The 121,896-nt window shown below is 37.3% G+C and overlaps 3 protein-coding genes and 1 pseudogene across 11 annotated transcripts; 1 reads left to right on the plus strand and 3 right to left on the minus strand.

The window, feature by feature from the left end:
- Positions 1-17,592: 17,592 nt before the first annotated feature.
- Positions 17,593-36,558, minus strand: TMEM19 (transmembrane protein 19). 3 transcript variants are annotated; one of them, XM_036251828.1, is made up of 7 exons: positions 36,423-36,558; positions 35,916-36,004; positions 33,722-33,835; positions 21,821-21,958; positions 21,198-21,452; positions 19,900-20,109; positions 17,593-18,563 (listed from the first exon to the last, which is right to left on the minus strand). In XM_036251828.1, exons 2-7 carry the CDS (start codon positions 36,001-36,003, stop codon positions 18,400-18,402), a joined length of 969 nt encoding a protein of 322 aa, XP_036107721.1. In that variant the 5' UTR covers position 36,004; positions 36,423-36,558; the 3' UTR covers positions 17,593-18,399. The 3 variants fall into 3 exon arrangements, with proteins under 3 accessions (XP_036107721.1, XP_036107720.1, XP_036107722.1); XM_036251827.1 differs by having other exon boundaries at positions 35,916-36,558; XM_036251829.1 differs by lacking the exon at positions 21,821-21,958 and having other exon boundaries at positions 35,916-36,558.
- Positions 36,559-42,459: 5,901 nt separating this feature from the next.
- Positions 42,460-56,034, minus strand: THAP2 (THAP domain containing 2). The gene is made up of 3 exons (XM_036251830.1): positions 55,602-56,034; positions 46,583-46,778; positions 42,460-44,293 (listed from the first exon to the last, which is right to left on the minus strand). Exons 1-3 carry the CDS (start codon positions 55,670-55,672, stop codon positions 43,979-43,981), a joined length of 582 nt encoding a protein of 193 aa, XP_036107723.1. The 5' UTR covers positions 55,673-56,034; the 3' UTR covers positions 42,460-43,978.
- A 275-nt stretch (positions 56,035-56,309) lies between these two features.
- On the plus strand, positions 56,310-118,097 carry ZFC3H1 (zinc finger C3H1-type containing). 7 transcript variants are annotated; one of them, XM_036250733.1, is made up of 36 exons: positions 56,311-57,175; positions 63,320-63,733; positions 74,373-74,437; positions 77,712-77,910; positions 78,416-78,639; positions 80,156-80,279; positions 82,649-82,746; positions 83,770-83,979; positions 84,234-84,398; positions 85,709-85,846; positions 86,559-86,680; positions 87,077-87,226; positions 91,064-91,238; positions 91,927-92,058; positions 92,413-92,952; positions 93,038-93,147; positions 94,905-95,036; positions 95,145-95,266; positions 96,484-96,585; positions 96,802-96,921; positions 97,993-98,176; positions 99,431-99,617; positions 101,454-101,642; positions 102,285-102,522; positions 105,664-105,769; positions 105,853-106,051; positions 106,576-106,670; positions 111,421-111,531; positions 111,805-111,909; positions 112,041-112,206; positions 113,873-113,973; positions 116,035-116,136; positions 116,765-116,804; positions 117,067-117,129; positions 117,259-117,286; positions 117,616-118,097. In XM_036250733.1, the coding sequence occupies exons 1-36, from the start codon at positions 56,578-56,580 to the stop codon at positions 117,633-117,635; spliced, it is 5,874 nt and encodes a 1,957-aa protein (XP_036106626.1). In that variant the 5' UTR covers positions 56,311-56,577; the 3' UTR covers positions 117,636-118,097. The 7 variants fall into 7 exon arrangements, 5 of the variants coding, with proteins under 5 accessions (XP_036106626.1, XP_036106625.1, XP_036106627.1 ...); XM_036250734.1 differs by lacking the exons at positions 56,311-57,175; positions 63,320-63,733 and adding exons at positions 58,189-58,318; positions 58,913-59,048; positions 59,177-59,239 and having other exon boundaries at positions 117,259-118,096; XM_036250735.1 differs by lacking the exons at positions 56,311-57,175; positions 63,320-63,733 and adding exons at positions 58,189-58,318; positions 58,913-59,048; positions 59,181-59,239 and having other exon boundaries at positions 117,259-118,096.
- Positions 75,410-77,315, minus strand: LOC118623229 (annotated as a pseudogene).
- Positions 118,098-121,896: the final 3,799 nt, after the last annotated feature.

The following is a 121,896-nucleotide window of genomic DNA, read 5'->3' on the forward strand; positions in this document are numbered from 1 at the left end:
AAGTGAAAGCAGGAGTGAATAAGTAAAGACTTAGTTTAACCTTTGTGAAAGGTTGCTAATCCTTAGTTTATTTTAGATTACTATGTGGAACTTGCCCAGGTCCTCAGAAAAGTGGACCCATCAACCAATAAGAAAGCTATCACTCATCATATGTATGTATCACTCATCATGGTATAGTAATACCATGGCAAGTGATTTGCAAACATAGAACCAAAATATTTTTGTGACTTTTAAAATTATGTATTTTCTATCACAGATGAGAAAATGAGGTTCATTATCACACACTTTGTAAATGGTTTTAATCATCAGAATTAAAAACCATATTGGTGACTTTCAGTTTCTCATCTGAAATGCAAAGAGCTTAGAAGTTGTCACTTCCATTTTCACAAGAAAAAAAGCTGAAAATCAGCAACACTTCTTAGATCTGTCAGAGAACTGAGGTCGCAGGTGAAACTGCTGCCCTGAAAACTAGACAGAATCACAGCTTACAGGGAGCAGAAAGGAGCCCAGGAGTGGGAATACTTTATAATTAACCAGTTGCTGGGAGCTCAATGCAGATTAGCTTGAGAGTTAAAAATTCCTAGGGAGCTGATTCCCGGTCAAGGGGATGTACTGGTTTGCAGGTTCTATCGAGGCCCTGGTCAGTGGGTATGCGGGAGGCAACCAATCAATGTGTCACTCTCATGTTGTTGTGTCTTTCTGTCTGTCTCTCTCATTCCCTCCCTCCCTCCCTTTTTTTCTCTCTAAAAATCAAGAGGAAAAAATATTCTTGGGTGAGGATTAACCGAAAATAAAAAAATCCTAGGGTGCCCAGGATTAGGGAGCCCTCATACTTTCCTGAATTTTACCCTCAAAAGCCATACCAAGTTCTCACTGAAAAGACCACAGAAAAATTCCTCTAGGGGGAGGGGAGTAACTATTTTAAAATATGCCCAGAGCTCTCAGTTTTCTTTAACAAGGTGTCCCTCAAGAGAAACAATTTCACCAGAGCCTAACTGACTAGGGTTTCACCAAAGCCTAATACACAGTGGGGCAGGGAACTACCCAATTGCAGCCTCCTGTGGCCTTTGACACAGAAGAAAGGAAATACCCTACTCAGGCTCACTGAAGACTGAGGCCTAACTAAAGGATTATAGAACACTTCTCCCACAACTTACTACCACACCAATAGGGCTCCTGCATAATAAGAAGGGAGTATATAGCTAAAAGAACTGCAAACCCCAGGCTCTATTCTTAAATTCCTATTCCAGGAAAACCCAAAGACAATAAGGTAGTCAAAAACAAAGACACTAGAGAAAATTCTAGCCTCTGACATCATAGCAAAGAAAACACAGCCTAACTTCAAGCCAGATACAGGTAAATCCTCACACTAAAGACAATCTCAGTTCCTGTTACCCAACACATCATGTTCTGCTTTCAACAGAAATTACAAGGCATGCTAACAGGCAAAAAAAACCCACAGTCTGAGAGACAAAACAAGCATCAGAACCAGACTCAGATATGGCAGAAATTTTGTAATTATGAGACCAGGAATTTAAAATAACTGATTAATATACTAAGGGTTCTAATGGGAAAAGCGGACAACGTGGAAATGCAGTCTGTGGGTAGTGTAAGCAGAGAGATGAAAACCCTATGAAAAAATCAAAAGGAAACACTGCAAATCAAAATCGGGTAACAGAAATAAAGAATGCCTTTGATGAACTCATCAGTAGACCGGACATTGCTGAGGAAAGAGTAAGTGAGCTTGCAGTGAGGATAGAGTAGAACTGAAGAGCACTATCACTTACGTGAATTTAATTGACTTCAACAACAGCAGAATAAACATTCTTCTCAAGACCACATACTGAGATAAAACACATCATAACAGATTTTAAAAAATAAACATCATCTAAAGTTTGTTAGGCCACAATGAAATTAAACTAGAAATCAATAACATAAAGATAGCTGGGCCCTGGCCTGTTTGACTCAGTGGTTAGAGCATTGGCCTGCGGACCAGAAGTCCTGGGTTCTGTTCCCGCTAAGGGCACTTACCTCAGTTGCAGTTTGTCCCCGGCTCCGATTGGGGTCGTGTGGGTGGCAACCACTTGATGTGTCTCTCTCACATCGATGTTTCTCTCTCTCTTCCTCCCTCTCTCCCTCCCAATCTATCTGAGAATGAATGCAAAAATATCCTCAGGTAAGGATTAAAAAAACAAAAGATAGCTGGAAAATCCCAACATATTTGGAGATTAAGCAACACATTTCTAAATAACACATAGGTCAAATAAATCTCAAAAGGAAATAAAAAAAAAAAACACATTTTTTATTGATTTTCATAGAGAGAGAGGAAGGGAGAGAGATAGAAACATTGATGAGAGAGAACAGTGATTGGCCGCATCCTGCACGCCCCCACTGGGGATCGGCCCACAACCCGGGCATGTGCCCTGACCAGAAATTGAAATAGGACCTCTCAGTGCATGGGACAACACTCAATCCACTGAGCCACACTGGCCGGGCTTAAAAGGAATATTAAAATATTTTAAACTAAATGAAAATTCAAATATAACCTATACAATTTGTAGAGTACAGTGAAAATGTTAAAGACAAATTTATGGCATTGAATATACACATTAGAAAAAAGATTAATAATCTAAGCTTCCAATTTAGAAAAACTAAGTAAAGAAGAAGAAATTTAATCCAAAATAAATTACAGCAGCAAAGAAATATAAAAATCTGAACAAAAATGAATGAAATTTAAATCAGGAAAATAAGAGAGAAAATCAACAAAACCAAAAGTTAGTTTCTCAAAAGATCAATTAAAAATTTTAAATCCCCCAGCAGGTTAACCGAGAAAAAAAGAAAGATAAGAAAAAGAGAAAAAAGAGAGAGAAGACACATATTACTAATATCAGAAAAGAAAGAGGTGTCATTACTACCAATCTCATGAACACTAAAAGATTAATAAAGAAATATTATAGCCCTGGCTGGTATTGCTCAGTTGGTTGAGCATCTTCCCGTACACCAAGAGGTTGCTGGTTTGATTCCCAGTCAGGGTACATGCCCAGGTTGTAGGCTCAGTTCCCAGTAAGGGATGTGCGGGAGGCAACCGATGGATGTTTCTCTCCCTCTCCCTTTCCCCTTCTCTCTAAAATCAGTGAAAAAGAAACAAAAAACAGATATATATATACACAACTCTGTTGCCACAAATTTGATAACTTAGATGAAAGGGACTAGGTCCTTGAAAGACACAGTCTACTAAAATTCACACAAGGAGAAATAGTCTGAATAGGCCTATCTACTAAAGAAATTGAATCAATAATTAAAAACCTTCCAAAACGGAAAGCACCAAGCTCAGATGGTATCAAGCATTTTACCAAGCATTTAAGGAACAAAAGATACCAGTTCTCTACAGCTACCAAAAATAGAATTGGAGGAAACACTTTCTAACTCGCTCTATGAGGCTAACATTATCCTAATACCAAACTAGACAAAGACATTACAAGAAAGGAAAATGACAAAGTGACATCTCTCATGATAATAGTTTCTGTGGGTTAGGAATATAGAAGCATCTTAGCTGAATGGTTCCGGCCTGGAGTTCCTCATGAAGTTGTACTCAAGATTTTTATCAGGCTGAAGACTTGACAGATACGAGAGGACTTACTTCATGTGGTGCTGGTTGTTTTTAGGAGGTCTCATTTTCTTTTCATGTGGGCCTTTGCACTGGTTGCTTAGATGTTTTCATGACAAGCAGGCTGGCTTTCCCCAGAATGAGTGATCCAAAAGAAAGTAAGGTAGAAGCTGTAATGTCTTTTATGATCTAGCCTCAGAAGTCATTACTGTCATTTCCTTAATATCCCATTGGTAGCATAGGCCAGCTGTTCATTATGGACAGGGACTAAAGCAGGAGCCATCCTGCAGGTTATTTATATTATACAATGGAATACTTTAACAATGAGAAGAAACTACTTATCTATGTAATGCATATTAATGACGTTCAGATGTCAGAACGAAAAGAAAAAAAAAAAAAAGCCAGATGCAAAAAAGTACATATCCCATTTATATGATTTTCTAAAAGAGGTGAAACAAATCTATGATTATTACTACAGGGAAGGGGAGGGATTGACAGGAAATGATACAAGGGAATTTCTGGGGTGATGGAAATGTTCTATATCTTGATAGGGTTGTGCATCACATGGGTGCATCATTTGTCAAAGTAGTAAAATTAAAAATATTTGTCTTTCACAACTCTCAGTGAGAAAAGATATTTGCCAATGATATGTCTGATAAGGGGTTCATATCTAAAATTTATAAGAAACTCATACAACTCAACATCAAAAAAAACCCCAAACAATCCAATTAAAAAATGGGCCGAGGACCTGAACAGACATTGCTCCAAAGAGGACATCCAGAAGGCCTGTACACATATGAAATGATGCTCAATGTCACCAACTGTCAGAGAAATACAAATGAATCACAATGAGATATCACCTCACACCTGTTGGAATAGCTATCATCAATAAATCCACAAATGAAAAGTGTTGGTGAGGAAGAAAAGGGAACTCTTGAACATCCTGGTGGAAATGCAGATTTGTATAGCCATCTATGGAAAACAGTATGGAGTTTCCTCAAAATATTAAAAATGGATCTGTTCTATGACACAGTGATTTGACTTCTGGGTATATATCTGAAGAAATCCAAACAGTTTCAAAAGAATATATTCATCCCTAATTAATTACAGTGTTATTTACAATAGCCGAGATATGGAAGCAACCCAGTGTGGGCACATGTCCAGGTTGTGGGCTCAATCCCCAGTAGGGGGCAGGCAGGAGGCAGCCGGTGTTTCTCTCTCTCTATCCTTCCTCTCCCTTCCTCTCGCTAAAATCAATAAAAGCATATTAAAAAAAAAATAGAACCACACATACAAAAAAGAAAGAAAAGAAAAGAAAAAAGTGAGATGAATTGTTGAAGCTGGATGATGTATACATCAGGGCTCATTATATTATTGTGTTTGAAAGTTTCAAATTAAGATGTTAGAAAACTAAAACCAAACTGTTTTGTGTAGTAGGCTTCAGTAAGATTAATCAACAGAAATCTCATTTAAATGGAGTTGAGAGGGCCTGTAGAGGGACCTCTCAGGCCCTACCACTCATTGTCAATCACCTCAAACAGGAATAAACTACATTCCATCTCAGACAGGGAAAATGTTTTTTAACTGTACTACTCCAGCAGGAAGAAGGGGGAAAATCTTCTCTCCCAGCAACCACTCAGCCAATGAAAGATTGTTACAACTTGGCCAATAAAAAGAATAGTATACTATGAACTCCCAGTTTCCTCCAATGGACTCTTTGTTTAACAAAGCCTCCCCCCCCCCCCCTTTCCTCTATAAAAGGATGTTTTTCTCCTTTGTTCTCTGGATTTGCAATAGGTTCCCCATTACACTGCAAGTCCGGAATTGCAATTGTTTCCAAATAAGTTCATTTTGCTGGAGAACTATCTGGCTATTTAAGGTCAATAGTTCCAACTTCTTTGTGTAAAAGTTTGTGTTTTGTTTTATAATGCTAATTATAAGAGCATTTGTATCTTGTGAAGACTGCATTATGAATTGCATACTAACAAGTTCAGGTCACCTCAGCAACTCTGATTATAACTGGAAACACATCTGGTTGTGAGAGGTGAGTAGTGAGAAAATCTTCCAGGAGTACATTTTACTTTTTTAAATGTGCTTTTATTGGCCAGCCCACAGGTGTGGCTCAGTGGATTGAGTTTAGTCCCATGGACTAAGAGGTCCTGGTTCAATTCCCCGTCAAGTACATGTCCGGCTTGCAGATTTTATCCCCAGTGGGCAGCTGGCAGGAGGCAGCCGATCAATGAGTCTGTCTCTCTCTTCCTTCCCTCTCACTGTTTAAAAAAAAAAAAATCAATAAAAATAAATGTGCTTTTATTGATTTTAGAGAGAGGAAGGGAGAGAGACAGAGATAGAAACATCAACGAAAGAGAAACATCAACATCAATTGGTCGCCTTCTGCATGTCCCCCAGTGAGGACTGAGGCTGCAACCTGGGCACGTGCCCTGAGCAAGAATCGAACAGGCAACCTCTTGGTGCATGAGTCAACTCTCAACCAGTGAGCCACACTGGCAAAGCCCAGGAGTACATTTTAACCTGTCTTATTAATTATGTAAAATTTTGTGAAACCCATATAACTCTTAGGGAAATTGGGACAGCAAGCATGACGTAAAGATGGCTGAAAGGCCATGTTTCTTCTCAAGCCGGTTGGTTTTTCCCTTCTACCACCAGAGGAAAGCTGAGCAGGGGCCAGGTGATCTGGACACTTAGGGAGTACTTCATACTTTTTTACTATTCTCTGCTTCTCCCTCAAAGGCTCTAAGGGTATTTGGGAGTGAGGATGGGATGTGGGAATTAAGTGAAAGAGTAAAGAATTTGGAAGGTGGGCACAGAGGTTATTTTACCATATACTCCTATCACTTGAGGATCTGTTTTTAAATGTGGAAGTACATGTGTCTTCTCACAGATGCTAGTGAACTCCCTGCCAGAACAGAAGCAAAACCCTCTGGTAAGAACATGTGAAATAATGTGGAGACATTGGAAAGTATAGGATATATTTTGGGACGAGTAATAGTACAGATGGCCTGGATACAGAAAGCATGTGCAGGGAAAGGAACTATTGATAAGCCTAAAGAGCACAGGGAGTCTTGTGCCTACCAGTAGGCACCCATTATCTTATTAGGAGAGAAATGATCTCAAAAGCTTAAGAATGAAGTTTTGATTAATCTAGCTTTGTGGAAGGAAAGAAAAGATTCTTACAAAACAAAAAAAATCCACTTACAAAATGAATGACACCAACACAGTTCATTCTTATAATATTGGGAGTTGTCTTTTTCACAGAACAATAATAGTAATATAAAGCAGAAGACCTTGCAGCGGCATGTCACTTTAGACATCAAACAGTAATAATACTTACTGACTGCTTATTGTGCTTCGTTTATTGTGCTTCACAGAAGTTGTGTTTTTTACAAATTGAAGGTAAGACCCTGCACCAGCAAAAGGACTTGCTTTATTGCAGTGGTCTGGACTAGAACCCACAATAACCCTGAGATATGCTTGTAAACACGAGGACTGCTAGGTATGTTAGAAGATTTACCTCATTTGATCCTCACAGCAACTTCATGATCTGGATACTATTAACAGCCCTGTTTCATGGATGAGGAACCTGAAACACAGCAGGTTAAGTAAACAAGGTCACATATATCGTGAGTGGGCAGAGCTAGGATTTGAATCCAGGCAATCTAACTCTAGAGTCTGTGCTGCTAATTATGCTGCCTCGCAACATTGATATGGTCTATTAGTTTGCTGTGGCTGCTGAAACAAATTATTACAAATTTGGTGGCTTAAAACAACACATTTATTACCTTATAGTTCTATAGGTCAAAAGTTTTAAAATCAAGGTGTCAGCAGGGCTGTGCTCCTTTCTGGAGGCTCTAGGGAAGAATTCTTTTCCTGCTTCTAGACACCATCCACATTCCTGAGCTCATGGGCCCCCTTAGTCCTCAAAACCAGCATCTCTCTGAGTCTTCTCTTATTACATACCTCTTTGACCACTACTGGGAACGTTTTCCCCCTTTTAAAGACTGTGATTAGATTGGACCCACCTGGGTAACCCAGGATCCTCTCATCTTGAGATTCTTGTTGCTGTTATTTTGTGTGTGTTAATTAAATCTCACCTGAGGATATTTTTCCACTAATTTTTTTTTTTTTTTAGATAGAGTGGAAAGGAGGGAGGGAGAGAGAAAGAGAGAGAAAAACATTGATGTGAGGAAGACACCTCAATTGGTTGCCTCCAGCATGACCTCCACCAAGGCCGAGGATCAAACCAGCAACCCACGTACGTGCCGTTGGCTGGGAATCGAACCCAAGACACTTCAGTCCTCAGGCCAATGCTCTAACTGCTGAGCCAAACCGGCCAGGGCTAAATGCCTAGTTTTGATGGAGATGCTAATATAAACATCTGGAGACTAAAGTCAGAATAACACACACTCTTCCACAGAGAACTTCCAACATCATGTTGCATAACTCCTGGACTCCTCAGCCAGACCAGAGTTACAAAATGGGGCCAGAGAGAAGAAAAAATTTGCGAGAAGACTAAAGAGTTTTTTAGAAGAGGTGTTTCGCAGGCTGTAAATCTCCAATTTGGGGAGGGGACTTGAAGTGTTTATCTCACGGGGGCGGGGGGTGGGGGGAGAGAGAGAGAGAAACTAGAGAAGCATGCCTAAGAACATTGTAGCTGACTTCTACCCTGGGGGCTGTCTCCTGCCCAGAGTTTCAGGAGGGCAAGAAGATGCCTCTTTTTTTGATGGTAAAGCCAGAGAGGTGCTGCTGCACTAAAATCAGCTAGCACTTCCAGGGGCTGTCAAAACAAGAGATTTTTCCCATGGAGCATATGTAGATCATCTGGTGAAACTATTAAGAGGTTGTCTTGCCCTGGCCGGTTTGGCTCAGCGGTTAGAGTGTCGGCCTGCGGTCCGGAGAGACCCGGGTTCGGTTCCCGCTAAGAGCATGTACTTCAGTTGCAGTTTGTCCCCGGCTCTGGTTGGTCGTGCGGGTGGCAGCCACTTGATGTGTCCCTTTCACATCGATGTTTCTCTCTCTCTCTCTCTTCCTCTCTCTCCCTCCCACTCTATCTGTACAAAAAATGGAAAAATGTCCTCGGGTGAGGATAAAAAAAAAAAAAGAAAAGAAAAAAAAAAAGAGGTTGTCTTGACAATAGGGCTGCCTGAGAGTTAAGAATATCTCAGCAGAAAGAGGCTAGAGGTCCAGAAGCTGAGGAAATAAGAGTGGTAGATTATTAGAATAATGGCCCCCAATGCATCACACCTGTCACATGTCTCCTTTACAATGTAACTGCTATTCCTTTCATGAAGAGGTGGAGTACACTGCCCACCCTTTGGAATCTGAGTGGCCTTTTCACTTTTTGACCAATAATTGCAGCAAGAATGATATCATGAGACTTCTGAGGCTAGGCCTTAAGAGAACTTGCAGCTCCTCCTTTTGATTTCTTGGAACACTTGTGTCATCAGGCCATCAGGTTAAAAAGCCTACTGGAGGATGACAGGCAGGCCATGCAAAAAAGCCTAGCCAAGAATCAGCATCAGCCCTGGCTGGTTTGGCTTAGTGGTTAGAGCATCGGCCAGTGGACCAGAGAGTCCTGGGTTTGGTTCCCACTAAGGGGACAGTTCGTTTGCAGTTTGTCCCTGGCCCTGGTTGGGGTTGTGCCGGTGACAACCAGTCAATGTGTCTCTCTCACATCAATGTTTCTCTCTCTCTCTCTTCCTCCCTTTCTCCCTCCTTCCTGCTCTATCTGAAGATAAATGCAAAAATGTCCTCGGGTGAGGATAAAAAAAAAAAGAATCAGCATCAAGTGCCAGACACACAAACGAGGCCATCACGACTAGCCCCACAGCTGACTTATCAACTGCGAACATGAATGAGTGAGCCCAGATGACAGCATGTAGAATAGAATTGCCCAGCTGAGCCCAACCCAAATGGTCAGCCACCAATTGAGGGCAAATAAATGGTTTTTGCTTTAAGCCACTAAGTTTTGGGTTGTTTGCTTTAATGGACAACTAATACAAGCAACTACTTGAACTAGAGATAAATATGCTGGTGTAAGAACTGCAAAGAGGGGCTCAGCAGGAAACCTCCAAAAAGCCCACAAAAGCATCCCACAAGCTGACACTGGTTTTAACCTTCTACCTACCAGATTCTCCCAATAACACCACCGTTAGCCATCCATGCCTAGACAACCAAACCTATGTTTACTTACATACCTCTCTTCTTCCTGCCTCTATCTCCCTTCCCACTTCTACACCAGTGTTTCAGTCTATTCAGGTTGCTATAACAAAAATTCCATAGATTGGGTGACTTACCACAGAAATTTATTTCTCACAGTTCTGGAGGCTGGAAGCCCAAGATCAGTGTACAACAAGATTGGGTTTTATGAACGTCGTTTACTGGGTCGCAGATGGCCATTTTCTCCTTTCCTCAGATGGTGGAGAGGGTAAGAGCTCTTTGGAGTCTCTTTTATAATGGTTCTAACCCCATTCATGAGGGTTCTACTCTCATGGCCTGATGACCTCCCAAAGGCCCCATCTCCTAACACCATCACCTTGAGGTTCAGGATCTCAACATACAAATTTTGGGGGCATACAAACATTCAGTCCGTAACAACTAGCATCAGCAAAACTTTATCAACAGAGTTTCAATTCAGCATTTAGATTGGCCAAACCTGGGTTAAAAAGCTGTCAAAGCAAGAAACGTACAAACCTGTAAGAATTTTTATGAGTTTATTTGAACCAAATTGATGACAATTGCCAGGAAGCAAAATCTCCACAGACTGAGAAAACACTCCAGAAAATGGCAGTTTTACCACATTTTTTATACATCAGAATCTCAGGGCAAAGGGTTACATGAAATTCACTGGATATATACTAGGGAGGCAGGAGAAAGCAAAGTGGGTAGATCTCTGGAACTGGATAAAAAGTAAAATGAATAGACACATACTTCTTTTACATTTGTGGGTATAAGATAGTTAACAATCAACAATTAACATGATAATAATAATAATAATAATAATAATAATGAGGGGATTTGTGGTCTTTGTTCTGGTGTTATGCTTTGAGAGGTCTGTTAAAAAGGAAATTACCGTTGTTACTGGAGGGGAGTTGGCCTGGTCTCCCCAGATTGCTGCTGGGGGTGGGGTTCTTACTACATCCTGAGAAAATGAATTTTTGAGACTTGCAAGGGAGGATGATGCCATATGGTAGAAAGCTTTATTTCTGTGGAATTGCACCCCTGGGTTTCCAAAGTCCCACTTCCCTTAGTCTAGTCATAGAAATGTAGCTGAGGGTTTCAGGAGAGCTAAAATCAGAGACAGTGTCCAGAGCTTCCTTTCCACGTTGTTGCTAGGTCCAGTCCAGTACCAGGCTAACTGCAGTCCATTAGTCCACTGCACGTGGGGTCTGCATGAGCCATACGGGCGAATGCAAGAAAGCCAAGAGAGCACACCCCAAGCAACAAGAGTCCCAAGAGTCCCGAAAGCACAAGGGAGTGAGTTCCTTTGTTTTTTATTTATTTATTTGTTAATACTCACCTGAGGATATTTTTCCATTGATTTTTAGTTAGAGTGCAAGGGAGGGAAGGAGAGAGAGAGACATCAATGTGAGAGACACATTGATTGAATGCCTCCTGCAGGACCCTGACCAGGGCTGGGGATCAAACCTGCAACCGAGGTACATGCCCTTGATGGGAATCAAACCTGAGACTGGTCTGTGGGCTGATGCTCCAACCACTGAGCAAAACTGGTCAGGGCTATGAATATTTTTAAACCAAAATGAAAGCATACTGTCAATTTTGATTTTTAAACTGTTTTATTTTTTTAATCTTCCCTTTGATTAAACAAATATGCATCTAACATATTTCTAATAAACAGTATTCCTTTTTACACTGTACTCTCCAAGATATAATTAATTTGATATTGTCGGGCTTTCTCCCTGCCTTTCTCATTCTTAAAAGGAGAAAAACTTCAGATTCACAAATCTTAATTGTGAAAGTGTTTAAACCTGTTGCCAATAGCTTTAGGAAAAAAAATCCTAAAAACTTCAGTCAGAGAGCAATAGTGAAACTGTTGAATGGCAATAGCTCAACTCTCCTGTTGCTTCAGTTACCACAATTACCTGTTGGGTTTTTTCTTCTCTAGGGAAATATTCGTCCCAAATCTATCATTACATCTTTTTTAAAAAAATTTTTTTAAGTGATTTTTAGAGAGAGAGGAAGGGAGAGGGAGAGATAGAAACATCGATGAGAGAGAACATTGACTGGCTGCCTCCTCATTACATCTTTTAGCTTAGCTTCCTTACTGGTGCAAAATGAATAATGTCCCTACCTAACAGGTTGTTGTGAGAATTAAATGAGCCAATGCCTGCAAAGGTTTAAAATAGTACCTGGTTGCCCTGGCTGGTTTTGCTCAGTGGTAGAGCGTTGGCCCTGGGACCAATGAGTCATAGGTTCGATTCCAACCAAGGGCACGTACCTCAGATGCGGTTCATCCCCGGCCCAACTGCAACCAGTCGATGTGTTCCTCTCATGTTGATGTTTCTCTCTCTCTCCCTTTCTCTCCCTCTCACTCTGTTTGAAGGTAAATAGAAAAATATCCTCAAGTAAGGATTAAAAAAGAATAGTACCTGGCACAGAGCAAAAACTACTGCTATTATTATTCCAAAATGCTTTTCCTCTGGAAGACTACATAGACTATATAGTTTTCTCTGTCCTCCTTTAAGATTGATTCTTCTAAATTAAAATAATGAGACACCATTAAAAATTCCAAATGGCAAAGATTAAGGAACCAATGATTTTCAGTGCTGCTGGGGTTGTAGTGACACTAGTACTCTCATGCATTGGTGGTGGTTCTACAAACGGTTAAAAATCTTTCCAAAGAGCAATTAGGCAATGCTCATCAATGGCATTTGCTCACTAACTTCACAAAGTGAAAAGTAGTCAAAGACTTTTCCACAAAGCAATCATCTCTGTGCTATTTATTTATTTATATTTGAAATTAATTTTAAAAAATTGATTTGAGAGAGAGGTAGACATTGGTTTGTTGCTCCACCTCTTCATTAACTCAATGGTTTCTTGCTTCTTGTGTGTGCCCTGACCAGAGATGGAGCCCGAAACCTTGGCATATCAGGACGATGCTCTGACCAAGTTATCCAGCCTGGGCCACTGTGCTATTTATAACAACACATTTGGGGGAAAAACCCTCAAAATCCCCAAATAAGAAACTAGTTAAAGTAGGGTGATTTCTAAGCTAGAACAGTACTCAGACATTAGAAATGTATTTGAGTAATTTTAAATATCAAGAGAAAATGCTTGGGTTAACTGATGAAACCAGGGTGTAAAATTGTAACTACAGTGTGATCCCGTGACAGTGTAGGGACCTGGGCCTGGGACCCCAAGGACTCCAGATGGTCAGAAGGAATACTAGGTAAGTTGACCTCCAAGAATGCCACTACCACGCTTGCTTCAGCAGCACATATACTAAACTTGGTATGATATAGATTAGTGTGGCCCTGTGCAATCGTGAAGTGTTCCATATTTAAAAAAAGTCACTACTTCTCCGTTCCCTACTCAGAAACACAGCAGTACTGATTTTCTCTCTGTTCTAACTGCCTGCTTCCTTGCAGATGTTTCAACTACTGATCCACATGAGCACTTGACTAGGATTTTGCTACTTATATGACCTTCTTGAGGTAGTGATGACAATGAGCAACACTGCCATCTTGCCCCCACAGTGCAGGCTCTGAGAGAGTTGCCAAACAACCCAACAGGAGGTAGAAATAACCCCACCTTGACATGGAAAATGCCAATACTTGAACATTTCACAAGCCTTTCTTGTCCCCAGCTCATAAAAGCAGCCGAGCAGGGCCAGCTGCTGAGCCAGTTCAGAAGGATCTTCCTTTCCCCTTTGTGCTCTAGCATAAGCTTAACAAAATCTTTCTAAAAATTTCTCTGGGGTTTCCTCTTTTTAGTTAAAAAACTTTCTGGAATTGATTTTAGAGTGGAAGGGAGAGGGAGAAATATTGATGTGAGAGAGAGACATCAATTGGTTGCCTCCCGCATGCACCCTGACTGGGATAAAATCTGAAACCTGGGCATGTGCCCTGACCAGGAATTGAACTGGTGACCTTTTGGTGTCCAGGACGAAGCTCAACCAACTCAACCAGGATGAGCCACATGTCAGAACCTCTGGGGTTTCCTCTCGATTTTTTTTTTTGTCCCTCACCCGAGGACATTTTTCCATTTTTTGTTCAGATAGAGTGGGAGGGAAAGAGAGAACCATCGACGTGAAAGGGACACATCGAGTGGTTGCCATCTGCACAACCCAGGGGCGGGGACAAACTGCAACTGAGATATGTGCCCTTAGCGGGAACCGAACCCGGGTCTCTCTGGACCACAGGCCGATGCTCTAACCACTGAGCCAAACCGGCCAGAGCTTCAAAACGGCCAGGGCTTTCCTCTCGATTTTTGGGGAACCCAAGAAACCCAATGCTAGAACAATCCCAATTATGTAAAACACACACACACACTCAGATAAAAGATGGCAAAACACATATACTCTTAACTGCTTGTCTCTTAGTAAGATTATGAATTTTTTCCCTTCTACACCTTTTTCTTATTTTCTAAATTTTATGTAATATGTTACTTTAAAAATCAAGGAAAAAAGGTTATTTTGGGGTGTTTAACAGAAATTTCTTGCTAATCATTGAGGAAGCACACTTGTGAATGGTCAGTGTTTGGACACCATTGAATGCATTACTTCATGGGGGAAAAATTGAGAAATTAGCCTGGCTGGTGTGGCTCAATGGATTGAGTGTTATCCCATAGACTGGTTCAATTTCTAGTCAGGGCATGTGCCCAGGTTGCACGCTTGATCCCAAGTGGGGGGCGTGTGGGAGGCAGCCAATTGATGTTTCTCTCTCTCCCATCCTCTCTAAAAATATCAATAAAAAAATATATACATATATATATTTAAATTGAGAAATTAATCTTGTTCAATAACATCTTATTAGTCTGTTGTAAAGACCAACTTTAGGATCAAATTTTATCAGAACTGAGTTATTACAGGTAACATTACATAGATGATCACAACAGAAATATGGGGATCTGTATCCACAACATCGGTTTCTAATGAGTTTATTCTCTACTAATCCTACATGATATCACTATTTAAAAACTTGTAGCTTGACAAGATCAAGAAGAAATCAGAGAATCTCTGTTATTATTCTGGTGCCATGAATGGATTTGAAAACCATACTCAATTCCAAAGAAATGTTCAGAGCCCTTCCTACATCTTCCAGTTCTTTAGCAACATGGAGATTAGCAGTTTGAAGAAAAAAGTAATAATGTCCTGAGGTTAATTATTCAATAAATGTTCATCATGTGGTAACTATTGTAAAGGGTAGAATGTGTATGGGGATAGCTAATTTAGCCCGAGAAGCTTCTCAGAGGAAGTGCCACTGAGCTGGCTTTTGAAGGATCAATAAGGGAGGAGAAAGGGGAAGGAATTCCAGGAAGACAGAACAGTGTATGCAAAGATAGGGAGATACTGCCCTGGCCGGTTTGGCTCTGTGGTTAGAGTGTCGGCCTGCGGACCAGAGAGTCCCAGGTTCGGTTCCCACTAAGGGCATGTACCTGGGTTGCAGTTTGTCCCCAGCCCCAGTTGGGGTTGTGTGGGTGGCAACCACTTGATGTATCTCTCTTACATCAAAGTTTCTCTCTCTTTGTCCCTCTCTCCTTTCCACTCTATCTGAAGATAAATGCAAAAATGTCCTCGGGTGACGATTAAAAAAAAAAAAAGTAGGGAGATATTAAAGAGTGTTAGAAAAGATTTTGACATTGTCTGGCTTTCTCATACTCACTCATATGAGAGGGTATATGTATTTAGCTTCAAGTCTGGGCAATGTGTTGAGAGATATGTGATAACTTAAACTAAGTTTTGTAATAGCTCAAAAATAAAGATATCAAAAGATTACTTTGGGTATTCACTGATAGTTTCCATTATACTAAAATTTCATTATACTCTTATTTCATTGCTAATAAGGTAGTTTATAAACAGAAGGAATACTGCTTAAAATAATGACGGGAAGAGATAAATGGGGAAGAAAGATTATTTCCAGAGATTATTTTGTTTACTTTGAGCATTTTTTGATTTGTAAAAGAAATACATTTGATTGTAGGCTTTTTAGAAAAGTACTTAAATTACTTTTGTATATGTATCTTTGTAATAGCTTTATTGAGATATAATTCAGACACCATAACAAAGTTATTTCAACAAAAATAAAAATCACATGTAATCTTATCAGATAACATTAAATATTTCTTTGTAAATCTTTTTAATCTTTTAAAAAATATATTTTTCTTGAATGTCAGCATCCAACTTGAAGTGGCAAAATGATAGTACTAATTATAACAAAATTTCATTGATTAAAAAGAATGAGTCAAAAGACACCCAAAACAATTACTATGTAGAAAAGATTCAAAGTTCTTTGGGAAGGTTGGAAGGGGACTAGGTTTGTTGAGGGGGTAGTGGAGGCCAAAAATAGTTTAACTATATCTTTAATGTTCTAATTTTTTAGAGAGAACAGTAAATTCAGTGTATTACTTATGTATTTAAACATTAATTTAAAAAATCCAAACATAAGAAAAGAAGTGTCACATGTATAAAATAATTTTGAAAGGGGTAGTTATGATAAGTGAAAAAGAATTAATATGCCTCGTCTTGGCAGGGAGAATAATTTCAGGAGCCTTGCCCCGCCAATATGACCTTACCCTCACTTGTTCTACAATCATTTTCTTACTCATTTGTTCCCAAATCATTAATATTGCATCACATGTATTAAGAAATGTTAGAATCATTACAATCCTCATAAATTCAGCCAACTTTTTATTTTCTTCCAGAAATATGTTCCTGATTATCAACTTTCGGTGACTCTTAAACCTGCTTAGAGTCAAACAATTTAATTTAACATATAGTGAAGATTATATACATTTGGATTTTTAGAAAGAGGAAGGGAGAGAGAAACATTAATGTGAAAGCAGAATATTGATCAGCTGCCTCTTGTACAACCCCTACTGGGGAATGAGCCCATATCCAGGCATGTGCCCTAACTGGCAATTAACCCTGCAACCTTTTGTTGCACAGGATAACACCCAACCAACTGAACCACACCAGCCAGGACAAAGTACTGCAACCGAAGTACGGGCCCTTGACTGGAATCAAATCCTAGACTCTTTGGTCTGCAGGCTGACACTCCAGCCCAGTGGTTCTCAACCTTCCTAATGCCGTGACCCTTTAATACAGTTCCTCATGTTGTGGTGACCTACAACTAAAAAATTATTTTCGTTGCTACTTCGTAAGTGTAATTTTGCTATTGTTATGAATTGCCATCGGAAATATGTGTTTTCTGATGGTCTTAGGTGACCCCTGTGAAAGAGTCGTTCGACCTCCAAAGGGGTCACGACCCACAGGTTAAGAACCGCTACTCTAACTTCTGAGCCAAACTGGCCAGGGCAAAGACCTGTATATGTTAAAACAGTTCAGGACCATTTGGAGTTATAGCAACAGATACTCCATTAGGAGATTAAAAACTTAAGCTGCAAAATTGTGCTTACATCTTTAAAGCACATACAATTCTCCTGAGATTTGGTGGCTAAGTAGGTTTTTCCTCATTGTGAATGCCTATTTAGAAGTCTTTTCTCCTCAGGGAAAGAAAAGTATGGAAATCACATGAGAAATATTTTAAAATACTTTTAGCAAAATAATCCACATCATATCAAAATCCTTTTAGAACGTAGTTAATCACTAAATAACAAAACTAAAAAATAGATTTCACTTTAATTGAGGCTATAAAATAAAAGCGAGCACAATTTAAGGGTATATCACAGGAAAAGCATCTTCAAGTAAATTCCAGATTAGCAAATAATTTTCCAGTGACTCTCTGTTTGGTATGCCAATGTAAAGCAGATTGCTATGCACATTTGAAAGATGGGTAGAAGATACATTAAAAAATATTAAATTTGAGATAATTTCCGCTCAGAGATCAACTAAAATATATAGGAAGGGTGTACGTTTTTTAGATACAGGGTAGATCTCTCTTCCTTTTATTTAAAAATATTTTTTTCATGCATTCTAATGGTCATATGAAAAAGATATTTACTTTTTTTTCATTACTAACACTGAGGATGGAAGAACAAATGTGGAGTAGGCCTCACAGCTCACTAGAAATCAAACTCCATACTTTTCAAAATTATAAGTGGCAAGTAGTGGAAGAACTCCAGGATACTACACTTACTCAGGGTTCCACACATATCCGTTTAAACCACTTAAAATAGATATAACATTTGGGTAACTGGCACAGTGGCATTTCTCTGGCATAGCTGAGAACCATTTTTAAATTTTATGACTTTTAATCCTCACACTGGTTTAAGCAAGCAAAACAAAATTTTTATCTATCATGTAGGAACTTTCAGTTCAACATATTAGCTTTCAGTTCAATATACACCAATATTATTGTGGGGCATTGTAGAGGCATTGTAGCTTCATTGCTCAAGAGGCTCCATTCAGCAGCAGAGAAAAATGGGTAAGTTCTACATACTCTTGTCTTTCACTGGAATATGTTAGCTGTTACAAATGAGTAGAGGAGAGAAAAAAATGTAGAATTCCATCACAATGAAATATGAGAGGTGCTGGCACTTCCTCTTTGCCACAGTTATTCTTCTTAGGATGAAATTTGGAACTGCACATTTAGCTGAATTTACCGCAGTTTCAATCTTTGTAAATGAGATGAAGTTCATTCCCTGGGCCAGAAACCCCAAGCAGCTGTTGGGAGCAAGAGCGCAATGAGGACTGAAGAAAACAGGTTCACCGCATTGTTGTCAAGAATGGGTTTCCCTGCTATGTGCTTCACCTCATTTGTTGGGCTGTTGACCACCATGCCAGTGCTTTCATCCAAACCTAGAGTGGAAAAGAAGTAAGGTCCAAAATCCAAATGACTTGATTAAAAAAAAAAAAGTAGCTTTTTCCTCTAAAGGACATCTTCTTTGAAAGAGTCTTAGGCACTTATAAAATGACTTTAATGGATAACTATACAGTGAGAGATATGGAAACCTTAATTACAAAAGGCCTTTTGAATAAATGGGTTTCAGTACCCCTCAATACTGTTCTCTCAACACTGCTGGAGTTCATTCTGAAGCAGAAGACAGAATATGAAAAACAGAGATGACATGAAACTGGCAGACTACGCCTGCCTTCCCCTCCAAGACTAACCTGAGGCCCGAGACTAGAGCAGCCTCTGCAATGGATACCCAGGACCTAGCATGGTGCCAGCACAAAGGCATACCAAAATTTACTGAATGAATTAACCTGTCAACAGGCCACAACTGTTTTTCAACCCACTCAATATGATCAGAAACTTTCCCAATTACAGCCCAGTTTAGAATAAAACTTAAGCTCTTTAAAAAACATATGTTTGTGTGTGTGTGCATAATTACTGAGCCCTTAGTGTGAATGAAAATCAGACTGATTCTTCTTTAGCATCGAGATGAGACTAACAAAACTGAGAGAACAAACATTTCGAATGGTGGAACGGTGAGTGGAAGGGCAAGTAGATTATCTTGGGGCATAAGGAGAACAGGGAGATTGTACTCAGGGAAATTTTCTCTAGACTCCCAGCTCTTCATTATATGAATCAAAGAAGAAAATATAGTTGATTAGCATGTGGGGCAAATATACACCTAACAAGATATGTGGGTACACTGACATTACAGGAGAGCCTCAGAGCGAAGCACAGAAAACTTGGGAAGTCAATTTTCCCATATATCTTAAGTGGGGCTAAAACCTCAGTAGGAAGGAAAGCAAGCACGATGTCTCAGTAGAAAAGGAGGTCATATGTGTGTAGTCAGATTAGTACAATAATTCTCTCAAATGGATTTGGAAAACAAGTGGAAGAATGGGGCATTAAAATGATTTATCCCAAAGGTTCTGCTTTGATGGGATTAGGTGAAGGCCCATTAGCAAAACCATCTGTTTCCTTCACTGTCATATCCTCCCCCACACAACTTCTACTCATTGCTCTGCAGGACTAATTCTCTTTCAACTAGCATAACAACAAAACAAATAATAATAAGAAGAAAATCAAAGTTGTAGAAGAGACTTTGCCTTATCATTCCTGGTCTCTCAACTCCTGGTGTCCTTGGGATTATTTTCATTGTCGTATCTTTTTATATTTTCCCTATTTCTTTCCCATTTCTTTAATACACCAATGGTTGCAATAATAAGGTAATGTCCTTACCTGTAAATTGCATTGTAGCTCCTAAATATGAGTCCACAATTGATCCCAATAATCCAGCTAGACCCCCAAATGCAATAATTGGCCATTGGGGAGCAGAAATGTCCAAATCATTAACAAAAATCAACTGTGTGAGGAAGTAGGCAATGCCCACAAAGGTGCCACCAAGAAGACTGGAAGCAAGGCCCACCACTGTAACCCCTCCATTGGTCCCTGAAATAGAAATATGGATAAAATATTCTGGTAAACAATCAGCAAACAGATAAAGGCAAGAGAAGCAAAAAAATTCGGTACCTATCTAATCAAGACTAATTTAAAGAAAGAGTTCTCTTTGATTTAATCCAAAGATCATAAAACCATAGCCCACTTATAAAATAGTCTTTTCTCCTCAGTAACTGCTGACATTCTAAGCAATGAAGTATAATGGTTCAGTGGAGCCAGACTACCTGGTTTCCATCTTAGTTCTGCCACTTCTAAGCTATGTGACTGTAGTGAAGTCACCTAACTTCTCTATGCCTTAGTTTCCTTGTTTGTAAGATAAAAATAATAAAAGAACCAATTCATATGATTATTAAGAGTACTTAATGGTAATCCATGTAGAACAGTGCCTTGCACACATTAGGTACTCAAGTATGTTAACTGTTCATGATGATGATAATGAGGAAGAAAAAAAGGACAGAAGAAACAGGAAAAAGATAGAATAGGAAGAAGACAAGAGAAGGGGAGGAGGAGGCAATAACAAAGATACAAAGAAGATGCAGTAGTTGATAACAGTAATAAGGAACGAAGGTACATGTTAACGCACTAACCACATAATATACCCTCGAGAAATACTCTATTGTTGCCTCCCTTTCCTTTCCCACTGATACATCTGTGAATCAATCTCTGTTTCTGCATTATTTATGTAGGGCTTGCTAACATTTCCTGCAAATATTATTTATTATCAGCAATTTAATAGCCTTCAGCAATTTTCCAATTAAGGAGACGAACAATTCCTCAAAGGTCCTTAACTAAGAAACACAATAAATCAAGTTTTTCTTTTGTTCACTTTTTTTAAAGAAATGTAAATAAAGACTCACCAGACTGGCTGGTGTGGCTCAGTGGTTGAGCTTCAACCCATGCACCAAGAGGTGGCCGATTCAATTCCCAGTCAGGGCACATGCCCAGGTTGTGGGCCAAATCCCCAGTAGGGGGCATGCAGGAGGCAGCCAATTGATGTTCTCTCTCATCAATGTTTCTTTCTCACTCTCTCCTCCCCCCTTCCTCTCTCTCTAAAATCAATAAAGAAAAAAAAGACTCACCAGTTGGAACTTTCTCCCATGTTGTTATTAGCCTTGGTGGGCTTTTACTCAGAACTGGACCAATTTCTGAAGCCCATGTGTCACCAGCACAGCTGGCCAGTGCAGCCAAGAGAGACAAACACATCCAGGAAGCAGTGTGCTGCTTGGAAAAATCTATTGGGATTTCCCCGGGGCCATTTTCTATCATGTACAGTAGGGCCAGCTCTGTGGGTATGGCTCCATTACAGAACACCTGAAGCCAATTCCTCTGCCCACCTAGAAGCAAACAAGTAGAAAAAAAGGAAATGTTTTCTTCTCAGAAGGAAAATTATGTTGATATAGGAACTTAACATTTGAGAAAAGAAAAATGCTAAAATTTAAAAAATGACTAAAAGTGGAATGGTACCCTTGCCCACATTCTATATTGTTTTAGAATAATTAATAAAAGACTTTACTGCTTCTAAAATTTTGCTGTCACATGCTATTGTAGTGAAGTAACGGTAAAGTAAATCAGGCTACTACTTAAAGTAATTATCATATAAAATTTATCTATTTCAACAGTCTAAACATGTTTTGATTAAAAGCTTATGTTAGGATGAAACAAAGTTAGTCATTTAAATAATGTCAAACATAATTCATTTTACCTTCTTTATATTCTGAATCTAGATGCTTCTTTATTTCTCCCTTCCATTTAGTGAGTTTTGAAGAAGAAAGGAAAAACATCAGCAAAGAGGTAAAAAAGCTGAAATTTGCAATGCTTAGGATAAATCCAACTATTAGCGCTGAAAGAAACACATATACACACAGAATTATACTTAGTCCACACATTAAAATTGTGAAAAAAAGAATAAATGTTTTTTCGGTTATTTTCACATTATAACCTGAAATGTACATTTCCATTTTTACCAATTAAGATATTACCAAATAGTAAACTGAATATCAGTTTGGTTAAATTGAGATGCATTTTCTTACCATATTTTGACCTCCTTTCAAACAAACTGTGCTATATAAATGTAAGATATTACACCAATACCTCTATTTCCAATCCATATCCACAGGCTCTCTCTTGCTTTTCCCCATTCCAGATTTGTATGCCTCTTTCTCCTTTGTAAGAACCCTGGCTTCAATGACAATTTCACACATTTGCTCAATCCTTTATTACATCTAAAACTATTTCAGAATTGCTTCATCCCCACTACAACAAAAACAAAATAATTTAGGATTGGTTTGCAATTCTCTCCTTCCCCTAACAAAGACTGAACAATATAGTTAACTACTGTGTTTGTAAGTTACTCTTTTTTTCTCCCTCTCCAGGGTGCTTATAGTATTAATTTAAAGTATAATTGGGTTCATCTGTTTTAGTTTGCTTTCAGTTTTAGAACTCCCAACCCCCATCTTTACTGATTTAATTTCATAAATATGTAGAACACTGGCACGCTTTCCAAAGACAAACTTAGACAAAAAAGTATACTCAAGAGAAATGCCACTTCCTCCCAAATCCCTTCTCTTCCTCCCTCTATATCAGAGGTGAGGAACATCCAGCCCTTGAAATCATTTGGTCTGGTCCTGCCAAGGCAATCACAGGCGGGACTCAAAATTCAATAAATCTGGAGCTTTTGTCATAGCAACATAAATTTCTATTAAGTGAATTATAATAATGTAATTTTGAGGGATAAGCAAGGGATGTCCATTACAGGATAGACAGGATACATAAGACAGGACAGACACACGTTTCTCATCGGCTGCCGGAGGCCCGTCTGCCTGGATTTCGGTGACTCAGAGGACAGTCAGTACCAGGCAGGCTGGGAGAGTACATGTTGTAAAAGTGTTAACACACTGTGGCGAAACTACAACAATCCGGTGATGATGACATGAGATGAAATGATTCCTTGTGACGTTGATGACCTTTACCTCCAATGACTGACAACGGTGTTGTCGACTTCTTTGTCGACACAGACAGTAACTCCAATTCAACCTTTATCCACACGTCCACAATCAACAATCCTCACAAAAACAATCTCAGATGAAGATTAAGGAAATTACAGTACACAGAAAAGACCTCAAGAGTTGATATGAATGTTGCATATGTTCCAAATCCAAGATGTGGGATTAGAACAGCGATCAAAGCAAAATAATCGCGTTGCTGGCAACACACACTGGAGTTATTAAAACTTAAGTGGTGTGACATTCTACAAATGGTGACTACAAAGAAAAGTTGATGCAGAGTGTAGATTTTTCCAAGAGAAATGAACAAATGATTATTTTCTTGTTGCGGTCAAAGGCAAACCTGTGTGTCTAGTTTGTGATGATGCATTAGCAGTAATGAAAAAAGCCAATATGGAGCATCAAAACACGCTAAACTCAATAAACCGGGAGGCCAAATGCGTTTGGATAAAATCAATGCTCTTCAGTGGAGTTTGGAATCACAACAAGCCACTTTCACTAAGCCTTGTTGTGACAGAGACATTATTCAGATGAATTAAGTAGTGAGCGAGCTAATAATCACATAGAAACTGAGGCCTCCTGTAAAGGGAGAGTTTGGGAAAGAGTGCATGGTGGCTGCTGCAGAGTTGTTAGCACCAGACAAAGTCAAATTGTTTCAGTGTTAGTTTGATTCAGAGAACCATCTCAGGTCGGATTACTGATTTAGCACAAGATATTGAAAAAACACTGAAGCACTGGCCAGTTTGGCTCAGTGGTTAGAGCGTCGCCCTGCGGTCTGGAGACCCGGTTTCGGTTCCCACTAGGGGCATGTACCTCAGTTGCAGTTTGTCCCTGGCCCTGTTTGGGTTGTGTGGGTGGCGACCACTCGATGTGTCCCTTTCACGTTGATATTTCTCTTTCTCTCTCTCTCTCCCACTCTATCTGATCAAAATATCGAAAAATGTCCTCGGGTAAGGATAAAAAAAAATAAAAAATGAAAACACACTGAAGAATTCTGCAGGAGATTTCCAGTTTTTCTCTCTGGCTTGTGGCAAGACAATGGGCATAACAAATACTGCCCAACTGGCCATTTTCCTTCATGGGATAATTGCAGTTTGACACTCAAGAGGAACTGCTGTCACTGGAAGCCAAGCATGGTACTTCAAGAGGTGAGGACTTGTCTGGGAGACTTGTTTTATCAATGGAAAAACTTGAGGTACCATTTGAAAAGTTAAGTGGCCTTACTACAGATGGAGCCACGGTTGGCTTGCAAAAAGGGTCAATTGTTTTTGTCAAGAAAGAACTGAATCGTCTCAGTCTTGAGCCAAGGGATTTAATTATATGCCACTGCATCATACACCAAGACAGTCTCTGTGCACAGTCGTTGCAGCTCAACGATATGATGTCAACATCAGTGTCATGCATAAATTTTGTTAAAAGCAGAGGGTTTAACAGCCAACAGTTTAAGGAGTTACTGAATGATCTTGACTCTGAGTACCGTGATCTCGTTTATCATTGTGAAGTGCGGTAGCTAAGTCATGGGAAGATGCCCATGAGGTTTTACCAACTGCAGGATGAAGTCAAGCAGTTCATGGAGATGAAGGGAAAACCTGTCAAGGAACTCAGTGATAGTAAGTATGATTTAGTGTTCACAATAGACATTACCAACTACCTCTCAGAGCCGAATGTCAAGCTGCAGGGCCCCAATCAGCTTCTCAGCTCCCTGCTTTCAAATGTGAAATCATCTGAAGCTAAATTAAGGCCATGGAAAGTACTACTGAAAAGGAATAACCCAGTGCCCTGGCCGGTTTGACTTAGTGGCTGGAGCATTGGCCTGCGGTCCCGAGAGACCCGGGTTCGGTTCCCGCTAAGGTCATGTACCTCGGTTGCAGTTTGTCCCTGGCCCTGGTTGGGTTGTGCGGGTGGCAGCCACTCGATGTGTCCCTTTCATGTCGATATTTTTTTTCTCTCGCTCTCTCTCTTCCTCTCTCTCCCTCCCACTCTATCTGAACAAAAAACGAAAGAATGTCCTTGGGTGAGGATTAAAAAAAGGAGTAACCCAGTGTGCTTCCCCACTTTGGAAGGACAAAAGCCTATGACACTTGAATATGCTGGTGAACGTGCAAAACTAATTGAGGCATTTAATGAAAGACTCAAAGACGTGAAAAGTAAACAAATGGAAATGAACGTCTTTGCTACACCATTCAATGTGGAACCACCTGATGTGCCTGATAACCTACAACATGAAATCCTTCAGTTGCAAAGTGATGATGAGCTGAAAGCTGGGTTCAACAACCTCCCACTGCTGGAGTTCTGTAAACACTACATAAGCAGTGATGAATTTCACACTTTGAGAAGACATGCACTGAAATATGCATCTGTGTTCAGAACAACTTACTGCTGTGAGAAGTTCTTTTCAAAACTCACCATCGCAAAGAGTCGACTGAGCTCCAGACTGACTGACACAAAACTGGACAAGTAGCTTTCTGTAGCAATATCAATACCAGCTAATATCACACGCTTCACCAAAGAGAAGCAGTTCCAGTCATCACATTAGGGGTGAGTTAATTAAATGTTTGACCAAATATAGCAGGCTAATTTTTAAGTTGATAATTTTGTATGGCCCACAAATTATGTTATAAACATCCATACGGCCCCTGGCAGAAAAAAGGTTCCCCAACCCTGTTTTATATTTTGCTCTCCCTCCATTCTCTGTAGGTAACCAACTCCACTTTTCTCCAGTTTATTCTTATATTTCTTTTTAAGAAGATAAGCAGCCCTGGCCGGTTTGGCTCAGCGGTTAGAGCGTCGGCCTGCGGTCCGGAGAGACTCGGGTTTGGTTCCTGCTAAGGGCGCGTACTTCGGTTGCAGTTTGTCCCCGGCCCTGGTTGGTTGTGCGGGTGGCAGCCACTCGATGTGTCCCTTCACGTCGATGTTTCTCTCTCTCTCTCTCCCTTCCTCTCTCTCATCCCACTCTATCTGTACAAAAAATGGAAAAATGTCCTCGGGTGAGGATAAAAAAAAAAAAAAAGATAAGCAGATATATGCATGTTTTGTTATTTTCTCTTATTCCTTACACAAAAGGTAGCATTCTCTACATGTTCTTTCTTTAGAGAGAGTGATACATTGATGGGAGAGGGGAACATTGATCAGCTGCCTCCTGCATTCCCCTTACTGGGGATGGAGCCTGAAACCTGGGCATGTGCCATGACAGGGAATTGAACCAGCAACCTTTCGGTGCACAGGCTGTCATTCCACCAAGTGAGTCACACCAGCCAGGACTCTCTATATGTTCTTTTGAACTTTCAAGCACACTTTTATACTAATTTCATAGACCTTCTTTTAGGGAGAGAATGTGCTACTCTATCATTGGGCATTTAGATCTGTGGCACCCAAGAAATTTACATTCTGAGTTATAAATTGGTCTCTCGTGAGTTTGGCTGCTTCGAGTCTAAACTTCCAGTTTAGACCCAGTTTGTGGGTCTGACAAAAATCCAAGTTGTAGCCCTGCAGGGACTGGTACCAGTTTCCAAAAGATAACCACACTAAGGCACTATTACATTGTGTAGTACTGTCCAGGCTGCCTGCTTGTATTTTTTTCCTTTTTATTAAACTTATTGGGGTGGCAGAACTTATTTGTATTTTAACTACAAACTCTTCCATCTCTGACTAATTCTATGGTTGACAGTTCTGTTCTCTGTAACTCTTAAGATAAATATATTCGCTCTGGCTGGTTTTGGCTCAGCGGTAGAGTATCAGCCCGCGGACCAAGGAGTCGTGGGTTAGATTCTGGCCAAGGGCATATACCTTGGTTGTGGTTCGTCCCCAGCCATGGTCGGGGTTGTGCGGCAACCAGTCGATGCGTCTCTCGCATTGATGTTTCTCTCTCTCTCCTATTGATGTTTCTTTCTCTCTCCCTCCCATTCTATATAAAGATAAATAGAAAAATATCCTTGGGTGAGGATTAAAAAAAAAAGATAAATATATTCAGTTTTTCTATATAAAATTTTATTTTTATTTTTTAGTCCTCACCCGAGGACATTTTTCCATTTTTTATTCAGGTAGAGCGGGAGGGAGAGAGAGGAAGAGAGAGAAACATCGATGTGAAAGGGACACATCGAGTGACCACCACCCGCACGACCCAACCAGGGCCGGGGACAAACTGCAGCCAATATAAAAATTTTTATTAAATAACACATTAAACAAAATTCTATTAAGTAATGGAATAAAAGATATTAAATAAGTTAACATTTATTTAATAAATACATATTACGTTATATTTTATTAATAATAGAAGAAGGGACCAGGGTCCTATTTTTTTTTTTTTTAGGATACTTTTCCATTTATTTTCAGACAGAGTGGTGGGGGGGAGAAAGAGAGAGAGAGAAACAGATTGGTTGCCTCCAGTATGACCATGACCAGGGCTGGGGACCGAACTGCAACTGAGGTATGTAGCCTTAACCGGAATCGAACCTGCAACTCTTTGGTCCGAGGGCCAATATTCTAACTGCTGAACCAAACCGGCCAGGGCAAAGGTCCTATTTTTGTGGTAACTTTGTTGGTTAGGTCAAAGTTCAAGTACTGCAAGTACTGAGACATTTACTAATTGATCCATCCAGAGATGCTCACTTATTGTCATTTTACTTAAATTTAATACATTTTATTTTATTTAAAAAATTTTTTTCTTTATTGATTTTTTAGAGAGTGAGGAAGGGAGAGGGAGAGAGAGATAGAAACATCAATGAGAGAGAACATCGATTGGTTGCCTCCTGCATGCCCCCCCTGGGGATTTGGCCCACAACCTGGGCATGTGCCCTGGCTGGGAATCGAACCGGCAACCTCTTGGTGCATGAGTAGATGCTCAACCACTGAGTCACACCAGCTGGGCAAATTAAATACATTTTAATTGCGAGTGCAAGAAATAATGTAATACTGTATGAAGAACATACTAATAAAGTGCTTCAATTCTTCAGTTGAATAGTTTGGAGTACAAACTTCAGTTCTTCCACTTACCTCTACATGACTAAGAGAAGTTACCTAAACTTGGATTGCTCATTAGTAAATAAGAGTAATAATAATTCCTACCTCATGGTTTGCTGCAAAAAGTTAAACGAGATCATTTTTATAATGTGCTTATTATATTATCCAACACATAGAAGGCCCTTAATAAATATTAACTAATATCATGGGTAGTAATAACAGTTGTGATGGCAAAATCTCAATATTATTTTTTGAAATTATGTATTATTCTTATAACAATATTAATTTTGAATATTATTGTTATCCAACCTTTAAGTTTTTGTTTTTTTTAATATTTTTTCTTTATTGATTTGAGAAGAGAGAGGAAGGGAGAGGGAGAGAGAGATAGAAACATCGATGAGAGAGAATATCGATTGGCTGCCTCCTGCATGCCCCCACAACCTGGGCATGTGCCCTGACTGAGAATCGAACTGGTGATCTCTTGGTGCATGGATCGACACACAATCATTGAGCCACACCAGCCGGGCAAACCTTTAAGTTTTTTCAATTGATTTTAAAGTATTACAAAAGTAGTACATTACTACTGGAGGGGAAAGTGAAAACATATGTAAGTACACAAAGTCAAAGTCAAAGTGTCTCTCCCTAGCTCCCACCACCTCCATCTATATCTTCTCCATGGACAGTCACTATTAACAATTTGTTCCACTGTCTTTCAACAAACCCAAAGAACATGGCCCCAAGACAATCTACAATGATATGCAAAGTCACCTACTTTTTTTTTTTTTTACTTCAACCACCTTAAAATGATATGAAGTGAATAATGTTCATGTTGATTACAGGTTTAGAATTAGGAAATGAACTGAAGGCTTGAAGGAATAGTTTCTTTCATGTAGTTTAAAAATATCTTGGGCCTGGCCCTGGCCGGTTTGGCTCAGCGGTTAGAGCATCGGCCTGCGTGTACCTCGGTTGCAGTTTGTCCCCGGCCCTGGTTGGTCATGTGGGTGGCAGCCACTAGATGTGTCCCTTTCACCTCGATGTTCTCTCTCTCTCTCTCTCTCCCTCCCTCCCTCCCTCCCTCCCTCCCACTCTATCAACAAAAAATGGAAAAATGTCCTCGGGTGAGGATAAAAAAATATATATATCTTGGGCCTGGCTGGTAAAGTTCAGTGAACTGGATTGTCCCATGGACTGAGAGGTCCCGGTTCGATTCCCGATCAAGGCACATGCCCATGTTGTGGGCTTGATCCCTAGTGGGTGGCATGCAGGAGGCAGCCGATCGATGTTTCTCACATCGATATATGAATTTTTTTAATCCTCACCCGAGGATACGTTTCTGTTTATCTTCAGATAGAGTGGGAGAGAGAGAGAGAGAGACAGATAGAGAGGGGGGAGGTGAGAAACACCAACGTGAGAGGGACACATTGACTGGTTGCCTCCTGCACGACCCCGACCAAGGCCAGGGATGAACTGCAACTGAGGTATGTGTGCTTGACAGGAATTGAACCCATGACTCTTTGGTCCACAGGCCGACGTCTAACCACTGAGCAAAATCGGCCAGGGCACATTGATATTTCTATCTCTCTCTCCCTTCCTTTCTCTCTAAAATATCAATCAAAAAATAAATTTAAAAAATATTAAAAAAAAATATCGTAGAATTTTTGGCAACTCCCAGTTTTGTCTGAACTTTTAGATTAGTAACTGCTATCTCTAGTTTGTGTCTATTCCTCCTCCCCAACCTCTCTCTCCAATTTCTAATTCTCACTAAATTAATATGCATAACAACAAGGTGCTCCCAAAGCACTAGAATACTCAAGAATTATTGCTGACTTCTAAGTTTAAAACAGGTTAATTCTGTACCTAAGAGATGCCATCTGGGCAAGTAAAAGAACTGTCTACAGATGTCTCTGAGGATGGGAGTGGAGTTACACCCAAAATTCTGACCAAGGTGACTTAAGTATACTCTATGGCAGGATCAAAATATTATAATTTAATAAACTCAAATCTAATTGTATCACATGTAATTTGCCTAGAGAAAGACTATGGGAATCAAAAGAATGCTGGTTAGCCCAAAATAAGAACATTAACAAGAGAAAAATTCTGAGATGTTCTAAATTAAAGTACAGTATGCCAGAGATTAGGAGAAAGAGACAAGGGTAATTATCCAGTTAATAGCTGTGGTCCAACTAACAAAAGAGTGAACATTCCTGCCCTGGCCGGTTTGGCTCAGTGGTTAGAGTGTCGCCCTGCGGTCCAGAGAGACCGGGGTTTGGTTCCCACTAAGGGTATATACTTCAGTTGTAGTCTGTCCCCGGCCCTGGTTGGGTCGTGCGGGTGGCAGCCACTCAATATGTACCTTTCACATCGATGTTTTTCTCTCTCTCCCTTCCTCCCGTTCTATTTGAAGAAAAAATGAAAAAATGTCCTTGGGTGAGGATTAAAAAAAAAAGAGTAAACATTCTGAATGGATGATGGAGCTTTGAATGAACTTCCAGGAAGCTAACTAAAAAAAATGGCCAACCTCCAGAGGCCACTGCATCCTGCTTATATGCATGAACTTTCCAGACTGTTGCCTACAACCAAGCAAAGGAGTAAATATTGCCTTGGCTGGTGTTGCTCAGTGGTTAGTGTTGGCCTGCACCCTGAAGGGTCTCGGGTTTAATTCCTGATCAAGGGCATATACCTGGGTTGCAGGTTCAATCCCTGGCCCTGGATGGGGCAGTGTGGGAGGCAACCAATTGATGTGTCTCTCATATCAATGTTTCTCTCTCACTCTCTCTCTGCCCCCTACCCCAGATCCCCCTGCCCACTTTCCTTCCTCCTTCCCTCCCTCCCACTCTCTAAAAACCAATGGAAAAAAAAATACTCTGGTGAGGATAAAAAAAAAGTAGTAAATATTTCTTCCTTAAGGACTGTTCACCTATCCTAGAATTGCCCCTGCTTCATCCTCTCCTTCTATAGTCAGAACAACATACATGTTTAAAAAGCCCCATGAGCTCTCCTCACCAATAAGCCCATAATGCCCTGTTTTGGTTTAGACTGTATGTCCCAGGACCTGATCTTTTTACTGGCTAACATATGGCTCAATGACCCCTTTCTTTCACAAAAACTTTCAGCCACGAATGAAGCCTAAAGAACCAGTGGTTGTCAGATTTGTCAAACACCATATAAGCAACAAGACCATTTGATCTATGGACTTGCATTAGTATTTCTCAGACTTTGTATTTACCAAAGCAACCTTCTAATTATAATCTGATTTCTCAAGTAACCTGACTACAAGAATAGGGCATGCCTGAACAAGGATGTTTATATTCCAGTTAGTCCGGTAGTTCCATATTTTATCAGGTTAATAAAGTTGCATTTTGGCTCATGTGTCAGTCCCTTGTGACAATGAGCAATATAAACCAGATTCCCTGGCTCCGATCAATTCTGGGCACCTGACAGAATGAGGTTTCCATTTCGGAAAGACTGAACACCAGACCTGAACCATGGTGACTAAAAAATGGTTAAGGCCACCTTTGTGAGACCACTGGGAGCACAACCACCGGCCTTTCCTGACACCACCTCATTTGCTGTGCACTTCCTTTACACTTATGGTGTCTTTGTCTAGGAATTAAATGCCTCAAACCCATGGTATTTATGTTTCCCCTGACTACAAATGTAAGCTCTCTGACAGTGGAATTTGTATCCATTTCGTTTACTACTAAATCCTAAGTGCCCAGAACAGTGCCTGGCATACAGGAAACCCTCACTAAACATTTGTTGAATGATTAAAAAAAAAAAAGTAAACCATTAAGGCTAATAGTCTTGGCAAGCAAAATTAAATTTAAATTTGTCAAGTCAAAAGCCTGATGACAAATTGTCCAAACTGACATGTTCAAAGGAACACGATGAATAACTGGAACAGACAATATTTCTTTGGAACAAATCACCTGTACCGTGCTTCATCCCACATATCCTGTCATGTGATTTACTTCATATTCTAGAAATACTCTCTCAAGGAGACCACAGCCCTCCACTTCAGTGTCCACCTTAAGCACTGCCTCAACCCCTCCATTCCCTCTATCAACACTGAGCTATGTGTTCCTATGTCAATAAGGACTCTAAGTACCCAGATCCTGCAGAAGTTCTGAAACTCCTCTCAATCCTATGCATTGTAAAGGCATAATATGACAAACCTTAGTAAAATTCCTTTGACTATGAGTAGTAGTAGTGGAACAAAAACAATAACAACTTACATTTGTAAAATACTTATTATGCATGCCAGGTACTATGCTAAATATTTACAACGGATAACTCCTCATGATAAGTCAATGCTAAAGGTACAATTATGCCCTCCTTCTTTCCAGGTGAGAAAATTACAACACTGAAAGTTTAAGTACTACATAATGGTATTTCCAAGTACTATGATATACTTTAAATCAACATTATATTTTTTTGTTCTTAAGGGAGAAAAAAAACAACAAGCAAAAAAGATACCAACATTTCAAAGAATAAAATGATGAGGAAAAGAGAAGAGGTTTTAAAATCAATCCACATGTTTCCTAAGCACCTATATTGTGTGTAACACTATTAAAAAAAACATGGGACATAGAAGCTTAAGATACATTGTCTTCAGGGACTTTACAAAATGGTTGGAAGCAGATAATAAATCGGTAACAGTGAATGTTTGTATAATGCTGTGCAGTTTTACAAGACATGTTGTTCCACACATTATCTTGTTCTAGTCTTACCAATAAGCCCATAGGACCTATTGCACAAAAGATAAAGAAAAATGAGGCTTCGAGGAGTTAGGCAATGTGGCTAAGTTCAGAGAGATAGCAGGTGGCAGTGCTAGGATTCACATATTTATTTTCTAATTCTAAATCAGGCTAGGTAGAGAGGAATAAAGGTCATAGGGCTAGAAGGCAGAAAAGAAAACGGTAGCAGAAAAAATAAAACAGAGATCAGAAAAATTAGAGAAGCAGATTAATATACAACATGGAAACCAAAGGAAGACAGAATTTCAGGGACTTGACCCTTCTTGCTATAGATCAAGAATAATAAAAACCAAGGCAAGGCAACCTGAGAAAGGATATTTTTAGAAAAGCATAACTCTGTTATTATATTTAAGCAGAAATTGTTCAAATTATTCTGTATAAAGGGTTAATATTTCCAAAATGCTAACAATAATGCCTGATACACGGTATATACAATATCATATTTACAAAATAAATAAAATGTAGCCATTTCTAATACTTATTGATTATATGGTAAGACAAAACTCAGATAAAAATATAAATATGTCTATTAGCTATTTTTTCCAAAGGCTCCTTTATTTTACACCTAGGAAGAGTGCTCCAATGTTTCTGCTAGCAGATAATTTAATCCAACTAAAGGAGCAGAGTAATCAAGGTCCTCAAAAGTCTATTCTGTTAATTTACTTGATATAAATTACAAAGTTAAATTTGTACATTATTCTAAAAGGTTATATTGCTATCTGAAAATTTGACAGAATAGGAATGCTGAGCAATGTATAACTTTATTATTGTCTAATATATATAACATTGTGATTTATAATCTCATATATTCAGAATTTATAAAACATGAGTTTAAATTTTATAAGCAAGCATTTATGTGGTTAAACATTGAATGGCAAAACATACCTCCTAAAGCTCCACTGTGATCTAGACTTTTCTTTTTAAAGCCATTAGATACAATCAAAACAGGAACAACAACAGAAAACAGCCAACGCCAAGGAGAAATAGGATGTAAATTACCTGAAAAATTATAAAGGTAGAGCGTCAGTTGTGTGAGGCCTGCATAGGTTAGTCTTGGCTGTAAATATTGATAACTGCATTCTGGATTAAAATACTGTCATAAATAGGGAAACAGATAAAATATTTATGATGAGACTTACATATTTTCAGAGAGACAATCCTACTGGCAATAACCAAGTAAGACCTGTCCAAGTTTTGGAAACCATTTATAACTGTTTATAATAATGGGTATTCCACACATATTTAGAGATTTGAAATTAGTTTTTTTTGGAGAGGAGGCATGTATTGAATATCAAGAATAGCACAGAACAAACTCCTTTCTTAACAGGATCCAATTATTCCTTTCTCTGCCTTTCAGAGATTTTTTTTTTTAAGTAACATTCTCACATGATACATACCTCAGTATTCAATGATTAGCAACTGATTTCTCCAAAGATTGCATCCAGCTCATAGATGTTGTGTTTGGCTAGTATAACGTTTTTAAGCAATTTGAGTTATGATAAAAACAAACAAATTAAAAAAACTCAAAGAATAAATAATGAGTTACTATTTAAAGATTCGATTTCAAATCAACATTTCAAATCTTGGCTTCTTTTTCAGAAACTAGAAACTTGGGACACGTGGCAGAACTGACTACAAGTGAAGAGAAGCTGCCTCTTTTACACGGATCACTGTTTTCCAGTTTGAAGTGCCCGCCTTTCCTGACAGACTGCTCAACACCCAGGCTGAGTGACTACAGTAAAGGAAAATGTGAATACTATTTCTTTTTTTTTCATCCTCACCCGGGGACATTTTTCCATTTTTTGTTCAGGTAGAGTGGGAGGGAGAGAGAGAGAGAGAAACATCAATGTGAAGGGAACACATCCAGTGGCTGCCACCCACACAACCAACCAGGGCCGGGGACAAACTGAGGTACATGCCCTTAGCAGAAACCGAACCTGGGTCTCTCTGGACCACAGGTGGACGCTCTAACTGCTGAGCCAAACTGGCCAGGGCTGAATCCTATTTCTAAAAGGGAAAACTATTCCCTTGTGTTTACTATACAAAGATCTGGGACAGCTTCACTCATTTAAGTCAGGTGCCTGGCCCCAGAGAGCCCTTCAATTTACAAATCCTGGTTTATTGTGAATTCGTCAAAGTTAATACTGGCATTAGGGAGAATCTTCTATACCTCTCCTCCCCAAACCTTCATCCCCTACTGTGGCTCATGACGAACAGCCCTGAAAGCTTCTGTACCCTGGAAATCATCCATTAGATTATTCACCTGTCTTTGAAAAAGACAATATAATCATTTATGAGTTTCTCTCACTCTATTTCTCACTTTTCTCCTTGAACAGTATTTTATTTTTATAGGGGTACCAAGGAAGATTGTGTAAAGGCACATTATGCTCTAAAGCAGATTGAAAACCGTAGACTTGAGTCCGGAGTACCTCCTATTTATGCCAAGTGGATTCAGACTTTAAAAGGGAGTCTGTTCTTTTTGAAATGACAAATCCTCTAAATATAAACACTATGTTGCCTTTTATTTTTACAGTACAAATTAAACTGATAAACTATGTTATGATTATTATTTAAACGATTTTTTTCTTTATTGATTTTTAGAGAGAGAGGAATGGAGAGGGAGAGAGAGACAGAAACATCGATAAGAGAGAACATTGGCCACCTTCTGCATGCCCCACACTGGGTATCAGTCTTACAATCTGGGCATGTGCCTTGACCCATCGAACTGGTGACCTCTTGGTACACCAGCCGGGGATGAATATTCTTATTAAAAGTATCACTGCAAGTGCTTTACAAAACTATGCTTTAGTTATTTCTCACCAAGATAGATGTAATAATTACATAAAACATATTCTGAAATATGTGTAACTAATATTATCACAAACAACATGTATTAAAGGGCTTAGAACGTTAAAGGCACTGTTTATATTTTCTGGTACATTAAATCCAGGCTGTAGAAGTTAAGTAAACACAATTCATAACCATTCAGAGGATATAAGTTTTGGATTTCACAACAGTACACTTTTAAATTCCACCAATTAAGTTTATTTAAAAAAGAACTCAGAACATTCATACTTACCATAATAGGTGCTTGCAGTCATAGATATAATCCAGAAAGCTAAAGAAATGCAAATGACCAGGCTCAATATAACTATATTAGTTATCATCCTTATATATTTTTTGCATAGATTGTCATCAAGATATGTCATGAAAAATAAGGATATGAGCAACTGGGTGAGAAAATATACAGCATTTCCGAGAAAAATAGTCACTTAAGTCGCCAGTAAAATACTTGCGTGGAATGCCAACATTTTCTACCTATCAAAAAAATAATATAAACCCAAACTATTTCTGGAAACTGTCGCTGATCGAGAGCTCTTCCGGCTAGATTAACGCTGCATTACTAAAACAAAGTGTCTCCCCTCGGAGAGCCCGCTGCAGTCACGTGCACCAGAAAGCCCCAGCCAGGAAGGGGAAGGAAAACAGACGCAGCCAATCGGCGGTCTCGGGGATGGCGAGCTCCGTCCCCCACCGCCCGCCCACGTGCCCGCGCCCGCAGGTCAGTGAGTGAAAAATGGCAGGATACGGCTATGGTGTCGGAACCCCGACGAGTTCCGGCAGCTACTCCGGCGTGACCGAGAGCGGCCACGGTCTGACGGCCACCCGTGCCGCCTGAGTCCAGGTCCAGCCGGCCACAGTCCAGAGGCCTGGAGCTTAGCAGCTCCCCGTCTGCGCGCAGGCGCCGTGGCCGCCCGAGGGCGTCGCCTCGGTCACGTGGGCGGCTAGAGGGTGGCTCCAAGGGCGTGCGCTTCGGTGGGACCTGCCGGGGAACCGGTGCCGCCGGGATGTGAGAGTTTGTAGTGCCCCTCGCTCGAGCTTGCTGTCGGGAATCTTGCGTCCTTATGTTTGAGGACGCCGGGAGACGCCGAAAAGTGGAACCACCACCTGGGTAGTAACAATAAAAGAATGGAGGTGAAATTAGACCCAGTAAATCCATTGCAAGCATAGTATTAAAATACTGTTTTCATCTATGAGTTGATGAAATATGGATTTTTGGTGGGGGGAGCATATATTGTGTTGTAAACACGGAATTTTATGACGGAGAAAATAATTTAAAACAAGTGTCCAATTATTGCTGCTGTTTTCCATGGACAAGTGATTTTAGCTTAAGGCTGAAACAATTTGGGCAAGTTAATGTAGGTAAGATATACTATTCTTTAAAAAAAAAAGTTTTGTGGTGATGGCCAGAGGGAGGGGCACGGGGCTGGGTGGAGGGGAGTAAGGGCGGGGGCATCGGGGACACCTGTAATAGTGTCAAAAATACATTAAAAAAAAATTTTTTTTTATACACTTTAACAATCTTAAAAATTTTTAACAAAACCTTTTTCAATTTACTTTAAAGGCCATTTTCTATTCCTGGCCGGTTTGGCTCAGCGGTTTGAGCATTGCCCACGGACCAATGAGTCCCCCCTTGGGTTCTGTCAAGGGCGGTACCTGGGCTGCCGTTCCTCCGCCCTGGCTGGGTCCTGCCAGAGGACGCACTCCGTGTGTCCCTTTCACATCATGTTTCTCTCTCTGTCTCTTCCTGTCTCTCCCTCCCACTCTAACTGAACAAAAATGGGGAAAAAATGTCCTTGGGTGAGGATAAAAAATATAAATAAATAAATAAAGGCATTTTCTAGCAACAGAGAATTTCTGGTTAAGCATTTCTTAAACTATATATTCCTCAATAGTATGCCACCCTCGACCCCTATTCCCCACCCATCTGATAAAATTTAAAAATTTTGTATACTCACAGAACTGTGAGAATGTGTTGTTAAAGGCTCTGAGAAGAATCTGAACATCTTTGTTTAAATCTTCCCGACAGTTAATTATTTTACCAGATTCATTCCTTTCCCTCAGAAAACATGAGTTTGAGAACTTCTATAGTAATCAGAGGGAAAGTTCATTGTTGCATTAATAACCTTTACATGTCACAATATAAATACCTATTTGTTTATTCTTTGACATAAACAAGTTTGTGTTTTTCTGGGATAGACATTTGGTACTTAACACCAAGGATAAAAATCAGCCCAATGGCAAAAAAGCACCATTGCCAGGAATTGTCAGTGGATTCTGTGTACAATCCCTTTGAATCTAAGCCAAAGGAGTGGTTTAGATTTTCTGAAATTTAATATTTGAATGCCTAATATATACATATCAGAACCAAAAAGAAAAACAAAACAAAACACCTATATACATTGATTGAAGAAACATAGAAGATGAAAATTATAGTAATAGGACTTTATCCAAGTTATGTATAAAACAGAACTCAAGGAGGAAAGCACTTATGTCACTTTGGTATGGTAAGGCACCAATTTTCAACCCATGCACTGCAAGAATTATTTAAAACACGCAGTAGCTGACTGTTTATTTAGGGGCACTAACCTTTTTTACCTCAAATTGTAAAAAACATGACAACAGCTGACACAACAGCTTTCTGGGTGTGAATTAATCAAAATTATACCTATTTTTTTGTCAGATCAGCAAAAAAATATACTTTTTGATGTGCTGCAGAACTTTAGTAATTAATGTGTGCCATGAGATGAAAAGGTTAAAAATCGCTGTTTTGAAGGTATCAGAGAGGGAGTGTCAGAGCTAAGACTTGAAGTATGATAAGGAGTTTGTTGTTACTAAGATAAGTGAAAGGCAATCTGTAAAGATTTGGTGGTTAAGAAGAGCATGAAAATAGGAAGTTCACAAGAATAGAAATGAGTTAAATTTTGAAATCTAAATAATTAAACTGAAAATTAATTTGATAGGCTCATATCTGCTTTCTTGACATGAAATACAAGTTTTTTAAAAAGTCTGTGAGCACAAATTTTAAAAGCCTAGGCATAATATTGAGGACCTATGTTGAATTAGAGTCAACTCATTCTAAAAGGGCATTAGGAAGAGGGTATGGAACAGTGAGGGTAGGAATAAACAAATGGAGTATTTTTTCCCCAGTAGCCTTGAGGACAGTGACCATGTCTGTCTAGCTCATTCTAGTTTGTTCAGTGTCTCTTCAAAAAAAAATTTTTTTTAGCCTCACCCGAGGACATTTTTTTGTTCAGACAGAGTGGGAGGGAGAGAGAGGAAGAGAGAGAGAGAAACATCGACATGAAAGGGACACATTGAGTGGCTGCCACCCGCACGACCAACCAGGGGCAGGGATGAACTGCAACGGAGGTATGCACCTTAGTGGGAACTGAACCTGGGTCTCTCTGGACCGCAGGCCGATGCTCTAACCGCTGAGCCAAACTGGCCAGGGCCTCAGTGTCTCTTAATGAGTGTTAAGATAGAATGTTTTTTTTTGTTGTTTGTTTTTTTTATCCTCACCCGAGGACATTTTTCCATTTTTTGTTCAGGTAGAGTGGGAGGGAGAGAGAGGAACAGAGAGAGAGAGAGAGAAACATCGACGTGAAAGGGACACATCGAGTGGCTGCCACCCGCACGACCAACCAGGGCCGGGGACAAACTGCAACCGAGGTACATGCCCTTAGCGGGAACCGAACCCGGGTCTCTCAGGACCGCAGGCCGACGCTCTAACCGCTGAGCCAAACCGGCCAGGGCAAGATAGAATGTTTTGAATTAAAGTATTATTGTAATCAGACAAAAATTAAGAAAAATCACTCTTATATTTTTTTTTATTAAAATAATGCTTTGAGCCCGGCCATTATGGCTCAGTGGTTGAGCATCGACCCATGCACCAAAAGGTCACCAGTTCGATTTCCGGTCAGGGCACATGCCCAGGTTGTGGGCCCGATCCCCAGTGGGGGGCATGCAGGAGGCGGCCAATCGATGTTCTCACTCATTGATGTTTCTATCTCTCTCTCCCTCTTCCTTCTTCCTCTCGCTCTAAAATCAATAAAGAAAAAAAATTATTTTAAAAAAATAATGCTTTGATAATAATATCTACAAATAAACCTTTTTGTTAGCCTCAAATTGTTGTCAGGATAGACAGAATTTTTAGTGCTTGGTATATCTGCACAACTGGTTAGATTGCATAACCAGTATTTAAAAGTGCAAATAAACTATAATGGATGGTTAGGTATAAATTGAGCAACGAAAATGATAATGTTAATTCCTCTTCCAGGCTTTACATATCTTTATTTTATTTACAGATTGCTTCAATATAGGGAGAAGAACTTCTACAGAAGTATCTCAGAGGGTCAATTTAAGGGAAGGACTTCCACAGAAATGTTCATGTACGTTTTGGAAAATAATAGGCATGATAGTAATGTCCTTGGAAAAACATTTTTAATATCAACATACTCAGAATACAATTTTTGTGAATACAATATGCAATTGTTCAATATACATTATAAAATCATTAATTTTAGAAAGTTTCCAACTGTCTAAATACCAAAGGAATCCCATATTCTGGCATAAAGTTGAACCATTTTCTATATATTATACCAAAATTAAAATTTACCCGTATTCTAACATCGATAAATGAGATAAAATACCAACATTATAAAGTCTACCTAGAAAAGATCAATAATGACTTCATAGACTATTTTTAAGTTTTTTGGGACACATGACTTAGCCTATTTTAATGATTTACATACTTAACAGAGGGTTATAATGTGGTGGGCAGAATAGAAGATTTGGAGGCTGGAGATCAATGTTCAATTTGAGACTTTCTAGATTACTAGTATTCTATCCCTTGTGCCAGTGGCACACAGTAAATGTCTGAATGAATAAATAAATTACATCATCACAGATTTCTTTAGCTGTAAATTGGAGATATCACCGACCACACAGATATGTAAAAAACAGGAGAACAAATGGGTGCCATAGTGCTTTGTTAACGTTAAGACTGATTTAGTAGGGTTTGTTATTTCGTAAAAATATAAAATGTCAAATAAACTTCAGTACTTGGCTTTGATATAGTGTTTTTAGTTATATTTTCCTGTTAATAAAGATACCATTAGTGAAAAATTTGTTTAGTGTTCGTTTTAAAGGGAGAACTGTCTTACAACTCATTAACAAAACACCATGTAATTCAGGTCAACATCAGTGTCCTTTTACTTCCCTTAGTTGTCATGAAAAATCTATTTCAAAAGAAAAGTATTTCATTATAAGAAGGTCTAAAGTTTATGTTCTCACTAAATTCCAATTAAACACCATTTACCAAAGCACTTCACACATATGTATTTTATAGTTCTTATCACATTGTATGATAAATATTTTTTTCCTCTCAGGAGACTTTGAGCAACTTAAGGGTAGAAAATCGAGTTAGATTCATCTTTATGTCAAGTTACTAGCCTTTGGCTGATTCTCTGTAGAGGTTAGTGCCGAAGTAGGCATTGAATGAATGACCAGAGGATTTGTGTTACAACCTGCAGAGGACAAAGAGTTACTATAATTTTAATTAGTTTTATAGTATAGGGTCAAAGTGACGAGAAGTTTATCAACAAACTAAAACCAGGATTTTAAGATTCTTTTTAGTTTTTTTTTTTCTATGAATGAAACTAATTTTAAGGTAGATAGAAGTATGTTAATGAAAAGATTTGATGCAGTGATTTTGGAATATGTTATCAGGACAGTAACATGAAAATGACATAGGGAAAATACCAAAAATTTTTTACTTTAAAATTACTGAGTGGTAGGGTAGTTTATTCAGTGGTCTCAAATAATAATGAAGATTAAGTAACTGCCAAAAGCTTGTTGTAGTTCATAATGTTCTATTTTTGTGATTTTTAAAATGTTATATTAAGATATCAACATATTATTGTAGATGGGAATCAGACTACATTAATTAGTGTTTTGCTTTGTATCGAGGAGGAGTGGTGAACCACATGAGAGTCTATTTGGAAAACACTGTTTATGTTTATTTATTTTTTTGTTTAAATGATTATTTGCCTAACTTGAGGTATAAAGTAGATATGGTCAGTAAGTGTTTGCTGATGATTATGACTAGGTATTGGTAAAAAGATAATTTGAAACCATATTAGAAAACAAAAACAAAAACCACCATGTAATGACAATTCCAAGGAGCTAAATTTAACATTTAAGATAAAAAGACTAACAAGGTTTACAATACAGGGTGGGGCAAAAGGTTTACAGTTGTTCATATGGGAAATAATACAATAATTAATAAATAATAGAAGGATAAACTCTGTTTCTCATACTCACAACTGTAAACCTACATTTGCCCACCCTGTATACACAAAAGGATTTTCATAAATATTTGTTGTAAGTGCCTTATAATTAAAACAGACTTTTCCAACCTTTGCCTTTGTGAAATCTAGTTGCTTGGGAGGCATTCCTTATTAAAAGAGGGTGCACATAATGTAAAAAGACTGTTGCTAGAATCCAAGCAAAACAACTATCTAAGCCCTGGCTGGGTAGGTCAGCTGGTTGAGTGTCGTTCTGTTATGCCAAGGTTTCAGGTTTGATCCCCAGTCAGGCACATAGAAGAATCAATAAATGAATGCATAAATAAGTGGAATAACATATCAATCTCACTCTCTCAAATCAATAAATTAAAAGAAAAACCAGCGATCTAAAGTTGGCAAAGTTTTTTTTTTTTTTTAAATCAAATAGCATTTACCTTAGAGGAAAGATTTACAGCAATTTATGATTAGGTGTATATTAATTTCATATGGTGGTATCAGAAAGCTTGAATCAGGATTGAATAACTTCATTATACATCAATAAATTTTTGAATGATTTGATCAAAAATATGTGAAGGAAAAGTGTTCTTATTAAACATTTATCTGGTGAAGTAAGGCAAACTCTTTACTTGTTCAAGTGGCAACGTTAAGAATAGTTCCGATACCCTTATTTTGTAAAGTAATTAGCAGTTGGAGAGCAGAACTTTACTCACGGACACACGTATTTTTGTAGAGAACTACATTTTATTTCCCATGTGGAGTACAGTTGTTCTATTCTACTCTCACTAAGAAAGGAGATAAAAAGCCATCTGATATGTAAGATAAATTGATTCCATTTTAAGTTATAAATTTTAAAGCTATAATATGGTAGGTACAGTTTTATGATTAAATTCTGTAGGTTTGTAGGGGAAAAAAGCTTAAAAGTTTTGTTATCAACACACATGCAGGCAGAGGGAGTTTCCTAACATGGATGGAACCAGGTATATGCCCTTGACCCTTCAGTCCACCAGCTGACACTCTTAACTGCTGAGCCAAACTCACCAGGGTGAATATTTGTTTATTAATGCATCAATTTTGAAATAAAAAATGTATTGTTTTTATTTTGAGTAAAACAGTAGTACAGTATATAGTTATCTTTTTGTTTAATAAGGTAAAAGCTAGATTCCGATCTTTGCATTATTTCACAACATATTTTCTTAGGAGGTTAATATAATCAGCTAACAGATTTTACTTGTCTGAGGTACTTGAGGCCTTACTAACTTGGATGACTCAAGGTTACTTTACATTCAAAAATATTTTCAATATATTTTACAGTCCATTTTGAAAGATAATATTCTTATGAAGGTCATGATGAGCTCATTTTTACTGTAAAAAAGATACAGAAAGTTTAAATAAAAGAACTTGCCCTGTACCTCAGGCTTCTTTCTGTAAAGGTTCCAAGTCACAGTGTCAATAATAATTTAATTAATACAAAAGAACCCAGCAGTTTTAAAGTCATATTTAACGTTGGTTAACTCCTACTTAATGTCTTACTTAGAATATAAGGTCTCAACTTTGGTACATAAAAACATTTTTTTCTAAAATAAATGAAATACATTACTTATCATACACTGTTCTTTAAAAGTTGTTTAAAAAGGCAAAAACACAACACATCTTGCAAAATTTCCTAGCAAAATGTTTAGGTATGTAATTCTCATGTAAGGCACTTCCATGCTTTTCCAAACAAGTTTCATAAAGTTTTCCATTTTTTTTGTAATCAAGTCTTCATAAGTTATACAGTAATAATGTTACTTCAAGTAAAACTTTATTAAATACACAATTTTGGCATTATTTCTTTAAATATCGTTACCTTTGAATAGAATAAGGGATGGGTATCAAGATCTATGCAGGCTAATCTTGAATGAAAGTACTCTTGATATGTTTTAGATTTAGAGAATTGGTAACGTTTTATCTTGTTGGTCTTGTTCAAGAATCTTGAAATCCTCCAAAGGAAGACTGCTTAAGGCGGTAAAATGTGTTCGGATGTGCCCTTAGGTAATATGTTATTTGCTTCTAGATTCTTCACCAAGCAAGTGGCTTTAATCCATCTTCGAGTTGCTCTGCGTTCTTTTTGTAGGCAAGTTTTCATTTTCCTTCTTAAACTTGCTATTTCTTTTTCCAGTTTAATTATCCTCTTTTTTGCCTCCATAGGATTCCTAAAGGCATAACTGTGTTCAAGTAGTACTTGCTGACTACTAATGTTTGATTTTAAGTTAGATGGTCCAGTTGGAGTACAACTGTTGTTTTTCTTCAAAAGATTCCGCGACTTGAGTTTCTGGGCCAAATAAAATTAGAGGGTTGTACATAAGTTATGCAATATCATAAATAAATGTTGTCCAGGTTTATAAAACAGCATTTAAATTGCTCTTTTAAAAACTGATTTGAAAAGATAGAAACATCAGTACTCCATCTCATGTAATCATTGATTCAAGTTTCTCAACTGGCTGAATTAATTCCAGCCAACTATATCTTTTTGTTTTCCCCCTACGAAGAGACACAAACATTGGTTTGGAAACAGACAATGGACTTCCAAGGTCTCTTCTAAATTATGATTTTATGGAGATTTTAAATATCCTTTGCAATTTTCTCACTAAGGCCAATATAATGTATTTAGACATTTGGTTTATGTGATACTGATTTGATCTTTTTTAGGTAAACACTAATTTCTCAATTGGTTAAAATTGCAGACCTCAGGTCCTACTTAATAAGAATATATTCCCAAGTATTAAGCTCCTGAATAGATTTACTTATTAATTGTTCAGTTACAGCTTCCATTCGAGGATTTCAAATGTGGGCAGAAAATGTCCAAATCAGAAACCTGAGGACCCTTTTTTCCTTTATTGCTTTCATTTAATTAGCCATCAAATCCTATTAATCCTACATCCTAAATATCTCTATTATGAATCATCTCTTCTCTAGCATTCTTAATGCTACTGCCCACATCAGGCCTATATCATATCTAGCTTGAATATGCTAAAAATTTGTTTATTGATTCCCACCTCATTTTGATCCTCACTGATCCATAGTCTGCCACCAGAAAAATTTTTCTACCAGATTTGATGTTTCTAGACTGGCTGAATTCCTCTTTGCCTCCCCATTATCTAAAGAAAAAGAAATCTTTACATGGCATTCTATACCATTTAGGATTTCACCCCATTCTGTCACTCATGATCTAGATTTAGACTCTAGCAATACTAAACCACTTGTAGTTCCCAGATTTCATCATAACCTCATAACTTTGTGTATTTCATTCATTCAACAGTTATTGCAACACATAGGAATTTATTCATGAATTCTTGGAGGCACAATAGTGAACAAATTAGACAAATATGGTTCTTGTCCTCACAAAACCTACAACTAGCATTCCCTCTGCCTAGGGGAGTTGGCAGGGACTCTTTTTTTATCTTTATATCCTCAGCATCTGACTTAGATTCTCACATAATGTAAAGTTTAGTCAATACTTGTTGAATGAATGATCAAAATGTCAAAAGTAAGGTATACTTCAAATTCAATAAATATTTGAGTGTATACTACGTACCAGGTACTATGAGTTGCTGAGGATTCAGAACTGAAAAAGACAAAAGTTCTTGCCCTGCTGGAGCTTTTCTAGTATCTGTGATAGCTAGTTTACCACAATCTCCTCTCCCATTCAGATATGGGAGTCATGTACATTTGCAAATTTATTGGTCACAAATAAGAAGCGGTTTTTCCTTTGAGAAAAGATGCCTATCCTCCTTTTCAAAGTTAAACTCTCTATTTTTGTTCATTCTACCCTTTTTTGGTGACCCGGTCTTTCTCAGTTAGCTTTTTCCTCTCTGATCTGATCTTCCCTAGCTACAGAAATACTGTTTTTAATACATTCATCCTGTACCTTAATTCTTTTCTTCCTTTTAAATAGCACTTGGTGAGCCCTGGCCGTTTTGGCTCTGCAGTTAGAGTGTAAACCCGCGGACCAAAAAAAAAAAAAAAATGCATTTCATAACATTTGCTTATTTTGCGTTCACCCCTCAACCCATTAGCTTTTGTTCTCATCATGCTATTGCAATTGTTCTATGCTGCGTCAAGAACCCTCTCCTAAATTCCAAACTCCAAACTCCAACCCCGCCTAAATGCCTGAGCTCTGTGAAGTTTCCTGTTATACTTTTCTCTGAACTTATATTCTTTGATATAAGCTCTGGTATTCTTTGGGTGTAGTGCTCTTAAAGAACTTAGCACACACATTTTGTATATCTTAAAATCAGAGCAGAGTGATGCTAGATGTTTCATTACTCATGATTTATCAGTTTTACTAATGGTTCAGTTATTATCAATTATTATTAATAATTATTGGTAGTAAAGTAAAATTCCAGTGTAAGAAAACAATTTGGATCAGGGAACGAATACTGAAGTCAGGAGACCTGAGCTCTAATTCTAGCCTGCACCTTTACTGCACAAGAGGAAATTCTGCAATTTTCTTGAGGCATATAATCGTATATGAATTTCAATATAATCTAAATTGTTCCATTTTATAAACAAAAAGGAACAAGTTCTAAAAATAGGGTTAAAAAAAAGCAACATTACCTACCATAGATTTTATATGGGTACAAAAATCAAAAATGGTTGGAACAGCATCCATTTTAAGTCGTCGAGTTTGTCCTGTTAAGTCAAAACAGGAGGCTTCAAAGTGCTTTGAACAAAGAAAAGTGTGTTTTCCTGGCACAAAATTTTTGCGCCTAACCAGGCGAACCCATTCTTTTCTTCTTTTAGGATCCAAAGGAAACCTTAAAAAAAAAAAAAAAGGCAACTCAAATCCCAACTCTCATATTGCTGGTTATACCTAAATGATTAAATTTTAAGTGGTGATGATTTAAAGTGTCTTCAATTTACATAAAAAAATTTAAATTTCCAATATCCAGACACTGGAATAGAAACCAATTAATGCTAATTTTTATATGTTGTAAAAAATTAATAAAAACCGGACTTGAGTGGTTCTATTTTTCAGGGCTTTACAAAGAGATCTTTCTTTCTACTCTAGTCCTTAAATATGGGTGGTAAAAAGTAAACCAGACTAAACTTATCTTGGCCCTGGCAGGGTAGTTCAGTTGGTTAGAGTGTGTCATCCCGATATGCCGAGGTTGCAGGTTCATTCCCCAGTCAGGGCACAAGAATCAACCAATGAATGCATAAATAAGTGGAACAACACATTGATGTTTCTCTCTCTCTCCCTCTCTCTTTCTTAAAAAAAAAAAAAAGACTGAACTGATCTAGATCAAGCTTACATAGAATCTTATAAGCAGGAGTAACTTCACATTGCATACATCTGCTGCTGATATACATGGTCAAGACAAATCAAATTATCTACAGATTAAATTTTATCAAGGAAAGCTTAAATAGATTCTGGTATTCCTTCCTCTGTGTTCTTTCATTATGACACCTACCAGTTTTCTAATTTTTCCATTTTAATAATTTTTCACTGAAACAAAAGTAGATTATGTTCCTGAGGACAGGAACCATTGTATATTTTTATCTCTTTATCTTTAACACTTAGTACAGTGCCTTGAAAACAGAAAGGACTCAACAAAAATTTGCTTAACAAAAATGAGACAGAATATGTAAATTAATAACTCCTTGTATTACTTCTAATTAAACAGCATATATATTAATTTATTTATTGTTAATCCTCATACGAGGTTATTTTTCCATTGATCTTCTAGATAGGACAGAAGGGAAGGAGAGGGAGGGGGAGGGAGAAAGGGAGAGGGGAGAGAGAGAGAGAGAGAGAGAGAGAGAGAGAGAGAGAGAGAAACAGAAACATCCATGTAAGAGAGACACATCAATTGGTTGTCTTCCTGACAGCCCTGACTGGGGCCAGGGATCGAACCTGCAACTGAGGTACATGCCCTTGACCAAGAGTTGAATCCAAGACACTTATGCTCCAACCACGGAGCCAAATTGGCCAGGGCAACAGCATATTTTATTTTTTATTATTTTTTTCTTTATTGATTTTAGAGAGAGAAGAAGGGAGAGGGAGAGAGAGGTAGAAACATCGATCAACGAGAACATTGATTAGCGGCCTCCTGCATGCCCCTCACTGGGGATTGGGCCCACAACCTGGGCATCCCTGACTGGGAATCAAACTGGCGACCTCTTGGTGCATGGGTCGACACTCAATCACTGAGCCATGCCGGCCGGGCAACAGCATATGTTTTTAAAAAATGCTGCTGCTGCTGCTGCTGCTTTTTTTTTTTGTACGTGCCCCTAGCGGGAACCAAACCCGTGACTCTGGTCCACAGGCCAACGCTCCAACTGCTGAGCCACACTGGCTGGGCAACAGCATATATTTTTAAAAAATGAACTCTTAAGCTATGCAAAATTATTACAAAAAGTAAAATGCTGCTGACAAGCCCAGCAGCAGTTTTTCCTCTCATATTTATTTCAAATATAAAATATACTAATATGTACCCAATTAAGGAAGAGAAAAATATAAGGGGTTGTCTAAAAATTTTAGTGGTAACTGTTGACTGACTTGGAAACATAAGAATCAACACTCAGATGTAACAACTTTGAGTTCAACTCTTCTTTAGTTTGATTACCTTATCCTTTAAGTATTAATTATGAACTGAGTAGTGTTGTTTTTTTTTTTGATCCTCACTCGAAGACATTTTTCTGTTTTTTGTTCAGATAGAGTGGGAGAAAGAGAGAGAAACATCGATGTGAAAGGGACACATCGAGTGGCTGCCTCCCGCACGACCCAGCCAGGGCCGGGGACAAACTGCAACCGAGGTACGTGCCCTTAGCAGGAACCGAACCCGGGTCTCTCTGGACCGCAGGCCGATGCTCTAACCTCTGAGCCAAACCGGCCAGGGCTGAACTGAGTAGTATTTAAAAAGAACGATTCAGCCCTGGCCGGTTTGGCTCAGCGGTTGGAGCGTCGGCCTGCGGTCCAGAGAGACCCGGGTTCGGTTCCCGCTAAGGGCACGTACCTCGGTTGCAGTTTCTCCCTGGCCCTGGTTGGGTCGTGTGGGTGGCAACCACTCGATGTGTCGCTTTCACGTCGATGTTTCTCTCTCTCTCTCTCCCTCTCACTCTATCTGAACAAAATATCGAAAAATGTCCTCGGGTGAGGATAAAAACAAAAAATTTTTTTTTTTTTAAAAAGAACGATTCATGCCCTGGCCAGTTTGGCTCAGAGGTTGGAGCACTAGCCTCTGGACCAAAGGGTCTCAGGTTTGATTCTGTTAAGGGCTCGTACTTGGGTTGCAGGTTTACTGATCAGTGTGTCTATCTCACATCCATGTTTCTCTCTCCCTCCCTCCCTCCCTTCCATTCTATCTGAAAATTAATGGAAAGATATCCTCAGGTGAGGATTAACAATAACAAAAAGAACAATTTATGTTAGATCATGTGGCTCATTTTCCCTAAATGAAGCTTCACTAGGTAACAACTTCAGCTATGTCAGACATCAGAGGGTTGATCAAATTACCAGCAATGAGGGGCACAAAGAAATGAAAGCCCAGATTTATTGGTAAATACCCTTCAGCCTCCTGTCCCTATCCCCTCAACCCCAAATATATCCTGATCTGAAAATTAGCATTTGTATGTCACTCTACAGTTCATGTTTTAATATACATGTTTTTTTTTTTTTCTATTTTATTAGACACTTCTGATGAAGAATGTATTTACTCTGCTTACCCCCTGCCTTTTAATAAAATGTATTTCAAAGATCTCGCTACCTATATTTAATAGTTTGGAAATATTGCATGTGCCTTAAGCTAAAAAAAAAAAAAAATCAAGCTTTTGTTTATAAACACTAAATGTATGAATTTATTCTTGTTGAGGCCTCAGAACTTATAAGAGAAAAACTATCATTGGATTATCATTTGTATAAGACTCTTCAGAAATATGAAGGCTGTCTTTTCAGATATTTAACCTTTTTTTCTTGGCCTTTTAAAATATTTTTAAAATTGATTTTTAGAGAGAGATTGATGAGAAAGAGAAACATTTGTGGGCTGCCTCCTGCACACACCCTACTGGGGATTGAGGAGGCAAACCTGGGCATGTGCCCTGACTGGGAATCAAACTGGCAACTTCCTGGAGCATGGGATAATGTCCAACTAACTTGGCTAGGGCTTTTTTTTTTTAGTTTTTTACAACTAGTTCCCTAATTATGAAATCAGTGCCTTGGATTGAACCTTAACTTGACCAAATTTTATTTCCTTCAAGACTCAATTTAGGAATCCCATCTTCCTAAAAAAATTTTTCATGATCAGAAATTTAGGTTAGATGTTCCTATATGTTACAGAACTAACATCACTGTATTCTAATTGCTTGCTTTTCCTAGGGGGTGGGGGGTGGAGAGAGCAAGAAAGAAATATGGATCAGTTGCCTCCTGTGCACACCCCAATTGGGCACTGAACCCATCACCTTTCAGGGTATGGGATGACTCTCCAACGAACTGAGCCACACCGGCCAGGGCTAATTGCTTGCTTTTCTATCTCCACCACTAGATCATAAGTTTCTCCAGGCTATGAACTGTTTTTCCACTACTTTATCCTATTAAGCACTCAATGAACTTTCCTGAGTGAATCAATAAATAAATGAATCAATGGGGTTAGTTTAGCATTACTAAATAATCTTCAGTTATCTGTGTTTATTTTTTATTTTCTCTCTTTTTTTGTACGTGCGCCTGGCGGGAACCAAACCCAGGACTCTCTGGTCCGCAGGCCAAGCTCCAACCGCTGAGCCAAACTGGCCATGGCTAATTATCTGTGTTTAAATAGAAGAATAAAAATAATCAACTATTTTATATTTGATTTTGGATAATGGTTTTATACAGCATCAACCATAATCATGCTTTGCATGTGTTATTGGTTTTTCTTAGTATATTCAAAAGGTGTATTAGCCCATAGTTGAATTTAAATAATAATATATCATCCTGTAAGTATTTAAAAAATAACATAGTGGTAACAGATGGATATGTTTGTCTACACCATAATATGGCTTCTTTTTTTTTTTTTTTCCCAAATATTTTTTTTTATATTGACTTTTTAGGGGGAGAGAGAGAAAGAGAGAGAGAGAGAAACATGCTCCCTACTGGGTATTGAGCCAGCAACCTGGGCATGTGCCCTGACCGGGAATCGAACTGGGACCTCTCAGTCCATCGGACGATGCTCAACCTACTGAGCCACACCGGACTGGGCTGTCTACACCATAATAGAACAAGGCTTTCAGAAACATCAGATGTTCTGGAAAAATCACTCGCTTTTTTATCTTTTCTTTATTCCTTACCCAAGGACAGAGTTCTACTTATATTATCAGATAGAGTAGGAAGGAGGGAGACAGAGAGAAACATTGACATGATAGAGTCACATGGACTGGCTGCCTCCTGCATGACCTGACCAGGGCCGGGAACGATCACAACTGAGGTATGTGCCCTTGACCAGAATCGAACCTGCAACTCATTGATCTATGAGCCGAAGCTCTAACCGCTGAACCAAACTGACCAGGACAATCATTCAGTATTTTAGACAATGCTATTTTGTTTGGGTCTTTAATAAATGGCTGAATGCCTCTTATATTCCAAGCACTGTCCTAGGGACTGTCCCAAGCACTGAACACATGGTGGTAAACAAAACCAACCTACTTTTATGGTATTTATCTTCTATTGAGGATATACTGTAATGGGGAAGATAGAGAATTGAATAGCTTAATGCAGTAGAAAAGAATGGCTGAGAACACTGTCTCTTAAGTCACATCAGGGTGTCAAACTTGCTTCCTTTACATGATAGTTAACTTTAGGCAAGTTATGCAACCTTTCTAGGCCTTAGTTTTATTATTTATGATGGCACCATTGTGATGCTATCTAGTGTGGTTCTAGGGATTAAATAAGACAATGTGAATAAATGCTTAGTCCAGTGCACAGTTTATGGTAAATACTAAATAAATGCTATTCGTTATTATAAAAGTAATTCAAGTGTCATGAGTGTTATAAAGGGTAAGTGCAACGTCAAGTGGAACCATAAAACAGGAAGAGCCAATCTAGTCAGGTTGTTCTAGGACAGTAGGAATTAGCTAGGGGAATTAGCATGGGAATAGTGAAGTGTTATGACATGAAATGATGCCAGAGAGCTTTCTAAGTCAAAGAGTAATTTTGAACTTTATCCAAAATTACATTAATAAGCCATTATAAGTCCTAATTTAGAGAGCTGATTGTTTACAGAAAATGTTTTAACTGGCTATTAAATACAGCCATTATTAAAATTAAATTATGTGCCCTGGCCAGTTTGGCTCAGCGGTTGAGCGTCGGCCTACGGACGAGAGAGTCCTGGGTTTGGTTCCTGCTAGGGGCACGTACCACAAAAACAAAACAAAAAAACAAAAATTAAATTATGTAAATTTGCAACAAATTTAAAAACAAAGGTAATAAATACTAAAAACCCATTGCTTCCTAATTATTTTAGTATTATCTATATTCTTAAAACTATTTATGTCTGTTGTATCTGTATGGTATAAATGCTATATACTACACATTTCTTCCCAACTTTATAATCAGTGATGTCATGTTGGTAGTTTGAAACCAGCCAGGGTAGGAGTATTTATATTATAGAATTAGGGCAAATGCTATGAATCAGGGCTTCCCCCCTTTCTTGGAGATTCTGTTGTTAAACATTTAGCAACACATCATTGATTACAGAAGGGACTACATGAATGGAAGCAGTAAACCAGTTAAGAGATCCTTGTCATAATTGAGTCAAAAGTGAGAAGTTTCTGGGTAGATGATGTTTTCATTTACTGAGAAAGGGCATATGGGAAATGGAGTAGGTTTGAAGGAAGGGCAAATTCATTAGTACAGTTTTAATATAAATCTGAAGAACTGGAGAGACCAGGGAAATACTGAGATATTGGGCCTATAGGTCTGGAACTCATTAGAGATTTGGATTGGAGCAAATTGATTTGGGAAGCCTCAACAAGTATATGTTAACTGAGACCACAGGAAGAATTGAAATCTTTTTAATAAGAGAAGGGCTGGGAGAGGAGACAGGCCACAGAAGTAAGAGAAAATGACAAAATTAGTGTCAAATAATTCAAAAGTAGAGAGCATTTCAAGGAGGAAATGAGCATAAGCCATGAAAAAGGAATGTAGGAGTGACAACTCATGTTAGTAAAAGCAGTTTCAGAAAATTATTGGTGAGACCTAATTTGGAGTGGTCTAAGAGAAGAAAAATGAAGACAGTGAAGTTGAAACAACATATGTTATACATGGGAATAAAGAAGTCTACTAATGTCTTAGAAGGGGAGTTAGTTAATCCCGTATTTATAAAATAGAAATGTATTTTTATTATGTTATTTTATGACCTAAAATTTTGTGTTACACATGAAAATGTTAACTTCATAAGTGGCAAACAGTCAAATATGGAAAGGAAGTATGCATGCTACTGCATCACTGTGCATCTCTTAAACATTCATTATTGGTGCCTTGACTCTTCCCTTTCTCTCATCTTCCAAATCAAATTATCAAATTCAGTAATTTCTCCTCAAGTATTTCTCAAATCTGTTCACTTCTTTCCATCCTTATTGTCAGTACTACTCTAGTCTAGGCCACTGGGTGGACTCTTCCTTATTTTACTATAGGCTCCTGGTTTTTTTTCTATTAACTCTCACCTCTTCTACTCTAGTGCTGGTTGTGCCAGTAAAGAAGTAAATTGTGTAGCTCAGTTGACAACGTAGCAGCGGTATTTCGCTGTGAAAGAAACAGTAGGCAAATGAACATTCTTTTTTTTTTTTTTTAATCCTCACCCGAGGATATTTTTCCATTTTTTGTACAGATAGAGTGGGAGAGAGAGAGAGGAAGGGAGAGAGAGAGAGAAACATCGACGTGAAGGGACACATCGAGTGGCTGCCACTCGCACGACCAACCAGGGCCGGGGACAAACTGCAACCGAGGCACGTGCCCTTAGCGGGAACCGAACCTGGGTCTCTCCGGACCGCAGGCTGACGCTCTAACCGCTGAGCCAAACTGGCCAGGGCCAAATGAACATTCTTTAATGAGCTTCTTTCTCATTAAATTCACCTCTTGATGATGCTTAACCAGCACTTTCAGTAACACTATTCTACACACTTCAGCCAGAGGACTTTTCAATATGCACATTTAATTATGCCACTCTTTAAAAACCCTCCCTGGCTTCTCAAGTACTAATGGATAAAATAGAAAGTCCTTAAAGGAACACAGAGGACCAAATCTATCTCACCATTTGGTCTCATGTCTTTCCCATGGCACTTAACTGTAATTTTGTCTGTCTTTCTTTCTCACTACTCCAGGAATATAAGAATTTTCTGGATCCCTAGCATGATGGCAGGCAAATAAGAACTCGGGACAAATTTGATGCATGAATGAATAAAACACTACATTTGCAAGAAGTAGCTGAAAACAGAAACATCACAAAGATTTTTTTTTTAAGTGGCAACTTTTAATAAGGAGTTACATTTAGTCATCATGAGGTAGAGAAAAGGTCAAGGATATTTTCTATATTCTAAGATTGTATTAAGTTGTGAGGTATATAAAATCAGAACCATTTGCACTTAACTTAAAAAACTTTTTTTAACCCTTACCCGAGGATATTTTTTCCACTGATTAAAAAATTTTTTTTTAGATAGAGGAGGAGGGTGGTAGGGAGAGAGAGAAACAAGCATATAAGAGACACATCCATTGGTTGCCTCCTGCACCACCCTGAGCAGCAGTACCAAACCCGCAACCAAAGTACTGCCCTTGACCAGGAATCAAACCTGAAACTCTTTGGTCCTTGGACCCACGCTCTAACCACTGCGCAAACCAGCCAGGGCTGCAAGTAATTTTTTAATGCTTCTTTTCTTCAGTCACAGGGCAGCCACTTGCAGAGAGGGTAAACATTTACTTACTGTATTTCATGTAGTGTTCAAGGTGCTTTGAAGATTTCTGGTTTGAGAGAACTAAAGAATTTTGATTGTTCTTCCAGCAAAGCAAGGAAGAAAAGAAACTAGGTTCTTTTATTACTCTGTTCTGGTAAGAACAGAAAGCTTCTCTTTTGTACTTTATTAACATTGCTTAATTCCACGATTATCATTAATGATGACTGAATTCCTCCGCAGAGTTATTGTACGTGACTATTAGAAATCTAAATGCTTCCCATGTCAATTCAGTAAGAATTTCCTGATTTTAAAAAAAATGTCCTGAATTTAACGGGAATTTAACAGGAACACAGTAGGCCTTAAGGTGATTGCCTACTTGAACAGGAAGAGCTCTCTCTTACGGCGTCATTAATGTCAAGACCGGTCTAATCTGTAAAAGTAAGAGTCGAAAATTAAGGCGTCCTCCTGTCACTTTTTCAAGGCGTGATCACCAAACAGAACCTGGATTTCGTATAGAAACGTGGGTAAATCTTCCCCGACGGGAAAGAAATATGGGACAGATTTGAGAAACACACAAAGGGAAACTAGAATGCTTCCTTGCTACCACCTCGGTAGTGAAGTTACTAGAATTCGCCGAATTCTCGTGTTCCTGCCGCACCAGCAGTACTCCAGCTGGCAGCTCGCGCCGCCGTCTCACCCCCACGCCCTGCCCAGGTTACCTGTGGAAGCTGATGTTAATGTGCTTGTTGTAGGTAGCAGCACAGCCCGCCGCGGCGCAATTGGTCGGCATTTCCCTTTCCCCCTCATCCGGCGCTGTCGTCAGCCTGCTCTGGGGCGGTGTCTGCTACGCTTCCTTCAGGCAGGCTGGACAAGTGAGGCAGGGGAAAGGCCCACCGAGCTGGGTCGTGGGAGCGGGGTGGGAAGAAGAGGTATGTCTGTGTGTGTGTCGGGGGCCAGGGGTCAAAGCTTCCCTTTCTCTTTATTAATATGGCGGATTTGAGCCAGCAGAGCCGTCCGTCCCGCAGCTCCGGTCGCCTTCCTTTGCCTTCACCAACATGGCGGACACAGCCCGACTCCTCCTTGGCCCCAAAGGGGTGTGGGGCTACTGCGTCTCTTTAGCAGCCGTCCTCAGAGCAATTAAACAACAAGACGTTTTACCCCCCCTTTCCGCTCCCCCTCCCCCATTTCTACGATACTCCTTCAAGGCCGAGATTAAGAACAGGCCCGCCCATCCCATCACACTCCCCTATATCCCCAATACTCCCAATCCAGAGTCTGGGGTGGGTGTGCGTGATAGATTGGAAGGACCGGCCCGAAGACAGGAAGAAACTACAAGTCCCACTGAGATCGCGTGGTTTCAATAATTATCGCGGGAACTGAGAGCCCTGTTTCCTGTGAGCCGCAGGAAGTGACGTTGCGGGCAGGGCCACTTTCGGAGCCCCTTTCTCGCGAGGCGGAAGAGTCCCGCTCGCGAAGGAGCAAGGGGGCGCTAGGGTAGGGAACTGGGTTGCGACGATCCGGCGAGACGGAGCTGGGGTGCTGGGAAGTTGGAGAGCACAGCCCGCTAGGTGTCTGAGTAGGGTAAGGCCCTGCCGACCGGGTCCACTAGAAGAGAAGGGAACCGAGGAGGAAGGTAATTGTCGGGCGGTTCCCCGGACGGAGGGCTGAGGTTGTGTGGAAGGCTCTGCTCCCGGGATGGCGACCGCTGATACTCCAGCCCCAGCCTCCAGTGGCCTCTCGCCCAAAGAAGAAGGGGAGCTAGAAGATGGGGAGATCAGCGATGACGATAATAACAGCCAGATACGGAGCCGGAGCAGCAGCAGCAGCAGCGGCTGCGAGCTGTTAATGTATCCGCGGCGAAGGCCTCCTCACCCGGCCCGGGGCGGTGGATTCGGCGGAGGCGGTGGCTCCTCGTCGTCGTCGTCCTCTTCTCAGCAGCAGCTGAGGAATTTCTCACGCTCGCGGCACGCGTCGGAGCGGGGCCACCTCAGGGGACACAGCAGCTACCGACCCAAAGAGTCATTCCGGTCTCACCAGCCCTCCGTGCGGATGCCTTCGAGCTCACTGTCCGAAAGCAACCCCCGGCCGTCCTTCTGGGAACGGAGCCACATCGCCTTGGACCGTTTCCGCTTTCGAGGCAGGCCTTACCGGGGTGGGAGTCGCTGGAGTCGGGGTCGTGGAGGGGGTGACCGAGGAGGCAAGCCGGGGGGCAGAGCACCTCTGGGAGGAGGAGCGGGATCCGGATTCAACGGCAGTCAGAGCTGGCGTGAGCCCTCTCCACCTCGAAAGAGTTGTATCCTTAACGTGGCGGTCGGCTCTGGGTGTGTCACTCAAGTTCCCTTTAGCGTCATTACTAGGTCTGTGGGATGAGTAACTTTTCCGTACCATCAGAATCGCTTATTTGTTTCTGTCACCATAAAGTAAATTGTTCTTTGGGAATCCCCATGTGTCACTCTATAGTGTTTTTAAAGATTGCTTTATTGGGTGTATTGCTTTGTAACCTCAACCTTGTCATGGTTTGGGGCCAAGCTAGTGGAATCCAAGACAGTCTAAAATCAGATTTGTAATAAATAATACATCAGAAGCCCAAGTTCCATTAGCATTTGTTTTTGCTGGTACAGGAACTTTGTATGTGAGGTTAAACTTGGATTGTTGTAGAGAGAAATCTAGCCATAAACAATTTGGGGAATACTGTTCTTTTATCATATTACACTTTGATATTGTCAATTACGGTTCATTCTGCATAATCCTGCCGTTTTTATTATTTTGTTTTTACCTTTTAAAAAATTTATTCTTAACATATTAGTGTCTTTTAAAGTGGAAAAAAAAAAGGACCATGTAGTATCTTCACCAACTGTTAATTCAGAGGTTTTAAATTCATATATCTTCTTGAAAAACTTGACCTCCTTAACTTCTCTACTTCTTATGTTTACTTTATGGACATTTTATAATTCTTAGTGCTGACATATGTAGGTCAGAATGAGACGGATAAACTTAACAGCATTTTAATGTTAACATATTGGAAGCCATGGGGATGTTTGGAAGGGTGGAAATTGTGGAGAGGTTGAAAAGGAAAATAGCAAACAGATTTTTGTTCCCTCCAACCTTATTCTTAGTTATCTTTAACATTCCTGAGTTTACTCAGGATTTATACTGAGGAATCAGTCATCTGAAGTATTGCTATTTTGTGATGGGTTGTTAGAACTATGTCTTGACTTACTCTGTGTTAACTGCATAAAAGTAGTTTACTAAGCATTTTTATTATTGGTTGTAATTTCCATGGTATAATGATTTTTTAATATAGTCATTACATATGGAACTTACATATAATGTCATCTGTTTGGAAAGCACTCAACATTATTTTTATAGAATACTTAGAACCATATGGTCTTTTTCAGATGTCAGGATATAGAGGGAGCAAGAAAGGTAGGTTTAGGTTAAGTAGCAGCAGCTTCTGGTGCTAGTGCCTTGTAATAACTTATTTCTGCAACCAAAAGTTGGGTTAGGAGTATTCCAGAGTTTTTCAGAGAAAATCATGTAGGTCTGTAACTTTTAAAGAGACAGAGGATGTTTTGAATTAAGTTAGAAAATCTCTGACCAAGATATTTATCAACCAAGGATTTGCTTATTGTCATTTCTGAATCTAAAAACAGAAAAGTATTTAAGTACATATATGTATATATTTTAAAAATAGAAAAGATGAAACTTTTAATTTGTGTTGCAGAGAGAGACTGAAATAATTAGTTTAATGTAAACGGTTCAAATTGAGGTACATAAGAAGTATTATGGGAACTCAAAGTTTATTAAATTCTGTTAGAGAAGAGGGTGATGAGTGGGTTTGCCTTCCTCCTTCCTTTGCCTTCCTTCTGTCCATTCATTTGCCATATGCCTTTATTAATTATTAAGTTCATACATTTTTATTAATAAACAGGCATATGAAGTTGTGAAAATAAAATACAGGAAGATAACTAGTCTTATTTCTGTAGTAAATTATTGGAAATGAGCTGTCTTGGTGTTTTTCTTTTCACAGATGCTGCGTTTAAGAAAAGGATGCTTGTTTTGATCCTCATTGCTTTTCTCGAGAAGTATCATTAATCCATCCTAGAGGTGGTATTCTTTTAAGAATTTGTGAAGGAAAACATAGTTCCCAGCCACTTTTGTATAATGTGAGCAAACAAAATTTGTAATAAGAAATTTTATTCAAATTTCTTTAAGACCAAGTTTGTACTGAGTTTAATCTTTATTTCCACTGTTGATTATAATAATGGTTTTATTTTACAAATGTTGCATTAAGAAAGAATAACGACTTTTCTGTGGCTCATTTCCATAATCCAGAAGTGAGGCAGCATGAGTACAGGTGATTGGTGTTTGTTATTTTTTTAACCTTTTTCTTTGTAATAATTAAGGTATGCTAGTTGTAGCTTAAAAGAAATAGAATAAACCAAATTTTATTGCAGTACTTATTTTATTTCTTTAAAAAATATATATTTTTTATTCCAGCCAGTGTGGCTCAGTGGATTGAGCGTCATCCCATGGACTGAAAGGTCCCGGTTCAATTCCCCGTCAGGGTACATGCCAACGTTGCAGGCTCGATCCCCAGTAGTGGGTGTGCAGGAGGCAGCTGATCAATGTTGCTCTTTCACATCGATATTTCTATCTCTCCCTTTCTCTCTATAAAAATTAATAAAAACATAAATATTTTTTTTGATCCTCACCTGAGGACATTTTTCCATCGAGTAGCTGCCACCCGCACAGCCCTGTTGGGTCGGGGACAAACTGCAACCTAAGTACATGCTCCTAGCGGGAACCGAACCTGGGTCTCTCTGAGCCGCAGGCCGACACTCTAACCGCTGAGACAAACTGGCCAGGGCAAAACATAAATATTTTTAAAAATTGATTTTAGAGGGAGAGGAAGGGAAAGGGAGAGAGAGAAATATTGGTGTGCGAGAAACATCAGTCAGCTGCTTCCTGTATGCTTCTACAACCTGGGCATATGCCCTGACCAGGAATCAAACTGAACTGAGCCACACCGGCCAGGGGCAGTACTCATTTTCATTCTTTTTTTTTTTGAGAGAGAGAGGAAGTTGGGAGGGAGAGAGAGAAACATCCATATGACGAGGAATGGAACCTGCCACCTTCCAGGCCTACAGGATGACGCTTTAACTAATTGAGCCACACCAGCAAGGGCATTCTCATTCATTTTTAATTTTTCTTAGTGATAGACACTTTGTCAGTCTTAGCATCTGTCTCCTTTGGATGACTACTGTTTTAAACTTTCAAATATGATGAGAGTTAAAATATTAGGCCAGTGTCTCTCAGTAGAAAGTCATTCTGTTTTCATCTGCAATTGTGAAGGTTGACAGGCAATTCTTTTTTTAAACCAGGTTTCAGTTAGAAATTGTTTCCTGACCAGCTAAAAATTAAATCCTTTAAGTGTTTGCTTTTAGCTGTCCTGTATTGACAGAAGTAGATTTCAGCCCTGTTAGGTATCTCAGTTGGTTAGTCCTTATATGCCAGGGTTGTGAGTTTGATCCTCAGGGCACATACAAGAATGAACTAATGAATACATAAATAAGTGGAACAGCAAATCAATGGAGATGCCCCCCCCTTCCCCTCGTTCTCTTGCTTCCTCATCCTCTCCCTCTCCTCCTCCTTCTCCCCCACTCCTTCCACTCTCTCGAAAATAAAAAAAATAAAAAAGATTTCATTTAGCTTTGACGATTACTCAGTTAAAATCATAACTCAATTACTTTTCCTCATTTTTCTGTCCTGATTTTATTTCTTGTTAAGTGTATTGAATCTTTTTCCTTTACAGATGTTTCCAAGGTTATGATATATATCTTTAAAAAAATAATTTTTTTTTCTTTATTGATGTTAGAGGAAGGGAGAGGGAGAGAGAACATCGATTGGCTGCCTCCTGCACGCCCCCAACTGGGGATCTGGCCCACAACCCTGGCTTGTACCCCAACCGGGAATTGAACTGGTGACTTCTTGGTGCATGGGTCAATGCTCAGCCACTGAACCACATTGGCCAGGATGATATACATATATATATGTATATATATAAATTTTTTTTTAATTACTGGAGTCATGCCTTTAGATAGCTCTATTGAAAAATGAGATGTAAATGAAGATACTTGTAGAATTTATGTACAAAGAATACATAACAGAGGGGTAGGAGAGCAAATAATTTTCTGGCTTCACATAGGTGACATTTGAATTGGGGTCAATTTGAAGAACAGAAAAACCTAGACACACAGCTGTGCATAAATTGTGATGAACAGAGGAAAGGTGAGATTGGAAAGGAAGTACAGGTCAAATCATTAAGAAATTCTGTGCCATTATAAGGATTTTGGGATTCTGTTTTTGGTGAGATAAAAAAAAAAAAAGGAAGAGCCCAGCCAGTGTGGCTCAGTGGTTGAGCGACAACCCATGTACTAAGAGGTCGCTGTTTCGATTCCCAGTCAGGGCACATGCCCAGGTTGTGGGCGAAATCCCTAGTGGGGGGCATGCAGGAGGTGGCCAATTGATGTTCTCTCTCATTGATGTTTCTATCTCTCCTCCCTTTCTCTAAAAAAAATAAATAAATAAATAAGGGGGAAGAGTTTTGACACGATGTGTATTCTAGATTAGTGTAGCAGCAGTATGGGGGATGGCTTGTGGGAGAACTCCAAATGTGTATTACCAGGCAAAGCTTTTCATAGTACGGAAAACTATGAGAGTGCATTAAAATGCGAGAGAGAGAGAGGGGGGGGGGGGGGCTCGCCCAGGCCAGTGTCGTTCAGTGGTTAGAGCGTCCACCTGAGCACCAAGGGTTTTGGTTTCAATTCCCAATCGGTGACGAGTACCTGGGTTGCAGGTCAATCCCCAGCTCTGATTGGGGCACATGCAGGAGGCAACCAATTGATATGTCTTTTACATCCATGTTTTTCTCTCTCCCTCTCCCCTCCCTTTCTCCCATACTCCCCTCCTCTCCTTTCCCTCACTATCTTCCATTCTCTTGAAGAATCTATGGGGAAAATATCCTCGGGCAAGGATTAACAAAAAAAAAAAAAAAAAGGGAAAGAGACTAAATAGACTACACTGGAGAGCACCATCATTGCAGGAGTTGAAGATAGATAAAGGAGTTTGAAGACAAAGGGGGGAAAAAAGAGGTAGGGAAACAAGGAGAGAAGTGGTTTACAGTGTCTAATGCTACAGAGAGGTAAGGTAAAAAGTGAAAACATGGGGGATAAATTCAGTCAGCAGAAGCCAGATTCCATGTGGTTGAAGAGTAAGACAGGTAATGTGAAACTAGTGTTCTTTCAAGAAACTTGGCTCTGAAGAGGAGAGACAGAACCAAGTATTTACCAAAACAGTTTTGCTAGAACCATTAAGATTTTCAGTTGTAATGCTTGTTTAGTTTCTAATATATTTGGTGTTGATTCCCATTCTTGAATTGGTCGTTAGGGAAGTTTAAAATCTTTGCAAGCTGCTTGTCTTGTAGGTTGTTAAACAGAAGAAACATTTGGGAACTGTAATGCTATATTCTAGCCAATTCAAATGATCTGTAAATGACATATTGTAGTAAAACCACATGAAATACTTGTGTTTTCTCTTGTTAATTTGTAGGCTGGAAAAGTGAGGTGTAACAATTTTCATATGTATGAATTATTTAGAATAAAAATTGTAGTTTGGAACTTTGTAGCCATTTCTAAGTTGTGCTGTTTTTATCACTGTTGGAGAAGAAAATAACTAAAATAATTGCTTTAGGTGTACATATCTTTAGGGGAAAATGTTTAGAAGATACATTTTGAATACAATTTAAAAGTTTTATTTTTTATTATATAACTGCCTTCATTGTCTTAGTTATGCATGTGTTGGATGTTAATATAGTTGATAAGCTCTAAGATTGTTATGTATTAGGTTTTTAAGCAAGTGTTTCTTATTCATAAATCAGTCTTAATAATTGTCAGTGTTCATTTTTTATCTGTATTTTTTAAAATTTGAGACATGAGAAGAAATTGTTAAAAAGAAGAAACTTTCCTCCTGAATATCTGAAGTGTAAATTATCCACATCTGTGACAAACCATTCAGTTTCCCCCCTCTTCCTTCAGAAAGGAATCTTTAACGTCAGCTCATTATGGGCTTTCCTGATACCTACAGAAAGAAGGATGTTACAACCTAACCAGATGGAATACTTGTGGATACTATGGGTAATAATTGACACTAGTGATTTTGTAAGTGGACTATTTATATGGATATTTGTTAAATTTGAAATATGGGCACAGAATGAAAGTGGGCATTAGCAGCACATATATTAAATGGAATTTAGTAATTTAAAAATATCACTTCATCTTTCTTGAAAAAAGGGAGACAATTCATCTATAACTTAATGTGTTTTTGTTAAATTAACTGGAAATTTTTTGGAAACTGGTTTCCTTAATATGCTGTTCAGCCAAAAGTTTTGGAAGATCTCCATTAAGAAAAAATTATTCATCAAAAAGTGAAAACTGTGGGGAAGAAACTTTTGAAGATTTACTTTTGAAGTATAAGCAAATACAGTTGGAACTAGAGTGCATCAATAAGGATGAAAAACTAGCTTTGAGTAGCAAAGAAGAGAATGTGCAAGAAGATCCTAAAACATTGAACTCTGAGGACCAAACAAGCACTGATACTGTCAGTATTACAAAGGACTCAAATAAAGAAGTAGCTCCTGAGGAGAAAACACAGGTCAAAACTTTTCAGGCATTTGAATTAAAACCACTCAGGCAAAAATTGACTTTACCAGGAGATAAGAACAGATTGAAAAAAGTTAAAGATGGAACAAGACAACTTTCCCTGAAATCTGACACTACTGAATCCAGTCAAGGTAATGGAATTAAACGCTTCAATTAAGTAGTAAGATTCTTCTATTTCTAAAGGAGTAACTACCTATTTTGGTGACATGCTTCATTGAAATGATTCTAATAATTTATCCGTGAATTATTTTTGCACTATCTACATAGACAGTCATATCTTTGAATGATGATGTTTGTTTCATTCTAATCTTTTAATTTTTTTGGCCTTACATGCTGGTCAAAATTTATAATCTAGTTTTTAGTATAAGTAATAGTGGGCATCTAATTTTCTCCTTTATTAAGGTGTAGTGGATTATGTTAATTGACTTTGTAGTGTTAAACTAGGCTTGTGTATTTGGAATAAATCCAGCTAGATCATTGACATATCATTTTTATATAGCATGGATTTCACTTGTTAATTTTTCTTTTCTCTTTTTTTTAGATAGAGTGGAAAGGAGGGAGGGAGGGAGGTAGAGAGAGAGAGAGAAACATCTATGTGAGAGAGACACATTAATTGATTGCCTCCCACATGACCCCGACCAGGGCCAGTGTTGACGTGAAACCCTTTGGTCTGTGGCCGACGCTCTAACCACGGAGCAAACCAGCCAGGGCTTTTCTTTTTGTACATGTATAATATACAGTAAAATTTATTCTTCTAAGTGTGTAGTTTTTTGAATTTTGACAAATGCAGGCAGGTGGGAAACCATTACCAGCCTCCAGTTAAGATATGGAACAGTTCTGTTAACTCCTACCGATTCCTCCATGCCACTTTGTAGTTAATCCCTCACTTCCCAAACCCTTAGCCCATCTGGTAACTGCTGATCTCTTTATCCTTTTAGTTTTTGCCTTTTCAAGAATGTCATATAGCCCTGGCTGGGCAGCTCAGTTAGTTGAGGTGTGGTCCCAAATACCAAAAGCTTGTGGGTATGATTCCCAGTCAGGGCACATACATAGGTTGCAGGTTCGATCTCTGGTTGGGGCACGTATGGGAGGCAACTAATCAATAAGAACATATTCTTCAGTAAGGATTTAAAGAAAAAGTCATATAAATGGAATCATACTGTACGATGCCTTTTGATTCTAGCTTCTTTCACTTAGCATAGTGTATTTGAGATTCATCCATGTGGTTGTAGATATTAGTAGTTTGTTATTTTTTTTTTTATAGCTGAATGTTCTTTGTATAGCTATGCTACAGTTTGTTTATCCATTTCCTAGTTGAGAGACTTTTGAATTCTTTTTTTTAATGCTGTAACCACTGAGTCACACTGGCCAGGATGGGACAGTGGAGTTTTAGCACTTTTGGACAATTTACAACCTTCATAAAGGTTTGCTAGTGCTTTATTTAGAATTATGTGAGTTCAAAGCCTGTAATTTTTTTACCCTTCTTTTGCTTGCCAAGTTTTAATATGAGGTTGTGAAGTTCAAAATGAGTTGGGGAGTGGTTTCCTTATTTTGTGGACTAGTTCAAGATTGAAATTATTCCTGGGATATTTGGTAAATCTTACTGGTTAAAGTGTCGGCCTGGATGGAGTTTTTTCCTGGGAAGGTTTTAAACTATTGACTGTTCATGCTTCCTGTTTCTGGTTAAGGTAGTTTAGGTAAACTATATTTTTCTAGTAATATGTACATTTTCTGTAAGTTGTAAAGTTTATAAAAAATTATTCTTAATCTCTTACCACCAGGCCAGTGTGGCTCAGTGGATTGAGCATCATTTCCATGGACCTAGAGGTTCCGGTTTGATTCCCGGTCAGGGCACATGCCCAGGTTGTGGGCCTGATCCCCAGTGGGGGGGGCCATGCAGGAGGTGGTCAATCGATGTCTCTGTCTCTCCTCTCTTCCTCTCTAAAAATCAGTCAAGAAAAATAAATAAATAAAAAATAAAACTTAATAGTTTTCAGCCTCTTTCCTGTTCAGCTCATTTTGGGCTATGAAACTTCTTTAGCTATATCTCAGTTTGTGAAGTGTAAATTTTAAAAATTCAAAATTTTCTTTTTCTTTAACCTGTAGCCTATTTTGAAGCATTTAACTTTCAGGCATGTAGTTTTCTAGCTGTATTTTTTGTTACTGATTTCTAAGTCAATTACATTGTCAGAGAATGAAATCCATATAATACCAACCAGTCTTTTGAAATATTTGTATCGACTTGCTTTATTGTTTAGCATATGATCGATTTTTAGAACTGTTCTATATGTGTTTGAAAGAAACATATGGATTGTTAGATCAAGCTTTTTATGTTGTTCATATCTTTCTTCACTTTTTAATCTGCTTGATCTATTACTGAGACATTTGTTGAAACCTGCCACTATGATAGTGGTTTTCTTTAAGTACTTTGCTTTAAGTACTCTGAAGCTGGGGAATTGATTCATTGTTATGTAGTGACCTTCTTTATCTCTAGTGATGTTTTTGCCTAAAAGGCTATTTTGTCTATATTTATAGCCATACCACACCATCTTTCTCTTGATAAGTATAAGTGCCTTGTATATTATTTTTCATTCTTCCAAGTCTTATTATAATATCTTCTTATCTCAAATGTCACTTGTACATAGTATAGAGCCAGATTTCATTTGTAATTTAGTCTGACAGTCTTTGTCTTTTAACTAGAACATATAGTTCATTCACATTTTTTAAACTGATATTTGGATTTCCTTTGTTCCTTTTTATTTCTTGACTCTTTTGATTATATTTTTAATATAATCTTTTTTCTTTCACTAGTTTGGAGGTTAGTTACTAAGTTTCTATTCTCATATTGGTTCCTCGAGGAGTTGTAACATGAATTCTTACGTTTTTAATTAATCAAAGTCTTTACTCTCTCCCTGATATACAAGGACCAGTATTTGTCTAGCTTTGCCCACACATTTAACACTTTCTTGGCTCACTCTTCTTTCTACTTTAGAGTTACTTATGCTTAAAATACATTTAAAAAATTTTTCACCTGTCCAGTGTGGCTCAGTGGATTGAGGGTCGTCCCATGGACTGAGAGGTCCCAGTTTGATTCCTGGTCAGGGCACATGCATGCCCTGGTTGCAGGCCCAATCACCATAGGGGGCATGCAGGAGATAGCCAATAATTGTTTCTTATCAGTGTTTCTATTTCTTCCTCTCTCTCTAAAATCAAAAGAAAAGAAAGGAAAAAAAGAAAGAAATAAAGAAAAAGGGAGCATTTGAGATCTTGTTCCCAGGTATATGTTAAATAATTTTCCTAGGTTTAGCATTTTAGATTGGCTAATTATATTCTCAACATATGGAAGATACTTTTTGGTTTCCATTATTGATTTTGAAAATTCAGCTATCTTAATTTCTAGTTTGAATGTAATCTTTCTCTGGTTGTTTTAAAGATCCTATTTTTGTGTTTGGTGTTCTGTAGTTTAACTATGACGTGTTGATTATAGTTTTATTTATTTATGTATAGAGTTTGGGATATATTGTGCTTTTGTTTTTATTCTAAAAAATATTGTCCAATTTTCTCTTTTCTGAAACTCTGTAGATGTATATTATATTAAATCATTTCACTTTATCTTCCATTTTCCATTAACTTCTCTTAAGTTCCCATCTCTTTATAACTCTGCTACTTTCTCGGAAATTTCAGTTGTTATATCTTTCAGTTCACTTTTCTCTCTGTGACTGCCTAATCAGTCTTTTTTATTTTTATTATTTTTCGTACGTGCCCCTAGCAGGAACCAAACCTGGGACTCTCTGGTCCGCAGGCCGACGCTCCAACTTGCTGAGCTAAACCGGCTAGGGCTGTCTAATGAGTCTTAAGTCTACCTATTGAGTTTAAATTTCAGTTACAAGTTTATTTTAGTATTTTATTTTTACTTTGTTTTCAGATCACTTGGCACCTTCCTTTTAGTTTACTTATTTTTTCTAATGTATCTTTATTTCTTTAAGCACGTTAACCATAGGTTTGTTTTGTTTCTCCCCTTTGCCTGTTAATTTGTTGTATTTGAGGTCTTTGTGGCTCTGATTTCAGATGTTTGCTGTCTTTCCTGGTTCTTGTTTTCAGTATCTTCTTTTCTTGAACACTTAGTGATTGACTTTTTGTTTGTATTTTAAATGAGGTGCTCCTTTTCTTTGAAATTTTTTGGTGGGAATTTTTTGAGGCCTGGCACAAAGGTGAATTCCCCAGAGAGGATTCGCATTTGCTGTTGCTAGGTACTTGAGTAGACTTGCTCTTGGACCATTTTATATTTAAGATTTTCAAGGTCATCCATATGGTGTAAAGTTGGTTGCAAACCTGAGTGCCGACTGATTTTGGTTGCATATTCTTAGGGGTATTTTTTTTCTTCTTCAAATTAATGCCATCATTCCAGAAGATAGTTTTGAAAAGTATAATCCAGAGGGATAGAAAAGACACATGTAAGTATCACAGAGTATAATAAAGATTTATTTATGCAAGCCTGCAGTAACACAGAACAAGGATCAAAAATCCCCACTTGGATTTAGGAAGTTTTCATTGTTATGGAAATGTTTGATATATGTCTTGAAAAATTAGTCTTTTCCACTTAGAAAGTCAGATGAACCAAAGAAGCAGCTGATGTCACAGATCTTTTAAAGGATATTTAGTTATGGGTGCAATGTAGGCTATATGATATGTTTCTAGGAGTGGTAGGATATGAATTTATAAAAGTATATGTGAGATCAGATTACAAAAGGCCTTGAATATCTTATTAAATAACTTATTTTATTTTTCATTTGATTTTAGAAAGAGAGAGAGAGAAACATCAATTTGTTTTTCCACTTACACATGCATTTATTGCCTGATTCTTATATGTAACCCAACTGGGGATCAAAGCTGCAACCTTGTCTATGGGGATGACACTCTAAACAACTGAGCTACCTGGCCAGGGCTTGCTAAAGAATTTAGAGTTTCTGCTCTGGCTGGTGTGGCTCTGTGGTTATAGCATCAGCCCACGAACCAAAAGGTGGCAGGTTTGATTCCTGGGCAAGGGCACATACCTGGGTTGCATGTTTGATTTCTGACCCCGGTTGTGCTACACACAGGATATGTCTCTCTCATCGTTGTTTCTCTCTCGCTCCCCTTTTCTCACTTCCTCTCACTCTCTAATCTGTTTTATTTATTTATTTATTTTCAATTTTTTTTCTTTATTGATCTTTAGAGAGAGAGGAAGGGAGAGAGAGAGATAGAAACATTGATGAGAGAGAACATTGATTGGCCACCTCCAGCATGCACCCTTACTGGGGATTTGGCCCACAACCTAGGCATGTGCCTTGACTGGCAATTGAACTGGTGACCTCTTAGTGCATGGGTTGATACTCAACCACTGAGCCATACCGGCCAGGCATCTTTTATTCTCTTTAAAAATCAGTGGAAAAAATATCCTTGGGTGAGGATTAACCAAAAAATTTTTAGAATTTCTTTAAATTTCAGGTGGGCAATCATATATTTTTAAGCAGGAAAATGATGTGATCAGATATCTATTGTAGAAAAATTAACTGGCAGCAGTGTAAAGAGATATTGGAAGAAAACCAAAAAGGATAAAATTTATCTGAATCAATAAGTTATAGTGTTCCTACTTACACATATTCTTCTCCAGTCTTCTGCAAGACTCTCAGCTCTGCATGCAAACCTTTAAATTATTGGTGAGCTTCTCTTTCCCCCTCCCCATTTCTCAACAACTCTTCTAAACCTTCATCATCGTTTTTCAGGCTTTTACTCAGCCTTTATCTCTATTGTTATCTTATGAGCTTGCCTTCTATTTCCGATTATCTCATTCAACTTCCAGCTTCTTACTTCCTGACTGTAAACTTATATCCATACTGATTTTCACTTCAGGTCTTCCACTTTGAGGAAGTGGTGACCCTCTTCTTGTTTATGGCTACTTTTTTTTTTTTTTTTTTAAATGTTTTTATTTATTTATTTTTACAGAGAAGGGAAAGGAGAGAGAAATAGAAACTCGATGTGAGAGAGCAACATTGATCAGCTGCCTCCTGCATGCCCTCTACTGGAGATCGAGCCTGAAACCCAGGCATGTGCCCTGACTGGAAATCAAACCCTGACCTCTTAGTCCATGGGAAGATGCTCAATCCATTGAGCTACACCGGTTGGGCATGGTCACTTTTTTTTTAACCTGTATTCCTGACTGTAACTTCTCCCACCTTCCCTGGGACCTTGCTCTGTCTGTTTATTCTGATTTATCTTTAACCACTTTCTCGTGATGGGTTTTATTATAGACATATTTTAGTGTTCCATCCCAAAGTTTAAACATCCCCTCCTCCCTGTTCTTCATTCTCCCTTAACTTGTCTTTTTTTTTTTTCCTCACCTGAGGACATTTTTCCACTTTTTGTTCAGGTAGGGTGGGAGGGAGAGAGAGGAACAGAGAGAGAGAGAAAAACATCGATGTGAAAGGGACACATCGAGTGGCTGCCACCCGCACAACCAACCAGGGCCGGGGACAAACTGCAACCGAGGTACATGCCCTTAGCGGGAACCGAACCCGGGTCTCTCGGGACCGCAGGCCAACACTCTAACCGCTGAGCCAAACCGGCCAGGGCTTAACTTGTCTTTTTATCCAGACTTCTGGACAGGGTCTTTACTGACTCTTTCACTTTACCTCTTATGCTTTCTTAACCCAGTGCAATGTGCTTTTCTACCCCTTCTAGAATACTTAAATTACTCATGGCAAGGTTACTTTCAGTTGGTTGCAAAATTCATTTTTCATTTTTATTCATTTATTCATTTAATTAATTCATTAAAAAATTAGAGCATTTTATTCCAGGCTCTTGGAAATACATCACTGAACCAAACAGACAATTATTTATGTCTTCATGGACTTGCATTTTAGAAAGGGACACAGTTAATAACAGTTATAATTAAGAGAGAAACTGTAGCAGAGTAAGTAAGATGGGGTAGCAGGTACATGTTGCAGTATTAATGGGTGATCAGGATGCCTGAATTTGGAGGTGAGATTTAAACAGAGGCTTTGAAGACAGTGAGGAAATAACCAAATGGATGTCAGGGAGAAGAGGTTTCTAGGCAAATAGAATGAATAGCTAAGGCAGTGATTTTCTAACTGTGGTCCTTGTACTACCTGGGAACTTGATAGAAATACAAACTCTCAGACACTACCCCAGATCTATTGAATTGGAAATGAAATGGAACCCAGCAATCTGTATTTAGCAAGCCCTCTTGTTGATTCTAATGCTGGCTAAAGTTTAAGAATCACTGAACTAGAGCAGTGATTGTCAACCTTTTTCATCTCATGGTACATACAAACTAATTACTAAAATTCTGCAACACACCAGAAATACATTTTTTTGCCTGACAAAAAATAGGTATAATTTTGATTCATTCACACAGAATGGCTGTTACTGCGTTTGCTCTTGTTATTTATTTATTTATTTTTTAATCCTCACCTGAGGACATTTTTCCATTTTTTGTTCAGATAGAGCGGGAGGGAGAGAGAGGAAGAGAGAGAGAGAGAGAGAGAGAGAGAGAGAAACATCGATGTGAAAGGGACACATCGAGTGGCTGCCACCCGCACGACCAACCAGGGCCGGGGACAAACTGCAACCGAGGTACGTGCCCTTAGCGGGAACTGAACCCGGGTCTCTCTGTACCGCAGGCCGACGCTCTAACCGCTGAGCCAAACCGGCCAGGGCGCTCTTGTTATTTTTTTTATTTGACAGACTAAGAGAAAAGAGCTCAGTGCCCCGACTTAATAGTCAGGTATTGAATATCTTAAAAATTCTTGTGGCACACCAGTTGAAAATTGCTGAACTAGAATAATGACCATAATAAAGCAGAGGGTTGACTGGATTATTCTGGGAAATAAAAGAAGGCCTGTGCCACTAAACAAGAGAGAATGGGGGGATGTGAATAGTGGGGGAGAAGAGGTCAAAGATGCTAGGGATAGATCATGTAGAGCCATGTCAGAACTTTGGTTTTTATTCTGAGTGATTATTGAGGAAAAGGTTGGCATAATATGTTTTATACATATTCTCAAGGGATCATTCTGACTACAATGTTGATATCTATATTCAGTGATGATTTTCTCACTAATCTTGAAATTTTGGGGTTTCTATGATACCATACACATCTGGAATTTCTTAAAACTTCTTGAATTTCCTTAAAATTCCTTTGTAATTTAACTGTGGATGTCCTCAGTGTTACTTTTTTCTGTGGTGTTTTTCATTATTATGGTTTTAACACCACCTATGATCGTCTCAAGCTCAGTTTAAGATACCGTGTAATTTTTTAAATACTACATGACTACATAAGATGAATTTTCATTTTGGAAGTATTGAGAATTGAAATAATTTTATTGTAGAGACAGATGGCATTGATGAAATAGGGACTAACTATATGCTTGGCATATATATATATTTTTAAAATATGTTTTTATTGATTTTTTTTTTTTTGAGAGAGAGAAACATCAGTATGAGAGAGAAACATTGATTGACTGTCTCCTGCAGATTCCCTGCTGGGGATCAAGCCTAAAACCCCAGGCACGTGCCTTGACCAGGAATCAAACCTGGACCTCTCAGTCCGTGGGACAGCACTCAGTCCACTAAGCCACACTGGCTGGGCTATATGTTTGGTTTTAAATAATAACCTTCTTTTATAGTCTGAAATTTATGGTTTGTGCTTGTTTTTAAGGTAGCGTTGTGCTCATGCGATACTTGCTAGCTTAATGTAAACTTGCCTGCCTGCTACCTTAAAGGGAGGTGCTGTCACCAGTTATAGACAAGATAGATTCTCATCAACTAATAGGCTTCTCATGTAGGAGAAAAGTTTAGTGCTTTCTACATACATACATACGTACATTTATTTATTAATTATTTTTGTTGTTGTTAATTCTCACCCAAGGATATGTTTTCATTGACTTTTTAGATAGAGTGGAAGGGAGGGAGGGAGAGAAATATTGATGTGTCATCGATTAGTTGCCTTCCACAGGGCCCCAACTGGGGCTGGGGATTGAATGTACCCTTGACCGGGAATCGAGCCCGAGACCCTTTGGACCTCAGGCTGATGCTCTACCTGCTGAGCCAAACCAGCCAATGGCTGCTTTCTACATTTATTATTGGAAGTCTGTTTATGTCTTTATTATTTGTTTTCCATTTTTGTCTAATAATGATTACTATTATAATGTTCTTTGAAGTAAGATCAGTTTTGCTATAACGTGACATATGCATTCCTAAAAACCACTACACTGCAAAATTGCACAATGAAAATCACAGGATTTATGAACAAAATGGAGTTAGGGAAACAACATTCAAAAACTTTGTCAGTGACACATGAAAAAAGATAGGAACCTAATAAAAATGGTATTGCTGCTGTACATGTTAAATGGGTAAAAAAAAAAAATTGCTTGAATCTACAGTAAATGTGACTTAACTTTGAAAAAGACCTAAAGTGTCCTTGTGGAAGTGAAAGATTTTCAGCTTGTGAATTATTATAAAGTGGAGCAAGGAAGGTTATTTGAAATTGGGCAGTAAGCTGTTACACCAGATGTGGATGAATATGACTGAAAACATACACAGTGAACTGAAGTAGTTGATAGATGCTCAAAGTTTTGTGGGGGTTTATGTAGTCCTACATGGTTTAGATCACCTGGGTATAGTTTTCTGCATTCTTTTCAGTGTTTCTTGGGGATAAATCACACTTAAGCAAACATGAAATTTATGTTATGCTCAAATTATTTTCTAATATATCAGTCATATTGCAACAGATTAACATTTCTAAAACAAACCTTATAGCAGAACTGACCGAATACAAAATTTGGTGTTTGCCTTCTGTTTACTTTGTCTAGGGTACTTGTTTACTAATTTCTCTTTATTGAATAGATCGCTTTTTTTTTTTTTTTTTAACCAGTGGGTTTTAAGTAATCAAGTTAGGATATTTGGAACACTGGCAGATAGTTTTATGAGGGAAAAAACAAACTGGACTTGGAGTTTAGAAGACTTCAGTTGTGTCATCTTGAGGAAAGAGTCTCTTAGTTTTTAACTACATCTGCTTTAGCTACAAAAGTGTATCTCAGAACTGTTGTAAATGTACTGTAACTTTATTGTGTGATTTGTCAAGCAGTTATAGATTTGAGATGTGTGTGTGTGTGTGTGTGTGTGTGTGTATATATATATACGATTTTCTAAATAACTTGTTCAGAAATCTGGGCCCAAGGCTAGAATTCTGGGAAAATGTGTGGATGGATTTAATTGTGTTGATATTTAACCTACTTCTGCTGATGCTTTCCTAGATAAATAGAGGACTACTTCTTTAATGTATAAATTCAATATAATTTCTAAATGTTGAGTTCATTTCATTTATAGATCAGAATTAATAATCATCATTGTATTTTATCAATGTGAATTATCTGGTAATGAACTTTTGCTTGTTGTCTACCTCTATACATTCTGTTCTTATTTGAAATTATTATTTTTAGTTTACAAATTATTTTATCCAAATGGGCTTTTAATTTATTATTTAATATTTTGAATCACTTGCCTTCTAACTTTTAGAAATGAGGCTGATTTGAGAAGTTTGGTCAGATTTTCATTTTCTATAACAGCATTATTTTGCTTAAGAGATTGAGAAAATAAGACCCTTAATGAGACCCTTTAAAATAATTAATATTAAACATTATTTAACATTTTGTTTTAATTTGATTGTAGCTTTCTTTTAGAGTATTCAAAGTATGCTATTTTATTTTAAAGGATTAGAAGATAAGGAACAAAATTTAACAAGAAGACTTAGTGCCTCAGATATTCTATCTGAAAAGGTAAGGTATTGCTTTGTGGAATTGGATAGCTCTGTGATTGTTGTACTGCTTTACTCTGTTCTTTCAAAAGGGAAATTCTGTATTGCTTTCCACTAATATTTATTTATCATTGCTATATCTTTATTTGGACATAAACTTAGTGATGAGAAAATCTGGAGAGACATTTTTGAGTATTTTTCCGCTGGGTTCAATTAAATTGTGTTTAATGGAAGTGTTATTTATTTCCTTAGCTGATCCTTTTGTTTGTTGTTTGAAACTTCATTTTCATCCAGATAATTTTCTTTTTCAATTTTGGGTGGGGGGGGATTAGCCTCTGCGGGAAAGCTTTGGAGTTAGACAAACCTTGACCTGGTATCCAGTTTTAGCTCCTCCTCTTAGTTGACTGCTCTGTGTAAGCCTTTGCTTGCCTCTGTTTTTCTTCTTTACAAAGTGAGTTTAATGTTATCTGTCCTCTGGGTTTGTTGTAAGGTTCCACAGGATAAAATACAGAGGCATCAAACACTGTGTTTGACATTTAATAGGCACTTAATAATCCAAGCCTTTTCTTTGTTAAATTAGAAGTCTGAAATAGCTGTAGTTTATTCTATTAAGATCTCAGCTAGTTTTTATGAGTAAATGGTAATTATTGCAAATAGCCTAGGAGCTTTAGGAAAGAGGTGGTCCTGAATTTAAGGATGATAATGTAACAGATATACACACATACCCATGCACACTGACCACATAACGGGACATGTGCACATACATGCATATATATGTGTGTATATGTTTTTTAATGTCTTCACAACTACATAAAGTAAGTTGACATCATCTGTTTTACAGGTTAAGTAAGGTAGGATTTATATGGGTAGGTTAAGTGAATTGTCTAGTTACATAGGACTTAATTGTCAGAGCAAGGAGTTGAATGAGGTTTATCTAGTACTCTTCTTGCTGATTAGGTAACTGCTTTAAATAGCATATAGTTGTGTGATATAATCAGTGATTTCTTTTATTCTAAAAGGAGTAGATGCAAACAGTAATGAAAAACTTTTAAGTCTCAGTGGAACAGTGATGATAGCTTTATTTTAAGTTAAACTCTGTAGATCAGCACTGTCCAAAATCTAATAGAATTTTCTGCAATAATGAGAATGTTCTATATCGGTACTTTTTAGTACGGTAGGTATTAGCCACATGTGTCTATTAAGCACTTGAAAATGATTAGTGTGGCTGAGTAACTAAATTTTATATTCAAGTTTGGTTATTTAAATTTAAGTAGCCACATGTGACTCGTCACTACTATATTGACAGCATGGCTGTAGACTTTGGTATGCTTAAGTGACTTGGAATAAAAAAGAATCATGATAATTAAAAAACTCATTTGTTACATGTATTTTTCAGTAGTGGAAAGAGTAACCGTATCCCGGTTTGGATAAACTGAATTTTAATGGTAGTTCAGTTAGGGATTTATAAAAATGTATATAAGGATGAAACCAGTTGGTATATGATCTACTGTTTTCTTTATGCTTAAGAATTAAATAATTTAATTGGATCTTAGGAAAAATGTAATTACAGTTCATCTATCAGAAAATTATTAGATACGATATGGGCTTTGACCTTTTTGAGTCTTAGATTTGATTTCCCCTCCTCCTCTATGCATACACATAAAGGAAAAATACACAATTTTGCATTTAAGGGGTGGGGAAGCTGAAGGACCCAGACAGACACTTTATGTTCTTCCCCTGCAAATCCATGTACTCCAAATAACCTCTGCTTAGGTTGCCTGACATTTTTGGATATATTGTAGCTAAAATGTAGAGAATTTAATTTGTAAAATTATATCAAAAGAGGTAGAGTAAAAAAAATCAAGTTATTTCAGTCAGAAAAAGTTCTTAAACATTCAGATATAAGCAAATCTTTACATATTTTTTCTTCTACCTTATAGAATTATAAAATATATATTTTTAAAAGTTTAAGTTTGTAGATTTGAATTTTGACTTACATCGTACCAGTTCTCTGTATTACTTGTAAGGCTAATAAATCATGTGATAACCACTTAATTCTTCATTCCTTATCTCTCCTGAATTGATTTTTTTTATTTTTAGTTCACTGGTTTCAGATTTTTATTCTTTCTTGTTTGGGAAACCCAGTTAAATGCTAATCTCTGACCCTTAACATTTTCTTTTTTTACTTTCATTAGTCTTTATTTTATGCTGAATTTACTCCCGGGCCATAGTTTTTATTTCTTCAGTTTCTTCTGGGATATCTTTTTCTTCTGTGTAACCTCCTCTTCTGGTTTAGGAACGATCTGCTCTTTCTCAGTGAGGATCATCTCAGTGTGGCAGGGAGAGCTCATGTATGGATTAATCCGCCCATGAGCTCTGTACGTTCTACGGCGCATCTTGGGAGCTTTGTTTACCTGGATGTGCTCAATAACCAGAGAATCTACATCTAAACCCTTAAGTTCAGCATTGCTCTCTTCATTTTTAAGCACGTGCAGCAAAAACTCAGCACTCTTTTTGGGCCACTGACCCTGTGTCCAGCCCCACTGTTTTGCCTGTGCACACCTACCAACTCCACCATTGTAAAGACGGAAAGGCACACATTGCTTCTGTAAAGTGACATCCTTCAGATACTTGGTGGCTTTTTGAATATGCATACCTTTGATGGCCTGGGCAGTTTCCCGAGTGTTCTTAAAGTGAACACGAAGATTTGAACCTCTTGACTTGCATGATTTTGTGGGGTTTTCTGGGTCAAGTGAATAGCGAACCACTTTCAGAGGTCACCTCTGGTTGCTATTGGGTAAAGCTAACTTTTTCTTTGTTTGAAGAATAGTTTCCTGATTTTTAGAGAGAGTTAGAAACATCAGAGTGAAAGCGCAACGTCTATTGACTGCCTCCTGCATGCCCCCTACTGAGGATGGAGCCCACAATCCTGGGCAGGTGCCCTTGACTGGGAATTGAACTAGCAGCCCCCTGATGAACTGGGCCATGCTGGCCAGGGCTCCTTTTTTTGTATTATTCTGTTTCATCAGTTGTACCCTTCCCCTCCAACCCTATACATAAATGTATACACGGATTGATCTTCTGTTTGTGTTATAGGGACTGAAATTCTGTTTGTATTATAGGGACTGAATTAGGGTCTAGGGCTGTGGTAAGTAATCTTGTTTCCTTATTTTATTTATATTTGCTATTTAAATATTTGTCTTAAAACTAACTTTAAATTTTGATCATATAAAGGTTTGACTTGGTGAAATGTTTAAAGTCAAATAATTTAAAAATTGCAACTTTTTTTTTTAAAGAAACTTGGTGAAGACGAGGAGGAACTATCTGAACTACAACTTCGTCTTTTGGCTCTTCAATCAGCCAGTAAAAAATGGCAACAAAAAGAACAGCAGGTGATGAAAGAAAGCAAAGAAAAGTTGACTAAGACGAAAACCATGCAGCAAAAAGTTAAAACCAGTACAAAGACACATTCAGCCAAAAAAGTTAGCACTACAGGTGATCATTTTTGTTAAATTATTATTATTTCTTAATCCTCATCCAAGGATATTTCTACATTTATCTTCAGATAGTGCGGGCGGGAAGGAGAGAGAGAGAGAAACATCGATGTGAGAGGGACACATCTATTGGTTGCCACCTGCACAACTCCATCTGGGGCCGGGGATAAACTGCAGTCGAGGTATGTGCTCTTGGCCAGAATCAAAACCAGGACTCTCTGGTCTGTGGACTGATACTCTAACCACTGAGCAAACTGGCCAGGGTGTTAAATTATTTTAAGTGATTTTATATATCAGTGTAGTGTCTAGATTTTAATTCACAAAGTTTTGAGTGAGAAGAATTATAGGGCCTTGAATGGAAGACAATTTTTTGTAAACAGAATTGAGGAACAGCTATTTATATAATAAACTTGATGATAATAAAAATAATTTTTAAAGCTTATTTTTTTATCCTTTAGAAAATTCTAACTAATAGATACTGATTTTTCTACATTTTTTATTTAAAGCTAAACAAGCATTGAGGAAGCAGCAAACAAAGGCATGGAAGAAACTACAACAGCAAAAAGAACAGGAAAGACTGAAAGAAGAGGATCTTCGGAAACAAGCTGAAGAAGAAGAGAGAAGGAAAAGAGAGGAAGAAATCAGAAAAATTCGAGATCTCTCAAATCAGGAAGAGCAGTACAATCGATTCATGAAATTGGTTGGTGGAAAGAGGCGGTCAAGAAGTAAAGTAAGGAATGCAAAAATATAAAATCAAAACACTACTCAAATTTAAATGTCCTTAATAAATTCAGTTAACTAAAAAGCATATAAAGTTCTTTTATATAAATAACTCTTTTGGGGAGAAGGCAAGGTAGGTTATAATTGGGAATGAGTCTTACAGATGTTAAAAATAGAATAAAAGGAAGACTAAAATCATGGTTAGCAAGTCCTACATTTAGCTTTTTAAATCATTTTCTAGTTAGAAGAAATTAGGATTACTAAATTGTATTGAGGACTTTTTCTAAAAATGGCTGCTACTTTAGTACAGGGGCAGAATTTCATTAGTTTTTCATTATTTAGTAATGTGGATTTAGAAGAGTGTCATGATTAATTGGTATAGATTTATTTTAAAGAAAGTTAAATCATAGTAATAGCCTTAGTGGCTGTTTAGTTATCAAGTATTTGTGAACCCTTAGTATCATAAAACATTGATACTGTGTGAATGACTAATTGTCTTTTATGGAATGGTGTCAGGAAGTATATTGAAAATTTAATTTTGATCCAGTGCTGCTATTGATAATTTTCAGAATTCTGAACTTTGAGACTACACTTGTGAATGTACTAATGAAGAATAGAAGGATATTAAGAGTAAGAGCTCTTTAATTCTAGGGAGTCAGGAGTTTTGTTTGCTTAAGCAAGGAATTTATAAATATTTGAACTTCTGAAAAACACTTTGATAGAATCTTTATTTAGAGAAAAGTGTTCTCTATGCACAATACTCTTATATCCATCTATATAGGTTTTTCTAGTTTTCAGTTTGTTATAAACCATCTCTGTGAGTGAAACATTGTAAGAAGTAAAAAAAGAAAATATGCAAATACACTGACCAAGAGTTTCTAGTTTTCAGCTATTAATAATTTACTTATAACTAAAATGTTACTGAATTTTTTGAAATAATCTAAATATAGTTTTGATGACAAAACACTTGAATTTATTTGTCTAGTTTTTATTTTTTTAATTTTTACCAGAGGACATGTTTTTCATTGATGCTAGAGAGAGAGGAAGGGAAAGGGCAGGGGGTGGGGTGGAATGAGTGTGAGAGAAACATTTTTCGGTTGCCTCCTGTACGTGTCCCAACTGGGGATTGAACCTCAGACCCTTTGGTGTATGCGGCAATGCTCAAACCAACTGAGCCACACTGGCCAGGGCTTGTCTATTTTTTTATATTGAGAGAGGCCATAAGTATTACAGATTTTGGTGTCATCTTATTTTGTAGAGGAATAGGTGATTAGTAGCTCAGCTAACTATGGAGAATTTCATCTGTATAGATAGATAGTCCTTATTAGCTTCCATTTTCTATCATACAGTTATCAACCACCTGTCATGTACATTGAATTTCCCAAATCAAATGTGATAGGCAGGTCTAATTGGATCACCTTAGTTTTGATACTGTTTCCTAGAAAGTAACTGTTGATTGTTTTATAATTTCTAGCCTAAGAATAGACTGAGAAAATGCTGTGAAACTAAATATCCTGTGTAATTAGTCTTCAGATCCTGACCTGAGACGATCCTTAGATAAGCAACCTACTGATGGTGGAGGAGGCATTTATCAATATGATAACTATGAAGAAGTTGCTATGGATACAGATAGTGAAACCAGTTCTCCAGGTACAAGCTAAAACTCTTAAAACATTTGCATATTCATAATTATTAAATAAAAAATGGTCATGAAGCTACCCAAAACCTTGACCTTTTTTTTTTAAATCCTTACCTGAGAATCTTTTTCCATTAATTTTTAGATAGAGTGGAAGGGAGGGAGGTGGGAGGAGAGAGAGAGAAACATAGATGTGAGAGACACATCGATTGGTTGCCTCCCTCATGACCCTGGCCGGGACTGGGGATCGAACCCTCAACCCAGGTACATGCCCTTGACTGGGAATTGAACCTGCGACCCTTCAGTTCAACACTGACTGCCAAGCCAAACCAGCAAGGGCCACCCAAAACCTTGAAAGAAATGTGTAGTGAACAGGAGATTTGTTAGTGGATTGTTCAACCATAGGCATTATTTGGTGTTACAAGTACTTGGAGAGCAAATTTCAAATGTGTAATGTTGACTTTTATTTCCCATTGTTCTAGGTAGCATTTAAATAGAAAGACGGTGTTTAAACCCTTAATTATTTGATGTAAAAAGTGAAGATTTTAAAAGCAGATGAGGACAGTGCTTTTAAAAAAACAAACCTCTGATCTCTTAAGTATCTTTATATCCAAGATATTTTGGATTTTAGTCGAAAGGATCTTAACTTGTTTTTAGGCTTCCTTCTTCCTCCTTCCTGTGATGATACTTGGTACAAATTTGGGGATGGAAGATGATACTAGTGGCATCTCAGGAAAGACTGGCTAGAACTGATCAGGGCTGTACCTCAATTAGATTATATATTCTGAGATGTGACTCTAACCTGGATAGCTAGAGACTTGCTTTAGTTGATATGCAGGGATGATTGGCTGTGAGATAACTATCGTCAGTAATTAAAACACATGAGACTGAGGCAGACAACCACATGCAGTTGGCATTTAGAACTGGAATGCTTAGTTGAAAGACTGTATGATGAGTATATTTTTCCCTGTGGTTATATTGTGAGACCAAATTGAACTAGAATTCTACTTTAGTGTGTCTAAACCAGAGATAAGGCATAATATGATTTGGGTAATGTTTATTGTTTTTAGGCTTATGTTTAGTAATCTTACATGATATGTTTTGATTTTATAATTTAACTCTTTACATCTTTTATTTTCTTATTTCTAGGTTCTTTAAAGACGATTCATAGTAGTTCTCAAGTGTTGAGAATATTATTAATACTCTGTATTTCCATAAAATAATGTTATGATCTGTACTTTTTTTTTTTTTTTAATCCTCACCTGAGGACATTTTTGCATTTATCTTCAGATAGGGAGGGAGAGAGGGAGGAAGTGAGAGAGAGCGAAATATCGATGCGAGAGAGACACATTGACTGGTTGCCACACACATGACCCCAACCGGGGCTGGGGACAAACTGCGACTGAGGTATGTGCCCCCAGCAGGAACTGAACCTGGGACTCTCTGGTCCACAGGCCGATGCTCTAACCACTGAGCATATCAGCCAGGGCTATACTTTTAAAATAATTTTGTAAAAAAATTATTATACAGAAGATATATTCTGTACTGTTTGTCAGATTTTAACTTTTTTCCATATTCACTACAGATTATATTTTTAAGAAGTAAAATATTCTGAAGTCCAGTATATATTCAAATGGGCCACAAGTCTTGTGGGTAATGTCCATATTGACTTGTGAGACAACTGGAACAAAGAAGAAACATTCATTTTTCCCTAAGATTATATAATTTTTGGGTAGTGAGAATAGGTTGAATCTGCCATATTTTACTGAGTCTTAAGAAACCACTGAACATAAAATGCACATTTTTATTTGCTACCAAGGAAGAAGAAAGGCTAATAATTTAACTGAGATGCATCAGTAACTATTTCAGAATATTAAAATGTGAAAAATGTACACTTTATTGATTAAATGTAGTAGGTAATTCTTTTCCTTTCTAGTCCTATTTGTTTTCTACACAACTTAGTCTATTTCTTCACTTTCTTTGATCCACATGAAGGGAAGAATGGTGTCACATCACTATTTTCCTTTAGTTCAGGCACTTTTCAGTTTCAGGGGAATTTTTTGTTTTATTTCTTATAAAGTAGATTTGTAAAAAAAAAAAAAATACATTTTTAGCTTTTCTTGCTCTATTCCCTGTTATCATTAAAGTGAAGAGTTTTGAGGGACTAATGTCAGCTTAAGTGGATGGCTGACTTTATAGTAACATAAGGACAATTTTAAATAGGTGGCGGTGTGGTCTCTTTGAGATTAAAGATTTTATTAGAGATTAATGAAATCTAAGTTACACTCTACCTAGATGCATTTGTATTTCTCCAAACGTCATAAATGTGATTTATTCATGTTGAAGTATTTCTGTTATTAAACTCTTACAAAATGTTTTTCAGCTCCTTCACCAGTGCAACCACCATTCTTTACTGAATGTTCATTGGGTTATTTTTCTTCAGCACCATCTATTTCTTTGCCTCCACCACCTCAGGTTACTGTAAGTGAGAATTAGTATTATTCCTAAGAAAATTTTGTTGCTTAATGTCATTTCTAATTTGTTTTGAAAAACTGGCATGTTATTGATGAATGGTTAGGTTTGAAGAGAGCTTTAAAAAAATCAGAATTGTTCACCAAAAGTAATAGCTATGAAATCTATGGACTAAGCAGTTGATTATTCACTGGCAGGCTGTACATTTGGTAGATTTTTTTCAAAAGAAAATAATAGGATGTGGAAGAATAACTAAGTCAAAGTTATTTCTAGATTGAGAGATCCTAGAGATCAAATTGGATCTTTATTAATAGGTTAGAGGGAATCTTACATTTCACAGTTCCTAGGTAGATATCTGGTGTCCTCTAGGAAGTTTAAGATGAAGGAAATATGTGAGCACAGAGTAAGAGAGAAAACATTTTTTTTTTCCCTTCCTTGAACTGTTTTAAATGCCAAGAGTATTATTGGAAGGTCTTTGAAGCAAAAATACATTTAAACTTAGGTAATTTGGGTAAATTAGTTTTCTTTATAGATACTCTTTAACAAGCCATTTCATAGAGATTTAAGAGAGTAGTGGTGAGCCTTCCTGACGCTTATTTTCTTAAGATACTCTGTACAGTGTATTTTCTTGGTCCCTAATTTTTTATTTATATTTAAATATTATGTTCTTGGTTTTTCAGTATCTCTGCTTGTTTTCAGGCAGTCATCTAGAGGGATAGACCTTATACAATTTGACTTTTATATTTTTTAGATTGCTAAATAAAGATAAGAATAGGAATGGAGAATTTGTATAATTGTCTTGAAGTTCATAAATGTTTCAAATATTACTGATTTTATTGCAAAAATTACACCTTTTATGGCTGAATATTGAATTGTGGGATAGTTTTTGAGATTTACAGTATTCTTATTATGCTTTTAGATAAAATAATAGCACAAAACTTTTTTCTAATTTAATGATGCTCCACAGATAAACATTTGGAATTGGTAAAATTTGCATTGTAATTAATATTTTTTCTTTTTAAAAATAACTAGTCTTTGCCACTTTTGAGCCAGCCTTATGTGGAAGGCTTGTGTGTTTCTCTTGAACCTCTACCTCCTGTACCACCTTTACCACCTCTCCCACCTGAAGATCCAGAACAGCCTCCAAAACCACCTTTTGCAGATGAGGAAGAGGAGGAAGAAATGCTGCTTCGAGAAGAACTCCTTAAATCTCTAGCAAATAAAAGAGCTTTTAAGCCAGAGGTAATTTAAATACCCAAACCGCTAGGTGGTGCTCATGAGCTTAAGATTTAGATAGCCCTACTCTTTTAGCTTATTTTGAATTCATTGGGCTTTTATAAAATAGGGAGAAGTCTGGTAGTCTGGTACTAACTTGCTCAAGATTTTTTTTTTTTTATCCTCACCCAAGGACATTTTTCAATATTTTGTTAAGATTTTAAAAGATGACAGAAATTTCTTGTTTTGAAAGTGTTTCTATCTGTCTCTTTCCTATTTAGGAAACATCTAGTAATAGTGAGCCACCTTCACCTCCAGCTCTGAACAATTCACAGCCTGTGCCAAGAAGCAATCTGTCAATAGTCAGTATTAATACAGTATCTCAGCCTAGGATACAGAATCCAAAGTTTCACAGAGGACCTCGTCTTCCACGAACTGTGATCTCGGTAAAAAAACAAACAAAATGTTTAATCTTACTGTTATTCAAGCAGCCTGTGAGAGATTTGTATGCAGTTTCACTATCTCATTCCTCACCTCCTTGTTTATTTATATGCACATATAAACTCATATGTAAATATAAATTTATTTTTTATTAATAGTAAAATGGTGGCTTTTATGATAATGTTTTGGGGGAAGCATTATTTTCATCAGAGTGATAGGGTTTCCTTTGCCATTTCCTCAATATCTTCCTATATAAATTGGTCCATTTGGCCTAGAGTTACTTTTAGCAAATTGTGTATTTTTATTTTTCCTGTATTTGTTTATACTTTGCTCATATTTTTCCAATTAATGACTGTGCTGTAAGAATTTATTTATGATGTTGATTAAGGATATTGAAATGACAGTTCTTGTTTTCTTGCCTTGTTTTCTTTTTTTTTTTATCCTCACTCGAGGACATTTTTCCATTTTTTTGGTCTGATAGAGTGGGAGGGAGAGAGAGGAAGAGAGAGAGAAAAACATCGACGTGAAAGGGACACATCGAGTAGCTGCCACCCGCACAACCAACCAGGGCCGGGGACAAACTGCAACCGCGGTACGCGCCCTTAGCGGACACCGAACCCAGGTCTCTCTGGACCGCAGGCCGACACTCTAACTACTGAGCCAAACTGGCCAGGGCTGCCTTATTTTCTAATGCCTTCAAAGTAAAATAAATGGGGCAAAGTGAAGTTGAGATCTTGCCTCTGTTAGATAAACCAACTTTGGTCACTTACCCTCTATATATAACTGCAAAAGCCAAAAAGTTTTTAAAATAATTATTTAGAATTATTAGTTGTTTTTTTTTTAATATTTTTATTTTTATTTTTTGGTACGTGCCCCTAGTGGGAACCGAATCTGGGACTCTCTGGTCCACAGGTCGATGTTCCAACCACTGAGCAAAACCGGCCAGGGCTAGAATTACTAGTTTTTATCTTTGTTGTAAAGGTTAATTTAAGATGGCATTATGGTTTTTTATAGAAAGTTGGAAAAAATAAAACTTAATGAAGAAGGTGATCATAGCAGTGTCTTTAAAGACGGAGAGTATAGAATGTTGTATGTTTTTGGCATGTAACCAGTATTGCTAAAGTGGGACAAAGTCAGTTATGCAATGTAACTAGAAGGAACCGTTGACTGTCTGCTTGGAGTCCATTATTTTTATGGATTGCAATTTGAAGAGGTTAAGTGACTTGTTCAAGGCCATGCAGCTAATTGTGGTAGAGCCAAGAAAAGAATAGAGATACTTTTGTCATTAAGGGTAGCAAATATATTGTCTTTGCAGCTTCCAAAGCATAAATCAGTGGTTGTAACACTGAATGATTCAGATGACAGTGAATCTGATGGAGAGGCTTCCAAATCAACAAATAGTGTTTTTGGTGGATTGGAGTCTATGATTAAAGAAGCAAGGCGAACTGCCGAGGTGAGTGCAATAATGAAAGGTAAAAAGAAAGATAATTTATTGACAATCATTAAAGTTTCCTTTTTTAATATATCAAATTATGGGTATACTTTATTTGTATTATTAGGACTTTGTATAATATAATGAAGCATGTATAAATTTAGATAGATTTAGCTATTGATCTCCTTTAATTTTATTTCCAATTAATTAGTCCTGTTTTCAAAATAGTGGATAATTGTCTTCTGTACCAAGGAAATTTACTGTTTTGAAATTGTGTTATATTACCAGAAAATAGTTTTTATTAAAGTGTATGTTCTAAGTGCAACGTTTATCCCTATTCTTACTGCAGCAGCTGTTTAGATATGATTTAGTACAATTATTTTCAAACTGTAGGTCTTGACTACTTAGTAGAGTATATAATTAATTTGGTGGTTAACAACTAGCTGGGAGAGGGCAAAGTGGGTAAAGAGGGTCAAATATATATGGTAACGGATGGGAACTAGACTTTGTGTGGTGAACATCCAGTAGAGTATGCAGATGTTGAATTATACCTGGAAATTGTATGTTATTAACCAGTGTTACCCCAGTAAATTTAATTTAAAAAAGGAATAGAAAATAATGATGATGGCTATTTCTAAATATATAAATGCACACTAGGTTGCAATGTAAAATCAATGTCTTAGTGTGAAATAAGTGAAAGCTGTTGATCTGGTTGACTTCACATGCTTTCTAGCAAGCTTCAAAACCGAAAGTACCTCCGAAATCTGAAAAAGAAAATGATCCCATGCGAACACCTGAAGCTTTGCCTGAAGAAAAGAAGATTGAATACCGATTGTTAAAGGAAGAGATTGCCAAGTAAGTGGCATTTTATATAATCAGCTTTAAAGTATGTGCTGTTTTCAGTTCTTAAGTCTATATACAGTTTATTGGCATTTTGAAATGAATAGTAGGTGATTTTATTCAAGATGCAGAGTTAATATTTTTATAACTCACACAGGAGAGAGAGCCAGATGATCATCTGTAGACTTGATTACAGTGATGCACTGAGATTAAAACAGCTTAGAAATAGAGAAAAGCTAATATAAAGGCGAGCTACATTATTAACTTTGAAAGCCATCTTGGGTCATGCATATTGGTCATCATTATTAATATGATTAATATTTTTACTTTATGTTATGAAATAGAAAACATTCAAAGAAAAATAATTTCAGTTTATTCTTTGGTATAATTCATCTGTCTTTATTAATTTAGTCGGGAAAAACAGCGTTTGATTAAATCAGATCAGCTGAAGACGAGCTCATCATCTCCAGCAAACTCTGACATGGAAATTGATGGGATTGGCAGAATAGCAATGGTTACTAAGCAGGTTTCAGATGCAGAAGCAAAACTTAAAAAACATAGGTGAGCCTCATTATCTTATTTAAATACTACATCTATCTAATGTTCCTATGTTAGAGGGCTATCTTTTTGTGGTATATGTCAATACTAACAACACTATATGATTACAAATTTTTTTATACTTGATAGAACTTTATAAGGTTATCATTTTGGTGAATTATACATTTACATTAAATAATAGTATTAATGTTTAAATAAAAATACTAAGACTTCAACCTGGGTGGTGTGGTTCAGTGAATTGAGCATCATCTCATGGACTGAGAGGTCTGGGTTTGATTCCCAGTCAGGGCACATGCCTGGGTTTTGGGCTTGATTCCCAGTAGGGGGCATGCATAAGGCAACTGATCAAGGTCTCTCTCTCACATCAATGATTCTCTCTCTCTCGCCCTTCTTCTCTCTAAAAAATCAATAAAAACATATTTTTAAAAAATATTAAGACTTCAAAGAAGTTTTTTCCTTCAGACTTATACATGGATTATTTGGAATCTTTAAAATTTCTGGCATGATTTTTGAAATACCTTCTTTGGAGGCATATTTTTATTGTTAAAGGTGGACTTGATAGTTGGAAATAGTTATTACCTAGTTTGTGCAATAAGACACATGGTGAAATATGGTGTTGTTATAAAGTGTGAATATAAAGTTCAAGAACATAAACTTCTTACATCATTGGGTCGCAACCGCTTTGGGGGTTGAACGACCCTTTCACAGGGATTGCCTATGACCATCAGAAAACACGTATTTCCAATGACCCACATACAACATGAGGAACTGTATTAAAGGGTCACGGCATTAGGAAGGTTGAGAACCACTCTCTTATATGTTTTGTGAAATTACTGTGTTGTTCAAATGGTGTTTCAGAATTTTGTGAACACATGTAAATCCTCACAAGATGAAATGAATATATTGAATGATAGAATTTGAATGCATTGCATATTTTAAGGTTATTTTATTGGGGTATAATTCATATGTAACTTTTTTTTTTAAACCTTCACTCCAAGATATTTTTCCATTGATTTTTCAGACAGAGTGGGAGGGAGGGAGGGAGGGAGGGGGGGGGGGGAGAGAGAGAGAGAGAGAGAGAGAGAGAGAGAGAGAGATAACGACTGGTTGCCTCCTGCATGACCCCAACCAGGGCCAGGGATTGACCCCAACTGAGGTATGTTCCCTTGACTGGAACCAAACCCACGACTCTTTGGTCCATAGGCCAGTGCTCTAACCACTGAGCAAACCAGCCAGGGCAACTTGTAACTTATTTTTAAGTGTACAACGTAATAATTTGATATTTTGTATGTATTGTGAAATGATCACCACAGTGTGTCTAGTTAACATCTGTCCCCACACGTAGTTATAAAATTTTTTCTTGTGATGAGGGCCACTGGCATATATTTGATAGAAATAATTATATCATTTTATGGATAGACATTTTTCCAAATACCCTGATATTATTAATTGATAGAGAGCAAAATGGTTTTAGATAACATCAACATTTCTGAGCTTTGTTCTCTGCAAGTCCCCTTTTAGATTTAAAAATATAAGGGGGGAGGTTTTGTGCAAAGATATTAAGATTCTTCCTGTTTTTGTAACTTACTAACCAGTTCTTAACATTTAAATCTTGGTAGTAAAAAATGATTACAGTGATGAATTAACTCTTAATGTTGAAAAATCATTAATAATAATATATAAATAATTTAATGATTTTTAAAACAAGCTTCAAATGTTTATCTAGAGTTAATTAAGGTAAAAAGGGTGGAAATTTACAGCCTCGTTTTTAGTATATGTGCTGCCGAAGCGAGCACTACAGCCTCGTTTTTAACATTACAGCCACCTTGGTAGTCTTATTTATTTTTTTATATTATAAAAAAGAATGTAATTTGGATTGTTTTACAATGTAGCACAGATATCTCAAGGAGGTAGTGACTATAGAAGTTTTTATATTAAGTATATAACACTATGTTCTGTTCTCAGTTTATGAATTAGACGTTAGAGATTAAGTATTCTGAACCAAAATAGAATACATTTAAAATAGTCCTTACAAATGTGTCTTCAGTTTTGAATTGATATTTGTCTGTGCTACCATATTTTATTACTTCTAGGACGTGTCATTATTTTATACGTTACTAAGAAAGAAAACATGCTGCTAGGTTAACTATGATTTGCCATAATGTTGAGACACATCTTAATATTAGAGATCTGAAAAATGTGCTTTATAGATGAAATATCATAATGGTCATACATTTCTAAAATTATCAGTGAGAAGTTGTATTGTGTTTGTTTTAAAAATAAGAGATTAAGTTAGATTTGTTTAGATTTTATTTCTTTAATAACTTTCTTAACAAATGAAAAGTTGTTTGTTTGTTTTTTAAATCCTCACTTGAGGATATTTTTCTGTTTATCTTCAGATAGAGTGGGGGCGGGAGTGAGGGGAAGAGAGGAACATCAGTGCGAGAGAGGCACATGGTTGCCTCCCACACAACCCCAACCAGGGGTGGGGATCGAACCACAACTGAGGTACATGCCCTTGACTTTCGGAATCAAACCCTTGACTCTTTGTTCTGTGGGCTAATGCCCTAACCGCTGAGCAAAGCTGGCCAGGGCACAAATGAAAAGGTTTAAAAAATTTTTTTTTGTCTTGCTGTCTGTCTTTATGATTTATTCTAGATGTTACTTGTTGTGATTGTTGAAATATGGTATTTCTGGGAAGGATACTTTATTATTATTTTTAATCATAATAGTTAGCAGTTGAAAAGATGAAAGTTGTCCTGGCCGGTTTGGCTCAGCAGTTAGAGTGTCGGCCTGCGGTCCAGAGAGACCTGGGTTCGGTTCCCACTAAGGGCACGTACCTCGGTTGCAGTTTGTCCGCGGCCCTGGTTGGGTCGTGGTGGTGGCAGCCACTCGTGTCCCTTTCACATCGATGTTTCTCTCTCTCTCTCTCTCTCTCTCTCTCTCTCTCTCTCTCTCTCTCCAACTCTGTCTGAACAAAAAATGGAAAAAAATGTCCTCGGGTGAGGATAAAAAAAAAGATGAAAGTTTACATTTATAAATTTATCTTTTGTCCTGCGTTACTTCTCAGTTCTAAACTTTTATCTGCATATTGTTTAAAAATTAGACTTTTCCCCTTCCATGCCTGCTTTAGATAAAATGAGTTCGAGATTTGTAAGTTAATTAAACATGCCTGATTATATTTATTAGATGTTTATTTGTATGTTTATTAGCATTATAAATGAAGCTAAACATAGCAGTTTTCTGCCTTAAGTTCTCATTTTTCAGAAGTCATACAGGGTCAGATGCAGCCAATATTAAACATTTATTATTAACTTTTCAAGTGTAATTCACATTACTTAGATTTAAATGATTTTTTTTTAAAAAAAAGATCAGACCCATAAAAATGTAACAATGTCTATTTTGAATACCTTTGTGACTGATGAATATGAAAGTATTTATCTTTTTCTTTTAATTTAATTTTTTTTTTTTATCCTCCCCCGAGGACATTTTTCCACTTTTTGTTCAGATAGAGTGGGAGGGAGAGAGAGAAACATCGACGTGAAAGGGACAGATCGAGTGGCTGCCTCCCGCATGACCCAACCAGGGCCGGGGACAAACTTCAACCGAGGTACATGCCCTTAGCAGGAACCGAACCCGGGTCTCTCTGGACCGCAGGCTGACGCTCTAATCACTGAGCCAAACTGGCCAGGGTGAAAGTATTTATCTTTTTAAATGCTCTCCTGTATATCTTAAATATATATTTAAAAATGAACTACTGCTTTGAAAATTTTTATTTCGATAGTGTTAGTCCATTAGTTTAGAAAAAGATTAATTGGGAATTTCTTGCTCTTTAATTAGGATTCTGTTGATGAAAGATGAATCTGTTTTAAAGAATCTAGTACAGCAGGAGGCTAAGAAGAAAGAATCTGTTCGAAATGCTGAAACAAAGATTGCAAAACTTACAGAACAGCTTCAAGCAACAGAGAAAATACTCAGCGTCAACAAAATATTTTTGAAGAAGCTTCAGGAACAAGTAATGTTCTTTTAAAAAAAATTTTTTTTACCCTCACCCAAGGACATTTTTGCATTTAACTTCAGATAGAGCTGGGAGGGGGAGAGAGAGAGAGAGAGAGACATTGATGTGAGGGACATATTGACTGGTTGTCACCCACACAGCCCCAACCGGGACCTGGGACAAACTGCAACCGAGGTACGTGCCCTTAGTGGGAACTGAGCCCGGGTTTCTCTGGTCCAGGGGCCAACGCTCTAACCACTGAGCAAAATCGGCCAGGGCATAATGTTCTTTTTTTGTTGTTATTAATCCTCACCCAAGGATATTTTTTCCATTGACTTTTAGAGAGAGTGGAAGGGAGGGATTGGGGGAGGGGGGCAAGAAACATCGATATGAAAGAGACACATTGATTGGTTACCTCCTGAGAGTGCCCCCACCAGTACCAGGGATTGAACCTGCAGCCCTGGTACATGCCCTTGACTGGAATTGTACCCAAGACCTTTCGGTCTTCAGGCCGACGCTCTAACCACTGAGAAAAAGCAGCCAGGGCTATGGGCCAAATTTTTCATAAAATAATGTTCTCCCTTGAGATGTACTATTGGAATATTTCTATTTTCAGTTGCATACCCTAAAGCTGCTGTGTTAAAAATAAGTTATTTTCTCTTCTAAGGTTTACATTTACATTTTCAGAATTATCCTATATTTTCAGATTCACAAAGTACAACAGCGTGTTACAGTTAAAAAGGCTTTGACTCTGAAGTATGGAGAAGAGCTTGCTCGAGCAAAGGCAGTGGCTAGTAAAGAAATAGGAAAACGTAAACTGGAGCAAGATCGCCTTGGAGTAAGTTCTTTGTAGAAATATTTTATTTTTGGAAAGCAGAAAGTGTTTATGATAGTTTTGAGGATAAGAGGTATATAAAATAACTCAAGTTTGTTCCTGCATATTCAAAGAGAATAAGATTAGAGCTTTGTTTTTCAAATGACACCTTGTTTTTGTAACCTTGTTTATTTTGTCTTTGTTTTTCTGTAGATCATAGATTAACTAGCAAAACTGTTGGAGACTTGTAAAACTTTTATTCTTGTTATTTAGTTTTATAATGTTGGCATTGTATTGTAGGGATAGCACAATTACCTTACCAAAAATTGTTTATAAAATCATAGCAATATAAAATATTTATATCATTTTCCCCCTCAGCCAAACAAAATAATGAGACTGGACAATTCTCCAGTATCAAGTCCAAGAAAGCATTCAGCAGAACTAATTGCCATGGAAAAAAGACGGTTACAAAAGCTAGAATATGAATATGCTTTGAAAATTCAGAAACTAAAAGAAGCTCGGGCCCTTAAAGCAAGGGAACAACAAAATATCACTCCAGTTGTGGAAGAGGAACCTGAATTTTCTTTACCTCAACCCTCACTTCATGATCTGACTCAAGATAAATTAAGTCTGGACACTGAGGAAAATGATGCTGATGATGAAATTTTATCTGGTTCAAACAGGGAACGAAGAAGATCCTTCTTAGAGTCTAATTCTTTTACCAAACCTAACCTTAAGCACACTGATACACCTAACAAAGAATGCTTAAACAAACCTAAGAACATGGTAGAAAAACCAGAACTTTTTCTAGGTTTAAAAATTGGTGAATTGCAAAAATTATATTTAAAAGCTGACAGCTTAAAACAACTGATTTTAAAAACCACCACAGGCATTACCGAAAAGGTTTTGCATGGTCAGGTAACTGAACGTTTCATATATTTTTTAAAATGTAGAATTCACCCTAGCCTTATTTGCCTTATGAAATTATTGTTTTGTTTTGCAGGAGATTTCTGTGGATATAGATTTTGTGACAGCACAGAATAAAGCAACAGAAGTGAAGCCATGTCCTTTTAGTCCCTACCACAGCCCTCTTCTAGTTTTTAAGTCCTACAGGTATAAAAGAATCAAGGAACTTGAGTTTTAGGATTACTCCTGTTTTTGATATCTTAACTTTGAGTATTTGATGATAATGGCAAAAAATGAATCATGGTCACTGAAAAATGAACTTGTTCTTTTATTTATTTATTTATTTTTATTTTATTATTTTTTATCATTTAAATAATTTATTTTTGTTACAGATGTTTCTCCTTATTCTGCCATTGACTCCTGTTCCCTTCAGCCACCCCAGCATTGTTGTCTATGTCCATTGGCTATGCTTATAAGCATAAATTCTTTGGTTTATCTCTCCCCAAACCCCCCTCTGAAGTTTGTCAGTCTGAACCCTACTTCCGTGTCTCTGGGTCTATTTTGTTCATCACCTAATTTTGTTCATTATATTCCACAAATAAGTGAGATCATGCGATACTTGTCTTTGACTGGCTTATTTCGCTTAGCTTAATACTCTCCAGGTCATCTCAAAGATTAAGAGATTTTTCTTTCTTATAGCTGCATAGTATTCTATTGTGTATATGTACCACAGCTTTATTACCCACTCATTCATTGATGGACACTTGGGCTGTTTCTAGATCTTAGCAATTGTAAATAGTGCTGCTATGAACATAGGGGTACATATATTCTTTCTGATTGGTGTTTCAGGCTTCTTAGGATATATTCCTAGAAGTGGGATCACTGGATCAAATGGAGTTCAATTTTTAATTTTTTAAGGAAACACCATATTGTTTTCCATAGTGGTTGCACCAGTCTGCATTCCCACCAACAGTGTACCAGAGTCTCGTTTTCTCCATATCCTCACCAACACTTGTTTGGTGATTTGTTGATGGCAGCCATTCTGGCAGGTGTGAGGTGATACCTCATAGTCATTTGAATTTGCATCTCTCTGATGATTAGTGATATTGAGCAATTTTTCATATTCCTCTTGGCAATTTGTATGTCCTGTTTGGAGAGTAGGCTATTTAGATCATCTGCCCATTTTTTAATTGGATTCTTTGTCTTCTTTTTGTTGATTTGTATGAGTACTCTATATGGGAGGTTAACCCCTTATCTGATATATCATTGGCAATTATGCTCTCCCATTAACTTTGTGGGAGGTTGTCTTTGTTTTTAGACTTCTAGAAGTTGTGAGACTGTTAAATGAGTATAATTGAATTATAAAATTGTAAAGCGCTTACTGGGTAGTATAGACTTTTTTCCCTAATATTTTTGTTGGCTGGTAACATGTGTAAGAAATACCAATATTATATAGCATTTATTATGTAGTATGAAAATACTGCTTTTTTTAAAAAATGTATTTTTATTGATTTTTAGAGAGAGAGGAAGGGAGAGGGAGCGAAACATAGAACCATTGATGAGAGAGACACATGGATCATCCGCTTCCTATGTGTACCCCACTGGGGATTAAGCCCTCGACCCGGGCATATGCCCTGACTGGGAATTGAACTGGTGACCTCTTGGTCCATGGATTGATGCTCACCACTGAGCCACACCGGCTAGGCTGAAAATACTACTTTTAAAATACAGAGTTTTTTGGTTTTTGGTTTCTATTTCAGATATTTTAGGTTCTAGGTATCAAAGTAGTTTGTCCCTATCACTTGATATTCTGTGTTTTCTTTTTAGTTAATGTTGTTATTAAGTAATTAGATAATAGTATGCTCAAAGTACGGAAATTTTAGTTGGGAAGGAAAGATAAAAAATTTACAATTTTTCTTGGGTATGTTTATGGAGCATAATATGTCCACCTCTCTTCTCCTTAGATTTAGTCCATATTATCGAACCAAGGAGAAACTTCCCCTAAGCTCAATATCATACAGTAATATGATTGAACCAGATCAGTGTTTCTGCCGTTTTGATTTAACAGGAACATGTAATGATGATGATTGTCAGTGGTGAGTAGTTTTAATTTGTGAACATTTTATCATTTAAAAGACAGTCTTGGTTATTTGGGCTTTGATTACGTACATGATTACCTTTTCTGTTTTGTCATTTTACTTTAGGCAGCATATACAAGACTACACGCTTAGCCGAAAACAGCTATTCCAGGACATTCTGTCATATAATCTGTCTTTGATTGGTTGTTCAGAGACAAGCACTGATGAAGAAATTGCTACTGCAGCAGGTTATTAAAAACCTCTTGCCCTGGCTGGTTTTGCTCAGTGATTATAGAGCGTTGGCCTGCAGACCAAAGAATCATGGGTTCGATTCCAGTCAAGGGCATGTACCTTGGTTGTGGTTCGATCCCCAGCTCTGGTTGGGGTCATGCGGGAGGCATCAATCAGTGTGTCTTTCTCACATCAATGTTTCTCTCTCTCCCCCTCCCTTCCTTCCACTCTATCTGAAAATCAATGGAAAAATAACCCTGGATGAGGAATAAAAAAAAACCTCTTCTTGTTCCCCAAGTGAAAATTTGAATTTAGGCAATTTAAAAATGTCATGTTCAGTTTCTTGACATCTTTTAATTGCTATCATAATTCAATACATTCATCTATATAACACTTTATCTAGATCTGCTCTGTTCAGTATAGTAGTCACTAGTCATTATGTTGCTATTCAAATTTAATTGAATTAAAATTAAAATGTACTCCATCAAAGTCACAGTAGCCACCTTTCAGGTGCTTAATAGTCACTATTGAATTCAGTAGCTCAGCAGTGATAAGTGCTTAACAATAAAACAGTGCAGATATAAGACATTTCTGTCATTGCAAAAAGTTCTTTGGACAGAGCTAATGTAAACAGTTTATTTAGAAGAATATATAAACACTTGTATAGAGATGATTTAGTAATGATTTTTAAATAGACTTATTTTTATTACATTTTTCAAAAATAAAGGTGAGTTGGAAATTTAAGATGTCTGTAGTTTCAGATTCTAAAATGAGATAAAGATGACTTGATATACTGACATTTTAGGAAGCATAGATCATTGTCAGACGTTATGAGTAAATATTACTAAGCTTTTCCCAGCTTTAGTGCCAGATATTAAAACAAATCTTTTGAAAGTGAGGGAATTGGTGTTTATTAAATTTAGTGTTATCACAACCCAGAGTGATTATAAAGTCACTGAATCTAATCATTCCCAATTTGGGACTTATATTTTCACTTGTTTAGTTTGTTTCCAGAAATACATACATCTTTCAGCCCGAATTGGATGCATGATGATAAGATTTGCCATAGTAGTGAAGAAAATGTAGGCCTTGCCCTCTGGAAGCCATAAGTGTTTTTGACTATCACCATATACTTCTCTTTAACTATTCTTTACTCTATACTCTTTAATTAGCCTCCTCTCTGAAATCCATGTTTTTAATACTTTTTATGAAGATAGCATTGGTCTAATTTCAGAAAAATATGTCGAGAAACTTTTTGGAATAAACAAAGATCGAATGTCAATGGACCAGATGGCTGTTCTTCTTGTTAGCAATATCAACGAAAGTAAAGGCCATAGTGAGTATATATGTCTCCCTCTCACTCTCCCAAAAGGATATTGTAATTCCTTTATGACAAGGTTTTTGGTATTATGTTCTCAATATAAAATATATGTGTATGTGTGTCATTTCTAACACAATAGAATAAATTTAGCTCTTTTTGAGTGTTATTTGGGTAGCCTTCAAAACTATAAAGAACTACGTGTATCAACTAACAGTCTTCTGTCTACTTTAGCACCTCCATTTACAACCTACAAAGATAAAAGAAAGTGGAAGCCAAAGTTTTGGAGAAAACCTACTTCAGAGAATAGTTTCAGTAGTGATGAGGAACAGTCTACAGGACCAATTAAGTATGGTAAGAAGTAATTTAAGATCCAGAGTCATTAAACTGTGGTGTTCTACTTTACTAATCTTTTGGTGTATCTACTAGCCTAGTTTTTATAATTGTTTTTTTCTATTTAAATTTTTTTTTTTCTTTATTGATTTTAGAGAGAGGAAGGGAGAGGGAGAGAGAGATAGAAACATCTATTTGAGAGAACATCGATTGGCCACCTCCTACATGTCCCCCACTGGGAATTTGGCCCACAACCTGGGCATGTGCCCTGACCAGGAATTGGACCAGCGACCTCCTGGTGCATGGGTCAGCGCTCAACCACTGAGCCAGGCTATTTCTATTTTTAAATAACAGTTATGCCATTTGGCATTTAAGTTCTCCATTGTGCAGGACTGCCCCTTACATTGTGGGGTGTTTTATATTCATGGTCCTGCAAATACCAAGCATCCTTGGTAATCATGACAGTGTCACACTACTGCCTAACCTGTGTCTTTTTGAGGGCATATGTTCTGTTTTATTTCATCTTTGAGCCTATGTGTTCTGACATGCAGTAAGTAGGCTTACCAAATGAGTAAACGATTGAACAGAGTAATGTGAATGAGTGACTCTTTTGTCAAGCACATTTTGCATTATAATCTCAAATTCATATAATTTAATTGTTTACTGTTTGTAGATTAGCAAATACCTGATAGGTGTATGTTCTCTTTTGCTTATTTACATTAATGTAACGCGTTTTCTCTAATTTAGATGTGAAATAAACCGTCTTCATAAATTATAACTTTTTCTTTAAATTTGATAAATGTGTGAATATTCAGATGATAGCACTTAACTTAAAGTAGGGAGATCATACTTCCGTTTGGCCCAGCAGAGTCCTAGCTTGTTCTGGCATAATTTTTAGTAACACTGCCTTTCACGCTTAGAAGTGTCCTGCTTTGGACAATAAATTATATTATTGCTCTACCTTAAAGCTATGAGCTACTGTGTGTCATTAGAATCTTTAAATTTTTAGATTATTTTTAAGATGAGGCTAGTTGTTTATTTCCTGTGTCTGTGGGTAAGAGAAAGTATGAAACTAATGATATCTTTTTATAGCCTTTCAGCCAGAGAACAGAATAAAAGTTCCAGCTTTGGATACAGTTGTGACTCCAGATGATGTCAGATACTTTACAAATGAGACCGATGACATTGCTAATTTAGAAGCAAGTGTGCTTGAAAATCCTTCTCATGTACAACTTTGGCTTAAGCTTGCATATAAGTACTTGAATCAAAATGAAGGGTAGGTCAGCTTCTAATCTTTGTGTAAACTGTTACACATTTGTGTTTTTGTGTTTGAGGTTCATTTCTTCTGTGGTAATCATGTTTCCTTCCTAGTATCAATGGAGCCTTTGTTTTTTGACAGAGCCAAAAGCACTTTATTGTTTAAAAGCTACTAGAAAATATTTAAGATTAGATCTTGAATTGTGTGCACGGCTCACTGTATAGGTAATAAATTAACTATAGTTTTTAACTCTAATGGGCTCTTATTTCAAAGTAGGATTATTAAAAACAGTAAATTCTGAGTGGTATAAGGATTATTGGGTTTTTAAACAAGAAGTAGTGGAACAGATTAAATTTTTACTCTTCATTTGGAGATTTAAAGCTTGTCTAAGATCCTCTAAACTCTGCTGAATTGCCTTTTTTTCTGCATGTAGTGTTATATTACATGTATGCAAATAAAGAAATAGTTACTAATTTCACAAATGACAGCTCCTCTTGCATAAATGTACTTTGTAACTCCTACCTTTTGGCAGTTTTAGTAGAAATAATTTTTTGTTACCAGAAATAAATTATCATAATTTTAAAATAATATATTTTTTTAAAACAGGCTACTCTGTCTATCTTAGAACTTGGTATAAAAGCTTTTAAAATAAGGCAGCATACACCTCACATACCAGAATATGGTGCTTATTTAACTTGCCCTGTGTGTCATTTATATGTTAATGGGATAAGTTACAGTGTTTTCTTTTCTGACTCATTTACTGAGTGAAGGCCAAAGAACTGTACATTATTTTATGAATAGGATCACGAGAGACAATTATCTTCTTTGAGAGATAGCAAGCCCTTGACCGTTGAAAAGAACTATTATATTAAAAGCTTTGATATTTTGTGCTGGCAGTATCTGGCCTTGAGGGAGAATTGTTTAACTTTTCCCATTCCCAGACCAATGTAAATCATAAAAGGTATTGCTGAGTGTGGACATAAAGCACATTTGAAGTTGATAATTCAGTGGTTTTATAACACAGTGGTTTTAGCTGGTAAATGCTAACTGAGCATCCACTTAAAAAGGAATTGTTGGGTCTATGGGAAATCAGTACCTTTTTGAACAGATGTGACTGAAAATCCTAATCTACCTCTCTTTGTCATAGGTGACTAGTTTCTTGGTAGGTTCTAGTAGAAAATTAAATTTAAAAATTGATTCAGTAGATTAGCCCAGTTTAAAAGTATTTTCAAACATTAAAATAAAATGTTCCTGCTTTTCTTTTACATGTAGGCTATGTTCAGAGTCCTTGGATTCTGCTTTAAATGTTCTGGCACGGGCTTTGGAAAACAACAAAGACAATCCAGAAATTTGGTGCCATTACCTCAGATTGTTTTCTAAAAGAGGAACCAAGGAGGAGGTGCAGGAAATGTGTGAAACAGCTGTTGAATATGCTCCCGATTATCAAAGTTTTTGGACTGTGAGTAGAAAAGATAACATAGTCCCTTGTGTGCATGTGTGTGTGAGTTCATAACTCTGGATCATCTTAAATATTGATATGTAGCTTAACATATCATACGCTTTATTTGTATATAGATATAATACCTTTATTTTTGGTGTCCAGTAACCTCAAAACCATTTCTCTGGATTAATTTAGACTAAATAAGAAAAAAAAAATTTAATGAAGAGGTGATTTTTGTTGTTAACTTTGTTGGTAAGGAAAAAATATAAACATTTTATACTTACCTATTCTTAAGCAGTTTTTTAAAAATTATTATTATTAACCCTCACCCAAGGATATGTTTTTATTGATATTTAGAGAGAGAAGAAGGGGGGAGAGAGACATAGACAGAGACATCGATTGATTGCCTCTTGTTTGCAGCCTGACCAAGGACTGAACCTGTAACTTTTTGGTTTATGGGATTCTACTCCAGCCAGCTGAGTCACCCTGCCAGGGCTCTTAAGCAGTTTTAGTTTGGGCAAAGTTAAGTGAATTTTGTGCAAAGCATCTGAAAACAAATTTTTTTTTTTTCGAATTTTTTGTTCGAATTTCTTATGCATGTAAGATGTTCCATGAATGCCAAGAAATAATATATTATCTGTCCTCATTATTTATGAAAATAATCTGTAGTTCCTACTAATGTTGAACCTTGCCAAGATATAAAGACTTGGTGAAAAAATAGATTCTTCCTCATTCTCTGAGAGAATGGGATGTTTTCTGCTCAGGTTTAAATATAAAATTATAATTAATCCACTTGTAAAATAAATATTTATTAGTATCTGAACTTTTACTAGCTAAACTCAGAAGCTATTAGATTCAGATAAACTTTTAGATAAATCAGTCACTGTCAGATCTATCATTTTCTTGGTACCTGAAATTCAGAACAAATAGATTTGTATAACATGGTGTCCCTTAATAAATGAACTTGCCACACAAACTCTTAACTAACACAAGTGCTGAATAGATGTGGACAGTGAAATATGGTTGATTTTTGACCTGGAGCCTTATACCAAAGTTAATGCTATCAATCACCACAAGATTTTTAGGGTGTAATATTTTTTCCTTAAAGTTGTTTGGTCTTTAAAGGGCCTTTAATTTTCTTGATTAAGTCTCTTAAATTATTTATTTTGCCACATAGTTCTAATATAAATGCTATTTTCAAAATTTTTGTACAGTCACATACCTTAGTAATTAATGCAAATTGTATGTCATCATGTGATCATAAACATGAGCTTTTGGAGCTACATCGTGATCTTGCTGTCATTTACCTGTTGATTCAAGGAAAGGAGAGATAGAATTGTTTCAGTGATAATTCTGAGAGTACTTCAGTATTGTTCTAGTGTTCCTCTGATTTCACTTTCCAGCTTGTGGTAGAAGGGGAAATCTAGGTTACAGTACTGGAGATGAATTTGTTTATATTTATAATGATCCTTTTTGTAGAAATTGAAGATTTAATATGAGACAGTTTCTTTTTTTTTTTAATTTTATTTATTTTTTAATTTTTTTTTTGTTGCAGATGTTTCTCCTTTTTTACCCCATTGACACCCTCCTCCCCATCCCCCCCGCCCCATCCCCAGCTTTGTTGTTCGTGTCCATTGGTTATGCATACATGCATATAAGTTCTGTGGTTTATCTCTTCCCTCCCCACTCCCCCCCTTCTTCTGGGAATTGTCAGTCTGTACCCTACTTCCATGTTTCTGGGTCTACCCTATTCCTCAGGCTATGAGACAGTTTGTTAATGAAATGTGAAAAATCTGTAGTTACACAGTTTATTCTCATGGATCAGGATTAATTGTATGAAACCTCTTTGGTCAGTTTCTGCACCTAGAAAGCACCTTTGAAGAAAAGGATTACGTATGTGAGAGAATGGTGGAGTTTCTGATGGGAGCAGCTAAGCAGGAAGCATCAGATGTTCTGTCCTTTCAGCTTTTAGAGGCTCTTTTATTTAGAGTTCAACTGCACATATTTACTGGAAGATCCCAAAGTGCACTTGCACTTTTACAGGTAAATAGTTACTGTAGCATTTAATTATACTTTGCAGAGAATTTTCAAAAGGTCTAAAACATTATAGGTGGTTTTGTTCAATGATAACATGGGCTCCAGGTCTGAATCCTTGTTTTACCACTTACTAAAGTTGTGTGAAATTGAATAAGTTTATGATTGTTTTCTCGTTTGCTTAGTGGGGATAATACCTTCTTTAGAGTGTTTATGAGGTTCAGGTGAAAATAATATATGTCCAGTACCCACCAGAATAAACTTCAGTATTCAAACAATAAGGTAAAAATTAGTTCATTGTGAAAATCTTCTATATGGGTGCAGAGTATTTTTTGTTTGTTTTTACTATTTTCTCTTTATCTTAATAGATTTTGAATAACAAGACAGTTAAAATGTTCAAATAAATTTAATCTTTTTTCTTTATGTTATGAACCTTAGCATAGTAGAGATTGTTAATTTAGTATTGATAATCTAGAAAGTTTGTGATTAAAAAAATTGATGGCTTTCAAAATTTTAACTTAGGTATTTAAGAACCACTCCAAAGAAATACAGAAATACAACTGTTTTATTCTTTGTTGCCTTTACATTTGAATCTTAGAAATAGGAGCCATTATTTTAAAAAACACTGAGATTATTTTTTTATTTACCTAGAATGCATTGAAATCAGCTAATGATGGAATAGTATCTGAATACCTTAAAATAAGTGATCGATGTTTGGCATGGCTGGCCTACATACATCTTATTGAATTCAATGGTCTTCCTTCAAAATTTTATGATCCATCTAATGCCAATCCTTCAAGAATTGTTAACACAGAACCATTTATAATGCCATGGCAAACAGTTCAAGATGTAAAGACTAATCCTGATATGTTGTTAGCAGTTTTTGAAGGTAAGTATAAATGTTTATAAATTATTTTTAGAACATCAACTTATCCCTTATTATGGTTCTTCATAATTAAGTGGAACAGATTTACATACTGCAAGTTGTAGTTGTATATTTTATTATATAAATGTCTCAAAGATTAAGGATTGAATCAGCAAAGATGGGCATTGGCATCTGTGAAGGCTAGGAACTGGACTACACTACATAATCAATGTTTCTGATTATGGCAAAGGATGTTAGCTGGATAAGTAGATTATATAGGTTTATGAGTTGATTGAACTACAGAATCAAGTAATTCCTTTTTAAAAGTTCATCAGGTGAAAGTTAAAGATTATATTTTATTTTTTCAAGTAATTAATATTTGATCCATCAATCAATGAATTTGATTGTTACTATATACTAAATAATGTATTTGCTGTGGGACACATATGAGGTATAAAGCCCATTTCTTCTTACTAAGAAGGTATATAGTCTAGTCAGAAGATAATCTGTACATTTGACATAATTATTAATGATGAGGCCCAATAACTGAGCATTAGTATATAGTCTAAATTCTATGCGTATAGAAGAGATTAGGATCTGTGATTGATATAATTGTATGGTGTAGGCTATAAACCCAAAGGGAAGAGGTTACTGTAGGTTGGTATAATCAGGGAAGTCTTTATAGAAGAATTAGGACTTAGAGCTGGATTTTGAGGCTCAACTATGAAGTGACATAGTGGGCCTCTTCAAAGATAGGACCTTTGTCTTAGCTCTATATTTTCCAAGGGCCTATACTATCTGGCTGTGTACTAAGTGCTTTGTATAAATGTTTATTGAATAAACCAATGAAGAAAGGAAGGAAAAATAGGACATTCCTGTTAAGAGAGGCTAAGTAAACAAAAATCGATAAGTAGATAGAAATTGGTACATTGGATTTGAAGAGAAATTATAAGAAGGAAGAGTATTTATTTCCTCACCTGAGGACACTTTTGCATTTATCTTCAGATAGAGCTGGGGGCAGAGAAGCATCGATGTGACAGAGACACATCGACTGGTTGCCACCCATACGACCCTAACCAGGGCTGGGGACAAACTGCAACCGAGGTATGTGCCCTTAGCAGGAACTGAACCCAGGACTCTCTGGTCTGCAGGCCAATGCTCTAACTGCTGAGCCAAACTGACCAGGGTGGAAGAGTCCTTATTAAAGTGGGAGTTTTGTGCTGGAGAATAGTAGGAATTAACTCGTTAGTGGAATGATACCAAATTTTCAAGCGCTTTGTAAGTATATTAAGACTTGATGGCAATAGAGGTTCTTTAAGAAAGAAAAAAAATGTGCTAAAGAGAAATGAGATGCCACAGGTAGGAAAATCAACCAGAAACTCATTGTCATAACTGAGGCACAAAAATAGTAATCTGGGAAAGAGAGTATTTATTAAGGACATTTGAAGTTAACCCATAGAGATGCAGGAGACAGATTAAATATCAAGGAAGAAGATAAGAAATCATCACAGATGAATCAAAGACCCTGAGGTCTTGAGACTGGGAAAAGGAAAGTGCATTAATAGAAAACCGGTAAATTGGGAAGACTGATTTTGGTAGTAAGAGTCGTATTTTTGAATGGTAATTGGTCATCCAATTAGAAATGCCTGTTGGCAGAAGAAAATAAGGAAGATAAGGAAGTGGACCTTAAGTGGACAATTATGGATACAGAAATGGTTTGGGAAGTTAGCATAGAAGTTACTGTATTATAAGGTGCTTTGCAGTTTGTAATGTACTCACTCAGTAGATTATTCAGTAGTTGAAGCTATGAGATATTTCCTTTGAGGAAGTAGAGATTTAAAAGTATAGCAGTAAGGAGTAAAAGGGAGAAGAGAGTCAGTGAATGAGACCAAGAGAAAATATAAACTGTTAGAAGCAGAGTCAAGAAGAAATTAAAAAGAAGAGGAAGAACATTATCAAATGCTAATCAAATAAAATGAATGTAGAGATAGGCTTTTAGGTTTGTTTAGTTAAGATCCTGTGCCCTGGCCATTTTGGCTCAGCGGTTAGAGCGTTGGCCTGTGGTCCAGAGAGACCCGGGTTTGGTTCCCGCTAAGGGCATGTACCTCGGTTGCAGTTTGTCCTCGGCCCTGGTTGGGTCGTACGGGTGGCAACCACTCGATGTGTCCCTTTCACGTCGATGTTTCTCTCTCTCTCTTCCTCTCTTTCTCCCACTCTATCTGAACAAAAAACGAAAAAATGTCTTCGGGTAAGGATTTAAAAAAAAAGATCCTGTAAGTGAACTTCAAAGGTGCAGTTTCAGAATGGCATTCACTTTTAAATTCTGAATATCTACCCTTTGGTAGATGGAGTCATACTACCACTGGCCAAGGAGGAAATGGTGACAGTTGTGCAAAGTAAAACATGGTACTGTTCTCTAAGAAGTAGTCTGGTCAAATAAAGCATTCTTTACAAGGAGGAAGTGTATTTTGAAGGAATAAGCAAAGAATCTAGTTTAGGGGGAGACATTTAAATGGCTGTATGACAGCAGTCATCAAGGCCTCTTGAAGTGGTCAGAGGAAGAAAAGGTAATTCATTCTTGATTTTTAAATTTTGATTTTAGATCAGTTTTAAGGAATTTAGGATAGATAAATGTAGGGACATTTGTTTAAGTGAAAACATTGGTAGATGCAAGAGCTCATATTGGGTGGTTTTATTTTTACCAGGAAAGTGAGAGTAAGAAATTGAATTTTAGGAGTTTGGAGGTAATCTGAAATGCTTCCTTTGGGTAAAAGCCAGGCATTCAGTATAAGATGATGGTCAGGCAAAGGGATAGGCCATCTTCTATTGGTCTTTAGCATTAAAGAACAGTTACAGCCCTGACCGGTTTGGCTCAGCGATTAGAGCGTTGGCCTGTAGTCCAGAGAGACCCGGGTTTGGTTCCCGCTAAGGGCATGTACCTTGGTTGCAGTTTGTTTCCGGCTCTGGTTAGGTTGTGTGGGAGGCAATCACTCTCTGTGTCCTTTTCACGTCGATGTTACTCTCTCTTTCTCTTTTTCTCTCACCCTCCCACTCTATCTGAACAAAAAGTGGAAAAATGTCCTTGGGTGAGGATTAAAAAAAAAAAAAGAACAGTTACATATTCATTTTATATTTAATTTATGTTATTGTGATATTTTTGGATAGATGCGGTGAAAGCTTGCACAGACGAGAGTCTTACTGTTGAGGAAAGAATAGAGGTCTGTGTTCCACTTTACACAAATATGCTTGCTCTGCACCAGCTGCTAGAGAGGTAAAACTTAATTGACAAGCAGTTAACCTTGTGTTAAAAGGTGATTTTTAAAATGTGTATAGACATGTTTTTTTCTTGTTAAGGTATGAACCTGCAGTAGAACTTTGTAAATGTTTATTGGAATCTTGTCCCATGAACTGCCAGTTGTTGGAAGCCCTTGTTGCTTTATATTTGCAAACAAATCAACACGACAAAGCCAGGGCAGTGTGGCTTACTGCATTTGAAAAAAATCCTCAGAATGCAGAGGTTTTTTATCATACGTGCAAATTCTTCATCTTGCAGGTAATAATGAAATGACTTAGAATGTTTAAATATGATGTTTTTATGTTTCACAATTTCTTAAGCTGTTTAGGTATCAGCCTCTCCAGTAAGCTTTTTCTGGTCCTTTTGCCCTTTGCAAACTATGTTAGATATTTCTTCTCTTTCTGCTTTATAATGCCCTATTACACTTTTTAAATTACTTTGTAATTTTATTTATAGCTGCTTTATATATACTATGTTAAGAACTCCTTGAGGGCAAGGACCATGTCTTACTCAGATTTGGAGCTCCAACACCTAGCACAGTGCGAAACATTTAATAGGTAATTTTGGTGGCTGCAACTTGAGACTGTGGTGTATTGGGTGTCAGGCTGTTTAATGGTTAGTTGAATTTAATTTAGAACGCTGAATATAGAAGTTATATCTACCCCCACCTACTCAAGAAAACTAATTAGTGAATTTTTTTTTAGGGGATTTTACACCCTTGAAAGATTTTAATTAAACATTGTAAGCCTAATGTGCATTCCTCCTTCCTCTTTTTAAAATAGAATCAAGGGGATAATCTTCTTCCATTTTTGCGGAAATTTATTGCGTCCTTCTTTAAACCTGGGTTTGAGAAATATAGTAACCTGGATCTGTTTCGGTAAGTTTGTAGAACTCTTGATTTGCAGAGAAATGAGTGATAGTAGAGTTCAGTGGAAAGATCACAGATTTTTGTGTGTGGATTGATTTCATTTTAGACTGACTTTTAAAAAATACTTGAACATCCTCTTACACATTATGAAGGCAATAGAATTTAATAGAAATGGAAACATGTAAAATGCTTTATATTCTTTGGATTAAAGACACTAATGAAGGCTTATATTAACCATCGTGACTCATTTTGCTTTTAATGTATTGTTATTGTTAATTTTAGCACATAATAGTATAGCAATGAATTATTCTGAGACACTAAGTGATATTTTTGAAAAATGAGTTTTATTTGATTGGTGATCTAAAGTGGATGTGAATAATTTGCCTTCTACCTTTTTTTTTTTAATTCTAAAGGGAACTGCTTTAGCCCGGCCAGTGTGGCTCAGTGGTTAAGCATAACCCATGCATCAAGAGGTTGCTAGTTCGATTCCCGGTCAGGGCACAGACCCAGGTTGTGGGTCTGGTCCCCAGTGAGGGGCATGCAGGGGGTGGCCAGTCGATGATCTCTCTCATCGGTGTTTCTGTCTCTCTCTCCCTCTTCCTTCCTCTCTCTCAAAATCAATTTTAAAAAAATTGTTAAAGAGAACTGCTTTAGCCTTTAAAATATTGTTGAATAAGCAGCTTTATAGGATTCTTTTCTCAACCATCACTTTCTCAGTAACTTATGTAGAGCTCTGTATTTGCTGATTTTGTTTTCGCTGTGAGCTATTTTTTACAAGAGGTCACAGCAGATCACAAAGAATGATATATATCTATATATATTTTTAAAGGAAATATTTATTTATTTTACTAAATATGTTTTTAGTGATTCTTTTAGAGAGAGGGGAAGGAAGAGAGAGAAACATCGTTGTGTGAGAGAAACATCAATTGTTTGCCTCCTACACGCCTCCTACTGGGGATCGAGCCTGGAATCTGGGCATGTGACCTGACTCGGAATCGAACTGGGACCTCTCAGTCCATGGGACGACACTCAATCCACTGAGCCACACCGGCTGGGCTATATTTTTTAAGTTCTCTTCCCTTCTTCATCTTCATTTCTCTGTAGTAATCAAAACTATTTTCTTTTTTTTATCCTTACCCGAGGACATTTTTGCATTCATCCTCAGATAGAGTGGGAGGGAGAGAGAGAGAGGGAGGGAAGAAGAGAGAGAGAGAAACATTGGTGTGAGAGAGACACATCAAGTGGCTGCCACCCACACGACCCCAACTGGGGCCAAACCACAACCGAGGTACATGCCCTTAGTGGGAACTGAACCCGGGACTCTCTGGTCCGCGGGAGGTCGCTCTAACTGCTGAGCCAAACTGGCCAGGGCAGAAAACTATTTTCTTAAGAGCCAGATAAGAAATATTTTAGGCTTGTAAACCATACAGTCTGTCACTACTAGTCAGCTATGCTGTTGTAGCAAGAAAGTAGCCATAGACAATATATAAGTAAATGGGTACGGCTATATAAACCTTATTTAGAAAAACAAGTAGAGTTTGCTGCTCATAAATAGCATGCAAAGGAAACTATTTTATCATGACATACTCTGTAATTTTGTTAGGAACAATAGAGAGAAGGAAGGCCTATACTGAATATCTCCTTAAAAAGTTTCTTGTGGAAAAATAAGTGAAGATAAAATCTTGGCTTTATGTATATAAATGTAATGCTAATATTTTTCTTTTCTTAGGTGCTCCCTCCATTCATCCCCAGTATAGTCATATTGCATAAAAACTTTTTTAGAAACAACTTACATTTTGTTAAGTCACTGGTCCACCCACTGTAGAATATTTTGTGAGCATGGCAATTTTTTTGGAGATTTGGCACAGAAGTTTGGGGCCACTTTTCTTTCCTAAACTGGAGTCTTTTTATATGTCCTCTTATGGTAGTCAGTTTATTGACAGTGACTCTAGTACTCTTCCTGAAATTCTTTCTGCTTTGCTATATCTAGATTAATAAGTTAGAATAAATTACAAAAGAATAATTAAAATGCAAAATAGATTGCTTAAGCATCTCAAACTCTGGCACAGAATAAATGCAAAACTGAACCAAACTTTTTACATGCTTTGCGGATTCTTGTCTCTCCTTGGGCATGGAGATAATTGGTTTAGCTTAAAAGATGTTACCAGTTTTTGCTGTAGTAACTAATATCAACGTATGAAGTAGAATAAATAACAGTGTCAATAAACATTTGAAAATGGGTTGCCTCCAAATAATCTGGTTGCTCTGGCCCGTTTGGCTCAGCAGTTAGAGTGTTGGCCCACGGACCAGAGAGTCCCCAGGGTTCGGTTCCCGCTAAGGGCAGTTTCTCCCCAGCCCCGGTTAAGGTCGTATGGATGGCAACCACTCGATGTGTCTCTCTCATGTCGATATTTCTCTTTCTCTCTTCCCCCTCTTTCCCTCCCACTCTATCTGAAGATAAGAGCAAAAGTGTACAAAAAATAAATACATAATTAAAAAATTAATTAATTAATTAAAAAAACAAATAATCTTCTGGTGTTTTACTAAGTAATGTTACTTTACTAAATTTTTTGTGAGAATAGTCATAATTCATAATTCACTGAGAGTTGCAAGAAAAAGATATCCTCTGCTTAGTTTTTTAAGGTAATACTGAAATCCTTATTTACAGAGTATGTATTTCTGTTTATTTAGGAAATCTGTTTTGAGTCCATTATTAGGAGAACAGCAGTAATTGAAATAGTTTGGGGCATTGTCATACTAATTGATATAAATTTTAAATTTATATATATTGACAAAGTTTATTAATAGAAGTCAGTGCTGTTAATAGGTTCAAAATCTTATTTTTTAATTTCATGGTAGAAATTATAAAACGAAATACCTAGAACTCTAATATTTGCCTATAGTTTGATTTTATTATTATTTTTCTATGTGATACTTAGTATAGAGACAAAAAGAACTAAATATGGTAATTGTCATGTGTTTCAAGTCGGTCTGAAGATGAGTAGATAACCTGGGGATCATTTTCTTTACTGAAGTTAGCCTAGGGATGGAGACTTACATAGATTAGATTTGAAGTTACCTCTTACCTCAGTTTTGAGTTGAGAAAACTAACATCCTTAGAAGGTAAGTGATTGTGGTAATATAGCTGGTTATGGCCAAGTTTTGGGTGATAGCTTGACTTCTGTATTTCCCATTTTGTTCCCTTTTATGTGATTCTTCTCCCACCCCACCCCCTCTCCCAAAGCCCCATACAGCCTCTCTAATCCATTAAAATTTAGCCCCTTGAAATAATTTTTAATCTAAGGTAAACAGTTATACTAGTGTGTCATTGTTGAGATCAGTGTATTTTCTTTAAAAACGTGGTTCCTGAAGATGTTGGTAAATTTTATACACACAAATTTAAATATATTGGGGGGAAACTTGAATTAGTCAAAGTCAAATAGATTTTTTTACTAACTGACTTTTTAGAGCCTTTCATATCCTAATACACATTGTGGCTTTTCAAGAGGGGGCTGTAGTTTTCAGTATTTCCCAATCTTATTTGATCTTGGACCTCTTTGGACAAGTGCCTTATGGGCCAATATGTTATAGAATATATTTTCATATCATGTCTAAAATTAAACCTATAATGATATGTATGTGTTTGTATGGGAGAGATTGCTTTTATTTTTAATTAATTTTTTAAATCCCCATCCAAGGATATGTTTATTGATTTGAGAGAGAGAGAAACATCAGGGTAAGAGAAACATTGATTGGTTGTCTCCTGTATGTGCTCCAGCGTGCCCCTACTGGGGATGGAGCCTACTACCTAGGTATGTGCCCTGACAGGGAATTGAACCTACAGCCTTTCTGGTATATGGGGCAAGGCTCTAACAAACTAAGCTACCTGGCTGGGTGAGAGATAATTGTTTTTAGATAATTGAGTTTTGTAACTCTTAAAGAACCTTTCTTATTATTTTTTTTTTTTTTACGAGAAAGCACAGAGTACCCTGGCTGGATAACTCTGTTGCTTAGAGCATCATGCTGATAATCTCAATGTTGCAGGTTTGATCCCTGGTCAGGGCACATACAAGAATCAGCCGATTAATGCATAAATAAGTGGAATAATAAATTGATGTTTTTCTCCCCCCACTCCTTTCTCTCAGAATCAGTAAGTAAAATTAAAAACAAAAGAAAACACAGATTTGTAGGACAATTTTCGATATTTGGTTGTCTTATTTGTTAGTCTCTGTTTTTAATTAGGTAGAATTAGATGATTGTGATTTGTTTAATTTTGGAGATAGAATAAAAACATAATTTTAAGCCCTGGCCAGTTTGGTTCAGCAGTTAGAGCGTCGGCCTGCAGTCTGGAGAGACCTGGGTTCGGTTCCTGCTAAGGGCATGTACCTCGGTTGCAGTTTGTCCCTGGCCCTGGTTGGTCGTGTGGGTGATAATCACTCGATGTGTCCCTTTCACGTCGATGTTTCTCTCTCTCTCCCTCTCACTCTTTCTGAGCAAAAAAATGGAAAAATGTCCTCGAGTGAGGATTAAAAAAACAACATAATTTTAAGAAATGAGTTATTCATGTATATATAAAATAATAAATATGTGATGCTAGAGATGTGACCAAAGCGATATGGTATGCACGTAAAAACAAAGTCGTTACTTTATAAAAATATGTCAAGGAAATTTAAATTGAAACTGAGGTTTTTTTTAAATTTTAAAATATTAGTTCATGTGTGTGTAGGCATAATTTCAACCAGTAATTTTTTTCCCCCAGGTATCTCTTAAATATCCCAGGACCACTTGATATTCCAGCCCATTTATGTAAAGGGAATTTTGATGATGAGATGTTTAACTACCAAGTTCCTTATTTGTGGCTGATTTACTGGTGAGACATTATCAGCTGTGGAAAGAAATGTTGCATGCTAGGCTTGCATTTGTTATTTATTACTGAATTACACTGTTAAAATTAACCTGATATTAAACTCATTGAAGCAAAATCAAAGGGATGCTAAGGTTTATACATTATTAAAGAAGAAAGATCAAAAGAAGGATTCCATTTTCATAATATCTGTAATGTTTAAAATATACTTTGTCATTCCTTTACCTAATAGAATTGAGCTGTAGACATACAATCTTTTCCTTCATTTTTTATAAACAGCCTTTGTCATCCTCTTCAATCAAGTATTAAAGAGACAGTGGAGGCATATGAGGCAGCATTAGGTGTGGCCATGAGATCTGATATAGTGCAGAAGATTTGGATGGAGTAAGTTTAGTTCCTCTTAATAAGAATGGTATTTGGTATAAAGGGGTATGGTGGGTAAAGGGTGATCGGCTTTCTTGGTGAGAGAATTACTGGCTTAATTATTCTAAATTATAATATTTTTCTTTTGGCAGTTATCTTGTCTTTGCCAATAATAAAGCTGCTGGATCCAGAAATAAAGTCCAAGAATTCAGACTGTTTACTGATTTAGTGAATAGATGTTTGGTTACAGTCCCTGCCCGATATCCCATTCCTTTTAGCAGTGCTGATTACTGGTCCAACTATGAATTTCATAATAGGGTAAGAACTTAAAACTTTTTTCTTTAGATGTTTGTACAAAAGAAGGGGACTTAAAAATGACAGAAATACTCTTTTATATCGAGAATTTTTCCTAGGACAACTCTCCTAGCATTTATTATTCTATTCTTGTTTGTTTTTTTAATTAAATTTATTGGGAGTAACATTGGTTAATAAGATTATATAGGTTTCAAAGGTATGATTCTGTGATACTGTTATTCTGGATCCTGTACTATTTATCTCTTCCAACCCTAGAAAGAGCCCTTTAAAGTTCAGTTAAGGTGTACATATCAGTTATGATATAGTTAAAAAAATATAACATTGAAGCAAAATTGAAGAGATGTTAAGGTTTAATGTATCTTAAAGAAGTACTTATAATTATATCTATAATGTTTTGTTTGAATAGTTGAAAATTTTACTGAATGAAAAATTTTGGCCCTGGCCAGTTTGGCTCAGCGGTTAGAGTATTGGTCCGCCGGCCAATGAGTTGTGGGTTTGATTCCGGTCAAGGGCACGTACCTCGGTTGCAGTTCATCCCTGGCCCTGGTAGGGTCAAGGGGGAGGCAACCAGTCATTGTGTCTCTCTCACATCGATGTTTCTCTCTCTCTCTCTCTCTCTCTCTCCCTCCCTCCTCTCTTTCCTCCTCTCATTCCCACTCTATCTGATGATAAATAGAAAAATATCCTTGGGCGGGGAGAAGCCTGGCCATGGTTGAGCATCAACCCATGCATCAAGAGGTCGCCGGTTCGATTATGGGTTAGGGCACATGCCCAGGTTGTGGGCCAAACCCCCAATGGGGCAGTGGGGGGCATGCAAGAGGCGGCCAATTGATGTTCTGTCTTATGAATGTTTCTGTCTCTTTCTCTTCCCTTTCTCTTGCTCTAAAATCAATAAAGAAAAAAAATAAAAATATCCTCAGGTAAGAATTAAAAAAAGAAAAGAACAATTTTGTAACTTCACAATAAGTAAGAATGGGCTTACTTGTTAAGGAAGTGTAACTATTCATAGGGCATTAGTGCATAAAATAGCTGAAATCAGATGCTGTTTAGAATTTTTTAAGAGTAGAATCTGACTGACGATAAATTTATAAAGTTATCTTCTTATAAACAATGAAAGGGTTTTTGTTTTTAAATGTTCAGAGACCCCTTTCATTCTGTGCAGTATTGGCTAATATAGACTAAAAGCTCAATCAGTGTAAGCTAAAAAACATACACATTTTTTTTTTTTTTGGAGGGTGTATTGCTAATTGGGATAACCAATTATTATGCTTTGTACTTCTATGCCATTCTTTATCCCAGGATCTCAAATCACTTTATGGACATTAAGTCATTTACACATGGGCATTTCATGAGCAAGATGTGGCAGGTATTATTAGCCCCATGACTTGCCCAGCTATACAGCAAGTAAAGGTAGACTCAGGAATGGAAACCTGAACTCCTGGCTTCTTGTCAGTGTTCTCAGCCCATGGCTGTCATCACTAGACCACATTTCCTAATACATGTTTGGAAATCACTAATAAAATTAATGGTAGGAACTGTAACTCAGCATCGTACATTATTTTATACATTCATGTCTTGAAGACCATTTTGGTTTTCTCATTAAAACACATAGGTTAATTGGATTTCACGTCTTGCTGCATTAATTATCCTCTCCCCTCAACATTTGCAGGTTATTTACTTTTATTTGAGCTGTGTTCCAAAGACCCAGCATTCCAAAACCTTGGAACGGTTTTGCACAATTATGCCAACTAATTCCGGACTTGCACTGAGGTAAGAAAAGGTGAAATTTCTTCTGTTCTCAGCCTAATAGTGTAGGCTTTTCATATAAAATTATTCTTAAGCTTGATAAGAACAGTCTGTTCTTCTACTTCTTCTTCATTGATATATACGACTTTAATTTTAGAGTTAAGCAACAGGTAGCTAAAAATCTAGTTACTTCAGGAAACTGCAGGTTACAACGGGCATATAATTCAGTAAAGTTCATCTGTGTTTCTTAAGCACATACCTTATGTTCTTACCACATGTATTATATGCATTAAGCATGGTTTTATATGGCAAAGGAACATTATTTAAGAGATTTTTAAAGTGTTACAGAGATAGCCCTGGCTGGTTTGGCTCAGCGGTTGGAGCATTGGCTCGTGGCCCAAAGGGTCGCAGTTTTGATTCCGGCCAAGGGCACGTACCTTGGTTGCAGGTTCATCCCCGGCCCTGGTTGGGGTCATGTGGGAGGTAGCTAGTTGATGTGTCTCTCTCACATCTATGTTTCTCTCTCTCTCTCTCATCCCCTCCCTTGAATTCTCTCTGAAGATACTTGAGAAAATATTCTTGGGTGAGGATTAAAAAAAAAAAAGTGTTACAGAGATAGTAGCCAACTATATACAGGAGTGGGCAAAAGTAGGTTTACACTTGTGAGTATGTGAAATACAGTTTATTCTTGTATTATAATCATAACCTGCATGTCTTTCCATATGAACAACTGTAAACATACTTTTGCTCACCCCTGTATATTTTTGGTTACTTTGACTTATTTCCAGATAGGTCAGTTGATCTCAAATATTAGCATGCATCAGGAATTAAATGCAGATTTCTGAATTTGAGCCCTCAAATCACATTTGAAAAACATTTATCTAGGGATTTCATACATTCAATTAAAAGACGATCTTTGAGCATTTCTTCGTAGTTTCTCTTCTCTGATAGAGAAAACCCATTTTTACCCTTAAGAATTTTACTTTTTAATTCAGAAAGGTACCTTACATGCTAATGCTTTGGCTTCTTCTTGTGCAGTCGTTCTCTCTGCATCAGTTGTGTCTTGTTTCTAAGTTTGTTTTATGAATCGATCATAAGTTACCTAAAATACTTATCAAATATTCCTTTGTGTTTCAAAGTATTTACATTCTACTTAGCGTGTATGTGGAAAAATGGTATGAGATTGAACAATAACCCTTGCCAATGTGGCTCAGTTGGTTGTTGTCATGCTATGCACCAAAAGGTTGCTGCTTCAATTCCCGGTCAGGGGACATGCCCGGGTTGTGGGTTTGATCCCTGGTAGAGAGTGTGTAGGAGGCAGCTGATTGATGTTTCACTCTCACAGAGATGTTTCTCTCTCTCTCCCTTCTCTAAACATTTTTTTTAAAAAGATACTGAAAAACATTTAAAGGCCTATGGCTGTGACAAAAATAACCATAGCATTTTAGAATAAAAATTCTTAGAAAGCATGCTAATCTACAGAAACTACTTACAGAAATTTGTATTATGCAACATCACCTTTGTAAAACTTATGAAATAGGAAAATGAGGTTGTTTTTCACCAGTTTCTGTTACCATAGGCATTTTGGAATATAGGTAGTTTAATTGTTAGTTTTTCTGGTGAAGCTCCACTTCTATTTCCTTGTCTTTTTTTCAGAATAGAGAACTTAATCACTGTACTTAACATTTTAGCTCAAGAAACATTCACAATTAAGAATACTCTGTTTAATAAAGAGAGAAAAATACCAGGAAAGTGCATTAATGTATCAAGTCATTTTAGAAAATTTGGGGGAGGGGGCACATGGAATATAATTTGGAGAGAATGCTTTGGTATTCTATAAGACTACATGGGCCTTATTTTAGTTTGTTGAAAATGGCATGGGTCTTGACTGCACCTCTTGCTAGTTTGCATGTTCCTGTCCCAGGGTAGTTTTTGTAAGAGGCATTATATAAATAGTTGCTGAATAGCCTTGATGGAGTTTAACTGACCAGAAATTGTGCCTCACCAAACATTCTGTTCATAGAGCACATTTGGGGTTTTCTACACTTGGAATGCTTTGTTCATTTTCCTGAATATACTTTGCAGGCTACTTCATCATGAATGGGAAGAAAGCAATGTTCAGATTCTGAAACTTCAAGCCAAGATGTTTACATATAATATCCCAACATGCCTGGCCACCTGGAAAATGTAATGCAACAATCATGTATATGTTTTTATAGCTATTGCTTTTATTTGTAAAGTTTGCTCCAGACAGGTAAATCTTAAATGACATCTTTTTTTTTTTTTCCTGAGCAGATTTTTAATTTACATTTGTTTTTGGCACTTGCTGAGACTTTTATATGAAGAGGGAGGGAGTGCTCATTAACAATTGTTTCTAAATGCAAAATAGAATTGTAATTTTCCTTTAAGGGGAACATTTAGATAACAATACTGTTATCAAACACATACATCTGTTACACACATTTTTAAGACCATCCCTTTTGAAATTTAGGGATATCCCTGACTTGTAGTGTGATGTTCTCTTTCTTTTAAAGGTGATAGTGCCAGATATTTTTTACTAGTAATTAGGAGTATTTTTCTTGAACGTTATTTATGTTCAAAACACTGGTCTGCTTTATTCTTGTAAAATTGATAAAAATTGTTGAATTTTTCTTTTCACTATAGGTTATCCTCCTTGGAAGTTTAGCCTGTTACTTTCAGGAAGTTTTGTACTCAGGTTCCCACAGTCAATATTCTGCCAGTGGTAGTATCTCATTTTGTTCAAAGATATATAAATTTTTCTTTTCCCTTTTCTATATTTCTTTTTTTTCCTTAGAGCCATTGCTGCTGAGATTGTTTTAAAGGGACAAAGAGAGGTAAGCCATAGTTGACTATCAGATGGGTCACTTTTTTTTTTTAAGCTGTTCTGCCCCTTTCGTTGACTTCTTGATGTAAAAGGATTATAAAGCATAGAAGTTAACATTCCAAGAACTCTAAATATTTGGGGACTCTCAAATCCAATGTAACCATTTTGTCTTGAATAATAATTATATTATGAAATATCATTCAAATTGTTAGGATTATGAAGGTGTTTTCATCACGTTTCCTGATGGAATTGTGTGTATATCTATCTTATAGGTCTACCGTTTATATCAGAGAGCCTTACAGAAGTTACCTCTTTGTGCATCACTGTGGAAAGATGTAATGCTTTTTATTTTTTATTTGATCTTGAAGTTTTCCTATAAATTTTCTGCATGTGCCATATCCATTGATGTGGTAATGCTCAGAATCTAGCTAAGTCTTACTTCTATGCTTCCCTGTCTTTTACAGCAACTCTTGTTTGAAGCTTCAGAAGGAGGTAAAACTGATAACCTGAGAAAACTAGTTTCCAAGTGCCAAGAGATTGGAGTCAGCCTAAATGAGCTCTTAAATTTAAACAGTTACAAAACAGAAAGCAAGAATCACTGAACACTGGGTGCACAGTCAGTTCTAAGTCCTTATAATAATTGCCAAAAGTATTTGAATGATCCTTCAAGATTAGGCTGGTCCCTGGCTAAGGTCTGTGTAATGCAGACAAGCATTACTGATCATATCAAGTCCTTACAATATCCTACCCTCAAAATCGGAAGCAATGAACATGACCCTCTTCGGTTGGATAAATGAACTTCGTGTTTGGTCTGCCTCTAGGCCCTGCCAGATTCTCATAACATCATGTACGTAAGTATAGTTCTTCAAAGTGACTGCCATATATTTTAATTTTGCTTTGTTTTTTGTTTTTATTTTTTACTTTTACCCCTTTATGTTGTTCTAGTCCTGATTCACTTGACACTCTGATGCCTGAGAGATTCTTGTTTGGGATTTAATTTCCAGGGCTGTGTTTACAGTAAAAAGCAGGCAGTCCCTTTTAGTTCTTCCTCTTTAAACCTTTGAGATTCTTCATTTCAGGATTTAAACTTAAGCAGTCCACCTTAAGGAAAGTGTAACTGCCATGGCCACAAGTCTGCTAGTTGCACTTGAATGCTCTAACAGGGTTGTTTATTGCCCATTCTACGTTCTGGACTCCTTGCCGAGACTGTTTCACTTGAAGATTAAAGAAACTATTGCAAATGCCAGTGCATCAGAACCTAAGAGTGGTCAAATATTATGTGCAATTTTTTGTAATGAAATTTTAATTTATAATAAAGTTTAACAGTTTAAAGAACAGTTAATATTTGAACTGCTTTGTATTAAAATACTACTTTGTGGTATTAAAATTGTTTATAAACAAAACATTTTTAATATAACTTTTTAAAAAATGTTGCTGTCTTTATTAACTTTTCACACTCTTGTGGGAAAGGGCTGAAGTAGGAGATAGGCATATTCACTATAACTAAATCAACACTTTCTTATTTTAAACCTGCTTTCCATAAAAAACATTCCAGTGACTTTTTTATTTATGAGAAGATGGTCCTGTTCTGTTTCGAGGACCGTGAACAGATAGGTTTGCACTACCATTAAATTCCTTCTTTTTTAGATCACAGTGTTTAGAAAGTATCTCCCAACTGTAGTTTGAATGATTTGCTTACCGACATGCTGTCTCATGTTGAATATTAATTAATATGACCAAATTATAAAGGAGACCTTGCTTTTTGTTTTGTTTTTAGCCTATATTGGGTTGTTTGCATCCTGTTAGAAAAATTGTTAATGGTACACACACAGTGTAGCAAATCTGGTCCTACAGCTACTACACAATCTATTGCAGAGCAGCAGCTCCATGAAATAACTAGGCAAATTTTGTACATCTGTACATTTTATATGATGCTTAGTCAAAACAAAACCATGTTTGAGGCCCTTCTCTGTGCCTACCAGACAGTGCATATTTGACTAGTAAGAGCTGTTTGGTTATGTCAAGAATGAACCCATTTTGTCTAGTGTGTTTCATTTAACCAAAAAGAGGCTAATTGGTTTTTCTCTAAAACCAAAGACATTTGGGTGGAGATGATAATCCCAGAGGAGTATTTCTCCATTGTATGCATTTATTTAACTTTGATTGCTTTTCCTGCTCTTATTATTTGAAAAACGTTATTAGGTTCTTGGATAAACATTTCCAGTCTGTTGTCCACATAGTGGTGTTAACTGAAATGTCTTCGTAGTTTTTTGGAAATGGTACTACGTTTTGATTTTTTGTGTATTCCAGAACCTCCATTTGTTTCATTAACAGTTCCAACAGCAGTAACTTTGCTCCTTTTTGAAAAAATACTTTCATTGATACATGCAGCCCTAGTTCAGCCACGCAAGCTTACACTTTAACAACTCCAGGGTAGCTATTCACATGTTGTACACAGTCATGCAGACAGAGCCCCTAGCATATGTTAGCCAGCTGTTTTTTTTTTGTTTTTTTTTTAATCACTTGTCATATTGTTGTTTAAAATCATGGAGCTATCTTATAGAAACTATATTGCCTTAAAGATGCCTCTTATTGTCACCTTTTCTTCCTGTCATTTTACAAACTCACTTGAACCTACACAGAAAAAAAGCAAACACTGCTTAGGAATGAGGTTTATGTTTCATCCTTTCATATTCGACAAGTAGTAATTACAATATTAAATAAACTTGGGGTTGAAGTTGATACAGTCAGGTAGCATGAATACAACGTTTAACATACTGTACTAGTAAAGTCTTTCTTTGGGCAGAAAAATATCACAGTGAGAAAAGATTAGTCATTGAGGACTCCACCACTCCCGCCAGAGGGGCGAGAAAGCACAAAAGTGGGTTTTATCTCTGATAAAGGAAGATTGTGGTGTATTTTTGTTTTTCTTCATTTTAGAGAACATTCTAATATTTCTATTTGCTTTTTAACGGAAAGTGGACCTTGTAACATTGTTGTCACTGGATTATCTAAGGCGGTTTGCTTTCAATTAAAGGGCATATAAACCTACATCATAAAGCAAGCTAGAATCTCCAGGTGCAACATCTAAGAGCTAAAAGCACTAAGCAGACAAGCAAAAGGTGATTAAGACTGACAACAAATGTAGAGGGTTTTATTGAAGATTGTAGTTCAAATATTTATTTTTCAAGGTTGTTGAAAAAGTAGGAACATGTGGCTGTAATACAAAGTGGGGCCAATATTGTTGCTTAAAGCTGTCTCATGTTCACAGATAAGTCATAATTTCCTGAAGCCTGCTTTCATGTCTGTGTGTTAACATTAGTGTGAGGGAAGAAGGGGAAAATACTATTTTAGTGACCTTTCAGGTTTGAGGATTATGCCCCTCGGTACAAACTAGCAGTAATTATACAGAGCGTCTTAGAACAAGAACTATTTAAGAAAAGGCAGGCTTGTAAGGAACATTTTTTATATATACTTTTTGTTGTTCCTCATGATTTTACAATTTCACAATCTATATCTTTATTTTTCCAAGCTGTGGTACTTATTAATGTAGGTGGTAAAGCTGAATTGAAAAAACTTTTCTTTCTTTTTTTAGGACTCTTCCATGTACCACCAAAAAGTCCCCTCATTTTTTATAGGTTCTCTTCAGTTGTATGTTTACTATTTCAGGGGCCAGTGAAGAGCCACCTAAGGACATGCTGGCCCACCCTGCCCTCATTCCAATCTTCTGTCACCACTCATGTCACTTTCCTCAGTAACAGCTATGCAGTGCTTCTTGAATTCTGCTTGATTGAGATATCTGAAATAAATGTGAAAAGTTTTTTTTTTTTCCCCTGACATCTTTGAAGTAGATAGTAGAAAGTTATATCTGTTTTTTTCTTTCTTTTTTTTTTTTGGTTCTTTTCATTGATTTTTCAGAGAGAGAGGAAGGGAGAGGGAGAGAGAGAGAAACATTGATGAGCAAGAACATCAATTGGCCACCTCCTGCATGCCCCCCACTGTGGGATTTGGCCCACAGCCTGGGCACGTGTCCTACCTGGGAATCGAACCAGCGACCTCTTGGTACCTGGGTTGATGCTCAACCACTGAGCCAAACTGGCCGGGGAGCTGTATCTGTCCTTCGTAGATGGTAAAATGGGGATAGGACTTGTCTCCACTTTTTATTTAGTGGCCTTCACAAGAGGAGACCCTATAATACATTTTCAGAGTTCCTGCCATGGACAGACAAGCGTTTATTTCTTCCAGAACCAATTTGAACTCTCCATGATACTCAATACAAAGATGAATAAAAGGGTCCCCAAATCTAACACAACAGAAGATTACATGCCAAGAAAGCATCTCCAAAGGGGCTCCAAATTTGGGTAGGAGGTTGGGAAAGTCTTACTGGATGAAAGTGAGTTATTGCCTAAGACAACATGGGAGGAGGAAAAAATTGAGGCTAGTAATACTGTTTTCAAAAACTGCCACTTACACCTGAATGTTGTAGAATGGTTTGCACTTATGTTTAGAAACCTATACATTTAAAAAAAAACTTCCCCAAAGCTTCTTTGGCTTTGTGCAAGTCATTAGCAACTATCAGTTTGTTAGACATGATAACAGGTAAGCCACACAAAATTCCATAGCAGCCACATCTGTCCAGAAGAGAGATCTCTTGGGGCATGCTGTGCTTGGAAGTCCACATGAGCATGACTGAGGAGTCAGTCATATCAGGCCCAGTTTAAACAGCCTTGATGTGGAGAGTCTGATTGGAATTAGTAGCAATCTGATGGCTGCTACTAGTTTTGTTTTCCCCCCTGACTTTTTAGGGTAATGCATAAAGAAAAGGCTACTTTCAATGTTTGCTGCTAGTATCTACAACTTTTGCGGAGGCGTTTCAGTCCCAGTCAAGGCTATAAAATCATATTCTATTACTGTCTTTCAGAGTCATGGCTATTTTTCTATCTATATAGAAACTACCTGGAGATGGCCCAGTCCTCAGTGCTTTAAACTGATTTTTTTTGTAAGACACATTTTAGCCTAATACTAGAAAATTTTAAATGTAGAAACTCAGTAATGGCTGGAATAAAATAGTTCAGTTGGGGAGTAAAGTTTTATAGGAGCTT

The sequence above is a fragment of the Molossus molossus genome, unplaced genomic scaffold (assembly GCF_014108415.1).
Source record: "Molossus molossus isolate mMolMol1 unplaced genomic scaffold, mMolMol1.p scaffold_m16_p_10, whole genome shotgun sequence".
Lineage (NCBI taxonomy): Eukaryota > Metazoa > Chordata > Mammalia > Chiroptera > Molossidae > Molossus > Molossus molossus.

Excerpts from the sequence above, each read along its gene's own strand:
- TMEM19 (XM_036251827.1), bottom strand. The coding sequence starts at position 36,045 with ATGACATATCTTGATGACAATCTATGCAAAAAATATATAAGGATGATA. Across the intron at positions 33,836-35,915 it reads GACTGCAAGCACCTATTATG|GTAATTTACATCCTATTTCT; the intron begins GTAAGTATGAAT and ends ATAATTTTTCAG. Across the intron at positions 21,453-21,820 it reads AGATTCAGAATATAAAGAAG|GTGGGCAGAGGAATTGGCTT; the intron begins GTAAAATGAATT and ends GTTTGCTTCTAG.
- THAP2 (XM_036251830.1), bottom strand. The coding sequence starts at position 55,672 with ATGCCGACCAATTGCGCCGCGGCGGGCTGTGCTGCTACCTACAACAAG. Across the intron at positions 46,779-55,601 it reads ATTAACATCAGCTTCCACAG|GTTTCCTTTGGATCCTAAAA; the intron begins GTAACCTGGGCA and ends TTTTTTTTTAAG. Across the intron at positions 44,294-46,582 it reads GTACCCATATAAAATCTATG|AAACTCAAGTCGCGGAATCT; the intron begins GTAGGTAATGTT and ends TATTTGGCCCAG.
- ZFC3H1 (XM_036250732.1), top strand. The coding sequence starts at position 56,578 with ATGGCGACCGCTGATACTCCAGCCCCAGCCTCCAGTGGCCTCTCGCCC. Across the intron at positions 78,640-80,155 it reads AGAGGCGGTCAAGAAGTAAA|TCTTCAGATCCTGACCTGAG; the intron begins GTAAGGAATGCA and ends CTGTGTAATTAG. Across the intron at positions 96,922-97,992 it reads TACAGGACCAATTAAGTATG|CCTTTCAGCCAGAGAACAGA; the intron begins GTAAGAAGTAAT and ends ATCTTTTTATAG.